The sequence below is a fragment of the Medicago sativa genome, chromosome 4 (assembly GCF_051527215.1).
Source record: "Medicago sativa cultivar Bolivia chromosome 4, Bolivia_mono, whole genome shotgun sequence".
In the NCBI taxonomy this organism is placed as follows: domain Eukaryota; kingdom Viridiplantae; phylum Streptophyta; class Magnoliopsida; order Fabales; family Fabaceae; genus Medicago; species Medicago sativa.
Genome location: NC_140752.1, coordinates 48,508,822 through 48,653,000, shown reverse-complemented (window position 1 = coordinate 48,653,000; position 144,179 = coordinate 48,508,822). Strand labels below are relative to the sequence as shown.

General features: G+C 35.3%; 7 protein-coding genes and 7 long non-coding RNA genes across 28 annotated transcripts; 6 read left to right on the top strand and 8 right to left on the bottom strand.

Annotated features, from left to right (window-relative positions):
* Positions 1 to 10,052: 10,052 nt before the first annotated feature.
* LOC146929491 (uncharacterized) lies at positions 10,053 to 16,145 on the bottom strand. 2 transcript variants are annotated; one of them, XR_015006056.1, is made up of 3 exons: positions 15,760 to 16,145; positions 11,026 to 11,116; positions 10,053 to 10,921 (listed from the first exon to the last, which is right to left on the bottom strand). It is a non-coding gene; the product is annotated as an uncharacterized LOC146929491 (long non-coding RNA). The 2 variants fall into 2 exon arrangements; XR_015006057.1 differs by lacking the exon at positions 15,760 to 16,145 and adding an exon at positions 11,679 to 11,829.
* Positions 16,146 to 52,691: 36,546 nt separating this feature from the next.
* On the bottom strand, positions 52,692 to 54,479 carry LOC146929490 (uncharacterized). Its single transcript, XM_085707340.1, has one exon. It carries the CDS (start codon positions 54,477 to 54,479, stop codon positions 52,692 to 52,694), a length of 1,788 nt encoding a protein of 595 aa, XP_085563466.1.
* A 26,182-nt stretch (positions 54,480 to 80,661) lies between these two features.
* On the bottom strand, positions 80,662 to 82,641 carry LOC146929489 (uncharacterized). The gene is made up of 2 exons (XR_015006052.1): positions 81,336 to 82,641; positions 80,662 to 80,953 (listed from the first exon to the last, which is right to left on the bottom strand). It is a non-coding gene; the product is annotated as an uncharacterized LOC146929489 (long non-coding RNA).
* A 715-nt stretch (positions 82,642 to 83,356) lies between these two features.
* Positions 83,357 to 84,437, top strand: LOC146929488 (uncharacterized). 2 transcript variants are annotated; one of them, XR_015006051.1, is made up of 2 exons: positions 83,357 to 83,866; positions 83,983 to 84,437. It is a non-coding gene; the product is annotated as an uncharacterized LOC146929488 (long non-coding RNA). The 2 variants fall into 2 exon arrangements; XR_015006050.1 differs by having other exon boundaries at positions 83,971 to 84,437.
* A 2,879-nt stretch (positions 84,438 to 87,316) lies between these two features.
* LOC146929487 (uncharacterized) lies at positions 87,317 to 88,192 on the bottom strand. The gene has a single exon (XM_085707339.1). It carries the CDS (start codon positions 88,190 to 88,192, stop codon positions 87,317 to 87,319), a length of 876 nt encoding a protein of 291 aa, XP_085563465.1.
* A 7,518-nt stretch (positions 88,193 to 95,710) lies between these two features.
* LOC146929486 (secretory carrier-associated membrane protein 1-like) lies at positions 95,711 to 103,383 on the bottom strand. The gene is made up of 13 exons (XM_085701382.1): positions 103,117 to 103,383; positions 101,990 to 102,055; positions 100,227 to 100,328; positions 100,066 to 100,128; positions 99,632 to 99,665; positions 99,429 to 99,551; positions 97,733 to 97,795; positions 97,565 to 97,658; positions 96,978 to 97,023; positions 96,822 to 96,889; positions 96,385 to 96,433; positions 96,178 to 96,243; positions 95,711 to 96,082 (listed from the first exon to the last, which is right to left on the bottom strand). The coding sequence occupies exons 1-13, from the start codon at positions 103,174 to 103,176 to the stop codon at positions 95,996 to 95,998; spliced, it is 921 nt and encodes a 306-aa protein (XP_085557508.1). The 5' UTR covers positions 103,177 to 103,383; the 3' UTR covers positions 95,711 to 95,995.
* A 1,522-nt stretch (positions 103,384 to 104,905) lies between these two features.
* LOC146929485 (uncharacterized) lies at positions 104,906 to 109,665 on the top strand. Of its 11 annotated transcripts, XM_085701391.1 has the most exons (12): positions 104,906 to 104,994; positions 105,388 to 105,530; positions 106,270 to 106,379; positions 106,495 to 106,546; positions 106,702 to 106,767; positions 107,009 to 107,050; positions 107,228 to 107,252; positions 107,369 to 107,386; positions 108,195 to 108,385; positions 108,557 to 108,899; positions 109,063 to 109,126; positions 109,300 to 109,665. In XM_085701391.1, exons 4-9 carry the CDS (start codon positions 106,497 to 106,499, stop codon positions 108,249 to 108,251), a joined length of 258 nt encoding a protein of 85 aa, XP_085557517.1. In that variant the 5' UTR covers positions 104,906 to 104,994; positions 105,388 to 105,530; positions 106,270 to 106,379; positions 106,495 to 106,496; the 3' UTR covers positions 108,252 to 108,385; positions 108,557 to 108,899; positions 109,063 to 109,126; positions 109,300 to 109,665. The 11 variants fall into 11 exon arrangements, 8 of the variants coding, with proteins under 8 accessions (XP_085557517.1, XP_085557516.1, XP_085557514.1 ...); XR_015006053.1 differs by lacking the exon at positions 109,300 to 109,665 and having other exon boundaries at positions 105,447 to 105,530; positions 107,009 to 107,127; positions 109,063 to 109,247; XR_015006055.1 differs by lacking the exon at positions 109,300 to 109,665 and having other exon boundaries at positions 105,447 to 105,530; positions 106,267 to 106,379; positions 106,702 to 106,760; positions 107,009 to 107,127; positions 109,063 to 109,247.
* Positions 109,666 to 110,104: 439 nt separating this feature from the next.
* On the bottom strand, positions 110,105 to 122,282 carry LOC146929483 (protein STRUBBELIG-RECEPTOR FAMILY 3-like). 3 transcript variants are annotated; one of them, XM_085701379.1, is made up of 17 exons: positions 122,217 to 122,282; positions 121,824 to 122,033; positions 120,830 to 120,959; positions 120,444 to 120,515; positions 120,273 to 120,338; positions 120,123 to 120,194; positions 119,945 to 120,016; positions 119,764 to 119,835; positions 119,613 to 119,678; positions 119,377 to 119,442; positions 117,799 to 118,211; positions 117,086 to 117,678; positions 116,694 to 116,965; positions 111,305 to 111,443; positions 110,992 to 111,128; positions 110,753 to 110,909; positions 110,105 to 110,619 (listed from the first exon to the last, which is right to left on the bottom strand). In XM_085701379.1, exons 2-17 carry the CDS (start codon positions 121,927 to 121,929, stop codon positions 110,521 to 110,523), a joined length of 2,532 nt encoding a protein of 843 aa, XP_085557505.1. In that variant the 5' UTR covers positions 121,930 to 122,033; positions 122,217 to 122,282; the 3' UTR covers positions 110,105 to 110,520. The 3 variants fall into 3 exon arrangements, with proteins under 3 accessions (XP_085557505.1, XP_085557506.1, XP_085557507.1); XM_085701380.1 differs by having other exon boundaries at positions 121,824 to 122,019; XM_085701381.1 differs by lacking the exons at positions 120,444 to 120,515; positions 120,830 to 120,959; positions 121,824 to 122,033; positions 122,217 to 122,282 and having other exon boundaries at positions 120,123 to 120,183; positions 120,273 to 120,340.
* On the top strand, positions 112,514 to 116,628 carry LOC146929484 (uncharacterized). Its single transcript, XM_085701383.1, has 2 exons — positions 112,514 to 113,321; positions 113,597 to 116,628. Exons 1-2 carry the CDS (start codon positions 112,535 to 112,537, stop codon positions 113,632 to 113,634), a joined length of 825 nt encoding a protein of 274 aa, XP_085557509.1. The 5' UTR covers positions 112,514 to 112,534; the 3' UTR covers positions 113,635 to 116,628.
* A 2,190-nt stretch (positions 122,283 to 124,472) lies between the features above and the next one.
* LOC146929482 (uncharacterized) lies at positions 124,473 to 125,728 on the bottom strand. The gene is made up of 4 exons (XR_015008272.1): positions 125,582 to 125,728; positions 125,417 to 125,499; positions 125,167 to 125,227; positions 124,473 to 124,603 (listed from the first exon to the last, which is right to left on the bottom strand). It is a non-coding gene; the product is annotated as an uncharacterized LOC146929482 (long non-coding RNA).
* Positions 125,729 to 127,041: 1,313 nt separating this feature from the next.
* LOC146929481 (uncharacterized) lies at positions 127,042 to 128,820 on the bottom strand. The gene is made up of 3 exons (XR_015008271.1): positions 128,468 to 128,820; positions 127,887 to 127,985; positions 127,042 to 127,344 (listed from the first exon to the last, which is right to left on the bottom strand). It is a non-coding gene; the product is annotated as an uncharacterized LOC146929481 (long non-coding RNA).
* A 1,252-nt stretch (positions 128,821 to 130,072) lies between these two features.
* Positions 130,073 to 130,849, top strand: LOC146929480 (uncharacterized). The gene is made up of 2 exons (XM_085707338.1): positions 130,073 to 130,289; positions 130,404 to 130,849. The coding sequence occupies exons 1-2, from the start codon at positions 130,073 to 130,075 to the stop codon at positions 130,847 to 130,849; spliced, it is 663 nt and encodes a 220-aa protein (XP_085563464.1).
* A 7,332-nt stretch (positions 130,850 to 138,181) lies between these two features.
* LOC146929479 (uncharacterized) lies at positions 138,182 to 139,673 on the top strand. The gene is made up of 3 exons (XR_015006049.1): positions 138,182 to 138,660; positions 138,943 to 139,127; positions 139,351 to 139,673. It is a non-coding gene; the product is annotated as an uncharacterized LOC146929479 (long non-coding RNA).
* Positions 139,674 to 139,968: 295 nt separating this feature from the next.
* On the top strand, positions 139,969 to 141,037 carry LOC146929478 (uncharacterized). Its single transcript, XR_015006048.1, has 2 exons — positions 139,969 to 140,372; positions 140,714 to 141,037. It is a non-coding gene; the product is annotated as an uncharacterized LOC146929478 (long non-coding RNA).
* Positions 141,038 to 144,179: the final 3,142 nt, after the last annotated feature.

Sequence of the window (144,179 nt, the reverse complement as noted above, 5' to 3'; positions counted from 1 at the left end):
AGATGCTCAATAGTGGCTCAAGATAGAAAAACCCGAACCCAATAAAGTAGAACATCTGCAATTCATAACAAGTATCAACATCATTTCATCGTGAAATCATAACTTTACATATACTCCTCTAGAATAAGATGAAATCAGTTAAAGATTAGTGGCAAAAGAATATTAGATTGCAAGACAGAAAAATAAAATGCAATATTAGAAGGAACTCACGTGAGAGATTTTATGATAATTGGTGGAGAGAAAATGCAAAAGGCAATGTGCAACTGCTTGCAGAAATTGAAAAAAAGGAGATGAGCATTTTACAATTTATAGTAAAACGCATTTACGTGTCATGTTTTGTACCTGCAATTGCAGTTGTCTTCCTGCATATCATTCATGTATACAAAATCAACACCGCATTCAAGAGAGTTTCAAAGCTAGTCAAATTATTATTTCACTCCCAATAATATGTCAAATACTGGATAATTGTCAATGAAGCCTGTAATATCCCGCCTGTCAGTATCGGAATATTACCAGTCGATCGTGTCAGAGAATTGATGTTACGAAAGATAGTTGATGGAAATATTTATTATGAGATATCAGTTCAATACGGGTTAAGTATCAGAGCTGTATTAAACATGCTTGAGGCAAGGGCATTATGGTAATTGCACGTTAAAGAGATATTTATTTGGATTTGGTTCCAAAATCATTCATTTTCCATTTGATTTCTCTCTCTAGGGTTGAGAGAAAGAGTTTGCTCTCCCTTCTCTCTTCTCTCACGCCATCCTTCTCTCTTTCTCTTCCTCAAATCTTTCCAAACTTCTTCCTTCCATGGCAAGGCTTTAACTTATATTCTTTCAAGACATCATAATCATATGAAGCTTGGTTTGGGTTGTATTTCACTTCTTCTCTTCATCAAGAATAATTCATGAAGTTAGGGTTTGATGATGCTAGTAGAAGATGATACTTGGAAGCTTGGAATTAAGAAATCATCTTGGTAGTCTCATGGTCAAGAGTTAAAGAGAAAGTTGATTTGAAGATTGAATTAATGAACCAAGAGCTAGGGTTTGGTTTGCTTGAGCTAGGAACTTGGTGCTGCCTTGAGAATCTTATTAGGTGAGTTCCTTAGTTAGTTTTCCACCCTTGGGATTATGTGTTTTACTTGTGTAAGATAACTATGATTTCTAGGGTTTTTACATAAGAGTTTAGTTACCCCTTTTTATGTCATGCTTGCTATACTTGCAAATACTTGCCATACAAATGTTTTAGAGGTTTTATATGACCACTAGAGTCATAATATGCACAGAGACACTTGGTTTTGAGGTTTTGGGGTCAAAAACATCATTTTTAGGTGTTCTGGACTGTCATAACTCGCCGTGGCGAGTAAGCTATTACTCGCCACAGCGAGCAGAAGCAACAGAAGACATGATCTGCTCACCTCCTACTCGCCATGGCAAGTAGGTACTCGCCTCCCCAGTAAAGTTGCTCGCCATGGCGAGCAGACTGTGTGGTCACACGGTTCGTTCGCTTCCGGCAACTTTGGCATCTTTCCGAACGGTTTTCTTTGAGCAGCCTTTTAATAGAAGTAAACCCCTCAAACCAAGGTCCTATTTAATAATATTTAGCAAAGTTTTATTGAGAAAGAAGCAAGTGTTTGACAAGTTAACAAAGCATGGCAAATGAGAGAATAATACGACAAGTATCGGATAGCAAGTTAATCATTAAGCAAGAGAATGAAAGTAGAACCTTGACATAGTTTGTCAAGAAATAGAATGCTATACATTACTGATATGCTTGACAAGACGTGAAGTGATTTAGAGTATTATCTTCGTATAGGAGCTAAGTGTTATACGAGTATGGCAAGACGTGAATCGATTAGATATCTATTCACAAAGTAAGTTAAGAAAGTTAAGTAAGCATATAGTTACCTCTAGTGGGATCGTTTAAGGATCCGAGGTAAAAGAGATAGCATGTTTAAGTTTAACTTTCATGCATGCATTAGACCAAGACTTTATTAAAGATGTGAAACGATTAACTATCTTTTCACAAGAAAGTTTAAGCAAGCAAGTTTAAGACAAGAATCATATATGGTCAAGACCATTAAGTAAGAGTAGGTGCCGTGTCTCTTGTAATCCTTCCTAGGTTGGATTCAAGGGGTTCTCTGAGGGGAATGGTTAAGCCGTAAGGGAGCTGCACGTCACTGAAGGAGTCCGGTGCGCCGTAGCTAGGCATTTCACCGGTAGCAAGGGATTAACTTCTGGGGTTACTCCACCCGGGACTAATCCGTAAAATGAACTTAGATAATGTTGTTTGTTACACGCTAACATAGTCAATGAAGCTGACTATGCATATTTATTATACATGTATATGTATTTTATAGAGCCTTGACATAGATCGTCAAGAACAAGTAGAAACTTGGCGTAGATAGTCAAGAAGTAGTAAGATAGCAAGAATCACTTTTATGATAAGAGATGATATGTTGTAGATACAAAATATTAAGCAAGTAGAAGCAAGTAAAGAAAGACATGCCGGTGACGATCTTAGGTTTCCCCTAATTGTCCGGTTTAGAATCGTGTCATGATAGAAGTATAGAGCGTATCTTGGCATTGCAGTTTTAGATTCCCCTTGACCGCCATGGCACATATAAGAAGAGAAGTCTATAACAAGTTAAGAATATTATGACGGCCCTAGCAAGCACAGCCGTCTAAGTAAGCAAGTCCGCACACACGTATAATCAACCTGCAGGATGTATTGTAGACACGTGGTGACCGTAGGTTTCCCCTGTGGTTGCCTATAGCCTTGGGTTAGGTGGAACTCACTGAGACATTATGTCTCATCCCAATCCTTATTTGTTTCAGATATCAGGATGGATTAGCAAGCTAGTAGCCGAACGAATGATTCAACAAGTGTTCGTTCGTACCGCTGCAGGATGAGGTGGATATTCAAGGATGCATCGATTATACTTTAGAAAAGTTGAGTTGTGATTGTATTGTACGAACTCATTTGTTGTATGAGATATTCATTCGAAGTTTTATTTATTGTTGTAAATTTTTAATGTATCCAGTACTAAACTAATGCACATGCTAGACTTTCTAGATACGTCTTGTGTGGGTGTTACAAAGCCGCTACACAATCTAATTAGATTATAGATCTATTTTATGAATTGAAATAAATAAAATACGTTGATCTTATTCTTTGACCTAATCGATCCTACAAAAGCTTCATCATCCAAAGTAACAAGATTTTCAGCCACCCGTTCCGACTTTTTATTGTTTTTGAATTTCAGCTGGATCCTGCAATTGTTAAGGTTAAATTGATCGGAATCGAAAATAAAGAAACGAGGGTTCAACCTGTATTGCTTCGGCAGCTTAAACCCTAACTAGGCGCAAAGGGTTTGATTAATTACACATATTGTATGTTCTATCTATCACTTCACTTTTATACAAGAGTAAATGTCGATTTCTTCTCTCAAATATTTTTTTGGCCCAATTTAGTCTCTGACATTTACTAGGTCAAAGATACTAGAGCACGACGTAATGAGAAATTAATTTTTGCACCCTTCACATTTCTCGTGTCCCTTCATTTTGCTCGTTTTATAATGTGAAGCGTGTTTTGTTAGTTTTCAATAAATACGGGTGTAGGTCCTTTTAGAAATGGAATCACTTGTAAATTCTGAAACAATATAGAGAGAACGAGGGCATAGAGATAAGGAAGCCATTGAAGGGATAGTGAAGCCTATAGACAAGCTTGTTGATGCTTCTCTAACATTTATTAAATCTCTTGTGTTAGTCATGCATTTCATGTGTAACTAAACTCTCTTTTTTGCTGGGATTGGATATAAATATCTAGGAATCTATGTAGTACTTTTAATCTGGCCAGTTGTATATGACTTATGCATCCAATATAATTTTAGTTTAAACATGTTCTTAATACTTTGCCGACAATGTAGTGTGCCAGAATTTATATATTGATTTAGTCAGAGTCTAGTAAGCCAAGATATCTAAGGGACGCGGTATAAATTATGTATAAGTGCTATCTCCCGAGAGATCGCGAGTAGATCTATATTCATGTATAAATTTTCGAGCTTATGCCATAAAATAAGTTATTTTGTCGTCGTGCATTGGAAGTTAGTTCCGTGGATAATTCCATGGATAATGAATGAAAGGCTTGGTATTTATAGGGAAAGCTTCCACCTGAAGTTTGGCTTAAAAACTGGGTTCTTTCACTTAAAAGTAGCAAAAATCAATTATGGTTTGTTTTTACGCATGCTAGGGGCACACATCACATCCTTGAGGCGCTTGAGAGTGCAGAAAATGCACCCTTGAGGCGCATAGGTCATGCTTAAGGCACATGGTCGTACTTGAGGCATATGGACCATGCTCAGGGCGCATGTTAGTGCAATCTAGTGCATAAATGTCAGTTTCTTCGTCCTTTTGAGTGTTTGTTACCATATAAGATGTCTTGGGACTTGGGACCAAAATTTCTCCCTCTGTAATATCTTTTGAGGCCTCTTAATTCTTCATTCATGATTTTCCCAAAGTCCTTCAGAAGTCTTCATATGTCTTGTTTTGCCGATTTGCGTGATTTCTTCGTGAATTACATCAAAACACCCTAAAATTGCTATGTTTCAGGAAAAACATAATTACATGACTCAAATATAGAAAACATTACAAATGTCTTGAAATCATAAGCAATTTCTCTAATATTCCTCTATTCTAGATGAAAAACCTACTGAAAATGACTGACAAACATGCTAAGAATAGCGTAAGATGACCTGTCATCACAACCCCAAACTTAAATTGTAGCTTGTCCTCAAGTAACGAAAGAAAAAACGAATTTTATTTGTTGCATTTTTTTTCAGAAAACATATCTTTTCGAAGAGGTTGCTCAGATCATCATATTGTCCCATTTAAAGACTTTACTTACTTACCACATTACATCTAAGCGGGATAGACTTAGAGAAGTTAGCTCATATACAAAACCACGATCTTTTCCAGGATACACATATGTATCTCCTTAAGCCAGTAGGGCTGGTCATGACATTTGCCCACTCCAATCATCATATGAATGTATCTTGCTGTAAATTTAAGACAATTCTAAACAGACAGTCAAGATTAGATTATATACAAGATGGGTACTGCCAACCTTTATTCCTTGAATCAAACAAGATGGGTGCTAAGTATAACTATTTATCTTTTTCGTTTTCAACAAAAATTTATTTTTTTTAAGAGCCCAAATTTTTTGATATTTTTGACTCTTGATTTTTTTTCTATTTTTTTTGTTAAGAGGCATGGTAATCTACTTTTTTTTTTTCATTTTTTCTTTATGTTAAATAAGTTTCTACTAGTAACCCACCCCAAACTTAGAATGTTGCTAATTTCAAATAGCAACCCCAAATTTAGTTGCAAATCATACCAAGTTAAAAATATTCTATCTAACTTCAAGAGAAATAAAAAAGATGACATTAAGGTTCAGAACTTGTGACATGATTCTTCACTTAGTAACAACAAAAGAAATTATTTGTGGAGGCTCAAAGTGGTTTTACAAAGGATAATATGAATATAACATGGTAGCTTGAAAGGTTCAAAGTACCAAAAAAGAATTGCCTCGTGTGTAGTATAACATGATCGATCATCCATAAAAAGCGGCCGTAAATTCGAGCAAAAATAACATTCATATGAAACACTCACGATAGAAAGAATTATAGCAGAAGAATGGATTGAAATATTAGGCTCAAAATCACACCGGTATGCGATACAGAAAAGAGATGGTGAATAATACGAGTACCTTCAGTAGCAAGCCCCAAAAGTTATCCTGCTCTTGAATGTAAGAATAAATTAGACTCCATTGTAAATAGTCTGAAATAACTCTCTAAGACTAAAACAATTTAAGCTTAAATGGAAAGGTTATATATTTAATGCAAAGAAATAAAATTAAAAACAATAAGTTTATTAATTGGGCTTCAATGGTAGATGGATTCAATGGATGTGCATGTGTGTCGAATCTGTTGATTACTCTGTTCTAGTTAATAATGAGGCAGTTGGTCCGATCATCCCTGGTAGAGGCTTACGACAAGGTGACCCGTTATCCCCGTACCTATTTATATTGTGTGTTGAAGGTCTCTCTTCTCTTATCAGGGATGCAGAGGAACGTCGCTTAATTTCAGGTGTTCGTATTTGCCGAGGCGCTCCTTCTGTATCTCATCTATTGTTCGTCGATGATTGTTTTATTTTCTTCAATGCTGAGGAAAGCCAGGCTCAGGTGATGAAGTCCATTCTTACTATATACGAGAAAGCATCTGGACAAGCAATAAGTTTACCAAAATCGGAAATTTACTATAGCCGCAATGTTCAAGAACCTCTGAAGCAACACATTACAACTATATTGGGGGTTCGGGCTGTTCTTGGTACCGGTAAATATCTAGGCCTTCCGTCCATGATTGGTAGAGATCGTAATGCTACTTTTGGCTATATAAAAGATAGAGTGTGGCAGAAAATCAATTCGTGGAGTAGTAAGTGTTTGTCCAAAGCAGGACGCGAGATCATGATTAAGGCAGTATTGCAGTCTATTCCCTCATATATTATGAGCATCTTTCAACTTCCAACGACATTAATAAATACCATAGAAAGGATGATGAATTCCTTTTGGTGGGTCGTGGAACCGCAACACGTCGCGGTATTAACTGGCTAAATTGGGAGAAGCTCTCTATGCACAAGAATCATGGTGGCATGGGATTTAAAGATCTCTCTGTTTTCAATTTGGCCATGTTAGGAAAACAAGGCTGGAAATTCCAAACAGATCCTACCTCACTTGTTTCTCGTATTTTTAAGGCACGGTATTTCCCAAAGACATCTTACTTTCATGCTAGGCTTGGCCACAATCCGAGCTATGTTTGGCGGAGCATCTTCAACGCTCGTTTTATTGTGCGTGGGGGTGCAAGATGGCGTATTGGTACAGGTGAGTCTATCCCCCTCATCAATGAACCTTGGATGTTGAATGGTGGACGTATTGATGGAAGTATAGCAGGTGCACAACTGTTTCAGAATTCTGCTGTTAAGAGTTTGCTGGAGGAAAATGAGAAAAAATGGAATGAGTCTCTTATTAGGCATACTTTTAATCATGATATTGCTACTGCCATTTTAAAAACGCCTCTAATTGTTCAGGTACAGCAGGATAAACTCATTTGGAAAGCGGAAAGAAATGGAAAATACTCTGTTCGTAGCGCGTATAGATTGTGCGTTGAGGAATTAATTGATACGTCTCATATACGGCGCCCGGGGTATTGGGCAGGTATCTGGAAGCTAAAGGTTCCACCAAAGATTAGAAATTTAATCTGGCGAGTTTGTAGAGGAGTTCTGCCGACTCGTATGCGGCTTCTTGATAAAGGCGTGCAATGCCCAACTAATTGTGTCAGCTGCAATTCCACACATGAAGATTTATGGCACCTTTGCTTCGACTGTCCTTTCGCAATTCAGGTTTGGGGTATGACAGCTTTATGGCACGCAATTCAGTCTGCAATCAGCCAAGTGAACACGGCTGCTGAAGTAGTTTTCCATCTTCTGCGTACACTAGTGCAGTTCAATGTCAATTTTTTGCAGCTACCATTTGGAGTCTATGGAAGCACAGGAATCTAAAGGTATGGGAGGACAAAAATGAGTCTTGTGCGATGACTGTTGACAGAGCCCGAGTTATGATTGAAGAGTGGCAAAATGCGCAAGAGAATGGTAGAGCAAACACCAATAATGTGCTGCCAGCAGTGTACACATTGCAGCAAAGTGCTGTGCAGAATGACAGCAGTGCTGCCAGCAATTCTGGTTCGCATCCGCCACACCAATTGCAGTGGCAGTGGCCTCCTCGTGGACGACTTAAGTGTAATATTGATGCTGGATTCTCGACTTCTATGAACAGAACCGGCATAGGAATATGTGTGAGAGATGACGATGGTGCGTTCGTGCTAGCCAAAACATTGAGTTTTGAAGTTGTTCATTCAGTTAATGTAGGAGAAGCTTTGGGTCTATACTATGCTTTCGAGTGGTTAAGCGACATGCAACTTGATCATGTCAACTTCGAGACAGACTCTAAGATCACCCATGATGCTTTCCATTCCCGTAAAGTTGATGATTCTGAATTTGGACAAATTATTTCAGCTTGTCAATCTCTCTTCAGCACTCATTTCACAAACTCTCGGGTCGAGTTTATTAGGCGACAAGCAAATGAGGTTGCTCACGCACTTGCAGGAGAAGCCACATTATTAGCTAGTCCCATTACTTATTTTAATCCCCCTCGTTGTATTAACAACATCATTTTTAATGAAATGCTATAAGCACCTTTTACTTCAAAAAAAAAAAAACAATAACAACAAATGAAACGTTTAAACCAGTCAAAAAGGATGTGGAAACGTAGTTTTCATTTTAGTAAAATAATCTAAAACAAATTTTGAATCTTGCTTTAGATTGTTGATAGTGGATCGAAGTATAGCAACACAGACACGATCAACTTTAAAGAAGCGTTCCTTGAGGTCTTGCCAATCATCAATGGCTTGTTCATGAAAGACAAGAATCTGAGCAATTTAAGGAGTAGCATAATTGATAATCCAAGATTGAATCAAGTGATTACAACATTCCCACGTGTTGCATCTAAATCAAGTGATATATCCATCAATGGACTTCAATTTTTTCTTAGCACCTAAAGCAAGATGCATGGAACGACTTGATCCAAGATAATTGGGACCATTTAATTGCGGAGTAACGAGAACATAGTTCGGACCTTCACTAGGATGAACGTAGAATATGGATTCATTATCAGGTTGTACATTGTGAGGCAGATTGTGTGAAGAAAACTCTCAGAAAAAGGAGAATTCAATGCGAAATCAGTATGAACCAATCGCAAGAAAACGAGAAAAAGCAAGTAAATTGCGAAAAATCCAGGAAAAGTGTGAAGAAAAAGCGAGAATTCGCAAAAAAATTGCGAAGAAACAAGGAAAATTGATGAAAAGTTGAAGAGATTGAGTTGTAACAAACATTGTAACTAACTTCTTCGTGAAGAAAAAGCTCAATGATACCATGTTATGAGAGAAGAAAGATTAACAAATGAACTCATTTCTCTCAATTAAAAACAAAGATACAACAAACATTTATTTGGTATCAAGTCTACGATAGCTAAACATACACACTTATGTAGTGAAACAATCTAACTAACTCTAGGAAGCGTGTAATGCAAGTAAAGCTATGAACTAAGACGTGCTTTGTGTTCAATTGTGTTGCTTCCATTTCTTCATACTCTAATAACATGCTGAAAGAATCTCTCATGGAGAGTAACAAAATCTTTCACTATTTTAATAGAGCTACCCTGGAAAGGGAAAGACATTATGCCGAGCGACCTCACGTAAGTTTATCTCAGCCCTCACAAAAGACTTGAAAGAGATGTATGGTAAAGTGGAAACTGGGTCTTGTTGTCTGAATTGAAACAGGGTACTTTTAGGGCAACAAACAAACAAAATGCCAACAAACCAACCGAAAGAACAAACGGAAGGGAAAAATAAATCTGACTCAAAAGATATATACAAACAGCGGATGGATTACACGAACAGTAGCAACAAACTTGAATCAGAGTCAGCTATATACAAAATTTCACAAATTAAAAGATCAATTTACTCAGCAACATAATCATACTCGGATTTGAGAGGGAAGAAAACGAGGGTTAGTAACAAAAACTTGGTCAAATATTAAAATTCAACAACGTAAAGGACATCTATCCATCTTAACAATAGTTAATTTTGATTTTGTTCCATCAAACAATTGTGTTTTAACTTATAAGAGTCAAACGGAATTAACTGGAAGAACATGGTTACCTCATGAGTACCGGCATAACTATTTGGTTACAAACACCGATGGCCGGAAGTTTCCTGGTTGAGATCAGCCTTATTATTAACACTTTGGCTTTGGCATCTGCACTCTTGTTTTCCATTTGTGACTCCAGATCCATTTGTTAAGATTAGCCTTATTATCATTAACACTTGCCTTACCTTTGAACATTCTATTTTCTTTCCGAATTTTTATTGAAAATTCTGATGATGAGAAGAAATATTTATTTATTTTTTGCTTTATTTATCAATTAATATTACTTGCTAATTACAAATACAATATTATGAAATCCATTTCAATGAATTTCTACAATTTCTAGTCATTGTACAATTCTTGGTTCCCAGCATGATTGCTAGTTTCTACACAACCTAATCTCTAATAGCTCATTGGAGGGACAATGAAAGCTACAATATAATGTGTTTACTAATGGAACTTTCAAGTCTTCTTTTCCTATGAGGTTTGAAGGAGGGTATTGGAGAAATACCTTTTGTATATCAAAAAGTTGCAACCTCTTCCAAATATAATTTGCTAGACCAAAATACTGGGAAACCTCTTCCAAATATCATTTGCTAGAACGAAATACTCAGTATGGTTAAGGGTGGGAGTATGAACAGGTTCCATGTTGGTACCGCTCCCATTTCCAAAAGTCCAAATATTTTTCTACTAGATGGGGACATGAAATAGGAAGGTCAGTCGATATTGTTGTAGAAACTATGTCTTCAGTTAAGCTTGACACTATGTGATTTGTAGAGCATCGACGTGGCAAAGGATTGACATTGTTTTGAGGCCACATCCCATGGATGTTAAACCTGCTTGGTTTATGAACACATTTATTGATTTTGCCTGCAGTAAGAAAGTGGCCACTGCATTACCATGAAGAAAATAATCATTTTGAGCAGCAGAACATAATGATAGGGATAAAAAAAAATAAAAAGCATAAACACAATTTTGGCCTTCTAACTTTGCACTAGTTGCGATTTTGGCCCCCTATTAAAAAAAACTAACATTCCAACCCCTTTTTGCCTCGTAGTTGATTCCTTGTTTGATTGTGATTTTATTACTTTTCTTTTGTCACTTTCCTGTCAAAATGGCATTCACAAAAATATCTACTTCTCTCAAAAAATAAAAAATATCTACTAGTGCTAACAAAATAAAGAATAACAGCGGTTAGAGGAAATCTTACTGCTGAAGAGTTGGTTTGTTGAGTTTCCTTCAGAATATGAGCTTTGAGTTCCTCTTCATTATCTAAACTGGCTCTTTTTCTGGACATTTTTCTGCATTAAAATGAGTGTTAGGTTAGCAAAATGACCATCAAAAGAAATACATGTGAGTTAGCATTTCACAATAGAATAATTTTTAGTTAGACACAAAGTTTACTCTTCACATTATGAGATGAAAAATAAGTAAAAAGGGTAGTCCGGTGCATTAAAACTCCTGCATACATAGGGTCCGGAGGGGTTCCATCATTTGATGTTTTGTTCACAATCTTACCCTATTTTTTTAGGCAAAAAGCTATTTCTAGGACACAAACCATGAACTTTTGATCACGTGATAACAATTTTACCGTTTCATAACGCTCCCCCACATGAAATGAAAATAAGTAATAAGTAATTATTTTCCAAGGATTGTCTTTTTCATAACAAATTCTAAAGAAACTAATAAGTAATTATTGAAAAGTTTTCACTCTAAAACATTTTCGGAATAATGTATGAATATTTTTAGGTTTCAAACACACACCCTTCAAAGGGTTTGGTGATTTTTTTGTTGAAAAAAAAAAAGGTTTGGGGGATTTTTGTTCACACTTACAAAAATCAAGTGAAAATATAGAGACCTTACCTAATTAATCAAGGAAATTACACTAGTTGTATTTAAAAAAAATCTACGATGGAGGAGCAAACACAACACATAGTAGACAATGAAGAAGTATCAGATTAGATCTTGAACATTTACAATGACACTGCATAAGTTGGAAATAGCAGATCAAGATTAGGCAGAGATTATAGTATCACATAAGAATAAAATTATAAAATTAATAAAATTAAAATGGATAGTGAAATGAAGTTAAAATGCCTACTCTGAAAGTGCCGAAATAAGTCTAGGGGTGTTCGCGGTGCGGTTTGGTTCGGTTTTGAGCAAAAAAGTCATCCGAACCGCGAGATAAAAAAGCATGCGGTTTGGTTTGGTTCGGTTGATTTTTAAAAAGTCATCCAAACCAAACCAATGCGGTTTGGATTGGTTCGGTTTGTGCGGTTTATCGCGAGATAAAAAAATATTACATTAACTCTAATATTGCCAACTTGTTACAAAATAAACATAGGACATTTTATTTTGATGTTTATATGATAAAATATTAGGTAAAACTTAAATCAAAATAGGTAAAATTAAGAAGAAACATAAGCATGAAACAAATTATTGGGAAGTAAAGAAAACAAATACATCACTGGAAATGAATTGAAAGAGATGGAAATGACTTATAATCGAATCTGATGGTGCAACGATGGAAAAATCGAATCAAAAGAGATTATTCTTGAGTTAAGTAATATTCATTATTCTTGCGGTTTGGTTTGGTTTGGTTCGGTTGCTGAGATGCAAACCGCAAACCGAACCGAACTGCGCGGTTCAGTGTAAAAGTCATCCGAATTCATCCGAACCAAGTGCGGTTTTTTGCGGTTTCGGTTTGGTTTGCGGTTTTTCTATTGGATTGGTTCGATTTTGAACACCCCTAGAAATAACAATGTAAGGAATAGCGCAGAGCTTTAGTCTGTAATGGTCACACTTTTTTTTCTTTCAGGAATAATGTCGGTGTCTAAAAATAGGAAAGAAATTAATCCAATTTATTACTCAAATATCCGAGAATTACTAAACGGAATAAATAAATAAATAAATAAGGAATAAAGAATCTTTTTCAAAGGAGTGATTTCAGGTGTTTTTTTTTTTTTGAGCAATTTCAGGTGTTTATAATGAAGGAAATTATAACAATAATTAACGAGAAAAATAATAGGGATTAGGAGATAAATGGAGATACGGGCATTATTACTGGCATGTTTTGCAAGAAATTATTTTTAGGATATAAAAGAACTAATATGGACAATTGGATCGAATGCATGATTATGTACCACACACCAAACTTCTTTCTGGGTTCAAATTCTTTTTTTTTTTTTTTTTTTTTTTTTAGGGATTATGTTGAAATTCTTGAAACCTAAATGATAAGTAAAAGTGGAACGGGTAAAAAAAATCACGTAAAATAGTGGTGTGCCGTGTCGGTTTAAATAAATGAATTTACTGGCTTTTAATTCTTTTAGGAGGTAAAAAAATTCTTTTAGGAGGTGTATTGAATTAGAATTTTAAGTGATTTTAAAAGACTTTTTTATTATGAAAAAGTCTTCAGATATTCAGTCAAAACTCTTTACAATTTAAAAAAAGTCATGTGGTATTCAATCAACACTCTTTATAATTTAAAACAAGTATTGTGATATTCAATCAAGATTGTTCATCAATTAAAAAAAATCTTGTAATATTCAAAATCATTCAAATTTCGAAGGATTGTTTAAAAAATTTGATTTTGATGGATTTTTTTAGTGAAATTTTAGCATGAAAGAGATTTCTTTTCTTTTAAGATTATACTATCTTTCTCCTCTCATCCCCCCCCCCCCCCCACATCTATATTATATATATATCGTAAAAATAAATAAATAAAAGAGTTTGTATTGAGAATATTGTGAAAGAGAGTGTGTTATTATTAAAAAAAATTGAGAAAATAATCATTTTTTTAATGAGTAATCATTTCAAATCCTTTAAAATCTTATGTTGTGAATCCATTGAAATCCAAATTGTAAATCTATATAGTCTTTTAAAATTATGAAAGTCATTAATGTCAAGCAAAGTCTTCTAAAATTTCTCAAGACTTTTTTAAACAAAAATTGTCCTTTAAAATCCAAATCCAATTTTTGATGAATCAAGAGAGTAAGAAAGACATCAAGGATAAGCTAGACATATTAACTAGGATGGAACCCCGTAGTTGCTTCCATCCTCTACCAACTTCAATGAAATCTTATTAAAAAAGAAAAAATTGTACAATAGGGGGTACTAGGCCAAAACCTTCGAAAATAGCAACAAAAGTGGGAACTAAGGAAATTCAAAATTGGGAAGACCGAGTCTTTCCTTGTAAAAATTCAGAACTAAGTACTTTTAATTCTTTTATAAAAGTAGATTAAATCTATACTATATATAAAGAAAACTACCCCTCTCAGCAATTTTCGGTTAGATTTTTCTTTCAAAAAATATCATCAATTTTCAATACAAATAACACATGTAACAAATAGATAAGAATAAATTTAAATATTAAAACAAATGTAACAAACACGATATGAATATATATCTATACTATATATAAAGAAAACTACACCTCTCAGCACTTTTGGGTTGAATTTTTCTTTCCAAAAATACCCTCATTTTTCAATACAAATAACACATGTAACAAATAGATAAGAATAAATTTAAATATTAAAACAAATGTAACAAACACGATATGAATATATATTTTTTTTGTTTTTTTTCTTTATCATTTAAAAAGTGTAACAAACTAGATGAATATATTTATACTTACTTTTTCAACATTCAAATTATGAGCAATGCTAAAACACACGACAGTTTATGCAGCATGAACCACACGACAGTATATGTGGCACTCTTCCATTGTTTAAATAAAATTTAATTAAAATAAATGGTAAAAATCAGAAATTGTATCCTGGTGGAAATCAAGGTCGTGCGGGTAGCACGACAAATTGATGAGTCATTAATTAGTCTATTTTATTGCATTATTTAGTTTAGTTTTATTAAAGATTTGATTTTATTTTATTGCAACTTATTTCCTTTTTGAATATTTTACTTCAAATTGCTTTTTATTATATTTTAGGAACGAATATATGGTGGAAGGTGTCTTGGAGCAAAAGAAAGAGGACTGGAGCAAATACAGTACGAAAATACGAAGATACGGAACAAAAATATGTTCCCACCAAGTCAGAAGCTTGGCACGGCCAGTGCCAACATATGGCACGGCCGTGCCACCTCCAGAAGCCACTTTTACTGCTTTTCTTCAAGCCCAAGTTACCCTGTTGCAGCTTTATTGTTTTGCCCTTTTAGTTGCTTAGTTTCTAAGTCGATTGTAAAGCTATAAATAGAGTAGCTCTCCACCATAAACATTCACCTTTACTTAGAATATTTTCAGAATTATTTCAATAAAAGTCTTTATTTTCCTTTTATTTCTTTCTCGCAATTTACTTTATTGCTTTCTCTCTTCTTCCCCCATGTCTACGATGAACATGAGTGAGTAGACATTCTTTGTCTTGGGATTGTTGGATAAGTCTAATGACGTAATCCGGATCAAGCCAAGCCTTAAACCCTAATCTTATACAACCTTAATTTCTAATTTAGATTCACCGCTTTAACATGAATTAACCATTATCAAACTGTGGAAACGAAAGTGGAGGGTTTGATAATTGTTAATTCATTATTCCAAATATCAATTCATAAAACGAAAGTGGAGTTTTGATATCCTGAAGGAAAACTCGACAAATTCTAAAGAAACTAATAATGAAGGAACTCAATGACGTAAGTTAATTCATTATTCCAAATATCAATTCATAAAACGAAAGTGGAGTTTCGATATCCTGAAGGAAAACTCGACAAATTCTGAACGAAAGTTGGATTGTCTTTTTCATAACAAATTCTAAAGAAACTAATAAGTAATTATTGAAAAGTTTTCACTCTAAAACATTTTCGGAATAATGTATGAATATTTTTAGGTTTCAAACACACACCCTTCAAAGGTTTTGGTGATTTTTTTGTTGAAAAAAAAAAGGTTTGGGGGATTTTTGTTCATACTTACAAAAATCTAGTGAAAATATAGAGACCTTACCTAATTAATCAAGGAAATTACACTCGTTGTATTTAAAAAAAATCTACGATGGAGGAGCAAACACAACACATAGTAGACAATGAAGAAGTATCAGATTAGATCTTGAACATTTACAATGAAACTGCATAAGTTGGAAATAGCAGATCAAGATTAGGCAGTAATTATAGTATCACGTAAGAATGAAATTAAAATGCATAGTTAGTGAAATCAAATAGAACAATGAAGAAGTTAAAATGCATACCTCTGAAAGTGCCGAAATAACAAAAGTAAAAGGAATAGTAAGGGTTGTGCAGAGCTTTAGTCTGTGATGGGATATATATAATAAAATTCACACTTTTTTTTTTTTCCAGAAATAACGTCGGTGTCTTTTTTTTTTTTTGGTTACTAAATAACGTTTTTTTTTTTTCCAGAAATAACGTCGGTGTCTTTTTTTTTTTTGGTTACTAAATAACGTCGGTGTCTAAGAATAGGAAAGAAATTAATCCAATTTATTACCCAAATATCCTAGAATTACTAAACGGAATAAATAAATAAATAAATAAATAAGGAATAAAGAATATTTTCCAAAGGAGTGATTTATGGTGTTTTTTAGTGGTCGGAGTTTGAACCACGGACCCTTGCATATTTTATGCATTGGTGTTTATAATGAAGGAAATCTTTATTATAAACATTTGCCTTAATTTTTTTGAAAAGTACACATGGCATCTTCAAATTTCTCATCTCTGATAGATCTCTGGCAAGTGCACCAAATACTATCGAAGTAGTAAAAATATCGATCCCACGAGGACTGTTTTTAATCTCAATAATTCAACTACGTTGTATTTTAGGATGTATAAAGGTTATTTTGATTTGCCACTAGGCAGTAGATTGGTTTGATTGCATAAAAGTAATTGCTAAAAAATAAATTGGTTTTCAAGAATAAGAGAGAGATGAGTTTAGGTCTATCGAATCATCTATGTTCCCCTAATTGTTATGTTGCACCTATTCGTATGAATGATCTTCTAATCCCACGATAGTTAACAAAATAGTCCTAATCAATCCCTTGAGTTAGGACCCTCTTCTTAAACTACAGCCCCTAATCCCTTAGGTGGTCTAATAATCTTTGAAGGTTTAAAGCACGTTAACCTAATATCACTAATAAACGATTATCCATTCCTAGACTAACCATGTTTATTAGAACAATTCAATAGGTCTAAGTAGAAAGCTATGGTCAGTAGTCATTCATTCTCACAAAATCATATTTATATTTGATCAGGATATAAAAAGCATTAAGAACAATTGAATTGAATAAAGACTAGAATATCATTCACAATAAATAGAGTTTCACAACATAATATCTCAATTAGGGTTACAACGAATCATCTCAGACCTAACCTCTAATGGATTTAGCTACTCATAATAGTGTTTACAAATAACATAATCATTAGAGGTAATAAAACATACACAAAGTGGTTGGAAGATGAAGAAATCGTCCTCCTGGTCTTCCTTGCAGTTGCAAAATCGCACTTGGCTCTCTAGAATTCGTAACCCTTGTTTTTGGAATAGACTTCAGCATAAATAGGCACAGAAAATCGCCCAAATCGTGTCACGTTTTAAGTGAATCGTGACACGTTTTTACCTTCTGGAGCAAGAAACTGAATTAGGGCTTCACCAAATCGTGTCACGTTTTACCAATCGTGACACGTTTTCATAATGTCGAACCAAACCTTTCTGAAGCTCTTAAATCGTGTCACGTTTTCTTTCTTTGTATTTTCTTCAGTTTTTCTGCTCTTTTGCTGCATAAGTCTCCTTGTGAACTCCATTTTTGTGCTAAAATACATATAAAATTACGTAATGACAAGATGTCATCACAACCCCAAACTTAAACCATTCCTTGTCCTCAAGGAATTTACTTGCAAAGCTGACAATCGACAGTGAAATAACAATTACCTATTCAAGCAGTAGTACCCAAAAGTTCAACACCTTACTAGCTAATGATGAGCTAGTTTGACTTGTATGCATCCACCAATTCACAACTCCACGCAAATATTTGAAATAGGGTTCTACCAGTCGACATGCAGATCTACATATTACCATACGCTTGAAAAGTTTCTAAACATCAATCAAAGTCAATATCATTACACACTTTTGAGGTCTTTAGGGTTATAACGGGGCTTAGGTGAAAGGTGGGACATATTTGGATAAGTAGGCTACACAAAATTAGAGTTAGGCATTCCTACGGAAGTTAAAGAACAAATTCAATCCTACGATCATTCACCTTGTGGAATAACAATCAATGCAAAGGTACTAGAGAATATTTATAACTTTTAGGGACAATCGAGTTTGAAGTTACTCGCATGTTTCAAAGTTTGGTCCCTTTTTCATCATTCATTTCATCTTTTTTTTTTTTTTTCATACATCAATTTTTTGAATGTATTTTTGCATTTTGCATGACAATTCTTTTTCTTTTTGTTCTCTTATTCTCTAGTACCCCCACCCCAAACTTAATTGGTTGCAAATTCCAATAGCAACCCCAAACTTAATTTTAAGCAACATTCTACAATGCCTAACTCAGAAAAACAATAAGGGACAAGTCCTAAAAGTCTCTAAGTTTGTAATGTAGTTTGTCACCGAACAAAAAGTTCTAATCCTACCGGCTCAAAGGGGCTAAGAAAATGATAAAGTTTAACAATTATAGTCAGGGTAGGCTTCAAAAGGCTCACAGGACCAAGCACTTTTGCCTCAGTGTGTAATTAACAAAGACCAATCAATAATAGAGAAACAATGCAAGTTCTAGAAATGTAGTTGCATGGAAAACTAAGCTAAATATGAGTAAATTGAAAAACAAAATATGGCAATGAACCTTATGGCTGAGATTTCTGGGAGTATGTGACTACCTAGCAACGCCGTACACTTCGCCTTTGAAAACCAAGTCACTCCTCCTTTTGAACTTTTGGAATACCACTTGAACAACTATTTGTTATCAAACTGTAAAAAGTCAACTAAACAAACAAATTCATCAATAATAAACAAGTGCAGGAATAATTACATAAACGGGGGGAATAAAACCGAGTTAAACTTAATTAAAAGCAATTAAAATTGTTCGAACATAAAATTAAAGTTACATAACCAAAGTGCTGAAACAAAAACAGAAAAATACAAATAGGTGGGCCATCAGTAGCCCACTCAATCCTGCATCTGGTCCTCCGGAATCCAAGTGTTGGGGTCCTCCTCTGCATAGGTATCCTCCCCAAAGTGCTGCCTAGACTGAGCTCCACCAGCAGCAAAGTCAGCTCGGATCTCCTGCTCTCTATCCTGAGCTCGACCTCTGGTGACATCAAAGTAGTGGTCCATAGCCTCCTCGGACCCATCAAAGCGCTCGAAAGACCCAGTCATCTTCCTCCTGTTGAGGCAGACCGCCTCAGTGAACTCCTGACCAAACCTCGGACGGTTCCAATACTCCTGATCTGACACCTCATTCATCCAGTTGGCATGGCCGAACATGTAGTCCAGCATCATAGGATGAATAGGTGCATAGGCACCCTGCTGGCTGCTCCCCTCTCCAGCAAAAGTCTGACTCTGAGGTGGTGGCTGTGGTTGTTGTGGTGGTGGCGGCTGTGGCTGTCCTGCTGCTGCTGCCTCGGCACCCATGATAGTCTGCATGCGGTCATGATAATCCTTGACAAAGCCATCCATGTAAGTGTCGGTGATGGGCTTCATCATTGCTGCACTTAAATCATTAGCAAACAAATCGCACTCCTCCTCCTCACAAAGCCAATTGATAAGGCTCAAATGAGGGAGTGCCTTCTTGGTACCTGAAGCAAACATATAGATATTGTCGGCAATTAACTCACCAACATTGATGGGTGCACCATCAAGAATAGCAGACAGCGTCAACAAGCGGGGCAGCGGAATCTCTGAAGTACAAGAGGTGCCCTCAATAGTTTGCACCACAAAAGATGCCCACGCCTTTGCATGGGGCTTGAAGTCAGCCCTCAACAGCATATGTGACCCTCCATGCCACTTAGCACCTTCAACACAAATCTGCATTAGCAACTCCTCCCACCTTTCATCATCCCAATTCTTGCACTCCTCCATCCTCCTCTTCACATCACAAATCTCCGGTGGCACAATTTCCAGCAACTGATTAATCCTTTCCGGGCTATAGTCTATCTCCTTCCCCCTCACATAGGACACATACTTCCTCCCCATATACCTAGCATTAGAATAGAATTCTATCCCAATGGTTTTGTTGGCCTGCTCGAAAATCATACTAACAAGGGACTCCCACCCTCTCTCAGTGATCACTTGATGGAATTCAGGGTTGGAGATGAGTTTGGTGAAATCAAAACCTCTCTCCGGGATCACCCTATAGCCTCGGATGTCCTTGAAACGGTCACGGGCAGCAGTATTATAAAACCGGTGGTTGATGGACGGTGGGGGTGCGGTGTTAGGGCTAGGTTTGACAGGTTGTTTGCGTTTGGGGGCTATTTTGGCCTTTTTGGCTGGTTGGGATGTGGCTTGGGACTTGCCTTTGTTGCGGGTCTCAACCATGGTTAGGGTTAGGATTTGGAGAAGAAAAAAACTGGATATTAGGGTTAGGGTTAAGATGGAGATAATGGGTTTGGTTGTTTGTTGGTGATGATGAAGGTGTATGGTAATGGTTTGGTGATTAGAAGATGAAAAGATGAAGATTTTTGGTAGAAAAGGGTTAGAAAATCGTAGGTTAGGGTTCTGGGAAAATTTTGGCAGAGTTTGGCTACTTTTGGAAGTGAATGGAATGAAAATCGTGTTGGATATATTTATAGGCTGGGAAAATCGTGCCACGTTTGGCCAAAAACGTGTCACGATTTTGTTTTGTAACGGTTAAATTTTTGAAACTGCTAAAATCGTGTCACGTTTGGGCTAAAGTGTCACGATTGTTCATTTTTGAAAATTTTCTTGCCCAGAAATCGTGTCACGTTTTGGCCAACGTGTCACGATTTCCAATTGTCAAATTGCACCAGTTTGAGACTTAGAAAAATATTTAGGTGCCAAAATTCGTGTCACGATTTCAGCATCGTGACACGTTTTCTGGAAATGTCGAATGGCACCCTTTTTTTACTTAGAAAAATTTCTGAGAGGAGCTTCAGAGGGGGGCAAATCGTGTCACGTTTGGCCCAAAACGTGTCACGATTTGCACAGTATTGGAAAACAAAAAATTTTCTTCCTCTGTTCGTTTCAGCAAAAAATCTTTTTGTATTTTTGAATATTTGAAAGCAATAAAAAGGAAATAAGAAATACTACCTGAAATCTAAATGTGGGTTGCCTCCCACCAAGCGCTTCTTTACCGTCACTAGCTTGACTCATGACGACCCCTAAGGATCATTCAAAATAAGTCCTACCCTTGCCTTCGGTAGGTCGCCACCCAGATATGGCTTAACTCTTTGCCCATTTACCTTGAAACTTCGGTCACCTTCAGGTGTCATCAACTCGACAGCTCCATGAGGTGACACACTTTTCACCAAGAACGGTCCAGACCACTTTGACTTGAGCTTTCCAGGAAACAGTTTCAACCTGGAATTATACAACAAAACTAATTGCCCACAGTTAATATCCCTAGACACTAAGTTTTTGTCATGATACCTTTTAGTCCTGGCTTTATAAATGAGCGCATTTTCATATGCTCTAAGCCTCATCTCCTCCAGCTCATTAAGTTTCAAGAGTCTTTTCTTACCAGCGGCTTCTTGATCAAAGTTTAAGGTCTTAATGGCCCAGTACGCCTTATGTTCTAGCTCAACTGGTAGATGACATGCCTTTCCATAGACTAACTGATAGGGTGAGAGCCCGAGGTGAGTCTTAAAGGCAGTCCTATATGCCCATAGTGCGTCATCTAATTTTTTAGACCAGTCCTTCCTATTTGACGCAACTGTTTTCTCTAAGATTTGTTTCAGCTGACGGTTTGAAACCTCTGCTTGACCACTTGTTTGTGGGTGGTAGGGAGTTGCAACTTTGTGCTTTATGTTATACTTTTTGAGCAAATTTTCAAGAAAATTATTGCAAAAGTGCTTCCCCCCATCACTGATCAAGACTCTAGGTGTTCCAAACCTAGTGAAAATGTTTTTATGCAGGAAGTTAACAACTGTCTTAGCATCATTAGCAACACAAGGTATCGCTTCAACCCATTTAGTGACATAATCAACACAGACAAGAATATGAAGAAAAGAGTAAGAGGAAGGGAAAGGTCCCATAAAGTCGATGCCCCAGCAATCAAATGGTTCAACTTCGATGATTCCTGATAGGGGCATCTCATTCCTCTTAGAGATGTTACCTGTCCTTTGGCATTTGTCACAATGTGCAACAAAGTCGTGGCAATCTTTGAAAAGGGTGGGCCACCAGAATCCACTTTGCAAAATTTTTGCCGCGGTTCTTTCTCCACTATGGTGGCCCCCATAAGCTGAGCTATGGCAGTGCCACATGATACTATGAGCTTCCTTACCTGCAACACAACGTCTTATCAAACCGTCAGTTCCTATCTTAAACAGATACGGGTCATCCCACAAGTAGTGGTTTGCATCCTTGAAGAATTTTTTTCTCTGAGGATAGGTCATATCATCAGGAACTATGTTACCGGCCTTAAAGTTCGCAATGTCAGCAAACCAAGGCCTTTCTCCAATAGCAAACAGTTGTTCATCAGGAAATTCGGCCTTGATGGCCTTCTCTTTGTTTGTCACCTCATCATTTTCCAGCCTTGATAGATGATCAGCTACTACGTTCTCTACTCCTTTCTTGTCACGAATCTCAAGATCGAATTCTTGTAGCAAAAGGATCCACCTCAACAGCCGAGGCTTTGAATCCCCTTTGGTCAAGAGATATTTAAGAGCTGCATGATCTGTAAAAACAATGACTTTGGAGCCTATTAGATAAGAACGAAACTTTTCCAATGCAAAAATTACCGCAAGCAACTCTTTTTCTGTTGTGGAATAGTTAATTTGATTCTCATTTAAAACTTTGCTTGCATAGTAAATTGCATGGAAAAACTTGTTCTTGCGTTGGCCTAGAACTGCACCAACAGCATAATCACTTGCATCACACATAAGTTCAAATGGTACATCCCAATCGGGTGCAATGATTATTGGTGCAGTTACCAACTTGTTTTTAATCAAAGAAAAAGCATTCAAACATTCATCATCAAAATTAAATTCAGTTTCTTTGACCAAGAGGTTACAGAGGGGCTTGGAAATTTTTGAAAAATCTTTTATAAAACGCCGATAGAAACCAGCATGCCCCAAGAAACTTCTTATTCCCTTAACATTAACAGGTGGAGGGAGCTTCTCTATAACCTCTATTTTAGCTTGGTCCACCTCTATGCCCTTCGCACTTATTTTATGCCCCAAAACTATACCTTCGGTCACCATAAAGTGACATTTTTCCCAGTTTAAAACAAGGTTAGTTTCGGTGCATCGTTTAAGGACAGCATCTAGGTGAAATAAGCATTGATCAAAAGACTTACCAAACACAGAAAAGTCGTCCATAAATACCTCAATATTCTTCTCTATCATGTCAGAGAAGATGGAGAGCATACACCTTTGAAAGGTCGCCGGCGCATTACACAGCCCAAAGGGCATCCTCCTATAAGCAAATATACCAAATGGACAAGTGAAGGCTGTCTTCTCTTGATCTTCTGGAGCTACCGCAATCTGATTGTACCCCGAATACCCATCCAAAAAGCAATAAAAGGCTTGGCCAGCCAACCTCTCAATCATTTGGTCCATGAATGGTAAAGGGAAATGATCCTTCCTTGTTGCGGTGTTCAACCTCCGGTAGTCTATACACATCCTCCAACCAGTAACAGTACGGGTGGGTATTAATTCATTTTTTTCATTAGCCACCACCGTCATTCCACCTTTCTTTGGTACCACGTGGACCGGACTTACCCATGAGCTATCAGAGATAGGGTAGATCATACCTGCATCTAGTAACTTCAGCACCTCTTTCTTTACCACTTCCTTCATTGTTGGGTTAAGTCTCCTTTGAGCTTGAACCACCGGTTTGTATTCAGCCTCCATGTGTATTTTATGCATGCAATAAGCTGGACTAATACCCTTCAAATCAGAAATGTTCCACCCCAAAGCTCCTTGATTGTCTCTTAACACCCTCATTAATTTTTCTTCTTCCAAAGGTGTCAAGGTATTGCTGATGATTACTGGTTTAGAGGCATCCTTAGTGAGAAAAACATATTTCAAGTGAGAAGGGAGTTCTTTTAATTCTGGATTTTTCTCTCCTTCTCCACTCAAAATAGGAGCATCCATAGAGTGCTTACCCATTAATTCTTCTATTTTTACCGGACCCAACTCTTGCTTGCTTGCTGCTAGTTGCTTCACACAATCTCTTACTTCAAGATCTTCATCATGCTCACAACTCTCTATAGAATTTACAATTGCTCTTTCAAGAGGTTATGGTGGTTGAGGTTCGCGAGAGTTGTCTTCTACTATTTCTTCAACAACATCAATCCGGTAACACTTGGGATTTTCCTCTCGGTGTTTCATTGCTTCGAAGATATTGAACACCACTTGCTCATTATGGAACCTCAACATTAGCTCTCCCATCTCAACATCAATCAAAGCACGACCAGTTGCAAGGAAAGGTCTTCCTAAAATGAGTGGCATATCTTCATCTTCAGCCATGTCTAAGATCACAAAGTCTGCTGGAAACACAAGATCATTAACTTTGACTAGCACATCTTCAAGTATGCCAACAGGATAAGAGATTGACCGATCAGCTAAAGTAATGGTCATTCTTGTTGGTTTTGGCTCCCCACACTTGAGCTTCTTCATCATTGAAAGAGGCATCAAGTTGATACTTGCTCCTAGATCACATAAAGCTCTTCCAATGTCTACCGGTCCAATGGAACAAGGGATAGTAAAAGCACCAGGATCTTTCAGCTTAGGTGGTAGCTTCTTTTGAAGAATGGCGCTACAATTCTCGGAAAGAGAAATATTTTCATCATCTTTAGGCTTTCTTCTTCCCGTTAGCAAATCTTTCATGAACTTGGCATACAAAGGCATTTGATCAAGAGCCTCACTGAAAGGGATATTTACTTGAAGTTGTGAGACAAGTTGCATGAACTTCTTGAATTGTCCTTCCTCCTTCTTTTTCTTCTTCTCAAGATGAGGGTAAGGAAGCTTCACATATGATGGAATAATTTGTGGCTTGTCTCCATCTTTCAAGATTTGACTCTTTGACTTCCTTAAGATTGAGTCTTCATCTATCAATTTCTCACTTTTATCTCCCTCTATTTTTTTCTTCTTTTCATTTTCAACTACTCCATGATCATTTTTATTTTCAACTACACCCTCATCATTTTTTTCAACTACATCGTTCTCCTCCACCTCAACTACTTCATCAACCTTCTTTGGAGCTTTTGGAACTAAAGGTGTCAAAACCTTTTTGCTCCTCAATTCAATAGCATTACAAGACTCATTCTTAGGGTTATCTTTAGTGTTACCTGAGAATCCGCCTTTACTTTGTTCAGCCAATTGCTTAGCTAATTGCCCCAGTTGAGTTTCAAGCATCTTCCTAGAAGCTTCATTGTTCTTTCTTTCAGCTTCTTGACTCTTTTTCATCTCTTCAAAGTTGCCTTGAGTCATCTTCATGAAGTTCATCATAGTTTCTTCAAGAGCTGATGGCTTCCTTTGTTGTTGTTGAGGAGGAGTAAGCATCTGAGAATTCAAAGCATTGTTATTTGAGTAGCTTAGATTTGGATGCTTATTAATGCCTGAATTGTAGTACTGATTTTGCCTTTGATAACCTCCCATGAAGTTAGCTTCTTCACTTGATCCTTCCGGAACGCATTCACCGTTGGGATGTTCTTCACCACATAAGTCGCACTTGATTGCAGCTACTTGTTGTTGTTTATGAGCCAAAGTGAACCCTTGAAACTCCTTAGTTAGAGCTTCAATTTGTTTGTTCATAGCTGCTTGGTTAGCAAGGATAGCAGTTTGTTCACTCACCCCAAACACTCCTCTTTCCTTCTTCTTAGCTTCAGCACGATACTCATTTCCAGCCATGTTTTCTATCAAAGCTTGGACTTCATGATCAGTTTTGCTCTTGAGACTACCTCCCGCGGAAGCATCTAAGAACATTCTAGTGTTTGGTGTTACCCCCTCAGTGAAGATTTGGAGGTATTGCTTCTCGGTGAACTCATGATTAGGGCATCTCTTAAGAAGCAAGTTGAATCGCTCCCAAGCATCATACAATGATTCACCTTCTCCTTGCTTGAAGTTAGAGATCTCCATCTTCTTTTCCCAATACTTAGACATAGGGAAATACTTCTCCAAGAACTTCAGCTCTAACTCTTCCCATGTTTGGACAGTCCCGTTTGGAATTGTTAGCAACCAATCTTTTGCTCTTCCCGTCAAAGTGAAAGGGAACAGCCTTAGTTTCTTCTGTGCTTCAGTCACGGTGGCTGGTTGCACACAAAACTCGCAGGTTTCAGCAAAGCGGCTCAAGTGTTCATGAGGACTCATAGCTTCAGTCCCATCGAATTGCTTGTCCCTCAAACCGTTGAGGACAGTTGTCTTGATGTCGAAAGCTACGGGGTTAGCTGGTTGAAAAGTGTGGGTCAGTTGACCACGATGAGTGGCTAACCCGTAGTCTCCAAGCTTAGGTCTTGGTGGTACAACTCCTTCCCCTTCCATAGTTGCAGATTTAGGAGAAGAGATTGTTTCAGATTCACTTGAGAATTGCTCCGGTACTTGTTCTCGAACACCCGGTGGAACGGATTGAGCTAACCTTTGCGATCGGACAGCTTTCCGAAGTGCTCTAGCAGTTCTTTCAATTTCTGGATCGTACTCTAAGTCGTCCGAGCTCTGTTTACCTCGCATAAACAGCAAAATACCTTAGTAGCACTGCACAACGCAAAGTAATCAAGTGAATATGAAAACAGAAAAATAAAAAATTAAAAACAGAAAAATTAAATTGCAAAAACCCTAAATTATAACGTAATTGCCTTGTTGAAATAATTCAACAGTCCCCGGCAACGGCGCCAAAAACTTGATAGATCTCTGGCAAGTGCACCAAATACTATCGAAGTAGTAAAAATATCGATCCCACGAGGACTGTTTTTAATCTCAATAATTCAACTACGTTGTATTTTAGGATGTATAAAGGTTATTTTGATTTGCCACTAGGCAGTAGATTGGTTTGATTGCATAAAAGTAATTGCTAAAAAATAAATTGATTTTCAAGAATAAGAGAGAGATGAGTTTAGGTCTATCGAATCATCTATGTTCCCCTAATTGTTATGTTGCACCTATTCGTATGAATGATCTTCTAATCCCACGATAGTTAACAAAATAGTCCTAATCAATCCCTTGAGTTAGGACCCTCTTCTTAAACTACAGCCCCTAATCCCTTAGGTGGTCTAATAATCTTTGAAGGTTTAAAGCACGTTAACCTAATATCACTAATAAACAATTATCCATTCCTAGACTAACCATGTTTATTAGAACAATTCAATAGGTCTAAGTAGAAAGCTATGGTCAGTAGTCATTCATTCTCACAAAATCATATTTATATTTGATCAGGATATAAAAAGCATTAAGAACAATTGAATTGAATAAAGACTAGAATATCATTCACAATAAATAGAGTTTCACAACATAATATCTCAATTAGGGTTACAACGAATCATCTCAGACCTAACCTCTAATGGATTTAGCTACTCATAATAGTGTTTACAAATAACATAATCATTAGAGGTAATAAAACATACACAAAGTGGTTGGAAGATGAAGAAATCGTCCTCCTGGTCTTCCTTGCAGTTGCAAAATCGCACTTGGCTCTCTAGAATTCGTAACCCTTGTTTTTGGAATAGACTTCAGCATAAATAGGCACAGAAAATCGCCCAAATCGTGTCACGTTTTAAGTGAATCGTGACACGTTTTTACCTTCTGGAGCAAGAAACTGAATTAGGGCTTCACCAAATCGCGTCACGTTTTACCAATCGTGACACGTTTTCATAATGTCGAACCAAACCTTTCTGAAGCTCTTAAATCGTGTCACGTTTTCTTTCTTTGTATTTTCTTCAGTTTTTCTGCTCTTTTGCTGCATAAGTCTCCTTGTGAACTCCATTTTTGTGCTAAAATACATATAAAATTACGTAATGACAAGATGTCATCAATCTCATTTAATGCTTTTTTATCAACCAATCAAAATGGATCATGACTCATTTATTTTTTATTAGCCAATAATCATGACTCATTTATTTTTCATTAGCCAATCAAAATTGATCATGACATGATTTTATTATATATAGACAAATTGTTTTTCATTATTTTCATCTACCTCTTCCTCTCATAAAAAAACCACTTTCAACCACATTATCTTTTCTTTTATTTGTTTATTTCCATTTTTTATTTAGTGTTTGATTAACATTTCTTATTCTTATGTTACTTTTTATTGTGATTTTGTGTGTGTGAAGAATATTGTGATTTCTTATTCAAAATTGGTGTTTATATGTTCTTTGTCTTTTACTGCATTCTTATTTTGGACTTGGAAGTCAATCAAGAGAAAAGAAGAAATGCATCACATATATATTAGAATATATATGAAGTATTTATTTTTATGTAGTATTTGTTTTTGGAAATTTTGGAAATGATGTTTATCAATTTTATTGATTATTGATATTTTATTGTTATAGAGATATGATCAAGGTCATGTATAACATAAAGTTTTTTCCTTTTTCCAAACATCATGGCTTGAACATCAGGAATCCATGTTTCGTCTATCAATATACCTATGCTTGAACATAGTACCTAAAAAACTAAGCAAGTAGCAAATCTATAACCTTCATCTACTGATGCATTCTGAAATTCTAGCGCATTTGTTTTAACACGTTCTGTTAGATGTTTTAACGTTTGCAATGTTCTGATTAATGTTTCAACATCACGCGATAAACAGAAATAAAACAAGAAAATAAAGGACAGAAAAATAAAGAACACATGAAGTTTGTTGACCCAGTTCAGCACAACACGCTTACATCTAGGGGCTACCAAGCCAGGAAGGAAATCCACCAGTGTAGTCCTTATTCAATAGCTCTCAGCAAACTCCTCGTTTACACTATATGACCTAGGACCTACCCGTATAGACTTCAACCTAGGAACTCCTAGATCTGAGATCCCATCTCACTATCCTAATGGTCAGTCACTGCCCCAGTGACCTATTAGACCTCAAACAAAACAGATTAGAAGTTACCTTCCAACATAAACAACCAAACCTTGTTTCACAACTTCGGTTTAGTGCACAAGAGTATCAATACTCACAAACTCAGTCCTAAACAAGTATCACATACGACACAAGATAGGTACACAATAAAGATTCTAGACTTGCATCACAAACGACACAAGAACATAATACATGAAGACTCAAACCCTAAAGATCTAAACTTTTTAGTATGACGGCTTGAATAATCAATTAGGTCTTGAAGTCTTCCTTTTATACTGAAGCAGGTTGGGCTAAATAATTCATTGGGCTTCAGTAAACTTGCAGATCGGTTCAGCTAACCTGCAAAACAAGAATCAGAAACAAATCTGGAAAGTCCTAAAATGTCGGAACATTTATAGGAGCGTTCCAAATAATAACAAATATTTCCTAAAATAAATATCTACTTTAGAAATATTCCACAACTGATTCTTAGATGATATGCGCGTTGCTTGGCCACTAAGTAAAGGAAATATGGTTTCCTTAATCGATAAAATACGCGCGTACACAAAGGCGAGAACTCAGGCACACTGAACCGTGCCAGGATGTTGGAACATTGTATCCAACATCTTACAGAGTCGCCTAACTACATGCTGGAACATTGGTTCCAACTTACAAAACAAGGATATTTGATTTAGCAATAATCCTCACAAATACCCAACAATCTCCCCCTTTGGCAAATTTTTGGCTAAAACAAATTAAGGCCAATTCTCATGAAATAGAGGGATACAAATTGTCATTCCTCCAAGAGCATGAGTACACACCAATGAAGAAAACAGCTAGCACACAGAATCCAAAGAGTTACCATAGATACACTTTCTCAAGTCATCACGAACACATATTCAAGAAGAAGAAGTAGCAGATAGTATCATTCTAGAGATAGCAAGAATGTGCATACATAGAATACCTCACGAGTCTTCAATCACAGCTTCAGCTGGCAGAGGTATTACACTGGATCAGAGACATGCAGCAGCGGATCAGATCAGTAGCATAGTCTCAAGAGCTAAGGAATAAATTCCTAATCTACAACTAGGGAACCTAAGTTCTTGTACAGAAAGAGAAGCAAGTTCTCTAAAGAGCAGAGGAAAAATAAATTCCTTTGTTACAGTCAAGGAAGATAACTTCCCACACAGAAGTGGAGAGAAGCAAGTTCTCTCAAAAGCAGAGGAAAAACTAAGTTCCAATGCTACAGACATAGGATGTTCCAACATCCTTTAGCACATCAGACAGGAGTACCTGCCACACATAGAGGCAAGGGAAAAAATAAATTTCTCATACCTACAGAGTACTGTTGTAACACACATACTAGACGTATCTAGAATGTCTAGCATGTGTATTAGTTTAGTACTGGATACACTAATGCAATTTACAACAATAAAATTACGAACGAATATTTTATAAAACAACGTGCGTTCATACAATAATAATACAACTCATCCTTAAAGAAGTATAACAAATACATCCTTGAAATCCATGTTATCCTGTTGCGGGTACGAACGATCACTTGTTGAAACATCATTCGGCTTCTAGCTCTCCATCCAACCTGTTTATCTAAAACAAATAAGGATTGGGATGAGACATAATGTCTCAGTGAGTTCCCCTAAATCCTAGGCTATAGGTAACCTCAGGGGAAACCTACGGTCACCACGTATCTACAATACAACCTGACGGTTGATTATACGCGTGTGGTCATGTATTCCTAGACGGTAGTGCATGCTAGACCCGTCATAGGTTCATTTTACTTGTTATATGCGTCACTTCCTATACGTGTCATGGCGGTCGAGGGGAACCTAAAACTGCATTGCCAAGAATACGCTCTACGTATCGGGGCCTAAACATAACATAGTCATGACACGATTCTAAACCGGACGATTAGGGGAAACCTAAGATCGTCATCGGTATTACATTCTTTACTTGTTCTATACATATCTTGTACTTGTCTAATAGCATCTTGTGTTCTTGTTCTTAACATAATCGCACATGGATTCATTCATGATCATAATCATAACATGCATGGTCGTACATATGTTCATTCGTTATGTTAGCGTTGAACAAACAGTTATTATGTTGATTCATTTTACGAAGAGCCCCGGGTGGAGTAACCCCAAGAACAATCCCATACATGACCAATGTACGTACAACGGACTCCCTCGGTGTGTGCGGGTCCCTTACGTCTTGAACCGTTCCCCTTGAGTCGAGAACCTCTCGCATCCCCCTGACGTGGATAACAAGAGACACGAAAACCTACATCTTGATTACTCAGTGACATGTGGGTCCCTTGTGGCTTGAACCATTCCCATCATGAGAACCCCTTGTATCCCCCTGGCGTGGATAGCAAGAGACATGCCACCTACTTTACATTAGTCATGGTCTTGTCGTTCGTGAAAGTTAAACTTATTTATGCTTGTTTGTTTACCTCGGAACCTTGATCGATCCATTAGTGGTAAACTCATACTTGTTCATGTACATACTTAATCACGGTGGAGAGATTAACTAGTCAATCCACGGTTAATCATGCTTGCTATATCATTCTAGATCATGTGCAAAGATAACATGCTTCGCGTCTCATCATTCTAAGGATTCTTACTTGTCATGCTAGTTCTCGACAACTATGTCGAGGATCTAGTTTTTCCCTTGCTTAAGGAATATCTTGCTACCCCAAAACATATCGTATCATGTAATTCCCTCGTGTGCCTTGCATCACTAAGTATGTTAAATACTTGCCTCATCCTTGAGAAAACCTCTTTAAAAGAACATCATATAGGACCTTAGTTTGAGGGGTTTATTTTCATAAAAGTACCACAGGGAAAACCCCACGCGAAAACTGCCAAAAACTGCCCGAAACGAGCCAACAACACACTTTGGTGCTGTCAGCTCGCCATGGCGAGTTGGTGGCGAGTAACCACTCGCAGTGGCGAGTTAGGGGCGAGCAGGACCCCCTGTTCTGCCTTCTAGCTCACCTAGCAAGCTATTTACTCGCTATGGCGAGTAATGACAGTCCAGCACTTGTAAAAATGGTGTTTTTGGCTCAAAAACCTCAAAACCAAGTGTCCCTAAGCATATTTGAACATATTTGATCATAGAATACTTGTAAAACACTCATATGGCAAGTATTAACATGTTTAGTAAGCATGACAAGAAAAGGGGCAACTAAGCTCATACATAAACCCTAGAATTATCATAGTTTCATATTTTCCCTATAAGACATAAACATGATCCCAAAGGGTGGGAAAACTATCTATGGAACTCACCTAATGATTTACACTTGATCCCCAAGCTTTCAAGCATCATCACTTCACATCCACAATTCTAAATCTTGATCTTGTTCAACAACTCCATGGTACATGCTTCAATATATGCTTCCATGCTTAAGCAACCAAAACCCTAGCCTCTTAATCATTAACCAAACCCTAGATTCCATGATTTCATCTCTTGAGAACCAAAGTGAAGAAAGAGTTTAATCCAAACCCTAGGGCATATAACTCCTTTCAAAGAATATCAAATCTATATAGAGGTTGGAGCTAAGCCATTCTTGATGAAACTTCATGTATAATTCTTCAATTTAGCCACTATCAATCCAAATCCTAACTCTTTATTCTCTTCTTGAGAGAAGAAATAAAGAAATCAACAAGATAAGGGCTTCCCTTAGCTTGAAAGATCATGAGAGAACATAACTTAGAAGCTTGCCATGAAAAGAGAAGAATTTGGAAGGCTTGATGGAGATGAGAAGAAGGTGAATGGCATGGGTGAAGAAGAGAGAAGGAGGAGAAAAAGATTTCTTCAAGCTAGAGAGAGAAAAGGATAAGAATAATGAGATATTCTTTGGCCACAAACATATAAATATCCTTTTCCGTGCAATTACTAAAATGCCCTTGACTTAAACGTGTTAAATCCGACACCGATACTTTCTCCGTATTAAACTGACATCTCATAATAAATATTTTCCATTATATTTACTTTCCATAAACTTAATCCTCTGGCACGATCGACTGGTAATATTCCGATACTGACAGGCGGGATATTACATTCTACCCCCTTAAAGAAATTTCGTCCTCGAAATTTAGAGATCACCTACCAATCATCATAACGAATCCTTACCGTCTTTGGTCTAAGTCATACAATCTCAAGGAGTTCATTGGATAAATTCCTCATCAAAACATGTATTTCATTTTGTTTCTTAATTCATACACATTAGCATATAGTTTTTCTCAAAATCTAGAGTTATCTCAGAACATGCGATTTGGAACTTGCTTCACGGCACATAGATTTATTGCCTCGGATTCTTATCCACTTAAATAAACCATTCATATAAGTAATCCTTCATTAACTAAACACTCAGGATTTGCCTTTCAACTGGAGTCTTACTATAATCCAGGTTTGCCCTGCAGTGCTCACTTGCATTTAAAACATCTTATCATGTAAACACATAGTTCATACATCATCTTACTAACTGTACCTTGAGACACATGCCTCTTATTTACATTACTCATCTAGACGATTCCACGAATCTCTTAGCTCTTCCAGAGCTTTAGGAAATCTTTCTATCTTATTACGATCTCATTGCACCCGAATTAGTGGGTAACTCATACAGCTTGATATGGAGAAGTGAAATAAAAAATGCCCATTCATCTGACGATCTAATAACCAGTGTTTTGGTTCACATGCTCTTGAAACTTTCTAATAAATCCATATGCACTTGCATTAAACACTCCTAACATAACCCCACATATCATGTATGATTTTGGTACCATACGGACATTGTTGTTTCCATAACGTTTGCATACTATCAATTGCCGTTTCTTGTTAAATGATAACGATACGTGTTCAAACACCTTGCTTTAAGAAATTTTTTTTCTAAACTTTGGCATACGGGTTCTTGGAACGAATAGATACATAACTTAAAAAGGATTATCATTTCAAAATTGAATCTGTAATGGTACTACAGAACCACAGGACGAGTCTCTATATTTTGAAAAAGATTTTTCAACTCGCCTCAAACTCGTTTATAACGAGTCGGTCCTGAAATTCGTACATCTTAAGTGAGTTTACTTACTTATGACGTAGCTCTTCAGTTTCGATAATGTAAAATTTCATGTTTTAAAATAAGCATCGTTCCCAAATTCCTTAATACCAATTTTAGCTTTAAAAGTTACAAAACCATGACTTGACATATCTTACCAAGTATCGTTTTCACTCAATAAGTATTGCATACTAGGGGATGAATCTCATTGTACAAAACTCATGAGTTGCGTCTCCTTCGTGGTAACATGCTAAACCTCAAGAGTGGATTCTTCCCTTCTTAACTGATATACATACTTCAAACACACGTTAATGCATAACTTAAACCATAGAAAATCCTTGACCCACTTGACGTTAAGTTGTTCCTATTCTCCAGGAACACTAGACTTGAATTTTCAAAATATCTTACTCGGATATTGCTCGAGTGTTACTACCTTTTCCGAATACCGGTCATCATACTTGATGCTTCAATCGTTACTTTGAGTTACACTAGGGAAACTTTTGATTCTTACATGTATTCAATATCACCAATTAAAGTAACCTAATTAATCCATATGTAGCGACTCTAGTCTTTCACATCTTACCTAGGTGAAGATACATCCTTTATACATTTACCTTATCCATTACTAACTATACAATCATCAATACTTACTTATCACATCGAGAACTCCTCGCTTGTCTTATGATGCTTCTTGCTACATTCGTGTTACCAACCGAACATTCTCCACGAAGATTCATACATACCAAAATTCCATGTTCTGTGATTACTGATTAACTTCCGTGGCGGTACTCTGATTCCCACCGGTTGGCTACCAGTACTCTAATCGTTTGAGCAAGTGAAACTTCACATTCCTGTTCACCACTGGTTTACTATCTTCTTGAACTATTCTTAAGATCTTCCATGTTGCAACCAACGTCACAACCTTACACTTATTTATACCACTGTCTTGTAAGATTGAATCTCATGTTAACTTATCGTATACTCATAACATTTTAATTGGGGATAGACCTTACATTCTTGCTGGTTAGGTTCACCTCTTGATATATACACATCATACTTGAACTTGTTTCTGAGCAATCTCGAACTCTTATAACAAACTCTTCTTGCACTTGATCATACCTTCCTTAAACTTCTAACCTTGTACCTTCGCATTCTCGCATACTAGGTTTAGCTTAACCATTCCTATGCTTGCTCGTTAATTTTTCTTTCTAAGAAAATTTCGTAAGTTAGCACACGGATCATTGACGTTGATGATTTTCCACTAAAAATATAGGTATATATACTGAATCTAGGCCCCAGTCGTTACTCTAAAATCATAGAACGAGTTGATAACACATACGTGCCATCAAATCTGGGTTCTAATGTGTTTAACCCACTCAACGCGAGTCGTAACAACCGATACCTACAATACTTCATTTTGAATTTCAAAAATATCAACTTCAATCACCCATATGCATATATCTTTCTAGACTCAGGTAAACTTTATGATTTATCATCATAACGAGCCTTAGCAAGTCAATTAAGCAAAACATAGGTTTGATAATTACTCATAATTCCATAAAATTCGAGAACCTTGTGATTTCATATAACTCTGCACCACGTTAACTTCTTACTTCATGCCTTCACTTCTGTGATGTCCATTCTAAATACCATAACTGATTTTTATTGATAGTTGTCCATGCCTTTTCCTTTAGAAACCTTAGGATGTGATATGCATTCGTTACTTGAAATTATAAAAGTTTACATCACTTAAAAGATTGTGAAACAACTCCCCAATAGCTAGAGACGAACTGATAGTTTTCGGTAAAATAGAGAATTTCGCCCCAGGTTTTGCTATTGGCGAGTTTCTTCAACTCAATTTTCCGGAAAACATTCCTTGCATGAAAATTCTTATTTCTCAAGTAACCTAATGCACATCATTCATTCCTAACATTGTAAAATATTCGATAACATATGCATGGTAACCATCAACCTATTTTGATACAATTTTCGGCATGACAGAAATTAACGCCTTAGTCCTGATAACATAAAACCTTCACTTGAATCTTTAACTACTTCCACTACGAGTAGCTTATCTCATTATATTGCCGTTTAATGCAACTTCACAGACACTAGAACCTTCTCCACTCCGATCATACAAGTCCTTGACTTCAATCACGTAACACTATCCTTGAGAGCTTACAATTCCATCAACCTACGTCGACTTCTTTCTATCTTGTAGCCTTGCACTTGTGTTACGGAATACAATTCCTTTCTCTACATTGCCTTACTTTCCCGGAGGATTCATACTTCTACTTGCTTAGTTCACCGGCCACCTACTGGCACGATCAACTTCTAACTAATACACATTATGAGTTCTTACTTCTGAGTTCACACTTTCCAATGCATCTTCATGACATACTTTGTTCCTCCTGGGTCCTATTCAACTCTCAGGCATCCGTTCTAATAGTCGAATGCTAAATTGAGTTGATCAGGCTCAACTAACAAAAACAACTAGAACATTTACCTGGAACCTAATGGTCCCTCTACCTTTGTTGTAACTTAATGACCCAAGGCGTGATCTGAATGGACCTGCTCTGATACCAAATGTAACACCCATACTAGACGTATCTAGAATGTCTAGCATGTGTATTAGTTTAGTACTGGATACATTAATGCAATTTACAACAATAAAACTACGAACGAATATTTTATACAACAACGTGCGTTCGTACAATAATAATACAACTCATCCTTAAAGAAGTATAACAAATACATCATTGAAATCCATGTTATCCTGTTGCGGGTACGAACGATCACTTGTTGAAACATCCATTCGACTTCTAGCTTGCCATCCAACCTGTTTATCTGAAACAAATAAGGATTGGGATGAGACATAATGTCTCAGTGAGTTCCTCTAAATCCTAGGCTATAGGTAACCCCAGGGGAAACTTACGGTCACCATGTAACACCCTATTTCTATTAAGCGGTAAAACGCGCGAATACATCAGAAATATTCTAGAAATAGATGCTACGTCTCAAAATAAAACCAATTAATGTCATGCATATATATAATATTTCAACGGTCACAGCGGAATTCAAATCATAAACTTCAACATATACATGCCATGGTCAAATATATCCTCATACGAAAATACTCCAAGTCCGACAAGTGGACAATAGCAACAACATAGGAACAGAATCCAAAACAACAAATAGACGCTAAGCCTAAACAGAGCCTAGATACTACGACACTGACACGACGACGGAGAAAGCTCCCGTCGTCCAAACATCCAACAAGCAAACTCACCAAGCGTCTAATCCTGCACAACGTCTACCCATCCATACAGACAGGTAGGCGGTCGAAACCACTGGGGGTAAGCATTACATTAATCATAATCCACATATAAAAACATGATATTCAAGAATTTATACATATCACATACACATAACCACCCCTCCTAGAATACTAGCATCATATGATTAACATCCCCCATTACTTGCATCTCAAGCTATCACATTATTATCATAGCATAGCATGCATAATCAACCTCTAATCAAGTCATCAATAAAAGCTCATCATTTATCAACATCAATCAATGATCACATCACTTACCTCATTACTCATTTAACATGCTTAATTCAACAAGTACAATTCATCATTTCAAGTTACAAGCAATCAATCATCATCATCAAAGAAATCACCACATCTTATGTATATACATATACAATTCTCACCTCATCATTATCATCCAATCAATTATCATCAAATAGATTCACCAAGTGTATAAGTACAAACAAGTAAGACATGCAATTAGAACATTTATTTCACAACCATCAACAAAATCCACCAATATACATATACATCAATCCACATAATCACAACATTCACCAAATTTCACCAATACACAAAATCATCAAGTCACATATTCAATTATATCACAACTCATCAACCATTCAATTCCAAATATCACAAGTATGTATTCATCAAACACACTTATCATCAACATTCACCATTCACATGCAACAACAAGATAACATTTCATTATGCAATGCGCCTATACTCGACACATATATGCATGTGGTACCAAATCAACAACAGTCATTAGATGCCAACTGAACATCTATGTAAGAGTACACCTCCTCTTACATGTAAGAGTACACCTCCTCTTACAACAACTATGTAAAAGTACATCTCCTTTTACATTTCAACATATGACTCAACATGATCATGATGCATGGACATACAACAACGACCCGATAATGCACAACTTCAACATAACAACGACAATGTAAAAGTACACCTCCAATTACATTGACTACCTCAACAACAACTGCATTATCAAGTATACGTGTCCACACATTCAACAATCACAATCAAATAAGAGTCATCAACATACATCAACATCATCAACTTAATCATCATTATATACATCAACAACCAACAACATCAACATCGGCTCACAATTCATTTCCATTTACATCACATAAATCAAGTAAAATGGAATAACACAACAATTTATGATAAACATCATTCTCATCCTTCCACAATCATTCAAATACAACCATTTAGTCATAGATTAGATAGTATTAAACACCTTAATTGAACTCATAAAACATAAGTTTGAAGTTTGGAAACAATCCAAAGGGTTTGGGTCGACTTAGAAATAGTTATGCGGATTTTTTTGTAAAATTTTCTCTAAGACCTCCTTGGAGTATTTTCCTCATAACTCAAAAACTAAAAATCATTTTCAAGTCAAACCAAAGCCATTAGAAAGCTAACAAAATTATCTACAACTTTCATGTTTACAACAAAGACCAGATCAAAACAGAAAAGAGGGAAAAAGACGCGAAACAGGGGATGCTGCCACTGTGCAGCCCGCCATGGCGAGTAAATCTACTCGCGAGGCGAGTAAACTCTCAATGCGCACCTCCTGCTCGCCTCCCACTCGCTGTGGCGAGTTGGGACAGTCCTGTTACGAGAAAAACTCACTTTTTCACCCCAAAACCCCAATTTTGACTTCCCAAAGCTCAAATTTGATCCCAAAGTTTGTTTAAACATTTCTAAACATGAAAAGACACTCAAAATCATGTAAAACTTGCATCAAAACATCCTTACAACAAAAATCATCATTTGACCCATTTTTCATAAACTTCAAAAATAACAACACAAATTCATAGCAAGCTCAATGAATATAATTCCCCAAGGTTTCAATCATCAACAACAACAACAACAACCAAATATGAATTCATCAATAATTCATCAACAACAACATCTCTCAACAACAACAACAACCAAATATGAATTCATCAACAACAACATCTCTCAATAACAACAACAACCAATCATGGGCTCATCAATAATTCATCAACAACAACATCTCATATCAACAATTTTTGGGTAAAACACAAAGCATACATATGTACATGATTTGAGCTTGCAATTTCATCATCAACAACTCAATTAGCATTCAATTTACATACCCAAACATTGCATCACAACATAAGCACGAATTTCACAATTAATTTCACAAATAATCAATTATTCAAATAAGCACTTATGTAAGAAGTTAGGGTAGAAGCTACAACTAAGTGATTATGAGTAAAGACTAACCCCCTTACCTCTAACACCAAGAATCCTTAATTCAAGCTTCAATTTAGCTCCTAGATGGTGAATCTCCCTCTTGCCTCTAACCCTTGTTCTTGCTATTCTCTCTAGTTTCTATCTCTTCTCTTCTCCAATGAAATGAAATGAAAATGTTGTAACCCTATCTCTTCTCACTAACATTAGTTTATAAAGGCTCACTTAATGGGCTTATCTCACAAACCTTAATGGGCCTAACCCATTTCTAATTCAACCTCAAAAATGTTACTATTCACTTACCGGTAAAATATAACACTAACGGTCACTTAACGGTAATTAAAATAATTACTACACCCTCTCTAGTAACTTGGTAAAATAATAACTTCCACTAAACACTAAAAAAAAAATAACTTTCTGCAAAATTACAAAATTGCCACTGCCCTCAAAATCACCAAAATGCCCCTAAGTCCAAAATGACTAAAATACCCTTCTACACCGAATTCTACGAATCCCAACCAAAAATACACACAGAGGCAAATAATCACATAAGAGCACATATAACACATAAATAAATAATAAAATAAAACTAGCGAAAATCGGGCTGTTACAACTCTCCCCTACTAAAAAGAATTTTCGCCCTCAAAAATTACCTGAAGAAAACAACTCTGGATACGCAACCCTCATCCTACTCTCTGATTCCCAAAGCATCTTGCAAACTCTCCCAAACTTAGAAGTAAACCTCGGATCCCGATCCGATACAATACTAGAAGGAACACCATGCAATCTAACAATCTGCTCAATATAGATCTCAGCCAACTTAGCCACAGACAAACCGGTCTTAATAGGAACTAAATGTGCCGACTTCGTCAACCGATCAACAATCACCCAAATAGAATCAAAACCCTTAGCAGTCTTCGGCAGAGCTCCAACAAAGTCCATTGATATACTATCCCACTTCCACTCTGGCACGAACAGCGGTTGCATCAAACCTGACGGCTTCTGAAATTCAATCTTAGACTTCTGACAAACCAAACAAGCATACACAAACTCTGGAACATCCTTCTTCAGTCCAGGCCACCAAAACAACCTCTTCAAATCCTGATACATCTTAGTCGCTCCGGGATGAATACTTAAACTACTTCTGTGACCTTCTTCCAAAATCTGCCTCTTAAGCTCAAGAACACTTGGCACACAAAAACGATCATGAAACATCAAAACACCGTTCTCATCCAACCTGAAATCTCCACCCTTACCTTGGTTAACCAACACCACACGATCAACAAGTTCCAAATCTTCCTTCTGGCCATTCTTGATCTCCTCCAGAATATTACTTGTCAACTTCAACATTCCCAACCTCACACCCTCCGGTGTCAATTCACTAACCAAACTCAAATCTCGGAACTGCTCAATCAACTCCAACTCTTTTACCATCAAAGCAGACATATGCAACGACTTTCTACTCAAAGCATCAGCAACAACATTTGCCTTCCCAGGGTGATAACTCAGCTGAAAATCAAAATCCTTAAGATACTCCAACCATCTTCTTTGCCTCATATTCAACTCCTTCTGGTCAAACAAATACTTCAAACTCTTGTGGTCACTGAACACCTCAAACTTAGAACCATACAGATAATGCCTCCAAATCTTCAACACATACACAACGGCCGCTAATTCCAAATCATAAGTCAGATAATTCTTCTCATGCACTTTCAACTGCCTCGAAACATAAGCCACAACCTGACGATTCTGCATAAGCACACCACCAAGACCCATCTTAGAAGCATCACAATACACCACAAACGATTCCTTCGGATTCGGCAAAATCAACACTGGAGCCGACGTCAACCTCTTCTTCAACTCTTGGAAACTCTTCTCACACTTAGCATCCCAAACATAAGCTTGTCCTTTCCGAGTCAACTGCGTCAATGGCAACGCCAACTTAGAGAATCCCTCAATGAACCTCCGATAATAACCTGCCAATCCAAGAAAGCTCCTTACTTCAAAAACAGACTTAGGTGGTTCCCACTGCAACACTGCATCAACCTTCGACGGATCCACCACAATACCACCTTTAGAAATCACATGACTAAGGAAACTCACTTCCCGCAACCAAAACTCACACTTGGACAACTTAGCAAACAACTTCTTCTCTTTCAAAACTCCCAACACAATCCTCAAATGCTCGGCATGCTCCTCTTCAGACTTAGAATACACCAAAATATCATCTATAAACACCACCACAAAACGATCCAGAAAAGGATGAAATATTCTATTCATGTACTCCATGAAGACACCTGGCGCATTAGATACTCCAAATGGCATCACATAATACTCATAGTGTCCATACCTCGTTCTGAACGCAGTTTTGGATATATCTTCCGCCTTCACTCTAATCTGATGATATCCTGACCTCAAATCAATCTTACTGAACACTTCTGCACCAACCAATTGATCCATCAAATCGTCGATTCTCGGAAGCGGATACCGATTCTTAATTGTCACCTTGTTCAACTGCCGATAATCCACACACAACCTCATACTTCCATCTTTCTTTTTGACCAACAACACCGGAGCTCCCCACGGAGAAACACTCGGTCTGATAAACTGCTTCTCGAGCAACTCTTCCAATTGCTTCTTCAACTCACCCAACTCTGATGCAGACATCCGATACGGCATAATCAAGATAGGACTCGTTCTTGGTACCAAATCAATTGCAAATTCAACTTCCCTCTCCGGCGGTATCTCGGTAATGTCGTCTGGAAAAACTTCTGGAAAGTCTTGCACTACCGGCAAATCACCAACTCCTTTCTCACTACTCTCCTTCAAGGAAGCAAACATCATGAACACACTAGCTTCACCATCCAAGGACCTCTTCACTTGCTCCGCGGTCAAGAACCTTCTACCTTCCTCAACTACTGGCTTAGAAAACGTTACACTCTTGGTTAAACAATTAATGTTAACACCAAAAGTCAACATCCAATCCATACCAAAAATAACGTCCATATGCTTCAACGGAAGACACAAAAGATCCAACTCAAAATCAACAGGAACCTTAACACAAACCACAACCAACTGAGTCTCTGCAGCCAAAGATACCTTCCCTTGCCAGACCCAACAAACTTGAAACAACCTGCTACTCCCCCACTACGCTCAAACCCACCTAAAAGAACGAAACAACACAACAAGTACCGACAGTACTTTCGTACATGTCGCATACAAACAGGAAAGCAACGGGTTTTGGTCTGGACAAGACCGACCACGGCTCTGATACCAACTTGTAACACCCTATTTCTATTGAGCAGTAAAACGCGCAAATACATCAGAAATATTCTAGAAATAGATGCTACGTCTCAAAATAAAACCAATTAATGTCATGCATATATATAATATTTCAACGGTCACAGCGGAATTCAAATCATAAACTTCAACATATACATGACATGGTCAAATATATCCTCATACGAAAATACTCCAAGTCCGACAAGTGGACAATAGCAACAACATAGGAACAGAATCCAAAACAACAAATAGACGCTAAGCCTAAATAGAGCCTAGATACTACGACACTGACACGACGACGGAGAAAGCTCCCGTCGTCCAAACATCCAACAAGCAAACTCACCAAGCGTTTAATCCTGCACAACGTCTACCCATCCATACAGACAGGTAGGCGGTCGAAACCACTGGGGGTAAGCATTACATTAATCATAATCCACATATAAAAACATGGTATTCAAGAATTTATACATATCACATATACATAACCACCCCTCCTAGAATATTAGCGTCATGTGATTAACATCCCCCATTACTTGCATCTCAAGCTATCACATTATTATCATAGCATAACATGTATAATCAACCTCTAATCAAGTCATCAATAAAAGCTCATCATTTATCAACATCAATCAATGATCACATCACTTACCTCATTACTCATTTAGCATGCTTAATTCAACAAGTACAATTCATCATTTCAAGTTACAAGCAATCAATCATCATCATCAAAGAAATCACCACATCTTATGTATATACATATACAATTCTCACCTCATCATTATCATCCAATCAATTATCATCAAATAGATTCACCAAGTGTATAAGTACAAACAAGTAAGACATGCAATTAGAACATTTATTTCACAACCATCAACAAAATCCACCAATATACATATACACCAATCCACATAATCACAACATTCACCAAATTTCACCAATACACAAAATCATCAAGTCACATATTCAATTATATCACAACTCATCAACCATTCAATTTCAAATATCACAAGTATGTATTCATCAAACACACTTATCATCAACATTCACCATTCACATGCAACAACAAGATAACATTTCATTATGCAATGCGCCTATACTCGACACATATATGCATGTGGTACCAAATCAACAACAGTCATTAGATGCCAACTGAACATCTATGTAAGAGTACACCTCCTCGTACATGTAAGAGTACACCTCCTCTTACAACAACTCTGTAAAAGTACATCTCCTTTTACATTTCAACATATGAATCAACATGATCATGATGCATGGACATAGAACAACGACCCGATAATGCACAACTTCAACATAACAACGACAATGTAAAAGTACACCTCCAATTATATTGACTACCTCAACAACAACTGCATTATCAAGTATACGTGTCCACACATTCAAAAATCACAATCAAATAAGAGTCATCAACATACATCAACATCATCAACTTAATCATCATTATATACATCAACAACCAACAACATCAACATCGGCTCACAATTCATTTCCATTTACATCACATAAATCAAGTAAAATGGAATAACACAACAATTTATGATAAACATCATTCTCATCCTTCCACAATCATTCAAATACAACCATTTAGTCATATGTGACCTATTCACAAAAGATTCATAAGACTTTAGTTCAACAAGATTCATTTCTACTAAGTTCGTCTCCAAAAGTCACCATTTAAAAATACTAGAGGTTATGAACCAAAATCAATTCTACAAGCTCAATTGCCTATGCCATGTATTCTCACAAGTCACTTATAGCAGTAGAGTTTACATAAGCATTTCATCAGCCAAATACGATGAATTCATGAAGAACTCAAAGTTCGTCTCACTTAATCATTTTTCACAAAAATTTCCATTTTCAAATCACAACAAGTTAGATCCATCACCTCATAGATTAGATAGTATTAAACACCTTAATTGAACTCATAAAACATAAGTTTGAAGTTTGGAAACAATCCAAAGGGTTTGGGTCAACTTAGAAATAGTTATGCGGATTTTTTTGTAAAATTTTCTCTAAGACCTCCTTGGATTATTTTCCTCATAACTCAAAAACTAAAAATCATTTTCAAGTCAAACCAAAGCCATTGGAAATCTAACTACAACTTTCATGTTTACACCAAAGACCAGATCAAAACAGAAACGAGGGAAAAAGATGCGAGAACGCGAAACAGGGGATGCTGCCACTGTGCAGCTCGCCATGGCGAGTAAATCTACTCGCGAGGCGAGTAAACTCTCAATGCGCACCTCCTGCTCGCCTCCAACTCGCCTCCCACTCGCTGTGGCAAGTTGGGACAGTCCTGTTACAAGAAAAACTCACTTTTTCACCCCAAAACCCCAATTTTGACTTCCCAAAGCTCAAATTTGATCCCAAAGTTTGTTTAAACATTTCTAAACATGAAAAGACACTCAAAATCATGTAAAACTTGCATCAAAACATCCTTACAACAAAAATCATCATTTGACCCATTTTTCATAAACTTCAAAAATGAGAACACAAATTCATAGCAACCTCAATGAATATAATTCCCCAAGGTTTCAATCATCAACAACAACATCTCTCAACAACAACAACAACAACCAAACATGAATTCATCAATAATTCATCAACAACAACATCTCTCAACAACAACAACAACAACCAAATATGAATTCATCAATAATTCATCAACAACAACATCTCTCAACAACAACAACAACAACCAAATATGAATTCATCAACAACAACATCTCTCAACAACAACAACAACCAATCATGGGTTCATCAATAATTCATCAACAACAACATCTCATATCAACAATTTTTGTGTAAAACACAAAGCATACATATGTACATGATTTAAGCTTGCAATTTCATCATCAACAACTCAATTAGCATTCAATTTACATACCCAAACATTGCATCACAACATAAGCACGAATTTCACAATTAATTTCACAAATAATCAATTATTCAAATAAGCACTTATGTAAGAAGTTAGGGTAGAAGCTACAACTAAGTGATTATGAGTAAAGACTAACCCCCTTACCTCTAACACCAAGAATCCTTAATTCAAGCTTCAATTTAGCTCCTAGATGGTGAATCTCCCTCTTGCCTCTAACCCTTGTTCTTGCTATTCTCTCTAGTTTCTATCTCTTCTCTTCTCCAATGAAATGAAATGAAAATGTTGTAACCCTATCTCTTCTCACTAACATTAGTTTATAAAGGCTCACTTAATGGGCTTATCTCACAAACCTTAATGGGCCTAACCCATTTCTAATTCAACCTCAAAAATGTTACTATTCACTTACCGGTAAAATATAACACTAACGGTCACTTAACGGTAATTAAAATAATTACTACACCCTCTCTAGTAACTTGGTAAAATAATAACTTCCACTAAACACTAAAAAAAAAAAAATAACTTTCTGCAAAATTACAAAATTGCCACTGCCCTCAAAATGACCAAAATGCCCCTAAGTCCAAAATGACTAAAATACCCTTCTACACCGAATTCTACGAATCCCAACCAAAAATACACACAGAGGCAAATAATCACATAAGAGCACATATAACACACATAAATAAATAATAAAATAAAACTAGCGAAAATCGGGCTGTTACACACCACGTGTCTACAATACAACCTGACGGTTGATTATACGTGTGTGGTCATGTATTCCTAGACGGTAGGGCATGCTAGACCCGTCATAGGTTCATCTTACTTGTTATAGGCTTCACTTCCTATACGTATCATGGCGGTCGAGGGGAACCTAAAACCGCATTGCCAAGAATACGCTCTACGTATCGAGGCCTAAACATAACATAGTCATGGCACGATTCTAAACCGGACGATTAGGGGAAACCTAAGATCGTCATCGGTATTACATTCTTTACTTTTTCTATACATATCTTGTACTTGTCTAATAGCATCTCGTGTTCTTGTTCTTAACATAATCGTACATGGATTCATTCATGATCATAATCATAACATGCATGTTCGTACATAAGTTCATTCGTTATGTTAGCGTTGAACAAACAGTTATTATCTTGATTCATTTTACGGAGAGCCCCGGGTGGAGTAACCCCGAGAACAATAATCCCATACATGACCGATGTACGTACATCGGACTCCCTCGGTGTCGTGCGGGTCCCTTACGTCTTGAACCGTCCCCTTGAGTCGAGAACCTCTCGCATCCCCCTGACGTGGATAACAAGAGACACGAACACCTACATCTTGATTACTAAGTGACATGTGGGTCCCTTGTGGCTTGAACCATTCCCATCATGAGAACCCCTTGTATCCCCCTGGCGTGGATAGCAAGAGACATGCCACCTACTTTACATTAGTCATGGTCTTGTTGTTCGTGAAAGTTAAACTTATTTATGCTTGTTTGTTTACCTCGGAACCTTGATCGATCCGATTAGTGGTAAACTCATACTTGTTCATGTACATACTTAATCATGGTGGAGAGATTAACTAGTCAATCCACGGTTAATCATCCTTGCTATATCATTCTAGATCATGTGCGAAGATAACATGCTTCGCGTCTCATCATTCTAGGGATTCTTACTTATCATGCTAGTTCTCGACAACTATGTCGAGGATCTAGTTTTTCCCTTGCTTAAGGAATATCTTGCTACCCCAAAACATATCGTATCATGTCATTCCCTCGTGTGCCTTGCATCACTAAGTATGTTAAATTCTTGCCTCATCCTTGAGAAAACCTCTTTAAAAGAACATCATATAGGACCTTAGTTTGAGGGGTTTATTTTCATAAAAGTACCACAGGGAAAACCCCACGCGAAAACTGCCAAAAACTGCCCGAAACGAGCCAACAACACACTTTGGTGCTGTCAGCTCGCCATGGCGAGTTGGTGGCAAGTAACCACTTGCAGTGGCAAGTTAGGGGTGAGCAGGACCCCCTGTTCTGGCTTCTAGCTCGCCTAGCGAGCTATTTACTCGCTGTGGCGAGTAATGACAGTCCAACACTTGTAAAAATGGTGTTTTTGGCTCAAAAACCTCAAAACCAAGTGTCCCTAAGCATATTTGAACATATTTGATCATAGAATACTTGTAAAACACTCATATGGCAAGTATTAACATGTTTAGTAAGCATGGCAAGAAAAGGGGCAACTAAGCTCATACATAAACCCTAGAATTATCATAGTTTCATATTTTCCCTATAAGACATAAACATGATCCCAAAGGGTGGGAAAACTATCTATGGAACTCACCTAATGATTTACACTTGATCCCCAAGCTTTCAAGCATCATCACTTCACATCCACAATTCTAAATCTTGATCTTGTTCAACAACTCCATGGTACATGCTTCAATATATGCTTCCATGCTCAAGCAACCAAAACCCTAGCCTCTTAATCATTAACCAAACCCTAGCTTCCATGATTTCATCTCTTGAGAACCAAAGTGAAGAAAGAGTTTAATCCAAACCCTAGGGCATATAACTCCTTTCAAAGAATATCAAATCTATATAGAGGTTGGAGCTAAGCCATTCTTGATGAAACTTCATGTATAATTCTTCAATTTAGCCACTACCAATCCATTCCCTAACTCTTGATTCTCTTCTTGAGAGAAGAAATAAAGAAATCAACAAGGTACAAGCTTCCCTTAGCTTGAAAGATCATGAGAGAACATAACTTAGAAGCTTCCCATGATAAGAGAAGAATTTGGAAGGCTTGATGGAGATGAGAAGAAGGTGAATGGCGTGGGTGAAGAAGAGAGAAGGAGGAGAAAAAGATTTCTTCAAGCTAGAGAGAGAAAAGGATAAGAATAATGAGATATTCTTTGGCCACAAACATATAAATATCCTTTTTCGTACAATTACTAAAATGCCCTTGACTTAAACGTGTTAAATCCGACACCGATACTTTCTCCGTATTAAACTGACATCTCATAATAAATATTTTCCATTATATTTACTTTCCATAAACTTAATCCTCTGGCACGGTCGACTGGTAATATTCCGATACTGACAGGCGAGATATTACAACTGTCACCAACCAACCATAGAAGCACAGAACCATAAATTCCTATACTTACATGTGACAGAGTAGGGTGTCTTCAGATAACTGTCACCAACAGCATAGAGAAGTCAGGAAACACAAATTCCCAAACTTACAAGTGATAGACACAAATGTTTAAACTTCTAACACAACATCCTTTACCCAGCTTGGAATTAGCACAAGCACACATAGAAGTATCACTCCCCTTGAATATATGAATTTATGAGTGACTACTTACAGGAATATTCCAATACTCCCGCTGAATACATGCATACATAAAGTTTGAACCTTTTAACAAGCTCCTAATGCATATACAGATAAGATTCAGGATCTGGGCATAAGACATTCTAGGAATATTCTCAAACTAGCATTCCAATCAGCAGATACATGCTAGCAGACCTATCAAAGATCACACAAAACTTAGACTTTAAAAAGTCATATACACAGACATGTTCCATAATATAAAGAAGTAGCAGGGAACATGTACACTAAGAATTCTAAGAAAAATAAATTCTCAGAATTACATCAAGATGTTGCAGCTGAAGTGCTAACATCTGCACAGAGTCTCATAGACATGTTCCAACCTTTGAATGAGCAGTTACAAGGAACACGTACATCATCTGAGAAAACCAGAATCTCAGAAGCATCACAGAGATGTTCTAACACACGCGCTAACATCTACACTAGTCTTCTTAGACATGTCCCAACCTATCAAGCAAAATTACTGAGAACAGATTCTCAGATTATCATGAAGACCTATCAAACCATCAAGATGTTCCAACATGATAGCCAACATCCTACACATAACCTGAAATAGTTGAAAAATAAATGCATCAACATAGAATAGCAGGCGCAGAAATAACATTCATGCATACACAAAATACAAAATATACAGATAAGGAGTATAGTCAAAGAAACATCAATTTTTCTCCCCCTTTTTAGCCACAAAATATGCCAAACAAAACTGTTAAGAGCATCAGGAGTACATCAATGTTTGCATACCCCACATTACAGAGACGTGCAAAAATAGAGATTTGCTGGCACACCTCACTCTACAGATGATTAGGCTTCCTCATGCAGGCAAATTCCCAACTTGCCTCTTAAATTTTCAAATTGTTTAGCATCCAAAGCCTTAGTAAAAATATATGTCAGTTGCTCCTCTGTGTCTACATGCTCAAGTGTCACAACCTTTTCTTCAACAAGATCTCTGATGAAATGATATTGAATGTCAATGTGCTTTAATATGCTATATTGAATAGGATTTTTTGAAATGTTGATAGCACTCAGATTGTCACAGTATAGGGTCAGAACATCTTGTTCCACATTATACTCCTTCAGCATCTGCTTCTTCCAAACAAGTTGAGAACAACTACTCCCAACTGTTATGTATTCAGCTTCAGCGGTAGATAGAGATACACAATTCTGTTTCTTACTAAACCAGGAAATCAAATTATTTCCTAGAAAGAAACATCCTCCAGAGGTACTTTTCCTGTCATCATCACTTCCAGCCCAGTCAGCATCACAATATCCTATTAGCTTAGTGTTTTCACAGGATGAGTATAAAATTCCATAGTCACTTGTGCTATTGATATACTTCAGTATTCTCTTCACATGAGTAAGATGACTCATCTTTGGGTCAGCTTGATATCTTGCACACACACCAACAGCAAAGGTGATGTCTTGCCTGCTTGCAGTGAGATATAGTAGACTCCCAATCATGCTTTTGTACATGCTTTGATCAACAGATATATCACTTTCATCCTTTGTTAGCTTTAAGTGAGTGGCAGCTGGAGTTCTTTTATGTCCACCATTATCCAGGCCAAACTTCTTCACAATGTTCTTAGCATACTTACTCTGAGAAATGAAGATTGTATCCTCCATTTGTTTAACTTGAAGTTCAAGAAAATAGGTCAATTCACCAACTAAGCTCATTTCAAACTCAGATTGCATTTGCTGTACAAAATGTTGAACCATCTTGTTCAACATTCCACCAAAAACAATGTCATCAACATATATCTAGGCAATCTTCAGTCTACCATTGTCATCTTTTACAAACAAGGTCTTGTATGTACCTCCTTTCTTGTACCTTTGACCCACAAGAAATTGAGTGAGTCTCTCATACCAAGCCCTAGGTGCCTGCTTTAAGACATACAGAGCTTTCTTCAATTTGTACACATGATTGGGAAAGTTGGAATCAATAAATCCTTTAGGTTGCTCAACATAGACTTCCTCATTCAAGTACCCATTCAGAAAGGCACTCTTAACATCCATCTGGAACAGTTTAAACTTGAGGATACAAGATACACCTAGCAGTAATCTTATGGACTCCAATCTAGCAACAGGTGCAAAAGTCTCATCAAAGTCCAGACCCTCAATCTGAGTGTATCCTTGAGCTACTAGTCTTGCCTTGTTTCTGGTTACAGTTCCATGTTCATCAGACTTGTTCTTGAAGATCCACTTGGTACCTATCACATTTATACCTTCAGGTCTTGGAACTAAATCCCATACATCACTCCTTTTGAATTGATTAATCTCTTCTTGCATTGCTTCAATCCAGAACTCATCTGTCAGAGCTTCTTTGACAGTTTTAGGCTCAATTTTGGACACAAAACAAGAGTTAGCAATGACTCCAACTGATCTTCTAGTAGTGACTCCTTCATCAGAATTTCTAATAACAAGGTCTAGTGGATGATTCTTCTGTACTCTTGTAGAAGGACCCTTCTTAGTGGACATCTTATCCGGCTCAATATCTTCATGTTCATCTTTCTCTAGTTCAGATTTAATTACCTGGGTAGGTGCATTGGTTTCCTGAGTAGGTGTTGCAACATCATCATCAACATCCGGAACCTTTTCTTTAGGCACATCATCAATCACTACATTGATAGATTCCATCACAGATTCAGGTTTGGAATTGTAGACCCGGTAGGCTCTGCTGTTAGTAGAATAGCCCATAATGATTCCTTCATCACTCTTAGGATCCATCTTTCTTCTGTAATCTCTATCAGACAAAATATAGCACTTGCTACCAAACACATGGAAATATTTAACAGTAGGTTTTCTTCCTTTCCAAAGCTCATAGAGAGTTGTAGTGGTACCAGTTCTCAGTGTCACCCTGTTGTGAATGTAGCAAGTTGTGTTCATGGCTTCAGCCAAGAAATGATATGGTAAGTGTTTAGCATGAAGCATGACTCTAGCAGATTCTTGAAGAGTCATATTCTTCCTTTCCACAACACCATTTTGCTGAGGAGTTATAGGTGTTGAAAATTCATGTTTAATTCCCTCTTCAGTACAATATTCACTAAACCTAGAGTTCTCAAATTCAGTTCCATGATCACTCCTGATTCTAACAATACCACAACCCTTTTCTCTTTGCAATTGTATACACAATTCTTTAAATACATCAAAGGTGTCTGATTTTTCTCTAATAAAGTTAACCCAAGTGAACCTAGAGAAATTATCAACTACTACAAGAACATACCTCTTTCCACCAATGCTTTCAACTTGCATAGGTCCCATCAAATCCATGTGCAGAAGCTCAAGAACTTTAGAGGTTTCTTGATGTTCCAACCTTGAATGAGACATCCTATTTTCTTTGCCAATCTGACATTCACCACATATGCTTCCTTCAACAATCTTCAGATCTGGTAGACCTCTGATGGCTTCTGATGACATGGCCTTCTTCATTCCTTTCAGATGCAAATGTCCCAACCTTTGATGCCACAATTTGATTTCTTCCTCTTTGCTTAAAAGGCATGTTGAGATGAATGATTCTTCCTAAGACACCCATAAATAGCAGTTGTCTTTGGATCTTGTGCCTCTCATAAGAACTTATTCTTTCTCATCTGAAATCTGACATTCTGGTTTGGTGAAGTTTACTCTCAGCTCTAGATCAAACAGTTGGTTAATGCTAATCAAGTTTGCAGTTAATCCTCTAACTAGCAGCACATCATCAAGTCTTGGTAACCCATGTTTTGTTAGGTTTCCAATTCCCACAATCTTTCCTTTAGCTCCATCACCAAACGTGACATAACTGGTAGCATAAGGTCTCACATCTTCCAGATAAGTTTTAACACCAGTCATATGTCTTGAACATCCACTATCGAAATACCAGTCTTCTTTAGATGATGCTCTGAGGGAAGTGTGAGCAATTAGACCAGTCTTGGTGTTTCTGTGGTTCCATTCATTGAAGTGCATGAACTCACCTTTCAGCTTGAAACAGTAAGGTATGATGTGTCCCTTCTCTCTACAGTGATCACATACCCACAACTTTGCTTTCTTCTTAGTCTGATGTTTCTCAGAATGTTTGAACATTGACTCTGCCGTCTTCATACCAGTCTGTTCATTTATCTGTTTCAGTTGAAGATTCAACCTTACCAGTTCATCATTGAGTTCTGAGATATGAGCCAAATTATCAAACCTTTCATCCTGCAGTTGTGCAATCTCTCTTGCTTGCTCTTCAAGTTTCTGAGTTAGTTCACTGTTTTTGGCCATCAGGTCATGATAGGATATAGAAAGCTCATCATAAGACATTTCTTCCTTAAAAGACTCAGTGTTTGACATAATTCTACCAGCTAAGGCAGAGACATGATTGGCAGATTCAGCTTTCACCTCATCATCTGAGTCATCCCCATCTGACCAAGACACAACCAAACTTTTCTTCTGTTTCTTTAGGAAAGTGGCACACTTTGTTCTGATATGACCATAGCCTTCACATTCATGACATTGTACTCCTTTGTAGTGAGAATCCACTCCATCAGGTCTTGTCATCTTCTCTTTACTGGGTTGACTGTCAATGTTGGGTCGAATGTTCTGCCCATTTGGTCTGGACCTTCTGTCAAATCTTTTGAAGATCTTCTCTTTAAGGAGTGCCAGAGACTCTCCCATGTCTTCATCATCTTCCAGATTTCCTTGTGACTCATCAGGTTCTATACACGAAGAAAAAGCAATCCCCTTGCCTTTCTTATCAGTTTTGTTGTTGACAGATATTTCAAAATTTTGCAAGGACCCTATGAATTCATCAACCTTTAGGCTTGAAATGTCCTGAGCCTCTTCAATAGCTGTAACTTTCTTGTCAAACCTCTTAGGTAGAGATCTGAGAATTTTCCTTACAAGTTTTTCATCAGAGATTTTCTCTCCAAGAGACTCAAAAGAGTTTGCAATGTCTAGAATATTCAAGTGATAATCCTGAATGTTCTCATCTTCTAACATTTTCAAATTCTCAAATTTAGTAGTAAGAAGTTTGATTTTAGCACCTTTTACCTTTGTTGTGCCTTCATGTGCAGTTTTGAGAATCTCCCAGGCATCCTTAGCCACAGTACATTGCTTGATCAGTCTGAACATATTCTTGTCCACACCATTGAACAGAGCATTCAATGCCTTTGAATTTCCAAGAGCCAATTCATCTTCATCAGCACTCCATTCTTTTTCTGGTTTCAACACTTCAGTCCTGTTGCCATCAGCATCAAGTTGCACAGGATGTTCCCAACCTCTCAGAAGTGCCTTCCATGTTTTGCTGTCAATAGATTTGAGAAAGGCACTCATGCGTGATTTCCAGTAATCATAGTTTGAGCCATTCAATAGAGGGGGCCTGTTAACAAATCCACCTTCCTTGTCCATGATGCTAGAATAGAACTCCCTAGAGCTCACCCTAAAACAGGCAGGGTGCCTGCTCTGATGCCAATTGAAATTCTAGCGCACTTGTTTTAACACGTTCTGTCAGATGTTTTAACGTTTGCAATGTTCTGATTAATGTTTCAACATCACGCAATAAACAGAAATAAAACAAGAAAAATAAAGGATAGAAAAATAAAGAACACATGAAGTTTGTTGACCCAGTTCAGCACAACACGCTTACATCTGGGGGCTACCAAGCCAGGAAGGAAATCCACTAGTGTAGTCCTTATTCAATAGCTCTCAGCAAACTCCTCGTTTACACTATATGACCTAGGACCTACCCGTATAGACTTCAACCTAGGAACTCCTAGATCTGAGATCCCATCTCACTATCCTAATGGTCAGTCACTGCCCCAATGACCTATCAGACCTCAAACAAAACAGATTAGAAGTTACCTTCCAACACAAACAACCAAACCTTGTTTCACAACTTTGGTTTGTGCACAAGAGTATCAATACTCACAAACTCATTCCTAAACAAGTATCACAGACGACACAAGATAGGTACACAATAAAGATTCTAGACTTGCATCACAAACGACACAAGAACATAATACATGAAGACTCAAACCCTAAAGATCTAAACTTTTTAGTATGACGGCTTGAATAATCAATTAGGTCTTGAAGTCTTCCTTTTATACTGAAGCAGCTTGGGCTAAATAATTCATTGGGCTTCAGTAAACTTGCAGATCGGTTCAGCTAACCTGCAAAACAAGAATCAGAAACAAATCTGGAAAGTCCTAAAATGTCGGAACATTTATAGGAGCGTTCCAAAAAATAACAAATATTTCCTAAAATAAATATCTACTTTAGAAATATTCCACAACTGATTCTTAGATGATATGCGCGTTGCTTGGCCACTAAGTAAAGGAAATATGGTTTCCTTAATCGATAAAATATGCGCGTACACAAAGGCGAGAACTCAGGCACACCGAACCGTGCCAGGATGTTGGAACATTGTATCCAACATCTTACACAGTTGCCTAACCACATGCTGGAACATTGGTTCCAACTTACAAAATAAGGATATTTGTTTTAACAATAATGCAGCCAACACAAATACCCAAAACATTCAATATGGAACTTTAACTCACATACGACACATTAACATCACTCTATTTAGTGTGATTTAATGGATGAAGGTTTATGTTCATTTCTTTCATGAGAAAAGAGAAAGTAAATTAGAGAATGAAAGATGATAAAAAAAAATTGAACATGAGAGAAATGATAATGAATATCTCCACAATCAAAACAATACATCATAGAGCTCAGAGCTATGTGGAAGCCTACAATGAGTTGGATCATTACATTTGTCTAAGAGAAACCTCACATTAGGTATATTGGATATCTCACTTATATGTTGCTCAATATTTACTCTTGCATCAAATGTAAAAGGTTCACTCACACATGTCACATTAACTTCTTCTCTCTAAGTGTGAGAATCTTGGTGTCTATGATTTGACGAAATATCCAAATAAGGTTGAAGACACAACCTATAAAAAAGATGGGTTGATGGCACTTTTATAGAGGGGCGTTTTCACTCATTTCATTCATGAGAAGAGCGTAAGTAAAATAGAAAAAGAAAGAAGATGAAAACGAAATTTAAACATGAGAGAAATGATAAGGGAAAATAACAAGTTTTTCATAATTTATGAGTTTGTTGATGGAGTTAGAAATTATTGGGTAATTTTTCTACCTAATATTAGAATCATTAAAAAATGTCACATAAATTTAAAATGCCTAATAAACGTGTATTTTGTCAACTCAGCATAACACATCTACATTTTTCCTTTTTCAGATCGTCCAAAGACCAAAAGTGAAGGAATTTTAAATATTGCTTTCACCAAAAAATAATTCCATTAAAGTGAATGACATCAAAGGTTTAAAATGTAAGATAAAAAAATTAACACAAATGCCACCTAAAAATTAACAAAAACAAATCATCGTAATGCTGGGACTTCCTATGGAGCTTACATTGAATTATATTTAACATCAAACTAAAAGAAATCACACAAATGAGATTGACATCACATTTTTATCCAAAATCTTTAGATACATGTATATGAGTCGTTTCACTTATATGTTATTCATCATCTACTCTTCCATCTATTGTAAAATTTTAACTCATATTAAACACATTAACATCTCTCTCTATCTCTCTCTCCCCCCAATGTGTGACTCTGTGTCCGTAATTATGTGACATACTACATAGTCAAACAAGGTCCCATGGAGGCACAACATGGTCAAAAAGGTGGATTGATGTAATTTAATGGATTGAGGTTTTTGTTCCTATCTTTCATGAGAATAGAGATATAAAAGTTAGAAAAAGAAAGAAGATCATGAAAAATAAATTTGAGATTAAGAGATATGATAGTGGTAAAAAAAAATAAGAATTGTGTGTTTTGTCCACGAGGTTATAACAAATAGAGTGATTTTATAGTAATTTTATCTGTTTATTGAAGGATTTTAAAATATTTGGGTAATTAATTTACCAAAAAATTAAACTCAATTAAAAATACGCCACAACATTTAAAAATGTTCAATAAACATGTATTTTGTCAACTCAACATAACACATCAACATTTTTCTATCGTGAAATCCCAATGAAGACCAAAACTGAAGGAAGTTGAAATGATAGAGATTGATATTATAAAATATTGCATGAAAACGAACAACATCAAAAAACTTCAATTTAATATAAAAATTATACAAACAACGTTGAAAAAAACTAGCGAAATAATTCATCAAAATGTTTAGAGTTTCAAGGCCATCTACAATGAGTTAGATCATCACAAAGCACACAACTGAGATTGACACCACATCATCACCCAAAACTTTAAAATATTATGTATATTGGTCATCTCACTTATATGTTTTTCAAGATCTACTTGCATCTATTGTGGAACTTTAAGTTACAATTAGCACTTTAACATATCTCAGATAAGTGTGAGACTCTTGCATATGAGGTCTGCTAACAAGCCAAATAAGGTCAACCAGAGGCACAACATGGTAAAAAATGTGGGTTGATAGTGGTTAGATGGATGAAGGTTTGTGATCATCTTTCATAAAAAAAGAGAGAGAAAATCAGAAAAAGAAAGAATATAAAAAAGAAATTTAAAGATAATAGAAATGATAAGGGAAAAAAGTAGTGTGTCTTTTGTCCATTGAAGTGTTAGGAATACAGCGAGTTACTAATAATTTTATGGGATAGTTGAAGGAGTTGAAGATTTATCAGTAATTATTTCACCCAAAAAGAGAATCAATTAAAAAAATATCACATCATTTTTAAATGTCTGATAAGCATGCAATTTGTTAACTTAACATACGTCTGCATTTTTCTATTACTAGATCCCACCAAAGACCAAAAGTGAAGGTATTTAAAATAGTAGAGATTGAATAATTTTTTTCTTTCATGAAAGTGAACATCTAAAAACTTATATTTAATATATTGAAATTAAAATAATGACATCCAAAAACTAAAAAAAACAATTCATCATACTGTTTGGAGTTTTGAGCGAGCTTATAATGGATTGATCATTACATTTGACTAAGAGAAACCCCAAAAATGAGATTGACACCACATCTTCACCAAAAACCTGAAAGACATTATGTATATTGGTCATCTCACATTCATGTTTCTCAGTATATGCTTTTGCTTCCAATGTAGAAGTTTAACTCACACATGACACATAAACATATCTCTATTATGTGTGAGACAGTCCGTATTTTTGATAGGGTGAGAGAACCTAATAAGATCATAGGCATAACATGTTAAAAATGTGGGTTGATAGTGGTTTTATAGAGAAATGTTTTTGTTCCTTTCTTTCATGAGAAAGGAGGAAGTATATTAAAAAAAGAAAGAAGACGAAAAAAGGAATTTAAACATGAGAGAAATGAAAAGAGAAACAAGTAAGGAGTGATTGTTTTTCTCTAAGAGTATAAAGTATATAACGAATTACTGGTAATTTTATACATTTATTGATGGAGATAAGAATTAATGTGTAATTATTTTACCAAAATATTAGACTTATTAAAAAATATGCCACAACAATTTAAAATGTCTAATAAACATGTATGTATTTTTCATCTCAGCAGAACACATCTGTCAGATCTTACCAAAGATCAAAAGTGAATGAATCAAATATAACAGAGGTTGAATAATTTTTTGACATTTGAAAACTAAAATTTAAGATAAAAAATTAAACCAAACCACATTCAAAAACTAACAAATAAAATTATCACAACGTTGGAACTTCTGTGAGAGTCTAAATTGAGTTGTATAATCACATTGGGCTAAGAGCAGTCACAGGAGTGAGATTAACATCAAACCTTCATCCAAAGTCTCAAGGCATTATGACATGGATCATATTATTTATATGTTGTTCACATCTACTCTTGCCTACAATGTAAAATTTTAACTTACACTTAACACATTAACATTTCTCCATTAAGTGTCAGACTCTCATGATATCATACCACATTTGGACTTTCTGGAGGAGCCAAGAATAATGTGGATCAACACATAAGAGAAAGGGCAACCACATAGTGAAAATGAGACTACAGTTTCATCCAAAACTTTAAGGCTTAAGTATGAGTTTTTCACTCTTTTGATGTTCAACATGCGCTCTTTCATCTAATGTTGAACTTTAACTGACTTTTGCTAAATCGCAATATTATCTCCCTTAAGTTTGACGAAATTCTAGCCCGTGCTTGGCACAAGTGTCCATGATAGTTATAACTATAATTAACGAGAGAAATAATAGGGGTTAGGAGATAAATGGAGATACAGACATTATTACTGGCATGTTTTGCAAGAAATCATTTGTTACCATAATTATGTTTTGTCGATAGGCACAAGTTAACATTTGCTTTATTTTTAGGACATAAAAGAGTTCATATGGACAATTGGATCGAATGCATGATTATGTACCCCACACCAAATTTCTCTCTAGCCTCTCTTATGTTCAAATTCTTTTTTTTTTTTGAAGGATTATGTTCAAATTCTTGAAACCTAAATGATGAATAAAAGTGGAACGGGTAAAAAAATAAAATAAAATAGTGGTCTACCATGACGGTTTAAATAAATGAATTTGCTAGTTTTTTTTTAGGAGGGTGTATTGGATTAAGATTTTAAGGAATTTTAAAAGATTTTTTATTATGAATTTTTTTCTGGTATTCAATCAAAACTCTTTACAATTTAATCAATCCAGACTCTTTTTCATTTAAACAAGTCTTGTGTTATTCAATCAAGATTCTTTATCATTTAAAAAAAGTCTTGTACTATTCAAAATCATTCAAATTTTGAAGAATTGTTTAAGAAATTTGATTTTGATGGATTTTGTGGGATTTTTTTATTGAAATTTTAACATAAAAGAGATTACTTTTCTTTTAAGATCATGAAATATTGTGAAAGAGAGTGTGTTATAATCATATTTTTAATGAGTTCTTAAAATTCATAAAATGTTTTGAAATCTTATAAAATCCATAAAATCATTTCAAATGCTTTAAAATCTCATGATGTGAATCCACTGAAATCCAAATTGTAAATCTTGATAGTCTTCTAAAATCATGAAAGTCATTAAAGTCATGCAAAGTCTTTTAAACATTCTCAAGACTTTTTTATACAAAAATTATCTTTTAAAATCTTAATCCAATTTTCGATGAATCAAGAGAGTAAAAAGGCATCAAGGAGAAGCTAGACATATTAACTAGGTTGGCACCCCATAGTTGCTTCCATCCTCTATCACCTTCTCGGAAATCTTATTAAAAAACAAAAAACTGTACAAGAGAGGTACTAGGCCAAAACCCTCGAAAATAGCAACAAAAGTGGGAACTAAGGAAATTCAAAATTGGTAAGACCATGTATTTCCTTGTAAAAATTCAAAACTAAGTGCTTTTAATTCTTTTATAAAAGTAGATTAAATCTCTATAATAAACATTTTACCTTGCACAAATGTTATAGTACACATGGCATTTTATTGTGCTAAATCTAATTAATGTTTTATACACATCATCCTAAATGTTATATGTGATTGGTACACATCATGCGATTTGTACAAGACTTATGTACACATGGCATGGACACCCGTGTCAAACACAAGCTAGAATGTCAACATATTTGAAGGAGTGAATATTGTGATGTATCAAGTGTCATTTAACTAAAATCATATACTTATGTCTCAAAATTTTGGATGAAGATGTGGTGGTATCTATAACGCCCTATTTCTATTAGGGTATGTTTGGTTCGAGAGTTTTGGAGGGGAGGGGAGGGGAGGGGAGGGGAGATTTTTAATTTGAAGTGTTTGGTTCAATTTTTAGAAGGGGAGGGGAGCAAATTTTATTGCACTGCCAAAATTATCCTTATATTAATTTAAAATCTCAATATTATCCTTGTAACATCATTTATTATTATTAGGTTATATTATCCTTGAAACAACTTTTACTATTATTATGTTATAAGTTATATTATCTTGTAACAACTTTTATTCCATATTATTAACAATTTTTTCTTGTAACAACTTTTATTACTACTTGTAACAACCCTATTACTAATCCATTATCCCATCGTCTACATCATGTTGTTATCGATTACATCGTTATTGTTTCGTTACTTTATTATCCTTAATTAAGTTTAAGGGTAAAATAGTAAAATAATTTTAAAATCCCTCCCCTCCCCTTGTGAACCAAACACACTTTTAATTAAAATATCTCCCCTCTCCTCCCCTCCGTTAAAATTCCTCCCCTCCCCTCCCCTCCCCTCCCCTCCTAATTCTCGAACCAAACGGACCCTTAAAGCGATAAAACACACGAATATAACCCATATTCAAGAAATAGACGCTACGTCTCAACAAAACGACAACTAGCATATGCATATATATAATATCTCAACAGTCGCAGCGGATATAATCATACGTCTCCATCAATACATATGCCATGGTCAAATAACATCAACATAAAAATTCTCCAAATCTCAACAATGAGTACACCTCAAAATAAAATAATACAACAAAACTAAGGACACAGACACAACCTAATCAGAGCCCTAGACTATGATGCCAAAATGATAACGGAGGCTAGCTCCCGCTATCCGAGCACTCACCAAAGCGGACTACTCCTGCACAACGTCTACTCATCCATACAGACAGGTAGGCGGCAAAAACCACTGGAGGTTAGTATTACATCAATCATAATCAATATAATTAACTTGACATAAATAAATCTGTTCAATTCCCCTCTAATCATCATGAACATTTAACCTCCATATACATATTCATATAACAACTTCAATCATTTGCAAGTATGTAATCCATAAGCACACTCATCATCAACATTCACCATTCACAAACAATAATCAAGACTCATGCAATATGATATGCGCCTAAACTCGACACATATATGCATGTGGTACCAAATCTCCTCAAGGTCGTCACCCATGATGCAACAAAAACATCATAATCACCTCAATTGGATATAAAATCCGCCACCATCAGTCATGAATGCATGAACATATGGCTCGACTACAAATGCATATGTTCACACAAACAAATCATCTCACCATCACCAACATTAGTATATATGCAATCGACAACAATTCACCACCACTTGACATATATACAATTACCAACGATATCCACAATTCAATCAACATATAGTTGTCACACATGTATATACATCATCAATCATCTTCACATCATTGTATCAACTATCCACAAAGGATTCATAAAACAATCGACCCTTAAAACCATTTTCAACCAAGTTCGTCTCTTAAAATCACAACATTAGAAATAATTGAGTCATCGAACCAAAACCAAGTAAACAAGTTTCAATGCCTCAACTAAGCATACCTCTAGGCCACATATGAGTGTAGTAGAGGACACTTTGGCGTTTCACCGGCCAAATGTGACGAAATCATGAAAAACTCAATGTTCATCTCTCTGTCACTTTTCATAAAAATTATCATTTTCAAAGCAAAACAAGTTAAAACTTGATGAAACCAATCACATCCATTTTTAGAAACCATATAAACATTATACAACCTTAATCCTACTTCAATTCCATGAGAAAAATGGGTTTTCAAAAAATTTACATTCTTGGACCGTGTTTCAAAAGTTAAGTGAATTTCACAAATTCAAGTCCAATTCAACTCATACAATGTTCTAGTAGGATTGAAGGTACAAACAGAGGTTAAACAAGTTAAAAGATTCATTTTAGAAAGCTCGAATTGGTCCCCAAGTACACGAAACAAAAGAATCAAAATGGCTGAACTGAGCACCGCTCGCTTAAGCGATGATCTGCTCGCTTAAGCGACCAAGTCACAGAAAGCACTGTGACTGCTCGCTTAGAGCTCGCTTGGAGCTCGCTTAAGCGACCAAGCCACAAAATGCCCTGTGACAGCTCGCTCCCCGCTCGCTTAAGCGAGCCTGCATATTTCCTGTCAAAAACTTTCGGGTTTCAAACCCTTTTTGTCCCAGAATCCCAATTTTGATCACCCCAAACCCCAAAACTTAACCCCAAAGATGTTTATAGGTCATATATGCTTCAAAACACTTAAACATGCATAAGTTTTGAAATTGAAACATCAACACATCAAAATTCATCACTTCACCAACATTTTCTCAACTTTCAACAACAACAAATTTCATCATCAATTCACAAAATTCATGTTACCCAATGCATCAATTCAACAACAACACATCTAACAACAACAACAATAACATTGGAACATGAATTCATCATCAATCTAGCAACCACAACATTATTCATCCTCAATTTCATACAAGAACTCATCATGTTCATAACTACCCATTTTTACATACAAATTCAACAACAACAACACAATTATCATTCAATTCATACATATAATCATATCATCAAAATTAAGCACGAATTTCTACATCTAAAATCAAATTAACCACTTAATTAAGATTTAGGGATAAACTACAACTATTGATTATGCTTGAATTCTAACCCTCTTACCTCAATTCTTCAAAATCAACACTAAGGCTTCACTTTAGCTCCAATCCTAGCGCCAATCCTTGAAGCTTGACCTCCCTCTAGCCCTCTCTAGCTTTCCTCTTCAACCCTTCTCTTCTCTTGCTCTTTCTCTCTCTACCTCTTCTCTTAATAATGAAAAACTATGGTAAACCCTATTTTCCTCTAACACTAGAGTTTATATAGGTTTCACCTAATTGGGCTCAACTCACAATGCCTTAATGGGCCTAACCCATTTCTATTCTAACCCAAAAATGTTACTACTCACTTAACGGTAAAATGTAATACTAACGGTCACCGGTAATAAAACAATTCACTACAACTCCCTAGCACTTACTAAAATAACCACTCTCACTAAGCACTAAAAATAATCCTCAGCAAAATTACAAAATTACCCCTACTCTCAAAATGACCAGAATGCTCCTAAGTCCAAAATGACTAAAATACCCTTCTAACACCGAATTCTACAATTCCCAACCAAAAATACACACTGAGGCAAATAATCACATAAGAGCACATATAACACACATAAATAAATAATAAAATAAATCTAATGAAAAATCGGGCTGTTACAACTCCCCCCCACTAAAAAGAATTTTCGCCGTCGAAAATTACCTGAAGGAAACAACTCCGGGTACGAAACCTTCATCCTACTCTCCGATTCCCAAGTGGCACTCTCACTAGTTGGTCCAACCCAAATCACTTTAACCAAAACCATCTCCTTGCCACGCAAATGCTTCACATCCCCATCCTCAATGTTAACTGGCCAAGTCTCAACGGTCAAATTATCCCTTACTTCCAAATCATCCACTTGAATCACATGAGACGCATCATACACATACTTCCGCAACTGAGACACATGAAACACATCATGAAGATTCGACAAAGATGGTGGTAACGCAATCCGATACGCTACGACCCCAACCTTCTCAACAATCTCAAACGGTCCAACAAAACGAGGACTCAACTTCCGACACTTCAAAGCACGACCAACACCGGTTACAAGATTCACTCTCAAAAACACATGATCACCAACCTGAAACTCAATATCCTTCCTCCTCTTATCATGATAACTCTTCTACCTACTCTGAGATGCTCTCATCTTCTCTTGAATCATCTTAACCTTTTCCGTAGTCTCTTGCACAACTTCCGGTCCTAACAAAGCACTTTCACCTGACTCATACCAACACAAAGGAGTTCTACACCTTCTACTATACAAAGCCTCAAACAGTGCCATTCCGATACTAGATTGAAAACTGTTGTTGTAAGTAAACTCAATCAACGGTAAACATTCGACCCAACTGACACCTTGCTCCAAAACACAAGCCCTCAACAAATCTTCCAAACTCTGAATAGTCCTCTCAGTCTGACCATCAGTCAGGGGATGATAAGCAGAACTCAACCTCAAATTAGTTCCCAAAGCTGCTTGTAAACTCTCCCAAAACTTAGAAGTAAACCTCGGATCCCGATTCGACACAATACTAGAAGGAATACCATGCAATCTAACAATCTGCTCAATATAGATCTCAGCCAACTTCGCCACAGACATACTAGTCTTGATAGGAACATAATGTGCCGACTTCTTCAACCGATCAACAATCACCCAAATCGAATTAAAACCCTTCACAGTCTTCGACAAAGCTCTAACAGAATCCATAGAGATATTATCCCACTTCCACTCTGGCACAAACAACGATTGCATCAAACCCGACGACTTCTGATGTTCAATCTTAGACTTCTGACAAACCAAACAAGCATACACAAACTCTGCAATCTCCGTCTTCATCCAAGGCTTCGTACCCGGAACAAGATCAATTGAAAATTCAACTTCCCTCTCCGGCTGCACATCAGGAATCTCATCAGGAAAAACTTCTGGAAATTCGCACACAACTTGCAACTTATCAATTACCGTTTGATTCTCAACAGACAAAGACGCCATCAAAGAAAACATCGGAATTCCATCACTCGCTAACTGCTTCAGCTGCTTAGTAGTCAAGAACTCAGCTCCACTCTCTTCTTCAGCAGAAAAAAAATGCACCGTCTTACTAAAACAATTAATATGAACATGGTTATACTCCAACCAGTTCATACCAAGTATTACATCCATTCCACTCAAAGGCAAATAGACTAAATCAACTTCGAAGTCTCGACCAAACATCGACAACGGACACTTCAAACACACTAGAGAAGTAATCATCAAACCCTTAGCCGGGGTTTCGACAACCATTGATTAGGAAAACACAACGACAGTATTCCACCGTCACACGACATAAACGACTCAACTACTTGGCCGGACGGACCGACCTGCTCTGATACCAATTGTAACACCCCGTTTTCCCAACATGTAAAATAATACATAAAAATCAGAGTATTCAACTTAAACAGGATGTCACACTTCTTTAAAAGATAAATAGACTAAAATTACTATTTATTTAAACATCTTTTATCAATAATTCAAATTACATCGCAGCGGAAAAACATTTCATTATTCAACAAAATAACACTACGACCTCAACATAAACAACTTCTTAAAAATACCATTTCAAATGGTTCATCAACATAATTCATAGTAATACGTAATAATGGAAAACAATGCGAATATCCCCATCCCATTACAGATCAGAGCGACCCTAAGACGACACGTGAGAGAGTCAACTCACATCAGCAGCTAATCCTGGTTATCTGCACGTTACCCACGTAGAGGCAACATTCAAACAGAAGGGGTGAGATTCACATTCAATAATAATAAGCATATAATTCATCAACAGAATTTAACAACATAACCAACAACAATTAAACAATGTTAACGCTTCACATAATTTCTCAATAACAACTCATTAATTATTTCGACAACTTGACAACACGACGACAACACCGAGAACTCAACATCAACGACAATGCAAAGCAAACGACATCAACGACAATGCACTATGCATGTGGTACCAATCAGGGCATCAAGCCCCCAACTTATATAGAATAGGCTCTCAACTTATAGAGCATAGGCTCTCAACATGGTATGAATGATCAAGCATTCAACGGGGCATCAAACCCCCAACTTTATATGAATGATTATACATTCAACAAGGCATCAAGCCCCCAACTTTAATGATTATGAATGGACTCAGCAACAAATGCAACAATAACCAACAACTTCAACGACATCGACAACAACTTGCAACTTTAACGATATTGACAACAACAGCGGCAACGACAACAACAACGACTTCGCATCATAATATCATAGTTCATCAATCAAAGATATTCACGTCAAACCTAGTTAGATTCATCACAACATAGGTTAAATACTCTTAAACACCTTAATTGAACTCATAGTACACAAGCCTTGAAGCTTGGAGACAATCCATAAGTTTTGGTTTAACTTAGAAATAGTTATGCTGAATTTTCATAAAGTTTTACTAAGACCCACTTGGAGTATTTTCATCATAACTCGAAATCTAAAAATGATTTTTGAGCCAAACCAAAGCCATTGGAAAGCTAACAAAATTATCTAAAACTTTAATGTTTACTCCAAAGGCCAATTCTAAACAGAAATGGGTGAAAAGGCACAAAAACGCTGCGAAAACTGAAGTCCTGACAGCACGCAGACGAAGGCACAACAAAGAAGTCACCCATGAGGGGCTGTCTTGCTGTGCCCAGGCGCTGGCAATTTGCACCCAGGCATGGGCAAGCAGTAGCCAGTGACCTGCGCTGCAGTTCTGTGCAGTTCCTTTTTTTTTACCGTTTCGTCCGTAAAAACGTAACCGTTATCCCGATTCCAATTCCATTTTCGCCTACACGCTCTATTCAATAAATCCTAACATATTTTACTGAAAAAAAATCATATTTTCGAATCCCCAAAACAGCTTATCCCATAATCACTTATTTCCCAAAAAACACTTAAAATCACTTTTACTAAAAATCCCAATTTTGAATCCCCTAAGCCCAAATTTGGTCCCAAAGTTTGTTTAAACGTTTCTAAACATGAAAAGACACTCAATCCATATGAAACTTGAACCAAAACATCATTTCAACAAAAAGTCACCAGTTGACCCATTTTTCATGAAAACCTTCAAGAACGACACAAATTCATAGCAAACTCTATGATTATGATTACCCATGACATCAATCATCAACAACAACATCTCATAACAACAACAGCAGAAGTTAATCATGAATTCATTGAATTATCTACTTTTTCAACAATCAATTCCAAATCAAAACCTAATTCCTAAATTCACAAATTCACAAACAACAACATGCTAAACTCAATTTCAGAATTATACAACCTAAAATTAGAGAAAGTTAATCCCACCCTTACCTTAGATTGGTTGATTACGAAGTTCTACAAGCTTTCTCTTTTCTGACTCTTCTCTTCTCTTGGTTCCTCCCTTTTCTCCCAAAAACTTGTTTTACGTGAAAAACTCTTTGACTCTTAGTTTTTCCTATTCTTATTTCCTTAACCAATTCTCTTAATTCTACTTAATTCCATTAAACTACTCTAAATTCTAATTCATCCCTTCAAGTCTAATTATTCTATTTTTAATCATATTCTACTAAATAATAAAATAAAGTCATTTAACAAAATAACAGCATACCACATAATCAATTAAATCATATAATTAGACTCTAAACCCAATAAAGAAATTAAATAGATAAATAGGGCGTTACACTTGACTATGATTTTCTCACTATTCTTGCTTTCTAAAACCTTTTTTTTCACATCTTAAGATTCACAAGTCAACTATGGAATTCCTTGTTTCTCTCTTACTCCCAAAAGATTCGGAAAGGTATGTTTGTTTTAGTGTGTTGTAGGTTTGATGATAAATGAGAAAAATCAAAGATGATGCTCCACTATAAGCTCCATAATCTCAAGGACATCATGAGCAAAAGTGTGATGAATGCGTACACGAGGACTTAAATTCTAAACCTCTCCATTGTCTTATCATCTTGGATTGTCACAATAGGCATCTCTCTTATCATCTATCCTTAGTGCACTCTTACAAGGGAGTAGGTTTTGGTTATAGGTAAAGAATTTTCATCGAGTGTTAAATGTATTTTGACCTCTCCTTGAAAACTACCTCTTACCTTATCTTATGTTTGCTATGTTTTCTTTTCTCATGTTACAATTGCGATTTTATACATGAGTAGTTGTTTCGTGTTGATTTTATTCATCTTTTATTGTATGCAATATTTTCTTTATGATTCGCCTTGCATGGTTACTTTTTCAAGGGGTGTTCTATAAAATCTTGATTGCTTAATTACACACAAAATGAAATGCATGGTCACTTGATTATCTTTCTGATGTTTTGCTTTGGGAATTTATTTTGAAATAATCACCTACGCACCATCCCTTTTTGACTTTGTCAAAGAGGGAAATTACTCTATTTGTGGTTGAATGTGTCTTTGTGAACATTTGTGGTCGTGTTTATGCCCATACTTATGGTTTTTGGTATAAATGCTTATAAATGTTTTGGTTTCTTATGCATGTTTATGTTTCTTGCTTGCATATTTGCTCGTAGTCAATTGTGATTGCTTACTTGCTTGTTTATTTTGCTCCACTTAGTTATTACCCCTTTTTGACGTTGTCAAAGGGGGAGAGAGTTGATATATTTGATGTGTATTACTTCCTATGCTTGTTGCTTCCATGTTTTTGGTCTCTAGTATACTATGTTTCAGGGAGGGCTATGCCAACATCATCAACTTGGTTTGACATCATCAAAAAGGGGGAGATTGAAAATGATATTGCTTTAGTTATGGGTTTGTGTTTTAATGATGTCTAAATAGCTAGGTTTATTTGATGATGTTTTTATTTTGATTATCTTTAGCTTAGAAACTTGTTAAAGCACCTAGCAAACCATGTCTCATTGTGTCATGTGATTCCTTGATGTCTTGTGTGTTGTCTCATATAGGAAAATCCTTCCGTGAATTGCTTGATTCGATTCATATCAAGCATTCCTTCTGTCCATTTTTCTTGTGTCAATCCTTTTTTATCGAGTCAAATTTTCATGAATAGCATCACAGTGAATCTATTCACAGTTTTCCTGAATAGCATCTCAATGAATTTATTAACAGTTTTCCTGAATAGTATCACAGTGAATCGATTCATAGTTTTCTTGAATCGATTCAAATGTTGACAGCATCAATTTTTCCTTCTTCCCTGCCTGAATCGATTCAAATTTCAGTGAATTGTATCATAAAACTTTCTGACTTTGATTGAATCGATTCATAAGAGTTTGAATCATATCAATCTTCATTCGGGGATATTTAAATCGATTTAAAAAGTGTCTGATGCGTATCAATCTTCATACTTCATCTGGCTTGTCATTTAGCTGTCTGAATCGATTCACACATTAAGTGAATCGATTCACTCTGTTGTTTTTGGCCGAATTTTTGCACTTGCCACCCTTTTCTATACATACACTCCTCCTCATAACACCTAAACTATTGAATCATTTGCAACTATTCTCTCTAGGTCTCAAAAACTCATTGTTCATACATTCTTTAAGATTAAACACTTTTTTTTAGAATCACTTTGTACATTGAGTCACATTGATTTTCTAGGGTGCTAGTAGGGATTGTAAGTTGGTTCTTTCAAGGAAATTGGTTGGGCTTAATCAAGGTTCCAAAGTGAAGTGAATAATCTCATTCCACCTCCAAAGGGATTGGGGGTCTTTCTAACCGTTCTTGAAGTCGAAGGGGATTCGTTTACCGGACTTAGCATCGAAGACTTGAGTGAAGAGTTATAAGGGGTGCACGGGTAATCAAGGATTGGAAGATTCAAGGATCACCAAATTCAAAGGTTATTTGAAGTTTGGGGGAGTGTTTGCATAGGGGTTGAAGAATTAGGTTTAATTTCAAGGAACTCTTGTAAACACATTGTAATCAACATTTGTTACTTAGTATATGACCTTGGTTAAGACATACTTCATCAAGAAGAGTAGACGTATCTCTAGCGAGGATGAGAAAGAGTGAACTACTATAAAAATATCACTGTTATCTCTCTTCCCTATCCTCTTCACTTTTTACTCTAGCATATGATTAATTGAATAATTGTTAGAATAATTGCTAGTGTTGACCTAAGTTGTTTTTCATCATAATATAATCTAATTCATTGAATTACATTTCAAATAATTGCTTAGATCAATTGATTGCAAAGTCTATTCAATTCTTCAATTTCATATGCATTGTGGTTTCAATTGATAGTTTGATATTATTGTTCATATAGGTTTGGTTTGGAATTGTCTATAAAGTCTTTGTATATTGGTCAAGGTTTATTAAAGTTTGATTGTATAATAAGATTTGTACCGTGAATCTCTCAATTCTAAGATTAAATCTTATTGCACATAGATTTGTCTTTTTGTACATTGTTGTGATTGTTCGCGCACAATTCCAATAGTCGGTTTCATTAAATCACTTTTTATTAAACTCCAGAAAAACTTTTCAAAAAACTATTCACCCCCTCTAGCTTACAAACTAATTAGTCATATAGAACAACACTCACCATCATCATAATTTAACCCTCGTTACTCTCATCATTGTTATAATATAAACATTATTTCTCATCGTATTTATTTATTCACATAAATAAAATATCAATCGTCGTTGCTCTTTGTCACAATAATAGGATTCCTCATCATTACTCTCTATCAACCGGTTATACCAATTCCATATATCTTCATTAATCCAACCCTTATGTGTTGGATATTTGTAAGTTGGCTTCATTATTGCCTAAAACAAATATTCAGCAATGATGTGGAACATGATGTTCCAACATGAAGGCCTGGTAGTTTTGTTCTATGCCTCGCCTACATTTAAGCACGCGTTCCCTGGTTTTAAGGAATCCACACCAATCAGTGATTGGTCTACTCTACGCGTTCTGGATGAAGATCAGAACAAGGTTTAATTCCTAAGATTGTGGAAGCATTTTAGGAAGGTTTGTATCGTGATCATGATGCCCCATTTAATGTCTGGAACTAATTATGGTAAGTTTCCTTTTTGGGAAGATCTGTTTCTTAATGGTCACGCGGATTGTTCTGAAGGTGGGATATCATGCTGATCTCTTTGCTTCAGTATTTAAGGAGGACACAAGACCTAAAGACGGTATGAAAAACATAACGAAGAAAAGCTAGAATTGTCTAGGGTTTTGAGTCACTTGTGTGAGCCTTTCGTGTATTCACCTTGATGCATGTTTAGGACTATCATCGAGTTGTAATTTGTGCACTTCCATAAGCTTGTAAGCATAAGGAAGGTAGTTGTGAGATAGGCACCGGGTTGTGGTGTTCATCGTATGTAATGGGATATGATTCCTAAGTTTTCGTGTTGAGTTTTGTTAGATCACTGGGATTGTGATCTGTGGTAAGGAAGTGAGAGGGGGATCTCTGGTCTAGGGTAACTCTTAGGCTGAAGTCTGTTCTTGTAGAGTCTAGGTCAAGAGAGTGCAAACGTGGTTTGTGGAGAGCTCTTTGAATAAGATCTACTAGTGGATTTCCTTCCTGGCTTGGTAGCCCCCAGAGTAGGTGACGTTGCACCGAACTGGGTTAACAAATCTCTGTGTTCTTTCACTGCTTTATTTGTTTTATGTTTTTGCTGTTAAACTGTTAGTTTAATGTTTCAAACATTCTGATCAACATCAGGATCTGTTAATCTGTTGTTGAAACATCGTAGGGAACATCTTAATCTAACGTGCCAGAATTTCAATTGGCATCAGAGCAGGCACCCTGCCTGTTATTGGGTGAGATCCAAAGGAGATCTATTCTGGCAATATGGAGAAAGAAGGAGAATTCATTAACAGACCACCTCTGTTAGATGGAACCAATTATGACTACTGGAAGTCACATATCTGTGCATATCTGAAGTCCATAGACAGCAAAACCTGGAAAGCAGTGCTAAGAGGTTGGGAACATCCTGTTGCCCTTGACAAAGATGGTAACAAAACAACTATCCTGAAACCAGAAGAGGAATGGACCAATTCTGAAGATGAGTTGGCTCTAGCAAATTCCAGAGCTTTGAATGCACTATTCAGTGGGGTAGATAAAAATGTGTTCAGGATGATCAAACAATACAAAATTGCAAAAGAGGCATGGGAATCTCTAGAGACTGCTTATGAAGGTACAGACAAGGTAAAGAAATCTAGACTGCAACTTCTAACTACTCAGTTTGAAAATATATTTATGGAAGAAAAGGAGAGCATCCAAGAATTTCACATGAAAATTCTTGATATCACTAATGCCTTTGATAGTCTTGGAGATAAACTATCTGAAGAAAAAATTGTAAGAAAAATTCTCAGGTCCTTGCCTCAAAGATTTGATATGAAGGTCATTGCTATAGAAGAAGCTCAGAACATTTCTGAATTAAAGATGGAAGAACTTATTGGTTCCTTGCAGGAATTTGAAATCAGTGCCAAAATCAGAACTGGAAGGAAAGATATTACCAACTCTCCATGTTTTGAAACAGGTATTAAAGAAATTCAATGGAACAATCAAAATCTGACTAACTCTATAGTTCTTCTTGGAAAATTGTTCAATAGCATTGTAGGTCTAGCAAGCTGGAAGACCAGAACTAATGGTCAGAACATCATCTCCAACATTGAAGAAAATGGAATTCTGGGTTTGAATGATAGTAATCTCAGGGAAATTTAATGTCAAGAATGTAAGGGAGTTGGACATAACAGAACAGAGTGTGGAACTTATCTCAAGAGATGTGCAGATCTGCATGAGGATAAGGTAAATGAAGAAGTTCTTACTAGAAAAGTAACTGCCTTTACAGGAACAATGACCACTAACAAGGATCCTAGGAATGAAGAATTAAAGCATGAATACTTGGTCACGGCTTATGAAGGTTTGTTTACCAGAAGTTCTGAGATATGCAAGATGCTTGTAGATGAAAAGAGAAAGAACAACAAGCTCTTATCAGAAAACAACTCTCTCATGATAAAGGTGACTGAACTAAGTGAGGAAGTAATCAGCTTGAGTTCCAAAATTGAAGATATGAAACAAGAAAAAGTGTTGACGGTTGAATTCATTAAAAAGGAAGCAGAGGATAAATGCAAAAAACAAGCTAATGGTGCAGAATTCAACTATCAAACCTTGAATCAAAAACAACGCAACAGAAAAATTGGATATGCTTGTGAAGAACATGGTCTGATCAGAAAAGAAGAATAACACAAGTATAAACAATATACTGGAACTTCAGTGTTGAGACATTCACAAGAACATCTCCACAAGAGAAAAACTCGACCATGGGTGTGTCATCACTGCAAAAGAAGAGGACATATCCGTCCTTTCTGCTATAAACTTTATGGGTATCCCAGCAAATTCAATCATAAGTGGATACCTGTAGATACTATTGTTGGTTTGACAGGACACATTTCAAAAAACTCAACTGACAATGAAGTTTGGTATTTTGACAGTGGTTGCTCAAAACATATGACTGGGAATGAGAACTACTTTGAGTATATATATCCTTGTGAAAAGGGGTATGTTACCTTTGGTGATGATGGTAAAGGAAAGATCAGAGGTAAAGGGAAATTGATCAGGAACAACTTGCCTAATCTTGATAATGTTCTGTTTGTAGAAGGCTTGTATTCAAACTTGATCAGTATCAGTCAGTTGTGTGATCAAGGTCTGGAGGTAAACTTCAAAAAAAAGGGATGCAAGGTCATAAATGAACTAGGTCAAACCTTGATGGAAGGAATCAGGACCAGAAATGACTGTTACAAATGGATTGAAACTACATAAATGTTTGACAGGATGTTGCAACATCGTCCAAGTTATGTTTTGAATCCATTGAATAGAAGGAATTTGAATAATGTATCTCTAAGAAGTGAAAATAACAAAATTCAAAGGTTAGTCAATCTAGATTATGTGAAGGATATCTGTCCTGTGTCTGTGGAAAATCTTATGTGGATTATTCAGAAATTACGGATTTATCTTATTTTGAAAAGGTGAGGGACAGATTGGGCATTTCTCATAATAGGGAGTTATAGCAGTTAACTGGGGACAAGCGTGCAGGAAGTTCAAGTTATACATTGGTGCACGCATATTTAGACGGTTTTTACCTTGCAAGTTATCTACCTAACCGCACTTATACCCTAGTTTGCTCTTTTTTTCTCTTCCAAACACTCTCGCAACCAATCATATTCTCACTTCATCCCTAACCGATCAAAATCTATCCTATCCCTCCACCATGAAGTATGCTAACAAACCTTCCGCTTCCTCTGACAAGAACGTCTCTGATTCCTCTGTTCCTAAGAAGATTAAGCCCATATCTTTTGTTCCTGCTGCAAAATCAACTAAGAAGACCCCCATCAAGTCTTCAAAGAAGAAGCCTACCAAGAAAGGAGAATCGAAGAATCCTCTGAGTATGACTGATCTGTATGAAAAGGAAAATCCGTTTGTGTCTGATTGAAAGAATGAAGTTCAACAAGAAACTGTGGTTGAATCTACTCCAAAAGATGTATCAGATGTGGCAACACCTGCTAGTGAAAAAGGTAATCTTGATTCAAACCCTAATATTAACGATTCTGTTTCGGTTAGAAAATTAGGGTTAGAGGATTTGAATGAGGCTATAGAAACTACAAAAAATATGAATGTTGATAAGGATGAGAAAGAACCTGATGCTGAGAAGTCGGTTGATAATGCTGATATAGAAACCCTAGGTCTAGAGAAAGTTGTACCGGATGTTGGAACATCCTTGGTCCAACCCTCTCATCCTGAGAACTCTGTTGAGAAATCTGTAGGTAATGTGAGTCAGGATGGTACTGGTCAGGATGATACTGGTGTTGTGTCTGGTGAAAAAGAAAATGAAAAGACTGTGGTAGATGTAGATGATCTAGATGATGTACCTCTAGCACAGAAAGTAGGAGAGGACGTGGCCAAAAGGCTTAGGAGTAACAAGGGTAAGTCAGTTGATGTGGCTGAAAAGCCAACTGGAAAGGGAAGAACACCTGTGGTTGGTCCTAAGAAAAGCTGGAGTAAGGTTGTGGTAAAAAGTTCTGCTGGAAGCTCTAGGAAAAGAAAGAATGTGTCTTCTAGTGAGTCTGAATATGAAGCTGAGGAAGATGTGCAGGACATTGTGATTGCCTCTACCAAGAGAGAGAGAGTAGGAAGGAGTTGGTGCTTGTGGAAGAGGTACCAGTTGACAAAGTCTCATTTCATCTTCCTAGTTTTGCTCAAAGATGGAAGTTTATCCCTCACAGGAGGCTAGCTTTGGAAAGAGAACTGAGTGCTGATGCTTTAAAGGTTGAGGAGGTTATGAGTCTTATTAGAGAAGCAGGGCTGGAGAAAATGGTTTGTAAGCTGGGTAAATGCTATGACATGCTGGTAAGGGAATTTTTAGTGAACATACCTAAGGACTGTGACAATCCTCTCAGGAAAGACTATCAGAAGGTTTATGTCAGAGGAGAATGTGTCAACTTCTCTCCCAACATCATCAATAATCTGCTGGGTTGTACTGAAGGGGGTGCTGAAGTGGAAGCCACAGATAATCAGATCTGCAAGGAGATCACTGGCAACAAAGTAAAGGTGTGGCCAAAGAAAGGAAAAATATCCTCTGGGAAGCAAAGTGTGAAGTATGCTGTGCTGAACAGGATTGGTGCTGCCAACTGGGTTCCTACTCTTCACTCTTTAGATATTGCTACTGGATTGGCCAAGTTTGTGTATGTTGTGGGAACTAAGACAAAAATGGATGTTGGAAGGTATGTGTTTGATCAAACTGTGAGACATGCCAAAACTGATGTTGTTAAACTTCCAATTGCCTTCCCCACTCTGCTGTGTAATGTAATTTTGAGTCAACATCCAAATATCCTCTCTGCAAATGACCTGGCAATGAAAAGAGATCAACCTCTCACATTTCACCAGAAACTCTTTGGTGATGGACATGCTCCAGATCTTGTTGGAACATATGTTCCACCGCCTGTTTCTGAAACTTTGACTGACAATGAGATCATTGCAAACTTGAAGGCTACAAGCAGGATTCTGGGTGAAAGAAAGGCGCAGGTGGACAGTGTGATCATGGCTTTGGAGAAGAAAACTGCTGGTTTGAGTGTGGAGGCTCCTGAGATTGAAAAGGAGGATGAAGTGGAAGATGATTCTGGTGATGAGGAAGAGGATGTTGGAACAGGTGATGGAGAAGATGGATCTGCTAATGAGGATGAGGAAGAGGATTCTGAAAAAGAAGATGAGGATGCTGGTAAATCAGAAGGTGATGAGGCCAAGGAGGATGATGAGGAACAGTCTGGAAGCAGCTCTGAGGCAGAAGAGGAATGATAATCTTCTTATTGTTGTTTTTATTTTTGTTGTCCTTATTTTGGTTCTTTTTCCTTTATGGGCCTAGCCCCTGGATATTTTAAGCACTACATGTGCTATGGTCTGTAATCGTATCTTAAGTACTCTTGTTTCTCCGTTTTATCTGCACTCTTATATGTTGAAGACAATGTTCCCTATTATGTTTGGCACATTTTCTGGCTAAAAAGGGGGAGTAGTAGTATATGTATATGTATGCACATCTTGAGGGGGAGTAAGGCATAAATGGAATCACTCAAATGGACATGAGTTTAAGGGGGAGTGATTAGTGTATGTCATATGAGATGTCTGCGCACTGCTAACAACATCACATGTTTAATAGGAATTTATTTTTCCTTATTAAATCGCTGCTGCAAGTCTCTGATGTTATTTGGCTGAATTTGTTTTAGCCAAAAATTTGCCAAAGGGGGAGATTGTTGGATATTTGTAAGTTGGCTTCATTATTGCCTAAAACAAATATTCAGCAATGATGTGGAACATGATGTTCCAACATGAAGGCCTGGTAGTTTTGTTCTATGCCTCGCCTACATTTAAGCACGCGTTCCCTGGTTTTAAGGAATCCACACCAATCAGTGATTGGTCTACTCTACGCGTTCTGGATGAAGATCAGAACAAGGTTTAATTCCTAAGATTGTGGAAGCATTTTAGGAAGGTTTGTATCGTGATCATGATGCCCCATTTAATGTCTGGAACTAATTATGGTAAGTTTCCTTTTTGGGAAGATCTGTTTCTTAATGGTCAAGCGGATTGTTCTGAAGGTGGGATATCATGCTAATCTCTTTGCTTCAGTATTTAAGGAGGACACAAGACCTAAAGACGGTATGAAAAACATAACGAAGAAAAGCTAGAATTGTCTAGGGTTTTGAGTCACTTGTGTGAGCCTTTCGTGTATTCACCTTGATGCACGTTTAGGACTATCATCGAGTTGTAATTTGTGCACTTCCATAAGCTTGTAAGCATAAGGAAGGTAGTTGTGAGATAGGCACCGGGTTGTGGTGTTCATCGTATGTAATGGGATATGATTCCTAAGTTTTCGTGTTGAGTTTTGTTAGATCACTGGGACTGTGATCTGTGGTAAGGAAGTGAGAGGGGGATCTCTGGTCTAGGGTAACTCTTAGGCTGAAGTCTGTTCTTGTAGAGTCTAGGTCAAGAGAGTGCAAACGTGGTTTGTGGAGAGCTCTTTGAATAAGATCTACTAGTGGATTTCCTTCCTGGCTTGGTAGCCCCCAGAGTAGGTGACGTTGCACCGAACTGGGTTAACAAATCTCTGTGTTCTTTCACTACTTTATTTGTTTTATGTTTTTGCTATTAAACTGTTAGTTTAATGTTTCAAACATTCCGATCAACATCAGGATCTCTTAATCTATTGTTGAAACATCGTAGGGAACATCTTAATCTAACGTGCCAGAATTTCATTATGTGTGACTCATTTCTACGTCAACATCCCTATATTTTGTTTTATTATTCATCTTACGGACATACTTTATTCTCTCATCTATTCTAGCCTCTCTATAAACTTTATCCCTGATATCATACCCTATTCCTCATTCTTAGTCTCAAGATGTTTTCTTATTCATTATCATTACATACAACATCCCCCCTCTATATAATTAGGTTCTTCCTCACCATTGTCATTAACTCTTTCATACTTATTCTTCTCATTAAAGTGGCTTTATATCTTATTACCTGGTTCTCATATTCATCGTCATCTATACATTGACCATTCTCCTAATCTTAACTTCATTCTAATTTAAAATTATTATCTCACCTTATCATTACGTTCAGCAAATTTCCTCACTACAACTTCATTATACTTACTTAATATACGACTTTCTTCTATTCATCCTTCTTTCTTCTGATCGAATCCCGTCTTATTAATTGCTATCGTCATTTCCGGTTATCTATCATTACTTAATATACGACTCCTTATCTTTCCTTACCTTTCGTCTTAAAGACCCTCTCATCGTTTACGATCATTTAATTTAGACTTCTATACTCTTTATTCATTCTTATACCTTATATGTTACTATCTAACATTCATCTTAAGTGCTTTATATACGAATTTATTCTATTCATCTTTCTTTCTTCTGATCGAATCCTGTCTTATTCATTGCTATCGTCATTTTCGGTTATCTATCATTACTTAATATACGACTCCTTATCTTTCCTTACCTTTCGTCTTAACGACCCTCTAATCATTTATGATCATTTAATTTAGACTTCTATACTCTTTATTCATTCTTATACCTTATACGTTACTATCTAACATTCATCTTAAGTGCTTTACTACCTTGACTCTTTTACTCTTCAACTTAACGATATTTCTAAACTCATCATTGGTTTAGGGAGATCATGTTTAACTTCATCATTTACAAGTAAAACACCTAGTTCATATTCCCATCATAACACTGTCCATTTTCACTTCTTTATCTCTTTCATATTTTATACCTACTTAATTGATTTACCACATTAGACCTTTTTAAATATCCCAAGGGCTTACTCTCTTTGTTACCACCTCACCGTGGACTACTTATCAATATCTCTTATACTTCTCTTCCTAGTACTTAAACTACTTCAATGTTTTAGGCTCATCTCTAATTCGAGGGACCTATATTTACCTTAGTCATCTACCGTAAACGTTTACCTTCCCCCTCCCCCTATCATTGTATTTCACTCCCTATTACAAGGCCATCTTTACCATAATTAGGTTTTCATATGTTACTATCTTCGATTCATATTTAGACTTTCTTTTATCTTGAGACATTCACTTCTATTTATGCTCGAACACACTCCCACACCTAGATATATAGTTTAGGTATCCTCCCATTTACTTTACGCACTAATGTATTTCTTAAAATCACTAGGAGGATTGTGCTGAAATTTCATTAACAACACAACATGACCCACGTGCGACATTTTAATCATAACTAACTTACGAATATCTGAATGAGGTCTAAAAGAAATATAACATCCATATCTAAAATTTGCATGAAGGAACCTAAATCCAATTCGGTACAGAGAGGGGTGGAAAGGTTGATTTTCCTAAAGCTAGCCAGAGTGCACGACCGTGCTGACCTCTGTGTAGTATTTCAATCATAACTTAAGTTTTAGACGTCCTAATGGAGTCACTCCAAATCCACATAAAAGATAACATCCATACCTACAAATTTTATGTTTACACCAAGACCCAGTTCAGAACAAAAATGGGTGAAAAAACCCTTAAGTGGGAGCTAGGAACAGACACCAGAGGCGCCAGCTCTCGGGTTGTTTCCAAATTCTACGTTTTTGAGATACGAGAATGCTTCTAAGTTGTCCTAAATGTCCACTTTCATAGCCCTTGTGATCCCAAACTAATGTGAAACATTATCTAAACACTACTTTCTCACATCATTTACCTAATTGCATAACTCTTCACATGATTGAAGGCTCTATATCAATTACCCTAACGTTGGTTTTTGAATTTTAATCTTTTAACTACAAAAACAACCCTCATTCAATATTTTCTCCCCCGTATAAGCCTTCAGTTTGGCTCGATGTTGCTGCACTATGGTTTCACTTCTCTTCCTTTGCTTCTCTTCTCCCTTTTCTCTGGTCAGCAAAACTGATTTCTAATCTCTAATATTCCTATTTATATTTGGGCTCACTATTCGCTATAATTGTCTTCCTTTCCTACACACTACTCTTTACTTCTCCCCTCCCCCACTTATTAAAATCTTACTTTCTACACCCACGACTCTATTTATTTTGTTAGGACTCTCATCTTCGTTCCTTTTAATTTTCTCAAACCACTTCCCATTCCACATCATAATTTCTATTTTCTCAACAACAAAATATTACTTAAGCACAAGTAGCATCAACAATAATATTAATCAAAACTTCACCTATTAAACATCATTGAATTAATTAAAAATAGAAAATTAGGGTGTTACAGTAAGACCCCACACATAAGGATCGTCGTGTGACCATCATGACCAACAGGTGCAACCAAACATTGGAGGGATAGCCCGAAATCAACCGAGATAGTAAAGACCCCGCACGTAAGGATCTCCGTGCGATCATCAGGCGCGTCTTGACAACTGATTAGGTTAGAAACGTACCAACGGTCTCATCACTTGTATAGTCTACCTAAGATAAATAAACGCGACATTACTATTATTTAATATCCAACAAATAAATAGGGGGGATTCGAAGAATCCTAACCACTGCTTACTTTTCTGCAACCAAAACAGGTAAAAAATTGTAAATCTCTAACCCTTTAGCTCTTTTATTTTATCGTCAAACTAAAAATAAGTAAAGCAAATTGTTTGGACAAAACGACAATCCATGTGGATACGATACTCTACTTATCACTTTATTACTTGGTAAACGATTTGGAACACTTGCCTAATTCGCACATCAGTTGTATCATTTATATTCACATTTTAAGATGGCTAAAACAATTTTGACACTTTGGAAACTCTTCATAAGGATGTGAAGACGTCAAGCAATCTAAAATTAGCACACTTACTTGAAAATATGAACTATTTCACATGGAAGAAGGTGAAAAAATCTCTTCAATGCAAATGAGATCCCACCAATATTGTTAATAAATAGCAAAACATTGGTAAGACAATCTCAAATCAAGATTGAGTAATATAAGTAATTTACCAACGTTGTAACATGCATACAAAACACACTTTAGTTACAAAAAAATCAATATTCTGTTATAAGAATCTAGCTAATTATTTAGTTACAAAAATGCATAAATAAATAAGATTATAACATATAGAAATTTAAGAATTGTACCCAAATTTTATGTCATTTTCATGTAATCAATGGTAAATTGTTTGAACATTCCATAATAAAATATAATTTAATTCTTTGTTTATATAAATAAAATTCTATTTTAAATTTAGAATGATAAATGTCTCTTAATTATATTCATGTGTCGTCTTTGTCTTTTGCTTAATTGATCGATTACTTGACTCTCTTTTAAAAAAATATCGATCTCTTAAATTTATTAAAATTCCTTTGTTATTATTTTCACCCCCATTTTAGCTTTTGTGGTAAATAAGGTCAAAATAGCAAAAGAGTGTGATGGTTTTGAAGGATGATAAAGTTAGTTGTAGTAGTAATTATTTAAAATGAGGTGAATTATATTCCACATTATCATTCATATCAATTTTACTATTGATATTGATTAGTATTTTATAACAAAATATGGTATTGAGTATTTTCTGCATAACACCCTATTGGTACCTTATGTATATATTGAAAATTCCTTCATAAGATATATACATATATTAGTAAGTTCTTTACACTTTTTTATTTCAGTTAGTTGTTAATATAAAGTAAGGAAATTATATACTTTTATTTATTATTTTAAATATTCTCTCAAAATGGTACTGTTTTAGTATGAGTATTTTCAGGGATAATAATTTAAATATGAAAGAGTAAAATAAAATAAGTGAATGTGTGTATTTATGATTGAGCTAGATTAATTAAACATATGAATTAGAATTAATAATAAAGGTAAATCAGTTATCCCCATGTGATAAAACAAACAAAAAAGAAGTAGGAAATTGGAATTCCTAGTTATAAAATAAGCAACACTGGCATTTAGGCATAGGAATAGGTTAGGCTGTTTGATAGAGGTTTATGACCTAAGCTACTTCTAATCTAACTCGGTCTGACTCGTTCAGTAAAACAACTCTTATTTCCCATATTTACTGATAGGGGTTTATGACCTAACCCACTTGTACTCTAGCTCGGTCTGACTCGTTTAGTAGAAGTCCGCTTATATATATATATATATATATATATATATATATATATATATATATATATATATATATATATATATTGTAAAAAAAACTCTTATCTTACATATGTTATGTGCCTGTCAAATAAATGAAAAGTTAGAGTGAGAGAGAAATTGAATTGTGCAATAAAGCATAAGAGCATCAACAAATAAAAATAAAACTATAAGGTTATGTAACAAAGTTATTTGTCAACTCACATATTATTTGTAAGTAATAAAGTTATTTGTCAAAGCAGTAACACACACTCAAAATGCACTTTGAATATTCATGTGGGGAACATATATTTGGGCAATCAACGTCATGTTTACAATTATTATAAAGTAAGAATCTACCAAATCCTTCAATTTCAAAAGGTAAATATATAAGTAGGATCATAAAATACAAAAGTTTTAGAATTGTAGCCATATTTTTTCTCACTTGCATGTAAATTGAAATATTGTTTGATCATTTTATAATGTAAAAATATTTAATTTTATATTTATGTAAATCAAAATCCTTTTTAAATTTAGAATTTTAAATGTCTCTTAATTATATTCATGTGTCACATTTGTCCTTTGCTCACTAAATATATAACCTGACTCTTTTTTATTAAATATTGATCTCTTAAATTTATTAAAGATCTTGCACTAAAATATAATTATTTTTTATTCACATTGATCTAATCCCCCAATCTTTCGTAAGGATGATGAAGTTAGCTATGGTAGGAATATTTTGAAATGTGGTGATTCATTAGCACATATCAAAAATAGAAATTACATTAGTTATTACATATTATCATTCATATCAATTTTACAATTTTTTTTTTGAAGATATCAATTTCACAATTGATATTGATTAGCATTTTTTTATAAAGTATGATATTGAGTCTTAACAAAATAATTCATGATTAATATATATGCAACCTTATTTTTAGTGCAATTTTTCTTTAATCAGGTTAAATACTTATTTAAGGTTGCACCGTAAAGTTAATTTGACATAATCCCAAATTATTAGTCGACCAATATGCCAATAAAATAAACAAGATTAAAAATAACCATCTATTTCGATATGGCGTTATGCTAATCACTTCATATCTTCTGTCTCGATCTCTTTATCAACTTTCATCTTCTCATCTACCCGCACAAGGATGCACAAATAGCCATAAGGGGAACAACAACAAAGGTGGATCATCAATTTCGAAGAGCTGCTATGAACAACGTAAAGTAAATTAAATATACTCAATAGTAACGTTGACAGCGTAAGAATATTCATATCTAAACATTTATCATATTTTTATTTATGTTTCAAATATTTGGTACTTCGAGTTAAGCTTATTTATCTTATTTTCTTTTTTATTGCAAGAGGATTATGAAGTAATGAGAAGGAAAAAAAAGTGGTAAACACTTCAAAGATTTAAAGACTTGTTGACCAAGCCAAGACTTAGGGCAATGGAGACCCTTTTCAATGATCAAAAAGTGTAAATTAACTCAACAACACTTCAAAAGTCGTGTCATTTAGTTCCAAAACAATCATCAAAGAATAAAGGAAGCAAAATGATCAAGACCATAAAAGTTTGGGTTGTTACGGTCATCCGTAACCACAAGCTACGACCGTAACAACCTATGAAATTCAATTGTGTTGTTTTTCTTTGAGAACTTGGATGAACATATGTAAATGCTAATCATAATCCTTGTAATCACTAAGTAATGCACCAGTTCAACAGTACCTAGGCTATGAATAGGCTTAGTTTGCTTTGGTTTCACACCACTCTTGACCATAGTAGTCATATAACTTTGCATTTTACTCAATAAAGTTTATTGTTTTCTTTATTTGATTTAGGTAAGATCATCACTATAATGGGTGAGTAGTCTTCTTTGTCTTGGAATCATGGAAAGTAGTCCTACGATAAACTTTCCATAATCCCATTTTTTCTTTTCTTCTTAAGCTAGTTTAATTTAGAATCTCTTCTTATTTTTACATTTGTTTGGTTTTCCTTTGCCTTCATCATTGCTAAATTGTTTCAAATAAAATACAACATCCGATCACTATTATGAGAAAAACTTTACATTTTAAATTCATCCAATTAATGATGTATATGATCTTATTATAGACCACATACATTATTTAATGAATAAATCTAAAATATTGATTTTTGCTTATAATAGTGACCAGGGGTGTAGGCTTCTGTAAAACTTTTAGAAGAACATTGTCTATTTTCTGGATAGCTACGGATTACCAACACGTCCATCTATCTACCTTCTTGAAATTTGTGAACTTTTAAGGATAGATGGAGCCACTAAAAAGGCTATTAGACTTGAGCTTTTTCCTCTTTCATTAAGGGATGAAACTAAGGTTTGACTATATTGCATCCCGCCCAAGTGCATAGGGACATGAGATAAATTGTATCGAGTTTTCCTCACTAAACACTCCTCCGATTGAAAATATATATTTTTTTTCAAAAGATGCAGGTCATTTTATGAGGTATGGGGACGTTTTAAGGGGCTACTGAGCAGGGGCGGAGCCAGCTGCATCTGAGGGTGAGCAGCTGCACACCCTGAGTTCCTAGCACCAATAATATGTATTTTATTCTATTTGCACACCCTGAAATTTTGCTGTTGCACCAAGTTCTCACCCAAAGTCCTGTCTTGTCTCATCTTTGTTGCTATTGGTTTCTTATTCCACAAACTGAGTTGATGCCACTGACGTGACCCTTGTTTTGTTTCTTTTTCTAAATTTTATTGTTAACCTTTTATTTTCACATTTTGTAAAATAAAAATGGAGAAGCATACCCATGATTATGAGCTAAAGCTTCGATGACTCATCCACTGCACCAAGTCCATTTATTTAAATAAGTCGTATTCTCTTCGTCTCATAATAGGTACTATCTTTTATTTGTTTGTCTCAAAGTATGTTTTTTTTATAATATAAATACAACATTATTTTTTGTAGTGGTCGGGATTTAAACCCCGGACCTTGCATATTTTATACATTGTCCATACCAACTGAGTTAAGTTTATGAGGACACTAACAAAGAAGAGTCGACAAAGACTTATTTTTAACAATCAAAATATAATTAATGGATTTGAGTGTAATTTGCGTATATTAAAAATAGGTTACATCAAAAAAATTGTATCCTTTTTATTAGTAGAATGTATATACAAATTATAGTTTGAATATTAATGATTATATATATATATATATATATATATATATATATATATATTAACGAACCCTTCAAAAAATTATGGGGAATTAGTCACTTTAGTCCCTGAATGGGGAACGATTCGTCAATTTAGTCCCTGAATGCAGATAAATTGCAAAATAGTCCCTGAATGTAGACTTTGTTAGTCAATTTAGTCCCTGAATGCAGACTCCGTTAGTCAATTTAGTCCCTGAATGTAGACTTCGTTAGTCACTTTAGTCCCTGAAATTGACCATGCAGGGACTGTTTTGCATATTATCTGCATTCAGGAACTAAATTGACGAATCGTTCCCCATTCAGGGACTAAAGTGACTAATTCCCCAAAAATTATTACCGAAGTTAAAAAGTTTGCACCCCCTCACTCAGGGTCCTGGATACGCCACTGCTACTGAGGTTATATTCTCCACAAGGGTGTAAGAAAGGACCAAATATCTCTTCTAAAATGGACTAAATCATCAAACAAAGGAGATGGTGGATGCACCCGTCCCACTGACGTTAGAAGGCAAATTCTTTGAAGAAACCTTCTTTTTCCTAAAAGATAGAGTACAACAATGTCAAACTCATGAAAGTTCCCCCTCCACAATGGAAGGAAGGTATGACACTAATCTTGTTTCAAATGAAGGTTTGCTATTACTTTAGAAAGGGTCATAAAAAATTCTTAGTGAACTAGAATTAGAGGAGAGGTCAAAGCAAGCACATTTCACTACCAATAATGAAAAAATATTAAATGGTATGAATAAGAGAAAATTAGAAACACCGAAGGATGAGAAAACCATGTATATCTTTTTGAGGTAACTGCAGATAGATAAATAGCAGCTGAAAGTAACGAGACAAGGGATAGAAGATGACACAATAAAGTTATTCTAGTTCACTCCATAATTCGAGGTTAGTCCAATCTCCTTGCATTTTCAAGAGATTTCACTATAATCAACTTTTTTTTACTGAATCAAGAGTGAGGAAGACACCAAGGAGCAGCTGGACATCCCGACTAGGTCGGCAACCCAAGGGAGCTCCAATCCTCTGTAGCTCACTCATATATTAAATATATAGAAAAAAAGGAAAAAATATGTACAAGAGGGGGAACAAACCAAACCCTAAAAAAGAAAAGGAAATAACGGAAAATGAAAATTAGGTAACCCAGAACGGTCCCTAAAAGAGTCCCCCCGAACAAACACGAGCATAATGTCCCACCAAACCATATATGTAACTACGTGACCACTTCCTTCGCGAAAGATAAGAGACAATAAAGAATCTTCATAGAGACGGATTTGGTAACGGACCCCGGGAGCGGGTTTGATAACTTTTATTCTTCTTCCGGTTGCTCTTGGAAACAACAGTGGTAAACCCCTCCTTATTAGCCACATCAGAAACAACCAGGGCCTGTTTTATGACATCCAAGTCTCTTGTAATTATAGGACAGCGATGCGGGATCACAGTTGCAAAGGGATGCGATTGAATGGCAGGAGAATGACTTGTTGCCGCAACTTCCAGTCCTTCATGTTCATATTACACAATCCCCTCCTCATGGAGGAGAGTTTCGATTGAATCAATCACATTTTGTAATTGCAGAACCGATTCTAACCATGTGGTTTGCGTTAATGCATTGGTACGGGCAATCTCATCGGTAACATTTTGAAGTGCCAAATGATAATAGGATGCAGACTTGTCACCATTTTCAAGTGCCAAATGATCATTGGTATTGGCCATCTCATTGGAACCATTTGCAGGATTTGCAAGATGTGTGTCAACTGGACCACTAACCGTAGGGGACACATGATGTTCAGTCTGCTCAGGTGCCGCAGATGGTGTCGTAATTTCAGATGTTGGTGCATCAGTAACCGATTGTTCAAAAGCTAAAGAGGATCCAATGCCAGTAACGTTATCACGTGCCTTCCATATTTGTTTTTGCGGCTTCTGTTGAATGGTTAACTGCTTCCCTTTGTCGTGCACCTTGTGCGATTTCTCGCAGTCCTTAGTCGGATCTTTTTCCAGATGCAACCAACGACAGTTCGTGATCGAATGACCAAGAATTTGGCAATGCGTACAAAATTCAGGCAACCATTCATACTCCACCTCAACAGGGAACTCACAGCCTTCCCTCTCAACCATGATCTCATAAAATAGACGACGGAAGAAGCCTATATCCACCAACACCCGCACGTAATAGCCAAAGGTTCGTTTATGAGTCGCGACGTCTATAATAAGCGGGGTTCCAATTGCAGCAGCAATTTCCATTAAGGTTCTATCTAACCAATATTCTTGTGGTAAGTCTAGAAGTCGTATCCATCCATGCGCATGAGTGAGGCGCTGAAAGTACTTATTAAAGTCCTTGGACCAACGGGAGAGCCGCAACAGGCCCACCTTAAGATTAACAGTCCCCATTGCTAGGGTAATGCACATATCATCATCAGAAGAGAATTTGAATTTATAAAATCCACGACCAAGGGAAATCAATTTCCAAGGACCCTTTGTTTTCCAATGTTTCGACTAAGACAGTACCACTAAGACAATCTAGTCCTAAATTTCATTGTCAGATACTAAAGTTGCGTGCACATTTTTTGCAGGGACTAAAAATTCATTAAAATTAAATAAAAACTAATGTTGCAAATGGATTAATGTAGCGTTTCTATTTAAAAAACTTTTTATTTTATATTCAAAACAGAATTCAATGTTTGCACCGCACCCGTTGCATATTTTATACGCTTATATTTGCATAAACAAATATATGATAGAATTTTGGAGACGCATGACTATTTTTAAAATATAAACATTAATGTAGTGTTTTTATTAAATAATTTTTTATTTTATAAGCAAAACATCGTTCAACGTTGCACTGCATCTGTTGCAGATTTTATGTGCATATATCTACATAAACAAATTTTCATATACATATATGAGAAAGTCGATATGATAAAATTTGGGAAACTCATGACTATTTTCAAAATAGAGTAAACCATCAAATTAGTCCCTGAATTTTCACGCGTCGGCCAACTTAGTCCCTCAATTATACGAAATTTCTAATTAGTCCCTGAATTTGTCAAACGTCGATCAAAAAGGTCCCTCCGTCAAAGTGCTCTGTTAGCCATGCTGACATGTCGCCCTGCATGCTGTGTTGTCTTGTACGCGTGGCAAGAAGGAAGCCACATGTTCTGGGACTAATTTGATTGATTTGGAAAAAGTTCATTTTTCACTTTTCAGTTTATTTTTTTCCTGCTTTTCCCATTTTGCCCCTGCATTACATATTCCTCCTTCTTCACATTTCAGTCAGAACCATCAAACACATCCTTGAACCTTCTCCTTCCCGCTAAAAATTTCTCCATTCTCACCCCTCCAAAATCATCATCATCTCCGGCGATTCTGACGTTGGTAATGAAGAGGAAAATGTTGGTGCTTCTGATGAAGATTTACGGTGGCTGGCTTTGTGACCACCAAGTGCTTGATAAGATGGAAAAGCTTTGTCGCAAACACTGCACTTGTGGTTCAACTTCACTGGTGATGGCGGCAACTGCAACGGTTGTTGTTGCTGTGAAGATGATGATTCGATTTGGTGATGAGATTCAGAGATGTTGATTTTTTCATTGGTGTTGCTTTGTGAGAGCATGATTTTTTCGTTAGTAGCTCCTGTTGGAGAAGAATTCAAAGCTTGCAACTCTAAAGCCATTAAGCAATAATCAAATGATTAATTGAGGTTAAGTATGTTTGGTTGAGGATAGAAAATGAGTTGTGTTGGTTGGGTAGTGTTGTTGTGTTGTGTGTTGAGTGATGAATGAATATGAATGAGTTGGATGAATGACTTTTTCAAAGTCAAATCAAAACTAGTTATGTTAATGCATATGCTTTGCTTTACTTGCTACTACGTGATACGTCTGCGCTACCTTTCCTTTTTCTATCTCTTTCTAGGTGTATCATGTCATGAGTGATGTATGTGTGAACTACTACTAGCAGTAAATTTGTGTGTTCTGTAATTTCAAGGATCTGTTTGATATATGATTAAAAAATTCAGGGACTTATTTGATGGTTTTTAATATTACTTAGGGATGTATTTGAAGGTTACATTTCTGAATCATCTTCAACCTCTTTTCATCACTATTAAAGTTGGAGCTTGAAGATGAAGCTCGACTTTAATAACAGTTTTTTCCCATATTCCCATTTAATTAGAATGTAGATTGCATATTGTTTAATTAGGGTTCCAATTTTATACAATTGGGGAAGACAGATACGTTGGGGAAGAAAAGAGCTGTTTGGGAAGAAGCCAAAAAAATTTCTGCAAATCAATCAATTTAGTCCTTCAAAATGTTTGTTATTTTCGGCCAAATTAGTCCCTGCCTACGTGGCGTATGACATGTGAGAGGTTAACGGCCACGTCAGCCCGTTAACCCTCCGTTTGGACAGAAGGACGAAATTGATTGACAATTTACAAATTCAGGGACTAATTAGAAATTTCATATAATTGAGGGACTAAGTTGGCCGACGCGTTAAAATTTAGGGACTAAGTTGAGTATTTACTCTTTCAAAATATCTACATTAATCTAGTGTTTCTATTAAATAAATTTTATTTTATATTGAAAATATCGTTAACCCTCGCCGTCATAACAAGGTTACTATCCACAATTGAAGTAGTGATGCAAATTCAGCAGAAAAACATTTCCAAAAACAAAATCAGCAAACCAGTGCACGCAAAATACAACGTCTGCAAAACAAAATAGCTCCAAAAGATAAAAAAAAAAAAAAAAAATGTGTATAAATTCCAAACTATAAAATCCTGCTGCCTGAAACTATAAAAAAAAGCCTGAAACTAGAGAACTGATGTTCGCTTAAGCTATGGTCGTGCATTCCAAACTCCAACTGCTTTGAATGCATGAAATCCTGCTGAAGACAATTTTTTTTTTATTATTTTACTAATAATTCTCTGCAATATATATATTACTCACATATTGTCCAGTTTATTCAATTTTTTTGCGTGATAGTTTACTTCAAATTATCTACATTCAAGCCTTATTTTATATATCAGTTCCTTTATTTCTCTAAAATGTATCCAACACCATATTCATTTCATGCAATTTTTTTGGACCCTCAAGCTCATACCTCAAGCTTATGTTAAGAAAAAATTGATAGGGGAAATTATACGATTTATTTCTTAATTTAATTTCCATTAATACTTTTGTTTTTTATACCTATTTTACTAAAAAAAACCTAAAATTCTTTAAAAAAATTCTCTCATTAATCAAGTCAGCACTCAAACAACATAAATATATCTTCATCTTTTTTCGGTCTTTCTTCTTTGATTTTTCTTCTGTTTCTTTTGTTTCTTTTGTTTTGGTGCCGAGTTGAAATTTGGTTATGGTTATTTTTTGATTTTGGTTAGGGTTAATTAAGTAAATGGTCCCTGTAAATATTTAGAATTTTGTTTTTAGTCCTTATAAAATAAAATCACACTTTTTAGTCCCTATAAAATTTTCCATCAGCATTTTTAGTCCCTATAAAATTTTTCCATCAGCATTTTTAGTCCCTGTAAAAAATTTCCATCAACATTTTTGGTCCCCAAAATGCTTAAAGAAAATGCCACAGGGACTAAAAGTTGTGATTTTATTTTGTAGGGACTAAAAACAAAACTGTCAATATTTATAGGGATTAAAAACTTAATTATCCCTTTTATAATTGATTTTTTATATATCTTCATCTTTTTTTCGGTCTTTCTTCATTGATTTTTCTTCTGTTTCTTTTGTTTTGGTGCCGAGTTGAAATTTGGTTATGGTTATTTTTTGATTTTGGTTATAATTTTTTTTTTATCTTCATCTTTTTTCGGTCTTTCTTCTTTGATTTTTCTTCTGTTTCTTTTGTTTTGGTGCTGAGTTGAAATTTGGTTATGGTTATTTTTTGATTTTGGTTATAATTGATTTTTTTTTCATGAGTGGAAAAAAGATAATTAAGGCTATGCAGAAAAATGGATTTATGTATTTTTGGGTTTATGAGGTTTTTTCAATAAAATCTGGATTTATAGGTTTGTGTGATGGAGATATGAGTTTGCTTATGATTTTTTTTTTAGTTTTAATCTTTTTATTTTAATATAAAGGAAGGATCACGATGTTGATATTTTATAACATAATTGATTAAATCGAAAAGAAAAAAAATTGACAAAAATATTACATGAGATTAAGTTAAATGACTATCAAGTCCTTGTGAGCTTAGCTCACTTGATAGGGACATATTACCAAACAACTTTAACTTAATTTATAAAGTTCTTTTCAGCAACTTTAGTTTTGAAGTAGCTTCTAGACCTTCAAAAAGTTGGGCCAAACGCACCCATAAAATAAGGCTTGAATGTAAGGATACTATATCAGAATGTAAGTAGTCTCTCAAATTTACTACGTCAAGGATACTATAACAGAATGTAAGGAGAAATTATTTTTCCACATATTTACTAGCAAAATTATAGAAAATTAGCTATCTTTAGTTAAAAAAATTGTGACATATTTACTCTTAATAATTTAAGATTTTTGAAATGAATTAAATCAAAGTTAATATTTTGCAATATAATACAATAATATATATACACACACAAGAAAATATAATAGAAAAACACAAATAGAAGGACTAAAATAGTATTAAGGGATAGGGCATCTTTTAGAGCCCGCAATGAGGATGACCTAATCTATTATGCCATATATATAGGAGAATTGCTCTCCACCCAGCAACTTTTACTCGCACCCTGCACTGCTTCCAAATATACCCTTGCGTTAGTTAAGTCACGCACGTTGTAAGCAATGTGTGACTTAAGTCACGCACGTTGGCCGGTGGTCAGAACTGAAGAACAAACGTTTTTTTGGTCTGTGGTCAATGTTTCAACATTCAATCCACACGTTTTCTACCAAATTTTACACGTTTTTTGACCACATTAATGGTATTTACCACATATACTACCATTTCTACTTATAAATACATCTACATATTTCCCTAATTCCTCACACCATCTCACTTTCTCCCCCTCATCACTCTCTCCCTCTATTTCTCTTCTTTCTTCTTTTTCTTTTCAATATTCTCTTTGGGGTAAAAGGTGATCAATTTTCGTCAAGCTAAAATAGTGAGTAGCCGACTTGGGGAAATGATCGACCCTTGGGATAATTTTAAACCTGTTTTTTTAACCGCAGAAACTTTTTACCGTGGGTAAAAAGAACTTCGTGTGGTAAAAAAAACAGCTTTAAATTTAGCCCAAGGGTTGATGATGTATTTTCCCCAAGAAGGCTGCTCACTATTTTACCCCACGAAGATTGTTCACTTTTTACCCCAAGAAGGATAAAATAAGTAGATTTAGTGAATAAGTAGATTACTTTTTATCATATGAATTATTGTAATGTAATTTATGAATTATTAATAAAATGAGAGATTATTTATGCCTCAATTTTGTTCCTTTGTTTTATATTTGTTGTATTTACCTTTATTTATATTTGTATTGTATTTACCTTTATTTATATTTGTATTAATATAAAGAATAATATTGAATCAATAATTTAGAATAAAATTAAGAAAATAATTTAGATTAATGTAAACAAAATAATTTCAAAATAAAGTTAATAAAATAATTTTGAATAAAGTTAATAAAGTTAAGAAAATAACATAATTTGAATAAAGTTAAAATAAACAAAATAATTTCGAATAAGTTAATAAAAATAATTTGAAAAAGTATCCTTGCGCCACTTAACTTGCGTTGCGTAAGTTAACTTGCGCAGAAACTTACACTTGCGCAAGTTAACTAGCGCATGGGCATTTTCGGCATGGCTGCAGGGTGCGAGTAAAAGTTGCTGGGTGGAGAGCAAATTTCTATATATAGACAGTGCGAGTTAGTATTATTTATGCCATAATTTAAAGGTAAAGAGATCAAACTACTTAGTGTCTGAACAAAAGGTGGACTACAAAAGGTAAAACTAATGCTAGGTTGTTTTGATCCAAAAGAGTAGGGACCATCAATCATTGTCGAATGATCCTTGAAGGAGGGCCCTAAAGGTGTTCTGTGATTTAACAAGGAACTTATTAACAACGTGGAATTCAAAGAAATTAAAACCCGATTATGCCTTGCAAATTGACTAACATAGATTAGATTTTTGGTAATAGAAAAGGGACTAATATTATATTCTTGAGTGCAAGTGAGTATTGTGGTGCATAAGGGGTGACTGAAAAGTGAGCCGAACCAATGGACGTGATTGGATAACCTTGCCATTTCCTAGCATCACATGCTCAGATTCAGAGGGAGATGTTATCAATCAGATGATCATGAGTGTGAATCACATGATGTGCAGGAACCGAATCCAGATTCCATGAAGAGTTCACAAAGTTGTGTGTTGTAGAGCTTTCAGCACCGGTGAGATACGTATTCTAAGATAATTGATTTTTATATGAAGGATAAGCAGACCCTGAGGGATAACTACATGGAGGTGGTGATAGATGTTTGCATCTTGACTGAATTTGTGACATATTAGACACTCGACCTTGTAACGGCCATCGGAAAGCCACCATGACCACGAAATGGACCACCACAACCACCTCTCCCACGGTGATAGCCATATGATTGCACACATTGCTTAACCGGTTGTGACAAAACTTACGAAGTCACATCATATGAGGCTTGAGCCACACTCATGCAAGAGAAGCATCGCTTATGCAATAATGACAGGACAAGGCTTATCACCTTCACGGTATTCTTGAATCACAATGTTCACAACGTTGTATTCATAATATATGCCATCAAGAATGGCTTCAATTCATATCACTGATAAGTGCTATGTTTACCTATTTGTGATATATTTTATAAGCACTTATTAACTTGAGTTTAATGGAAAACATATTTTGATTAAGTTTATACTCATTGACAATTGCTTCATGGTGAAAAATTCTCAATTCGTTAAGCGAGCTACAACTGAAGTCAAAGATTTTCTTATATAGAGAGAATAACTATGTTGATTCAGCAATAGTTAATTACAAACTTATGGACTTTGTTTAGTAGCTATGTAATTTATCACTATCTCTTTTACTCTAATACTATCAATAAGACAGCTTTAACTTAGAATTTTCGTTTTGGCATATGAATATTTGAGCTTCATTACTATCAACACGACATCTGAACCAAACACATTGAGTATATTTAAATTAAATAAAATAAAAACTGAACCAAACAAGTGAGCATCCCTAAGTCAAGATTTTCATGTTTGGTTCAAGTTAACAAGCATCTTAGACATTCATCAAATTCTTGTATTTTGCATTTAAATTTTTCTAAGGTGCTAGTTAACTCAAATTTTGGGATTTGATTGAAGATGATTACACTCTTCTCAATGCTAGAATTTACACTCATTCTCTAAATCTCAACAATAATTTTATAAAAAAATGAAATACAACTAATTACCGAATCAAGAAGCTAGACACTTACGTTATTTTGTCAAGTTGAAAATCAGAAAAACGGTGAACGAAAAATTACCAATGAACTACATGACAATCTGACTATTTCATATTGACAAACACAACATGTTGATTCAAAGGTATGAAATTCTTAGATGGAAGACGGAGAAAACATTGAATAATGTTTGCAATATTTCAAGCATGGAAAATCTTAGGAAATAAATACTCAACATAAGAAAATATGAAAAACTTCTGATATTGAAGAAGCAAAGGACCTTGGTATTATAAAGATGGAGGAACTACTTGATTTCAGAAGAGTTTATGAAATTGAACTCAATGAAAATAAACTATCAAAGACAAACATATCTGTTGCTCTAAAGGTCAAAAGAAAAAAGCTTCAAAATCAAAAGCCCTCCCAGCTGAACAATCGGTTGAAGATGATGCATATTGCAATACCTTTTAATCCGAAAGCGTAAAAAAACTTCAATATGCTGAAAAAAGTATAAATAAAAGTTGTACTAAACCCAGTTGAATTAATGAACCATTTGTTATAAAAGATATAAACAATATTCTATGGGAAACATTAAGTGTCAAAGGAGCAATTTGAGACGATGTTTTTCTATATATGCACAACCGCTGTGAGTTCTTTCTTTAATGTTGTCTAACTCAACCCTAGACCAGAAGCCAGGAAAAAACATCCAAAGTATTAAGAAAGGCGACAAAGGTGCAAGGAACTGGTAACTGGAGAGATGAAAATTTTGGGCTGTAACATTGTTGAAAACATTTGATAATGCCAAGTCATAGAGCTGCCATCATCGTTCCTCTGGCTGCCTCTCGCTTCAGCTCTGCAGCCTTGCCGCTTCCACGGAAGTACATCAATACTTGCTGCGAATATAAAATCAACAGTCAAACAAGAAACCACAAGGTAGAGTCAATAGAATACCAAGTTACTACTGTTACAGTGCTAAGATTATAAAAACCTGAAAAACCCAAACGCTCATCAGTGACTCGATACAGAAAAATCCGAACCCAATGAAGTAGAATATCTGCAGTTCAGCACAAGTATGTATCAACATCATTTCAATGTGAAATCACGACTTCAAAATATACCACTATGGCACAAGATGATGATGATAATATCCAACTATTGAATTATCCAAGATGATAAATACACAATTGGAACATACCCCAACCAATGCACTGCCGCCTATCACATCAATCGCAGCCAAAATACCTCTGTTCACATTGTAACAGTATACATTACAACCATTAGTTTGAGCAGAAATGGAACAACAAAAATAAAAAGTTTTTTCCGTTATATTGCTGAGCTACGTCAAAATCATGGAGAAAATACAGTCAAGCCTAGCACAACACAATAATTTGATGCTTATCAGGAAATAATTAAGTACACGAAAATTATACATGGTAAAAATTTTCCAACTTATTCCCTTTCAGTTAATAGTTTATGGAATTAAACCCCAGTCAGAAAACAATAAGCTCAATCACAAAATGCTTCAGCGTCCTTTTCCTTGCCTCCAGTATATCAATTCAGTTAAAGATTAGTCACAAATTAATATCAGTTTGAAAGATAGAAACATATAATGCAATATTAGAAGGAACTCACGTGAGAGATTTTCCTTTGAAGATAATTGGTGGAGCAACTGCAGCGAAAATGCAAAAAGCAATGTGCAACTGCTTGTAGAAATAGTAAAAAGGAGATGAGCATTTCATAAAATAAGTGCAAAATAAGTGAGCAGAGTAAGAAAATATATAAACTTGCCATGTAAGAGACAAAAAACCAGCCAAACTTCAGAGCACTGTCCGTCCTGTAAAGAGAAATGGTACACAATTTATAAAAAGAAACAACAATATTGACCAAAAAAAAATCATTAAAAGCCATCAAAGAACCCAGATAATACAGGGGTTTCTGTTGATAATATAAATATTCCTAAAAATGCAATAATGTGTCATGCTTTTTCACAAGTTGGAAGAATGGAAACTATTAATAGAAATCCACCCACTCCTCCGATGCTCTACTTGCAATCCCCTCTTCTTCTGGAGTCCCCTCCCAAAAAGGATCAGATGAAGGTATTGCACAAGGTGAATCTTGTACCTACTAGCTTCTCAAATATTACAATTACAGTTGCCTTCCAAGGCTCACATTCTCCATGCATATCACCCAGGTGTACAAACTACTACTTTTACAGTAAAATATTGTATTCCATAATTTATCTAAATCTTAACCGGAAGATATAGATTATCAATTTTTACATATACTTTAAGGCTAAACAAGTAGGCTGAAAAATACTTGAACATATATCTCTATGCTAAACTAAAAGAATAGTATTAAATCAAATTGACTGCTACCTCATAGCGCGATAAAGAGGGCGATACCACATCACATAGGATGCTGGAACACCAGAAATAAAATATATAATAGCAAGAAACCAGATGGTTGGACCTGCAAGGCAAGAAAAGAACATGTAAGCATAGCCTAGCAAGATTGATGGGACAATTTCCAATTGTAAGACAAACCTTCTCCTTTGATCCAAGCAGTAGTAACAGCCACTATATTCCACAGAAGACACAGAACCAAACCTGCGGATTATTACAAAGTTTTAAAACTTAGATACTATTGGAAAATAATTGAAGATAACTGATGATTAAAAACATTAAGCTATGTAAATTAATGATTTAGATAGCGCCTAAGAAACAACGACTCCGACATGGACACGCCGACACTATTAATGTCAATAATATAGGACACAAATACATATATATTTATTTAATTAAATTAAACAAGAACATCACTTATGGAATATCTAAATGAAAATTTATATACGCATCTAAACTGAGCAAGTTGTTTCATGATAAAAAATACAATCTAAAACAAAATATGCCAGTCTTTTACCTTCATCCATATATCCACTACTGTTTTTTTTTTTTGAAAGAATATATCCACTACTGTTAAAATTAAGAATATTTAGATATTCCTTTAATTGTACAACTTCCTCGACTGATTGTTATTACTCCTAGAGTATACAGCTATGAAGCACAGACACTGACAGTGACACGTCGACACCGCTAATAATTTGAGAAAATCACATAATTCAGTGTAATTATATGTGTCGGTGTCAGATACGACGCGTGTCAGACACTGGGACACGCCTAATCCGATGAGTGTTTGTGCTACATAGGTATACAGCTTCCTAGGCTAGTGCTTACTCATTAAGCATTCAACACATTCATTGTAAAACTATCATAAATAAAAGTTGTGTGTTCCTATCTGAGATCCTTGGTCTGTGTGATTTACCCAACAGCCACATGGTTCGGTTTTGTTTCACTTAATAAAAATATTGAACTTGCTAATAATATTACTGAAGTTTTACTTCTGGATCTTGTATCAGGAAAGCAAAGTAAACAATATTTAAAAATTCAAACTAGACTAATACATGGGAGCTGATGGCAAAAGCCAAGATAACATCACAATTTGGCAATAAAAGAGGGCTCAATAAGAGAGGCAACTGTTAAGGCAGCCTCATCATTCTCGGTGGACAATTTCCAGATTCATATGTCATGGCTATTCATTAGTGGGAAAAAAAATGTCAGTCTGCTTGTTTTGAGCAGGACAATTTCAGCCCATTATTTTTAAATACTGGAGTTTGTGCAACACACTCTATAAGCATATGGCAATGAAATCATGTGGCAATTACTAAATATTAACGCTATCTAACTATATGAAGCAAAAGACTTAATGATATTTTTTAGCTTGAGTAAATATCATTTTATTGTGCTACAATTTTGTTGCTCATATATGAAAATGGCTTTATATTTTCATCTTGTTAATTATTCTAAAAGCCCATCATTTTTAAATACTAGAGTTTGGGCAACACACTCTATAAGCATATGGCAATGAAAACATGTGGCAATTACTAACTATTAACGATGTCTAACTATATGAAGCAAAAGACTTGATAATATTCTTTAGCTTGAGTAAATATCATTTTATTGTTCTACAATTTTGTTGCTCATATATGAAAATGCCTTTATATTTTCATTTTGTTAATTATTCTAAAAACCTCCATATGAATTATAATTCAACTACAAAGTACAGATAATAATGAGGTACAAGAAGAAAAATCTAGATTTTGTTGATAGTAATTATTAGCAAGCAACTAGATAGATATGACCTTAAACATCCTAGACTATACAGTTCTAGAGTTTAACATACCTAACCATGTTGAAAATGCAATATACTGCATCCTTTGAAGATGAATTGGTATTTCAGTTCCAATGTCATGATGAATGATGGGGAAAAAAGGTGGCCAGTTTTTTTCCTCTATAACTATGCCAGCTGCAAAATTAAAAGTGTGAAACACCAAAATATAGAAATTGTTTTTGTTGGCTTTTGTGTGAATATATGAACTAAAATACCTCGTGCAATGGCATCCTCTCTTCGTTTTAGTTCCTACAAAATATCATGAGATACATCAGTTTCCTTACTACTTTAAATGACAGTATATCACAATGGCCAAGTAAATTTATAGCAAGGCAAAGAAGAGATGTAGCATTATAATCCTGAAATGGAAGGTAGAGGTAGTTAATGTACTGAACTAAATCCTCAATAGAAGGTCTATCGGTAACCATATACTAATGCTAATACATTAAAAAGGACAAGTGGCCATGTATCAAAACATTAACATGAGTTGCACTTGCTACCAGTTAGGTCCCTAATATTAATCAGTAGTAAAAAATTATTAGCACTGATGTAAAATACGAAAAAAACATCAAATCTAGTTAATCAATTTGCTAACTCGCATGTGTAATTGTGTTCTAAAGATATCACGTAATAAATCAGGATGGATCACCTGTTCCCTTTTTTTCAATTCAGACTCTCGAGCTTGAAGTTCCTTCTCCTTTGCTTTGACATCCTAAAATTAAGAACATAATTAAATCTTGGGGTAAAAACAGCATTAAGACAGATAGTTTTATATTAATATATCTTTCAACATTCTCACATCACGTCTACCTTTGAGCTATCAAGAGGGATGTCAACAGTTGCATTACGATCATAAGGCTCATGAGGAAGGGGTGAGAGTCTTGAGGCCGCAGAAGGAACACTTCCAGGGTTCTGCAAATTCAAACAACTTCATAGTAAGCTTATAAACAAGGATATTATTTTTTACATTTCATGATTGAAAAGGGAAGGCAAAAAACGGACACCAAATTACTGTAGTTTATAACTACCCCCCTTGTATTTTTTACAATAATTGCTCCATTGATATAGTCAGCAAATCATCAGAAAAGAAAATAGTCTGAAATCAGAACCAAGCAATTACACTAGCTGACAAAATAGCACCAATCTACATCAGGTTACCCCCCAAATCAACATCTGATAGAGGAAAGGAATGAAATAAAAAGCACCAATAAAATAGAAAAACCATCATAAAAATAAAATGATTTCCACAAACTGGCTTTCAACGTTTAAAAACACAATAGAATAACAACATATTAGTACTGTTGTCCAAAATTTAGCTACTCAAAACCTTTAGGTTGAAATCTTGTCCTGCCCTACTTATTATGAAATCAATATGTCAAAAAACCTAAGCAAGCAATTACAGCAACAACAACAACGCCTTAAGAAACCCTCCATGGAAACTGGGCGTACTTCCCTGCATAGCCCCCAGTACAAACTTAGCAATGAGCTGCAGAATGGGACGACAGGTGTCTTCCAATTTCCCACCACCCATACACTCCCTGGTGAACCCAACAAACAGACACAGCCGTTCTCATCATCCATATACTCTTTCGAGTTCATGGGCTTTGTTGAAGGCTATAAAAAACATGAAAAGTGAATGTGTTGTGTGTATATATCATCTGTCATTCAAAAAGTAAACCCTGTCCTCACATGGTACATCATTGTCGATGAAACAGCTGAATCTGATCTACCCAACTAACTGCTTACGAAAGCCCTATCCTCCATAGAAACAGGATGGCATGTCTATCCATGGTACTAAAAGAAAACCATTATTTCTACAAACTGCCTCCATGACCATCAGTTTCATGGAAATAACTGAATGACTCCTTGACCGTTCAGCATGAAAGTTTATCTCGACCTCTAAAGTTTCACACTCCTACCAGCATCAAAACAGGAGAGGCATCTTGACAGCTAACCAGGTGAAACGGAAGAAACGGAATAGCACCCTTCCTCTCCATAGGAACTCTCTTCCTATCATAATTTCTGACAAAAGTGTCCACAGGAACACGGTGTTGCCTTCCATATATAAGTCTACTACAATTAATTACCACTATGATCAGAAAACATTAATTCTTGTGCTGCAAATTATTGTACCCACTCCACAAGTAAAAAAGAGAGAGAGAATCCACTCTAACCTTTTGACACTTAGCAACAAACAATCAACTTCAACAATCGAATAACAAATCAATTATTTACCAACATGTAAATACAAAAACTAAACCTCTCTCAGACAACTTGCACAAAATCTTTTCCTCAGGGAAAAATCCACCATTGATTAAAAAGGGAAAAATCCCTCCCAACCTATCAAGTATATATAAATCTCCTGATTGATTACAAAGGGATAATTCCTACAAAATCTGAACTTCAATATTCAAATCCTAGCAACACGCATTACGGTTAATGCTCTTGCACAATAAAAATATAGAGGACACGTATCAAAAGCTAAAGCAACCATTGACTCTCCTTTGTAAACATGCAAAGTGTTTTATGTAAACATATATCTTGGTATCAGTTAAAGAAAAGGGAAAACTTACAGTAGTGTAAAATGCACCTCCACCATAACTGGATTGTCCTGACCCTTTTCCTTTAGCTGTTCCATCCTAATATTATCAACAAAAATGCTTAATGTTTTGGTTCTTAAAATAACATTCAAATAAAAAAGCAAACCAAAAAAAAAATATATCAATATCTGCAGTTTCAAATCAACAAAGGCGTAACTACAATACTACATTATCAATCGTTATTTAATAATTACGAAACTTATCTACCAAAAATTTAAAGATCAAATGCAAGAAATATAAGAATCCTGTGAGATTTCAATATCTATATATTGATTAAGAAAATCACTGATTAAGAAAACATGATACCGTCAATAACTGATTGAGAAAACGTAATGCTAATTTTCATGCGTATTTCTTAAAATTTGGGAAAACGTGATGCAACCTCATCCAATGTGCGACTCTTAAGTCACAACGCACCCCTCACACCCAAAACTGGACATCTGGAGTGTGACTTGAGTGCCCTAATAACATGTGGTCCAACAAATATTGGATCTATGAAGCACGGATACGGACACCCCGACACCGCTAAAAATTTGAGAAAATCACATAATTCAGTGTAATTATGTGTGTCGGTGTCGGACACGACCGGGACACGGTTAATCTGAGAAGTGTCCGTGCTTCATAGTTTTGGATAGACTTACCATCTTAAAATTAGGGTTTGCGTCTAATTCAACCCTACAACACTAGCTTGTAAGACGATAAATGTCGTCTTTCACTTGTAAACACATTTTCAGGTCATATCTCATTCATCCAAAACGAGACTATCACCAATGTTAACAATACATTTCCTCTATAGAAAACAAAATCAGATCCATTGACATCAAATCAACAGCATAAACACAAATTAATTTATCAATTTCTTACATCTTATCTAACAATTTCACAGCTTCCAAAGTTTAAAATTATTAGGTCTATCAATTCAAAAAATCGCAATTAAAGACCAGTAACCGAACAAATTATGAACTTATCCAAACATTCGCAATTATTCATCGCTGAAAAATAATCAGCATTTCAAAATTGAATGGAAGTAAAACAAGAAAACGAAAAGCGATTATTGAGAATGAATTATGCGGAAAAGTGAAAGTGAAAAAGGAAGTAACCGCAAAAGGATTGACATGAGTCTCTTCTTCTTCGAAAGGGTTTGGATCGTAGCGACTCATTGTTGTGAGAATGAAGAGATCTTTGAAGAAATCGAAATCGAAATCGAAAGAAAAAGCTTAGTGCGGTTTTGCGTGTGATTTTGTGTGCAGTGTAGAATGCACACTGAAAAAGGGGTTAGGATTGGAATCTACGGATTTTTCGCTTTCTGATTTTTTGGCTCTTTCTTTGCCGAAACTGCACACTAGACTCTGTCAATCAAATGAAATGGAAAAGCACTTCATGCATTCATTCTCTCTTATAAACTAACCACCTCTTCAAGTTTTCATGTGGAGTACTTTTTAGTTTTTACCCTTTTTTATAATTTAATTATTATTATATTATTTTTTTAATAATATTAAAATATTTGAAAGAGATTCAATTCGACCTTTCACAATTTTCTTCACGGAAAAATAAACGCATACTAATCTCTGACATGATTAATATGGAAAACAAATTAGTTCATTAATTTGGAATCAAATCATTTAATTAGTGGTTTTTAAGGAATATTCTAAAAAATTATTTTTTTTTCTAGAAAATGGACATTTGAAGCTAGATCTTCCTCTTAACACGAGTTTCTTAACATGAGTTTGCCCCATTATAACATATTTACAATTGTTTTGAGACCCTCGACCACACCCACCTTCAACTAAGCATGTACTCGATGCTGTACTTTGTGGGGTACAATGATGTACATCAAGTGCTCAAGTTTGTGTTTTAGGGGAGCTCAAAAGTTTAACAAGCGTTTCCCTCAAAAAAAAAGTTTAACAAGCGTTGATAATGTCACTTTCACAAGGGGTTGATAATCTTTAATATGTGACATGTAAAAAATTATGGATTCCGCAATGGTTATTTTGCTGAGCGAATTCCGGTGTAATTCATAGATCATCGTATGTTAATCACCAGTATAGGATCGTTTGTGATTTCATCGTATGCGGAACATGATGTACCTTGTGTAGTCTAGGACAAATTACAACAACTACTAGGCATTTTCCCACTATGCAGGGTTGATAACATTGATCAAATTACGTCATAATGTTTTTTAGGCCTTCTTCTACCTCTAATGATTTGATTATGACAAATATTATAGGGAAATAAATTACAAACTCAAAACCTAAATAAATTTAAATTATCATAAATAAAATAGTTTGAAATAGTTTTGTTTCTTGAATGTGACATGTAAATTGTAAAAAAAGAAAATAGACATTTTCGGTGCAAACTCTATTTTGTCCTTACTGTTAAAAAGAAGCATTGAAAATGACATCCAATTTCTTCTACCCTTGAATGAAATATGTTAAATACACTCGACTCTTTTCTACCTTATATCTTCTTTAATTAGCTACTCTAACTATAAAAGAATACTATTGCCAAATTATTCGATTATTTTCTAGGCAGTTGGATATACCTTTCGAAGTTAAAGTAAATGTCAAATTTCAATTTAACATGTAACGTCACGTAGTAGACATTCTTTTTCTGAAGGATTAAATTTGGTTTGATGGTGACATACATAGGTGAGTGCTCATCGGTTCATATTTAGGTGTATAATAATATTATAAGAGTTGAAGGTGGTGACGGTTAAGAAATCTACTAACTTATTCTAAACAAAACAAGGCCTTGGTAATTCCAATTTTACCCTCATTTTGGGCACTTTAGGGGCATTTTAGTATTTTCCAATTTGATGAAATTTCTTTGTGGACACCTCACCACTCTTTCCCTATATATATAGAGAAAGAATTGAGTCAATTTCCTCTCACTTCGCCCTTCCATTTCGTCCGGTTCCATTCAAGTCGTCGTTCCCAGCCTTGCGTCCGGTTTCGTTAGCTTCATCGTTGGTGTTGAAGGTTGGTATTGATTTCTGTTTGCATGTCTCTTTTCTGTATTGCTTTTAGGTTATTTTTTCTTTCCCTCTTTGTTTTTGCGATTTGTTCCTCTTTGGTTAGCCTTGCGATTTGTTTTGATGGCTTAATGGATTCTGATTTTGTGATTGTTGTTTGTGTTGTGTTTGTTTTGGTTGATTGATAGATTTCTGGTTCATTTTGGATGATTGTGTTTCAGATTTTTTTGATTTAATTTGTTGTTGGAAAGCTTTGTTGTGAGTATGTGTTTTTCTGAGTTTGTTTGTGTTCTGGCATTTTAGAGTTTGGATTGATTTTTATGAGTTCTGGAAATTTTAATTTTTTGTTTTTTGAAATTAAAGTAGAACAATTTAAAGGAAGGTCTGTGCTTTGTTTAAGGTTCAATATGGAAATGGAAGATTTTGCTTCAAGTAGGATTAATGATGGTTGTTTTCAAGGTGTAAATGGAAATGGATATGGTTCATCTTCTTCGCTGGTTTTGGATAAAGAAAAAGGAGAGCTTGTGGAAGGCAGCTGTGAAGGTTTGTACTTTGTTTGACATTTGTACTTTGTTTGATTTTTTTCTTTATTTGTATGAAGGTTTGAGTGGAATTTGATGTTCATCAAGAATGAAAACTATTGATGTATTGAAAACTATTGATATGGAGTATTTTGATATTGCTGGCTTTCTCATGCTTCGTCTACATACTTTGTTGAATGTTGATAACTTTATTTCTGCCCTCCTTCAGGATTGATGGTTTTGAATTTTTGGATGATTATGGAATTTTTATGATACAGAAAATTCTTGCAATGATACACATAATATGCTTGCTCTGCATTTGATATCTCAAAAAATCATGATATAGAACTTTATGATATTCATGGTTTGGAAAATTTATTTTGTGGTGAAGTCATTCTCAAAGGTTTGATTTTTCTATATCATAAGGTTCTATTTGAGAATTGAGTTTGAAAGAATTTGAGAATCTCAATTTTGTGAATAAAATGATACTGGACTTGATTTGAAATGACTGCAAGACAAACAGCTTTGTTTCTCTGAAGCAAAATGATACTGAATTTTGTGTAGCCCATAAATCAGAAATCTCGGATATTGCTTCATTTCTTTTTGATATCCGAGGGTATTTTGCGCAAGAATCATGATCATTTTGCTGCAATGAATAATTCCATTACCATTTGTGTTAATTCGTTTTTCTTTTTATTTTGTGAATTGGATTCCTGTCTTCTAATCTTTGTTCTCTCCAATGGAATGTGTGGATGCAGCAGATGGAAAACCGGCATATGAAAGAATATTTGGGGACAAGAGTGGTTCAAGTGAAAAGAATAACGGGTTAACCTGCAAGATTGGGATTTTGTGGAATTTTGGAAATATTCAGGCAAGTAATCATTAGGAATTATATATGTTGGTTATCTTCAAACATCAGTTTGTCTTAATATTTTTGTATCCTTTAGTAGCTACTTAAAGATGAAATTTTCATTATTTCATTGCAGTTATGTTGTGGTATAATTCAAGTTTCAGGCACAGTTCAAATGCTTTAAAGAGGTAATAATTCAAGTTTCATATTAGTTATAAAATCTGGTGTTTTAGAACTGCACAATCCAAATGCTTCTATGTTTGAAATGAAAATTCTGTGGCTACAAATAGAAAGGGCTGATTGTGTAAAATATCAAATACTAATTGATTTCTAATGTTAGCAGGTACCAAAGGGGTGGGACAATTGGAAAGTCAAGCAAAGTACCAGTGCGTAATGGAAGTTGTCAGTGGTTTGATACTTTTGCAGAATCTATATGGTTTTCAAGAGATAATTTGTCCTAGGAGACTGATGATTGTGTTCTCAAGCTCATTGTTGCAATCATACTTCTATCACTATTGTTGTTGTTTTTATTATTATGCACTGCAGTCCTTTTGCTGTTTACTTAATCAGTTTGAAATAACTTCACTTAGATAATTAAATAAATGATACCATTTAACAGGGATCATAACTTTTGCTTGCTCTCTTTGCAGCTTGCTTTACAATATAGTGTGGATAGCACTTATAGTCTTCATGTGAGTTACCAATATCCAAAGATATTTTTACTCGCTATGTGTATTGCAAGTTCTGGTATGAGGCTATTGAATTAATGGTAAAGCAACATGATAGTTTGTTTTGGTTCCTATGGATTATTACTAAATTTCTTCTAATTGTAGCATAAATAATGCAAATTACTTTGTTTTTTCTTGCAGGTTGCTTCTTAATGCATGGAGCAAAGTATGTCCCAATTACTTTACTTATTCACTACTATAATTTGATAATTTCATGATATCTGTTCTTTACTTCCCTATTATGAATCTTAATATGAAATTTTTGTATTTGCTTGTATGTAGATTTTCGGCGTGCGACAGGTTTGTCTAGGGTTCAGACTTGGATTTGCAATGTATCATTTGTCTTTATCGATAAATTATGTGTTTTTGTACGTCATCTTCCTCCTCTAAATTCTCATGTTTTGTTTTGTTGTGGATGTACCTGCTCTGTGGGTGTCAAGTTTTTCGTCGTTTTGTTTCGTAGATGTTTAACTATCTTGTGGTTGAAATCTCTATACTACCCCCTGCCCTTTCCTTATATACGCGTGTTGTTTGATTGTTGTGGTCAATTTGCAGCTCCGACTTTCGTTCTTCACATCTCATATCTGTGTTTTCGAATTTTTGGTTATGATATCCAGTTTCATCTCTCATATCCATATTTTCTTCCTTTTTCTATACATAATGTGTCTTTGATTTGGAAGGAAAAAAAAAGGCATACGTATCTTGTGCTTACTTTTATGCAGCTTATTACAGAATGCCTATTTTTGTGCTAAATTAACTAGAATACATTATTTTTGCATAGTAGTAACAAAAGCAGTTATGCTGTCATGTATATAATTTCAAGTCAGATTGGTTATCATGGTAACAAATTTGTTATGCCAATATATAACATCATAGTCAATAGTAGGTATATAACTTGCCAGCATCAAACCAATGTCACAATACAGAATACAATCTCAATGACTACAAAATTTCACCTCATTTGATATAAAATAAGAATTTGTTTACAGAAATTTTGGACTGCAGAATTCTAAACTCTTTTCCAATCTCTTTTAAGCTGGAATAATATCAGCTCATGTAATGCCAGAATAAATGTTTTCTGTTTAATTTTTTTTTTTTGCTGAATTAGATAGTCAATAGGATTGATCTAGAAGACAGTATTATCGGCATTTTCTTATGTCGATGATGATACTCCTTAGCTGAAAGTCTTTGTTGGGATGAAAAGGGCGATATCGCTATCTGGAGGAAGAAAATAAATGTTAAATTATGTCAAAAAAAATATCCCAATTTATGTGATTTAGATAATGCTGAAGATGTTTGGTAAGCCCTGATCATTTTTACACACTTCATTCAAACATCTGGATCTTTATACTTATAACTATTTGTTGTTAGACGGATTTGAATAATGATTTGTTCTTATAATTCCACGATTTCGGATTATAATGCGCTCATGAATAACGTTTCTTCGTGCTCCATAATTTGTCATGGTAGGTACCAAAAAATGGAGGTCTGCAAAACCCCTATCCTTGAGGTAACCAGCAAAAGTGAAGTTGCTGGAGGAGAATTGAAAAAGTTTCCTACTAGGTTGTTTGCAGCCCCTGCTAGAATAGCTAAGGACGTTATTCCAGGCGTAGCAGTTGAATCTTATCAAGAGGACAACAAATTATGGAAAAAGCGTGTTAATAATTACAAAAGAATATAATGGACATGAATGCAGGCCTTGAAGTGCCCTTGAATCGCAAAAATCTTGGGTGATGAATGTTGTGCCCACAATTGCTGACAACACTTTAGGTGTTATCTATGAAAGAGGTCTCATTGGTATTTATCATGAATGGTAAGTTTCTAAAATTATCTTACTTCATAAAGTTTTCTAATTTTATGATGATTCTCTTGCAAGTTAGCTTCCTATACTCTAAATTGATTAATTAAATAAACTTATGTTTATTGATATTTTGTTATGGTATGAAATTGCAATGACATTAATTTTCTTTCTTCAGGTGTGAAGGCTTTTCTACATACTCAAGGACGTATGATCTTATTCATGCACAAGTACAGGGACAAGTACGTTTCTTCCTTTTCCATCCACAAGTGATCATAGTGATAATTGGTAATTTGAAATTATAACTATAAGTCTTTTACTTGAACCAAAAATGAAATGTTACTATTTTTACTGATTTTCCAATTCTGGCATAATTGCGACGAAAATTTGTTTGCCCCACATTTGATAAGATTAGACCTGAAAGGATTGAACAAGATATCATACACATCTCTTCCGATGATGAGGAGAAAGCTTGCTGTCATCATAATAAGGTTGCCTTCTTTTGATTGACTCATCCTTTTCAAGTTATGCACCATTTCCCCAAGGTGCTCTGTTGACTCTCATCTACATGTCGATTAAGCTGCAATCTGACCATATATAAAGACCATACCTCTGCTAGCATTTCTTACTTCTTAATTTGTATGATGTCAATATTATTTTCTACATTATATAGCAGCCTATGAATTAAATGTAAATAAACTCTAGCCATTTCCTGGTGATAGATAGTAAAGTGTGAAATGGTTAATGGGGTGTGGAATATAAAATTTTCAGTTATATAGCAGCCTATGCATCTTGCAGATATGTTGATAAAGATATATTGTGTAAATAAATTATATGTATCTTAACAAAAAATATGCTCTATTTATCAATCAAAATATATTCCGCAATTCATCTTAATTATTATGATGTTTTCCTGGTCTCATGAACAAAATATATGCTCTTTTCATGAATCAAGACTTTGTAAGGCTTTCATAAATATTTTGATAAATATTTCTAATGTTTGTGCAATATTCCTTAATTTGCTCATTTTTTCTTTGGAACAAATTTTTTACAAGATACGTTATTCAACCCGTGCGAAGCACGGGTTTGTAACTAGTGTCTATAAAAAATATTTTTAGGATAATTAATTAAAATAATTGGCTTAAATTCATTTAGACAACTCAGTTACATTTTCTAAATGGACCACACCTAATTTTTAAGCTTAAAAGCAACTCTACTTGTAGCAAGTAACAAGAAGGCAATAGATAACTTTTGGAAGTTCACAAGTATTGAATCACACAATGCTTGAGTAGAATTTGTACAAATGACTAACTAACTTCTATTATCATGGACTAACATAAAAACCAAAAGGATGCATGCACATTGGAATTACATTTTCCTTATTATGAATTTAGAAACAATTATCAAACAAATGGGTTAGTTAGACACCTATGCAAAACTATCATGTAATCCTAAGAAATTGATTGAACAAAACTCCTTGTGAATGTTGGGCACGTTAGCAGGATGTAATAAAGCGTGGAGACAACAAATGAGGCCCTCCTTTGGTAACATGTGTATGATGATATCTATGCACATAAATCATATTCCCTAGCTAAATCTTTGCATATCAATTCATGAACAAATATCATCACCATTCTCATTTTTCATTTGAATCACTTTTTTGAGACTCCCTCCTTATCATATTTAGTAAGTATAAGACAACCTCTGACATTGCTGGCCTAAATTCGGGCTCCGTCTGCATTAAAAGCAATAAATTAATTGAAGGAGTTAAAGGGCTGGCCGAGATTCAAATGCCGGTGAAAGAGAAAAATACCAACAGAACAAGCTAACAATAACTGACATTTATGTTGAAACTGATAAAAACTCACCTGAAGGCATCGAGAAATAATGTCGGCGAAATTTGACAATGACTTTGCAGGGTAAACTCCATTTAAAGAAGGATCAACCATCTTCGATAATGCATCAATATCGTGAAGTTTGGGAATTGCCCATCTAGCAAGAAATTGCTCCCCTCGTGGACGTGTCCTGTCCGAGATGTCCCAAACAATGAGTTAACTGCATAAATAACCAAAACAGATGCTGAAGTATTTTGCTTATGCATTCTTACCTGTCATGGGACTGACGGCCAGTCAAAAGTTCTAACATAACCACTCCAACGCTGTATACATCACTTTGGTAAGTGTAAATTCCTGACTCAAATTCTGGAGCTCCATAGCCATAAGCTGATTGCAGGTTCCCAGAGAGCTGACAAAACATGGAATATTATCATTTACCAGACTGTTATAATACAAATTACATTTCAACATTGTTACTTAGCAGTTAAATCCTGCTAAAATATTAGGAGGTACGCCAAACCTATAATTTTTTTCATCATTTCCCTAATAATGTCGAAACAGCTACAGTTTCAAATAATTCCATACCTGAGTTACAGATCCTGAAGCTATCAATGGAGCTAAACCACAATCAGATACACGCACAGATAGATCATCATCAAGGAGAAAATTGGCAGACTTCAAATTTCTGTGCACCACAGGTGGCTGACATTGCTCGTGCAAATATCTTGTAAAGGACAAAAAGTATTAGATTCAGAATCTCAAACTGTTGTATTTAAATAACACAAAGCAAAGAAATATCTTCCCATCACTCAACCTCCAATTTTACTTTTTGCATACGAAACATTCATCTGTCTGGAGTATCATATAGCTCTCTTAAGAGATCAAGCAAAAGATTTTTTCCCATCACTGTAATTCCTTTTATACTAAGTGAAGTACACTATGTAATTTGATTATAACATCCACGTCAAGAAGCATTCGGGTTAAGTATGGTATTTGACCAATCTAAGTTTGAGAACATTCTAGAAAGGTTAGAGTACAACTACCTTATTAATGAGTAAGTTATTAGATTAAAAAAAATACTTTCAGCAAAAAATGAATTCAATGAAGAGTAGTAACATATTTATGCAGGACAAACTAGAATTGAAAACCAAAACCTAGAACCCAATATAAACTACAAGTGAAAAGCCTGAACAATTTTTTTTGTTGACAGTGATGATTATGTCAATGGAATTAATGACAAATCAGATTTTATAAGATTGCACATTTATTTGTAAATAGTCAAATAATCATTCTATCAATTAGCATAATTAGTTGTAAATGTATATATGTCAGTTTAGCTAATTTAGTGGGTTGAAAGTCAACTTGAAAGCTTGTAATTGCATTGTATTTATATGAGAAATCAGAATGAAGAGGGACACAGTTTTGACCCTCATTTCTCTTAGTCTCTGAGTTTAACATCCCTCATTTCTCTTAGTTTCTCTGAGTTTAACATGGTATCAGAGCCTAGGTTACAATCCAAGAACCTAGTCTGTTTTTCTTTTCTTTCACTTCTGTGTCTCGGTTATTTGTTTCCCAGTCCAGATTAACCTCTCGTTCTTGTTCAATACCTATTTCCATAGTCACATGTCTACCGAAAAGCATGAAATCTTGGTGGTTCGCCTTAATGGCAAAAACTACTCAACTTGGGCATTCCATTTCGAGATATTTGTCACAGGAAAAGATTTGTGGGGTCATGTTGATGGCAGCACTCCAGTTCCTGACAAAGAGAAAGATAAGGTTGCACGTGGCAAATGGGTAGTCAAAGATGCTCAAGTCATGTCCTGGGTCCTAGGTTCTGTTGATCCAAACATTGTCCTGAATCTCCGACCTTACAAAACAGCAGCCACAATGTGGAATTACTTGAAGAAAGTCTACAATCAGAACAACGCCGCTCGAAGGTTCCAGCTTGAACACGACATAGCCTTATTTAAACAGGATAGTCTCTCCATCTCTGAATTTTACTCTCAATTCATGAATCTTTGGGCTGAATACACTGAGATAGTTTATGCAGACTTGACTTCTGAAGGTTTAAGTTCTGTACAATCTGTTCATGAAACTACCAAGCGAGATCAATTTCTTATGAAATTGAGATCTGAATTTGAAGGTATTCGGTCCAATCTCATGCATAGAAACCCTGTACCATCATTGGATGCATGTTTCAATGATCTGTTACGTGAAGAACAACGTCTACTGACACAGTCCATCATTGAAGATCAAAAATTGTCTACTGCTCCAGTGGCTTATGTGGCACGAGGAAAGACAAGAAGTCATGACATGAGTGCTGTTCAATGTTTCTGTTGCAAGAAATTGGGACATTATGCTTCAAACTGTCCAGACAAAGTCTGCAACTACTGCAAAAAAGACGGACATATTCTTAAGGAATGCCCAATAAGGCCACCAAGGAGAAATGTCACAGCCTTTACAACCTCGGTTGATTCATCTATTCCTAGCAACTCGGTCAATCCAGCACCGGTTCAACAAAATGCTCCTACTGCTTCATCAGTGACCCCTGAAATGGTTCAACAAATGATCATTTCTGCCTTCTCTGCTCTAGGAATATCAGGTAAATCCTCTTCCTCATGGTACTTTGATTCGGGGGCTTCCAACCACATGACCAGCAATGCCCAATTTCTTACTAATATAAAAAAATATTTTGGAAATCTAAAGATACATACTGCTGATGGAAATCAATTACCTATCACAGCCACCGGTGATATTTCTTCATCTCTAACAAATGTTTTTGTCTCTCCTGGTCTCACTAGTAATCTCATTTCGGTTGGTCAATTAGTTGAGAATGATTGTCAAGTACAATTCTCACAATCTGGTTGTCTTGTGCAGGATCAACAATCAGGGAAGATAATCGCGAAGGGGCCTAAAGTTGGACGTCTTTTCCCAATCCAGTTTTCATTACCTCAAAGTCTTTCTTTACCTTTACTTTCTTGTAATTCTGCTATTGTTGATTACCAAGTGTGGCATAAGCGTCTTGGACATCCAAACGCAAATGTACTTCATGAGTTGCTAAAATCAAATTTTCCTGGAAATAAACACACCCCATCACTTAATTCTGTTCATTTTGATTGCATTCCTTGTAAGCTTGGTAAAAGTAAAATTTTGCCATTTCCAACACATCAGTCTAATGTAACACAACCTTTTGATATAATCCATAGTGATGTTTGGGGCGTGGCACCTGTTATATCTCATGCTCATTACAAATATTTTGTAACTTTCATTGATGATTATAGTCGTTTCACATGGGTCTATTTTCTGCGATCAAAAGACGAAGTCTTTTCCACTTTCAAATTTTTTCATGCTTATGTTCAGACCCAATTTTCATCAAAAATCAAAATATTTCGCTCTGACAATGGGGGGGGAATACATGTCACACTCATTTTAAGAATTTTTGCAATCTAATGGCATTATATCTCAAAGGTCATGCCCCTCAACTCCACAACAAAATGGGGTAGCGGAAAGAAAAAACCGTCATTTGCTTGATGTTGTTCGCACCTTTTTGTTAGAGTCTCATGTGCCTTCACGATTTTGGTGTGAAGCTCTTTCCACTGCTGTCCATCTTATAAACAGAATGCCATCTCCATCAATAGGTAATGAATCCCCTTTCACTCGGTTATATGGTCACCCACCAAATTACTCCACTCTACGTGTCTTCGGTTGTGTGTGTTATGTCCATCTTCCTCCACAAGAACGCACCAAGCTTACTGCACAATCTGTTGAATGTGCTTTTCTTGGATATTCTCCTCATCAAAAGGGTTTTCTATGTTATGATCCTAACCTTCGTAGGATTCGGGTGTCTAGAAATGTCATATTCCAAGAAAATAAATATTTTTTTGCATCACATCATGACCTTGTCTCTTCTCCAGTTTCTGTTTTACCAATGTTTTCTAACTCTCATTCAGATCAACAATCATCTAAACCTCTCTTGACCTACAAAAGACGTAGTACTGCCACTCATGGGCCCCCTCAAGATAATTCCTTGGTTGCTGGTCCAGTAGAAGAACCAGAACCAGCTCCTCTACGACGCAGCTCACGCCAAAGCAATCCCCCAGAAAGGTATATCAATTGCATGACAACAACATTATCTTCTATTCCTATTCCTTCCTCTTATAAACAGGCCATGGAGAATGATTGTTGGCAGAAAGCTATAGAATCTGAACTTCTTGCCTTAGAAGAAAATCAAACATGGGATATAGTGCCATGTCCCTCATCTGTTAAACCTTTAGGCAGCAAGTTTGTGTTCTCTATAAAGCTGCGCTCGGATGGATCTATAGATCGTTACAAGGCTCGTTTAGTTGTGCTTGGAAATAAGCAAGAATATGGACTAGACTATGATGAGACGTTTGCTCCGGTTGCCAAGATGACAACCGTGCGCACCATTCTTGCTATTGCTGCGTCACAAGCTTGGCCGTTACATCAAATGGATGTCAAAAACGCATTCCTTCACGGTGACCTTCAGGAGGAAGTTTACATCAAACTTCCTAATGGTATGCCTACACCTTCACCTAATACTGTTTGTAAACTAAAACGATCTTTGTATGGATTGAAACAGGCACCAAGAGTATGGTTTGAAAAGTTTCGATCGACACTAATTGGTTTTGAATTTTGTCAAAGTCAGTATGATCCATCTCTTTTCCTACAAAGAACTCCTAAAGGCATGGTGGTGCTTCTTGTTTACGTGGATGACATCGTTGTGACTGGTTCTGATCAAGATGCTATTTCTAGGATCAAAAACCTGTTGCATTCAACTTTTCATATGAAAGAGTTGGGCCGTCTCACTTATTTCTTGGGTTTAGAGGTGCATTATCATCATGAAGGTGTTTTTCTAAATCAACAAAAGTATATTCAAGACTTGGTCCAGCTAGCTGGACTCACAAATGCAACCCCTGTTGACACTCCCATGGAAGTTAATGTTAAATATAGAAGAGATGAAGGTGACCACCTTGATGATCCCACTCAATATCGCAAACTGGTGGGAAGTCTCATCTATGTAACTATCACTCGCCCAGATATTTCTTTTGCTGTACACACAGTTAGTAAGTTCATGCAAGCTCCACGACATTTTCATCTTTCAGCAGTACAACGAATCATTAGATACCTCCTTGGCACCCTAAAGCGTGGTTTATTTTTTCCTGTTGGTTCATCAATCAAACTCCAAGCATATAGTGATGCCGATTGGGCAGGCTGTCCAGACACAAGAAAATCTACTACTGGCTGGTGCATGTTCCTAGGAAATGCTCCTATTTCATGGAAATGTAAGAAACAAGATTCAGTCTCAAAATCATCCACTGAAGCAGAATACCGCGCAATGTCTGCTGCTTGTTCTGAAATAATATGGTTGCGTGGACTTCTAACAGAACTTGGATTCTCTCAAGAACAACCGACTCCGCTGCATGCTGACAACACTAGTGCCATTCAGATTGCAGCAAATCCAGTTTACCATGAACGAACGAAACACATCGAGGTTGATTGTTACTCTATTCGAGAAGCCTATGATCGAAGAATCATCAATCTACCACATGTCTCAACATCTGTTCAAACAGCAGACATTTTCACTAAAAGTTTGACACGTCAGCGGCACAATTTTCTACTTGGCAAATTGATGCTTGTAGATTTACCAGCATCAATTTGAGGGGGGATGTCAATGGAATTAATGACAAATCAGATTTTATAAGATTGCACATTTATTTGTAAATAGTCAAATAATCATTCTATCAATTAGCATAATTAGTTGTAAATGTATATATGTCAGTTTAGCTAATTTAGTGGGTTGAAAGTCAACTTGAAAGCTTGTAATTGCATTGTATTTATATGAGAAATCAGAATGAAGAGGGACACAGTTTTGACCCTCATTTCTCTTAGTCTCTGAGTTTAACATCCCTCATTTCTCTTAGTTTCTCTGAGTTTAACAGATTACTTTACTTACTCTAAGGCCCTAGCCGCTCCAAGTGCCATCCGAATGCGAGCATTCCACGATAGTGATGCTTTGAATTCATCATCTGAGTGAAGTGCATCATATAGTGACCCGTTACTGCAGTACTCATAGATCAGAAGCCTTTGACCATGCTCTGAACAGTATCCAATAAGCTCAACAATGTTTGTATGTCTTATTCTGTCGAGACTATTTACCAATTCAAGAAACTCATCATCCTTATGGTGAACAGAGGCTCTTTTGTCAAGTTTCTTTACAGCAAGTAGCTAACAATTCAGAAGAAAAAAAGAGTAACCATCAAAATAAGAATCCAATCAAGGCATAAAAATAAGCTAGTGAAAGAGAATTGGACATTAATCAATTGCACCGATAAGCAAAAATCCTACCTTCCCATCAGGAAGCTCGGCCCTGTACACGGTGCCCAACATGCCTCCTCCTATAAGATTTTCTTGAGAAAAGCTATTTGTATATTGTTGAAGGGATGCAATGGTAAAACATTTTGCGAAAGTAGGAGGACTTGAACTTCTTAAGGATGGATCGACAGTAGTCCCTCTGTGGGAAGTGGTCGGCTCAACAATCACTCTCTTAGTAGGAAGCGAATGAGAAGTGGTTGGCTCAACGATCACCTTCTTAGTAGGAATTAAAGGAGGAGGGGGTGGCGGAGGAGGTGGCGGAGGCGGAGGAGGCACAGAATACACTTCAGGTGTGCTGATATCAATCTCATGATCTACTGGCTTTGCTATTGTCGCCATTTTTTGCACATCCTTCTCTTGCTTATCACGTGCATTTGGAATTGGAACAGCCCACACTCTCCTAGGCTCTTCTTGGCGATCGTCATTTGGCCTCAAGACATCCCTTGGTATTGCTGTCATTCTTTGCACGTCCTTCTCTTGCTTATCCTGTGCATTTGGTCCAGCCCACACTCTCCTAGGCTCTTCTTGGCGAACATCATTTGGCCTCGAGACATCTCTTGCCGGTACTGTTAAAATAAATCAAAATCATTTAACATATTTAAGTGGTAAATTAGTGGAACCTACCAATGAATAATTAATTGCAAGATAAATAACTAAATGAAGAGCTAAAAGCTATATGTATTTGCCTTTTTCTGTTTGACTAGGTGGTAGGACTATAGCCCCTAGACTGCTAGGACTTTGTTGTCTTTCACCTCCATATGCCCCAATTTGATGTCGCCTGGACCTTCGGTCAACCCGTTCCCTTCTACCACATCTTGGAATAAATAGAACAAGTGCTAGTACAAAAATAATGAATGCCAAAACACTGCCAATAACTATCAAAACCACCCTTTTGGTATGTTTGTTTGATTTCCCAGATTTTGACTCACTCGCTACAGTTGGTCCATCAGCCTGTTTGGTAGGTACACGGCCAGAACCAGAAGATGGTACTGGAAAAAATGGTGCTCCTGGTGGTGCTCCTGGCGGTGCTGTTACTGGAGAGCGAGAAGGAGGAGCATGAGTTGCCGTGGAGTTATCATTAAATGGATTTCCAGCTTGTCTGCATAATAAACATTATCTTAGTTACAGAAGCTACAACATTACAAGTGAACAAATATATCTTCTTCAAATTAAAATTTCTGATGCAACTAAAATTAATAAATAACAATAATGTAGTAGTACCACGTAATCTATGAGGACGACAAATAAAAAGACCTAAGACTCAACTTTATGTCCTGCTATTGCAAAAATAACAATAATATTTGGACCGCTTCCTAAAATATAGCACTATTATCCTTCTTCAATCTAAATTAAATGATGGAAGGTAAGATATTTGCTAAAGTTCCGCTACACAATAGCGGTATAGCGCCGTTGTAGCCACTATTTAACAAAACTGAATTTAACTACAAATTCCACACCTTCTGTGGATTTGACGGAGCCTGAACCACAAGTTTAAATACCAATAAAGAAAATGAGACATCGATTTCGGTGCAAAAGAAGTGTACCTTGCCTAATGCACAGCGACTATTACAAATTAGAATTTGCATGTAATCTTGACTCTTGAGACTTAATTTTAAACAACACATTGTTTCTTTTTACCCAACTCTTTAACTGGAGACATCTATTTGTTTTTTATTACTCTTAGAATTTGGGCTTAACCCTACAAAAACAGGAAGTAAGGCGAGGATCTTACCTATTTATGAACTCATTTTCAGGCCATATCCCATCCAGTGTAGGACTTGTAACACACCCTTCGCACCCAAGACTGACATCTAGAATGTGACCCTATAGCAGGTGATCCAATGGATCTTGGAAAGACACTAATACCATCTTAGAATTTAGGTTTTGGGCCTAACTCAACACTGCAAATTTGGCTAGTAAAGGTGAGGATGCCTTCCATTTATAAACTCATTTTCAGGTCATATCTCATCCAATGTGGGACCCTTAACAATTACAAATGCACTGCTTCATAACTTCTTTGGAAGGAGCAATATGAAAGTATCATATATTCTCTTTTGGCCTTGTTCATTCCTTGTTGGCTTAATTGCAAAGCCAGACGACTTTAAAATTAACAGCATCAAATGAATTTTCAAGAAAAACATATTTCAGACTCATAACCACCAAGTTCCATACATGTCCATTGTCAAATCTTCTAATTCAAGAAATTATCCAATTTAAGCAAAAAGAAGCATAATATGTAATATATTTATTGTTTAAGGCTTCACCTGAAGTTAGGGATGCTTAGCAACTTTGGAGGTATTGGGCCAGCAAATTGGTTGTTCTCGACATTCCTGCTCAAACAGGGATGACTAAACTTTAAGAGAGAATCAAGTAGGACTAAAAGTCTAAAATTGAAAAGATGACATTAAGTCCTATATACATCCTGAACGTTCTACAACTATAATGAAAAAAATTTAACAATATATCAGTCATAATTTATATGATGGGTTAAGAATAGTACAAATCTTTCAGAGGAAGGTCTTGTAAAACATCAAGTGTCCCAGATAGTTGATTATCCTGCAAGCGTCTGCCAGAAAGGAAGTAGTGAGTTTGGTTGATAATTGACAGAGAAAATATGTTATATTTAGATCTTACTAAGACAAAATACTAACAGTGTGGTCAAAGATGACAAATTCTCCACCGAAGGAGGTAGTTCCCCGCTCAGATTATTACTAGATAAATCTCTGCAAAACAGTTAATCACTTCATAAATGAAGTATGTTTAATGTAGAACGAAGAAATAATTTTAATTCAAATTTTCTATATTAATGTATTGTTTAAAACGAGGCCATACAGATTGATCAATTGCGTAAGAGACTGGAAAGCATCTGGTATTTCTCCAGTTAAATGATTGTTGTTAAGAGACCTGAAAGGAGATGATTCGTTATAATGTAGATAAACATGCATGAAATTTAACATCAGCTACCATACAAATATAATATAATATAATATAGAACATGCAACAAACTTACATGTCACTGAGTCCAGTTAAAGCAGATAAAGAGGTTGGAATACTTCCAGTCAACAGGTTGGCTGAAAGAAAACTGCAAGTAAAATCCATCACGTCTTTTAACAGAATTTAATGGAAAGAGTTAATATTACAGAAATGAGTTATTACGTACAAGTTTCTCATGGTAGCTGGCAAATTGGATGGAATACTTCCTCCGATGTTGTTGTTGCTCAAATCGCTACCTCCAAAATACACAGCAAGCAATGAAGATAATGCAGAAGAAACTTATATATACATTACTGAGGTTGAAATATATGTAAAAATCAAGGAGAATTATATTTACATTACTGAGATTGAAACAAATGTTGCCAGATTATCACCCAGTTCTCCTCCCAGATTTGCACCATTCAGAACACTGTCACAAATAAGATGATAAGAAAACTTACGATATTTATTCCGAGATACAACAACAAAAGCCTTTATCCACTAAATGGGGGTAAGCTACATGAATCAAACTAGTGTTGTCAATCGTGGAAAATAGCAATTTGTTTAAATTCTGCTATGTTATTATGCTCTATCGTCACTATTTCACAAAACAATAACGATTTGTTCAAATTTTGCTACGCTAAATGAAACGACAATGATGTCCAATAAACAAATAAATTTGAGAGATATCAATCAGTAACTCAATATGAAAAGTCAGGCAAAAGGGATGAAAACGTAACGTACATTTTTTGTATGAACGAACCATTACACTGAATGCCTTGCCACCCTTCTCCGCAGGGATCTCCACCACTAGAAACCCACCCAGGTAGAAGAGGAGATCCCAGTGAAGCATGTAAGCTATTAAGTGCAGCAACTGATAAAAACAAACAAAAATATTAGAACTCTTGTATACTGAAGATATTATTATGACATAATCAATCAAGAATATGTTGAAAGCATTAATGCATAAATTTTATCTTCTATATGAAGCACGGACACTCCTCGGATTAGGCGTGTCTCGGTGTCGGACACGTGTCGTGTCCGACACCAACATGACACCGAAACATATAATTATACTGAACTATATGATTTTTTTCAAATTTTTAGCAGTGTCGTGTTCAGTGTCCGTGTCCGTATCCGTGCTTCATAATCTCAATCAGCTACACAATTCAGTAACTCTTGACACATCAATCAAGACAAAGACTTGGTATTAAGGGCCTGTCTGGATTTAGCTTATATGGGCTTATCTACTGGCATAAGTTGTGAGACTGTTTGGGAGACTTTAAAACAACTTATGACATTTTTCATAAACCTTTCTCAGCTTACCTTCATAAATTCCTCCAAGATAGCTTATGAAAACAGCTTATAGCATATACAACAACAATTTGATTTTCTTTTACCATCTTCTATAAAAATAGCTTATGTAATCTTACACATAAGTGCTTATTATGATAAGTGGTTGTGCAGTTGTGCTATAAGCTGTATATCCGAACAGGCCCTAAATATACAGTTTACAGTTATGAAGTACTGACACAGACACAACAAATAATTTGAGATACGAAAAGTAATTAAATGTAACCACATGTGTCAGTGTCGCACACCAGACACGCTTTCAGTCTGAAAAGTCAATGCTACATACATTCATAGTTGAATTCAAAGAATCCTATTTCATTGCCAGTACAAACACATTATAATATTAATAAAATACCAATAGACAAAGTAAAAAAGAATATTTTACCATCAGTAGGATCAGTAAGAGAAGTTGAAATCTGAATTATACAAAGCAACAAAAATCCTAACAGAACATCTCCATAGATCTTCAAACTATATCTCTTCCAATCCATTGAACACCACCTTAATCTTACCAAATCACAAAACACTCATTCCAACCTCAATAACTTGAGTTCAGAGCAGAACAATGATGCAAAATGCCCCTGATTTTTTGTTTCTAAAAATAAAAAAGTGAACAATAGTTAGAATTTTTTGAGCTAAGCTCATGAAAAAGAAAAACAAACTTGGAGTTTAAACAAGCACACATGTTGCATTGCATCGAAAACAAGGAGAGTTTATAATATAATATAATAATGATTGTTACAACAAACAACAAGAGGAAAGTAAAAAAAACACTAACCTTTGTAAAAGAAGAACAAGAGAATAAGGTAAAAGGAACAAAGTGGCAAATTTGTTAAGTTAAGGTACAATGATAAACAAAGGTTGTCTCTTAAATTCTCTTTTCTTCCTCAGCACCGTCTCTCTCTCTCTTTCTCTAAGTCAAGGTCAAGACAAAAACATTAGGATAATTAATAGTAGCAGCCACGCTGTAAAGTATATTTTTCTGTACTAATTAATGTTGAGTTGAGATTATCTCTGCAATGCACATTTGACATTTTTAAGTTGCGTAAGAAAGAGAGTTTGATAATATTTTGCAAAAAATTAAAAGTGTGTTTAATTCTAAGATATGAAATTATATTTCTTGTAATAATGTTCCTAAGAAAACTATTTTTAGGAATGGCATTTTTAATCATGTAATTGGTTAAAATTTAGACTTCTTTGGAATATTTCTAAAATTTATTTAAAAATAAAATTTAAAATAAAATGCAAATAAATGTGAGTGGTATTGAAAATTTATAGTAAGTTAAATTGTATTTTTATGTGAATGTTAGATATTCATCATATTAGAATGAGAATAAGTGTGGAAATCATGTGTGACTCACATTTTAAAAAATATAATAAAATTAAACGCACCCTATAAATTTAAGTCAAATTTGTAATTTGTTATTAGCTTATTTTTAAGTTTGAATCTAACCATTTTAAAAGTATGCTTGAAGAATTTGTAAAAAAAAAAAAAAGTATGCTTGAAGAATTTATCTCATATGAACATATTTAGATAAATAACATGACGATATTTAAATAGGGTAACATTGTAATTGAATTATGAGATTAAACTTTACTTTGAAATTTAACAACATTTTAGAAAATTTAATTATATACGATATCATATTTTTAGTTAAGGTATATTATTTTTTGGGCAAATAGCCTAATGGCTAGAGCTCACACATTTTAAACGTGGATAAGTTAACATATATAATAATATATTTCAATATAAAAAGAAAAACTAATATAGATTAATAAGTTTAAATTATTGTAAAAGTTACAAAATTTGAAATTAATTCTTAGGAAAAAAAATCTAATATAATAATAGTGATAAAAAAATGTTATTTATATTTATTTTGGCTAAAAGGTTTTTTATGGTTTATAGCTTGACTCTTTTAGCATAATAGATTTATAAAAAAGTCTGGTCTCTGAAGTAACTTAAGTTGTAGGTCCTTGCTGAATGACTTAGCATGTTCTCACCACTATTGATTGATAGCGACTTCAAAGGATAAACAAGAAAATGTTTTTTGAGGTCTAAGACGGTCGTCATCTTTGTCCTGTCTAATTATTTATATAATGACACATCTGATCACTTTAATCTATGTAAGTATTTTTTTTAGTATGCATACCCAAATATAAAGGACTTATGATGAAAATTCTAGTGCTATAAGCTATAATGCTATAAGTGTATGTGTCAGTTGTTTATTCAAACGGGACCTTAATGTGATATTAACATAACTCTCCAAAACTTTTTTTTCTCAAAACAAAAAATTACTATATTCTTTTCTCTAAAAAAACAAATCATGTAGTTTTTTCACGGGTTCAAATTACACTATCATCCAAATTAAAAATCTTCGTATCATTGTCTTGTTGGATACTTTTAACTATCAACGGGCAACAAAGTTGTAGGAAAAAAAAATCAATGGGACTACTAGTAAAGGATAACTATAACTATAACTTCCACGTCAATAATATGTGGAATAATTAATGTCCACACTGAGAATATTATTAAAAAATAAATAGAAGAGTGATGAAGACTTTTCCACCATGGTTACTTTACTTCAAAAGTGACCGTTATTATGAAGAAGCAGCCGAGAAAGAAAGAAAGAAAAAGGAGCTTGAAGGGTTGGACTTGAAGGTCTTTGTCTTTGAACAGAATCTATGTGACATCGGTCGGTTTCGGTCGGAAATCGGTCTCAAAACCTGAAACCGCAGAAGCCCACGGTTGCAATTCCTAAAACCAATTCCGACCAATTTCAATCTCGGTTTACTCGGTTTTGGCTTAGTCGGTTTAGTCGGAAAAACGGGCGGCTTTAGTCGGTTTATTCTAAATTGGACTAGACTTTTTTATAAAAAAAATACTTTCAAATATAAAATTTTATTCTTGTTTATTCCCATAGTAATTCTAAAAATGGGTGGGTAAAGAGCATAATTTTTTAAAACTGGGCATTCAGCATATTAGTAATCTCTGTTCAAATTTATCTTAAAGTTAATCAATTGGCACTACGCAATAAATTACAATTTTACACCACTTTAAAGAGTCATATTAAGACATTAAATACAGTCATCCAAAATTAAACTAAACATTCAAGTTCTTTGACTATTATTATAAATGACTATTGCGAAGAATCTTGAACCTTGCTGCTGCAAAAAAAGCAATGAAAAAAGGGTGGTTATTCACAAATTATAATGATTCTCAATCTTAAACAGCTAAAAAAACAATATAAAAACCATTACCAATGATAATAATTCTCATTCATGAAAATGAAAACAGGGTGGTTATTCTTATGAACAAAGGTGAATATTTTACAAGTTAAGCCACATACAATTTTGAGATTATAAGTTCAATTATCCAGTAGAGACATACAATTTGAAAGACCAACTTAATTTAAGTATGCCATAAACATATTATGTTAACCATCTTCACTTAATAATAAGGAAAATTATACACAGCCAAACTAGCATAAACGCAGACTCACATACATTTGCACGCAAGAGAAACAACGAAAAACATTACCATTTTCTGTTGCTTTCAAAAGAATAAAAAGAAGTTGAAAATACACATTAACTTACCCTCATAATCAAGATCTCAGAATCATGAACTTAAAAAATACAGATTAGGATAAACTCATAACAGCAAAAAAACTCAAAATCAACATAATAGTAAAATAAAAAACAATCTATAGTTTATCAAAATAATCTCTTACCTTTTATCCATTTGTCAGTGACAACATTCGACTAACTTGCTTTTGATTTACAAGTGATAATCTGAAAAAATAAAGAACAATAAAACAAAGATGCATTAAGATCAGACAAATAACAAACAAAATAAAAAAAAAACAAGTTAATACTCTATTATTCAGAGATAAAATCAAAACGTAAACTAACAACAAATTTATGTATTGTTTGTCAAAAACCATAAATTAAAAATCACAAAATCGAAACCCTAGGTTTTACCTGCTATCAATCAGTGACAAAACACGCAAAGCTTTTATCTTCAGATGATGATAAACCACAATTTGTTGACAACAATAAAAAGCCTAAGTCAAAACAAAAGTGTTTGAGATGAAAAATTGGATCTTTGATTTGATGAACTCGAAACGAAACAAACATATAACTTACAGTCTTACGACATAGATCGTCGGTAGAGTGAAGAGAGAGGACGACAGGGTGAGAAGAGAGAGCGGCGCGGTGAGATGAGGGGAGAGAACAGCGTAGAAGAAGGGAGAGTGTATATGTGTGTGAGCGGCTGCTAGGTTTTTTCGTGTGGTTACAGAGAAGTGAGAATGAGAAGTATTTATATATGCGTTAAACGACACCGTTTCATGTCTTTGTATATGTATTTTTTTAAGATATGTGGGTTGCAGGGTGTAACTAGAAATATACATACTAGATATCTACTGGATCGGTCGGTGTTGGGCACCGTTGGGCCACAAAACATGGACCGAACCGACCCACACATAACCAACACAACCCAGTCTTTTGGGCCCGTTTTACCCGCCAAACCGTTTAACCCGCCCGACTCGGTTTTCAATGGGCTGGGTAGCCCGGTTTCGGTCGAAAACGAGATTTCTGTCCAGCGCTAGGACACACACACTAACCCCTATTAATTAAGTATACTTCTTATCAATTAATTAATGTGCTCTTCTATAACTCACTGTCACTTTGTACAATAGGATTCTTTATTTCATTTTTAAAAAAAATCAAATGATTATATAGACACTAAAATAACATAGGCCATGAAAAATAATTACAAGAAAGTCCCAATCAAAAAGAGACATATATGTCTCCAAACTAGTAATAACACCCGTGCAACGCACGGGATATTCTATGTTTAACATTGATAGTTAATTTGTCAATTACAAAATATTTGTAATTACCATTTGAGAATGATAATCTATTATAATATCTATGTAGTTTTTTTATTTCTAATATGGATGTAGTTTTTTTTTTAGACTTTAAACTTAAGATTTACCGATACTAAGACTACATAAAAATCTATAGCCCCCTATGCTTACTTTTGACTTAATGATACCAAAACTATATAAAACTCTATAGCCTACCGTATCTTTTAAAAATAAAAAATTGTAGGCCTTAACGATAAGAAGACTAAATGAAACACTATAAAAAATGACACATTTTGGACAATTAACAAAACAAACGGAGTAGGATATAAATCAAAAGAAATTTATAACATTATTCCATCAACATTCAATGCCTCTAATATTAGCAAAACTAACACATACATTAGACTTTCTGAAAACTATGGTGTTGGTTTAATTTTCTGAAATTCCTTGTAAAAGCAATTACATACTTTATGTGTGGTTATGTGGTTATACCAATACTAATATACTTCCCAGACAATTCCTTCTTTTGGTCAAGATACTTCACAGACAATTAGTTATACTAATATGTGCATAAAAAGGGAAAATAGAAACTAAAATGCACATATGAAAGTCTGATTGATATTATTAATTGATTATTATACGTATAATTGTTTATACTATTTGTTTATGATAATACACTATACACTATATATGTATGTGCACAAATAATACTACTGAAATGATGGGAGTAAGAAGTGGTGAATCTGAATCCTTGATAGTATTAAAAAGACATACACTAATTCACAATTAAAATTGTCCAAATAATTTTTTTTTATTAGCCCCCCCAAATTGGAATCAGGGTAGAATCAAACCTGAGACATTGGACATACAAAGTAGTAATAGAGAGTTTCAAAGAAGACAAATTAAGACATAATTATAAACCCGACATCATACTCAAAAGCAGCAAGCCTTCTCATTCTTTAAGTTCTTCTTAGGTGGAAGTTGAAAGTCTAGTGTTGTTAACTTGGAGAGCTTCTTCACGTTGGAGTCAAGTCATAACTATTTTTTAGTAACAAATCATATGTTTACAAAGTAACAAAATTTAGCATGTTAGTATATCTTCAGATTTTGGATAATACATGAAATAACAATGACAATATCTCTGTTGCATATTGGTTTTCCAATAGTTCATTGTTAATTGTTAATTTAACACATACACTGATTACAAAGATAATTCTATTGGTAATTGTTCAATCCATAGGCTTCAGAAAACAAAATCCTGTTGAATTTTTCTAGGGAACTATGAGGCATGCAAAGACTAATGCAAGAAAACTGCAAGTTGAAGTCCTGTTAAAGCCAACCATATTAAAGCATGACAAAGGGTGATGCAAACAAAACACAATATTCTTCAGCACAGATCTAATCGCCTCTCAAAATTACCAAGGAAATAAAACATCTAGCCTATATATCGATACTTCAAGTTGGTTAGATAAAAGAAACATAGCTAGTAAAAGCAAAATAATGACATACAGACCACAATATATTCAAAGAACTTATCGATTTAATAATACTCTAGCACAATGCAAAGAGATAGAGTCTACCTTATTGAATTCTTGAATATAACTTGAACAATCATGACTAACATAAGAGCTGGAGATGCTCTTTGATTGAGCAAGCAGGTCCTGCTATTTGATCTACAACTATAAGAAAAGGAAAATAAATCAAAAATTGCCTGTAAACTGTGTTTCATCATTGACATTTAGCCAATATCTTAGTGTACGTTTTGATACAATATAATCTTGAAACTACAGTTTGATCGAGAACCAATCATATAAGAGTATAAGAATACCATAATATTGCATCTAATGTTCATTATGACAAATGCAGGTAAAGCACCCAAAAAAAAAACTGTAACGTATTTCCATTAAGATGACTATAAATTCAGTTTAGCATATCAGCAAGAATAAGTTACAAACGGTTTATTTTGTGACCAACGAAAGTGAAAGTATATATGAGACAAATGCAAATTGCAAAATTTTATGAGAGAAATACTAATGAAAGCAGAGTAAAAAAGATCTCTACTAAGAAAAAACATGTGATCACAAAATAAACCTCTATCACACTGGAAGTTGAAATCCAACAAATTAGCCAACATAAAGTGAAAAATATTTCAATTGCTTACCAATTCACCACTTATTCCTGCAAGTTTGAGGCTTTGCAAGGACAGAAGGAAGTCAGGGACCTTCACCAACAAAACCTGTATCAAAACCAACATGAGGGAAGATTTCAGTTGTCAATACTCATGATGGCTTACTCCTCAAAGAAAAGACGTCTTTTGTATATAATTAGTTAGATTAGGGAGAAAAAAAAATGAAAAACCAAAAACAGAGACATGTGGTTAGGAGGTAGAAGAAGGAAGAAAAGATATAAAAATGAGATAAGAGTTTGAGAGATTCAAATTTTGAAAAGTGGAGAGAGGGGAAAACTTGATTCAATTTGAATTTGAGTGGTACATAGCTTGTCTTGGAAGCTGTCACTTATAGTGTGGGTGTAAGGAATCTTTCACCCAAAATGGATGTGAAGTTTATGAAGCTAAGAGAAAGGTGTGAAGTCTTAGAGCATCTACAATGCTAGAACCAAAATTTTGTTCTTCAATCATTTTTTATGGGTCCATAGATGACACATAGGATTTAAGAACTATCACTCATTTTTACTCCAATGCAAGAACCATATTTGTGTTCTTATATTACTTTTTAGGGTCCCACAATAGACCCCACATATTTCTATTTATTTTCTTATATCACTCATTTTTCCCTTTATTTTCTCTCTCCCTCTTCTACTTTTACTGACACAAAACCTGCTAGAACATGTTCTTCCCATGGAACTGTTCACCAACCTGGCTTGCCATGTCACTCTCCTCCAATGGAGTAAAAATTAAGAACATGTTTTTTCACTCTAAGAACATCGTAGAACATAGCACTAAAGTTGCTCTTAGAAGCTAAGAGAAGAAAGTGAGGCAAACTACAACATCTTTTTTTGTTGTTTTGTGGTGAAATTATGGTCTAGTGTAAATGAGCTGACGAGAAAAAGAGTTATCCTGAGACCCAGCTCATAGTTGGTTTGCATTTGAATTGGAAAAGCTAAAAAAGGATAAAAAAGTGTACTTTATAATTTTGATGATTAATAGGTGGAGTTGCTTATTGATTGACACTTCGAATTTGTTACTAAAAACATGTGATGAAAAGGTCTAATATTAAGATTACAGGAACTAAGGTACAAAGAAATCCTTCCCTAAAAAAACATTTACAAAGTATTACATGACACTAGAAATGGAGATAACTTGTGCTCCAAGCAAGAGTGTGTAGTTTAGTTGTTTGCACAATAAGCTACTGTAGTACCATAGTATGTTATGGTACTCATGCATTTAGCTATATATAGCCTTGTAACTATTGATCAACTATGCAATAATAATACATTTTTCTAGTTTCATAATATGGTATCAGATTTTCCCTCAAGGGAAAGTTTGTTACGGTCCTTGTAACCGTTTTCCGTTGTGCCTTGTAGATGAAGTTTTGTTGAATCTGCATCTTCTTCCTTACTTTTCCTCCAGTTTCGTTGCTCAATTTGCAACACTTCTCGTTGATTTTGCGAAGAAGTTTCTAATTCTTCTTCGTTGTTGAGTTTTGTTTTCACTCAACTTGTTTTTCTCTGTTCTTTGATTTCGCCCCTTTGCTCTGTTTCGTTTTTTTGCCATTATTGCTACTTCATCTTCTTCGTTTCCTTTCTCATGGCGCGTAACAACAATCAGCAACAACAATCTGACTCTGAATCTGCGTATTTTGTTCATCCAAGTGAAGGTCTAAATTCTGTTGTAGTTTCCCCCAAATTCAATGGTTCTAACTACCTCGCATGGAGTCGTCCTATGCAACGTGCTTTAGGTGCCAAGAATAAGCTTCCTTTCATCAATGGAACTCTTCCTGTGCCTGATATTGATGATCTGAACCGTAATGCTTAGGAACGATGTAATCACCTCGTTCATTCTTGGTTAATTAACTCGGTTTAAGATTCAATTACGCAAACTATTGTCTTTCATGATAATGCTTTTGAGGTTTGGGAAGACCTCAAAGAACGATTCTCCAAAGTTGATAGAATTTGTATTGCTCAGTTAAGATCTTCACTGAACACTCTTAGGCAAGGTACCAAATCTGTATTGGATTATTTCACAGAGATGAAGGCTTTATGGGAGGAATTGCATTCACATAGACCTCTTCCCAATTGTCATTGTCCTTTTCAGTGCAAGTGTGATGTTGTGAAGGTACCTAAAACCTATAGAGTTAAAGATCAGATTATTCAATTTCTTACTGGTCTAAATGAGCAGTTTTCAGTTGTTAAGACTCAGGTTCTCTTAATGGATCCTTTTCCTTCATTGAATAAAGTGTTTTATTTGGTTATTCAAGAAGAGGGCAACAATGCTTCTGTTCCTGCTATGGTAACTCTTGAAGATAGCAGTGTTTCACTCAATGCTTATGATGGAACAACTTGTGGCTTTATTGCAGCAGGCTAACTTGATTCCCTCATCCTCACCTTCTTCCTCTAGTCCTGCCACCAATCATATTAGTGTTCCTCAAGTTTCTTCCATCTACACCACTCCTTCTTCATCAAGTATAATCAATGCCACTATTTGTTCTTCATTATTTGATTCCTTTTGGTTAATTGATTCTGGTGCTAATGAGCACATTTGTTGCAATTTGAATTTGTTTAGCTCCTTTCACCCTACTTCTTTTGTTCCTGTTACTTTACCTAATGGTTCCACTGTCACTGTTACTCATTCTGGTAATATCACATTTAGTTCCCAATTTTATCTTAAAAATGTTCTTTACTCTCCTCATTTTAAATTGAATCTCATGTCTGTGGCCAAAGTTTGTGAATCTCTATCTTGTGTATTTCAATTTTCACTTAATTAATGCATCATACAGAACTCAACAACCCTGAAGATGATTGGTTTGGCTAATCAACAAGATGGATTATACAAGTTCCATGCTTCATCTATTTCTCCTAATAAAGTGGCATCTAGTTTAAATTCAAGTGTTTGTAATATACTTGTTTCTTGTAACTCAAGTAATGTCATTCGAAATAAACCCATTTGGCATTTCAAACTTGGACATCTCTCTCATCAGAAATTGAATATGATGTCTTCTTTGTACTCAAATATTATTTCTGATAATAAAAATTCTGTTTGTGATATTTGTCATTTTGCCAAGCAAAAACATTTACCTTTTTCACTTAGTGAATCCCATGCTTCTTCTAATTTTGAGCTTTTGCATCTTGATATTTGGGGCCCTTTATCTGTGTCCTCTATTCATGGTCATAGATATTTCCTTACTATTGTTGATGATCATAGTAGATTTTTATGGATTATATTGCTCAAAACTAAGTCTGATGTTTCCCATCATGTCAAATCCTTTATTAAAATGGTTCAGACTCAATTTAATGTCACCCCCAAATGTATCAGATCTGATAATGGCTCTGAATTTCTCATTCCTTCATTTTATGAGTCACATGGTATTTTACATCAAAAATCTTGTGTTGAAACTCCCCAACAAAATGGTAGAGTTGAGAGAAAACATCAACATATCTTGAATGTTGGGATGGCTCTTTTGTTTCAGTCCAAGCTTCCTACTTCCTATTGGTCTTATGCTATCTTACATGCAGTTTTCCTCATTAACAGAATACCTACTCATTTGCTTCAGGGTCAGTCACCTTATTATGTACTTCATCAAAAATTACCTGACATCAACACTTTCAAAGTGTTTGGTTGTTTGTGTCATGCCTCTTCTCTTCAATCTCATAGAACTAAACTTTAATATAGAGCCAAAAAAACAATTTTCTTAGGTTACAAGTCAGGTTATAAAGGATTCATTCTTCTTGATATTCATTCCAGAGAAATTTTTGTTTCTAGACATGTTGTTTTTCATGAATATTTTTTTGCCTTATCCAAGTAATAATGATTCTATCACCACTCAATGGGACTATTTTTCACCTGTTCAAACTATCATCAATGAGCCTGTTGATACTTCACCACCCCCTCCTATCATTGATGATGATGACTATTCACATTTTCCCTCTTCTACATCTATACCTAATACTTGAAATTCTCCTTCCCTTACCAATCCTCCACCTGCTCTATTACCTGATATTCATCAATCACCTAGAAAATCAACAAGAAATAAAACTGCTCATGTGTATCTTCAGGACTATGTCTGTAATCATTTACATGTTTCTCCTTATCCTATTTCCAATTATGTGTCTCATCCAAATTTATCTAACACTCATTCTCATTTTGTCATGTCTTTACACTCTCACACTGAACCCAAAACTTCTACTGAGGCAAGCAAGCATGACTGTTGGAATCAAGCTATGCAAGTTGAACTATCAGCTCTTGAGACAACTGGTACTTGGAAGATTGTTGATTTACCATATCACATCAAACCAATAGGCTGCAGATCGATATACAAAGTCAAACATAATGATTATGGCTCAGTTGAGAGATATATGGCTAGATTGGTTGCCAAAGGTTACACTCAAATTGAGGGTCTTGACTATTCTGATACCTACTCACCAATTGTCAAAATGACCACCATCAGACTTGTTATTGTTTTAGCCTCCATACATAATTGGAATCTTCACCAATTAGATGTTAACAATGCCTTTCTCCATGGTGAATTGCAAGAGGATGTTTATATGATGCTCCCTCCTGGTGTTACTTCCCATAAACCCAATCAAGTTTGTATACTGCTTAAATCATTATATGGTTTAAAGCAGGCCAGTAGAAAGTGGTATGAGAAGTTAACTTCCATCCTTCTTCAACAAAATTACACTTAGGCTACTGCAGATCATTCTCTATTCACCAAACAGACTGATTCCTCTTTCACCATCCTTTTGGTATATGTGGATGACATTATATTGGCAGGCAATTCACTATCTGAGTTTCAACACATAAAATCCATTTTGCATTCTTCATTCAAGATCAAAAATTTGGGATAATTGAAGTATTTTCTTGGTCTTGAAGTTGCTCACTCTAAGCAAGGCATTTCATTATGTCAAAGAAAGTATTGCTTAGACTTATTATCTGATTCAGGCACCATCAGTTCCAAACTTATTTTCACACCTTCAGATGCATCCCTAAAGCTCCATAATGATTCTTCTCCACCTTATGAAGACATTCCCTCCTATAGAAGATTGATTGGCAGGCTTCTTTACCTCAATTCCACTGGACCAGATATCACTTTCATCACAAAACAATTAAGCCAGTTCCTCTATAAGCCAACACAAACTCATCATAATGCAGCTCTAAGGGCGCTTAAATATCTTAATGGTTGTCCAGGCAAAGGCTTATTTTTTTTTCCCAGAAACTCTTCCCTTCACTTACAAGGGTTTTCAGATGCTGATTGGGCTGACTGTGTGGATAGCAGACATTCTATTTCTGGCCAGTGTTTCTTCATAGGTTAATCTTTGATTTCATGGAGAACAAAGAAACAAATCACTGTTTCTAGGTCCTCATCTGAAGCTGAGTACAGGGTTTTGGCTTCAGCCACTTGTGAACTGCAGTGTATCCTCTATTTACTTAAGGATCTTCACATTCAGTGCTCCAAGCTTCCTGTGTTGTTTTGTGACAACCAGAGTGCTCTCCATATAGCTGCCAATCCAGTATTTCATGACCATACAAAGCATTTGGAGATTGATTGTCATTTGGTAAGAGAGAAGCTTCAAGTTGGAATCATGAAACTTTTGCCTGTTTCTTCTCAGGACCAACTTGTTGATTTCTTCACTAAGTCATTGCTTCCTCAACCCTTCAATATTCTTTTATCCAAGTTAGGGTTGCTAGATTTGTACCAACCTCTAACTTGTGGGGGGCTATTACATGACACTACAAATGGAGATAACTTGTGCTCCAAGTAAGAGTGTGTAGTTTAGTTGTTTGTACAATAAGCTACTGCAGTACCATAGTATGTTATGGTACTCATGCATTTAGCTATATATAGCCTTGTAAATATTGATCAACTAAGCAATAATAATACATTTTTCTAGTTTCATAATACAAAGAAATTCTAAGTAACATTTTTTTAGGGAAAATTTTAAGTAACATTATAATCCTCCTTAAAAAAAAGTAACATTATAATCCAAACAAATAAGGGGCCGAGAATTCCAATGGTAAAGATCAAAATAAATCCCTTCTTTTTAGATTTCATTCATGGCCAGGATAAGAAATTTACTATATTGATATATTTTCTTCATTCATCTCATGCTACCGAAAAATCAATGAAATAGGGAGCTTAATTTATGAGAGATCCTCCTCATTTACTAGAGAGACAAACACAAGTTAAATATTAATGGAATTCACTTTTAAAAATATTTATATAAAAAAAAGGTAGGCACTGCCAATATCTCACTTGTATATATCTTTCTCATGAATTGGGCTCCTCATTTAGGATCTTAACCCCTAAATAAGGTACTTACGTAGTCCCCGTGTTTTTATTTAGTACCTCATTGTACTCTAGATCTTTCTTTTTTTACAAAACCAAACTCAATGCATTCCATTTAATAAAATATAAAATAGTAGCAATACAATTGGGGATCAATTCATGAACATGAAAGTTAGCATATAATAATGATGCCCTTCGAAAGAACAAATGACATAATTTACTTATCTCTGAATAAAACTTATCCTAAAATTTGGGAAACGATTCAATAGCATTCTTTAATCATCCATAATTGTGCCTAATTCATTTGGTTTAGGTATTATCGGTGATACCGTCAACAAAAGCTTTGCAACCCAACTCAATAGATACTCTTTCCATACCCAATTCTCCTAACCATTTCAGCATCTCTTTAAGGGTGCATGCCTCGGTTTCAACGAGCGGTGATGAGCAATGGGACGAAGCAGCCTTCGCCCGAACAATTTGTCATGTATGGTCTATAATACACATTATGATGTCAAAACGACAATGCTCCATGCACAAGGGTACATCAACGCATGTGAGAGACTTTCTAAAATGTTTGCTCTAACTGCAAACAAGTTAATTCGTTTTTTCACTAGTTCTAACAAGTTAGTGTAAACTGAACAAATGAACAGACTCTTTAGGATTTCTAAAATATGACTTGAAAATAAATCCTGACACTGTGTTTTTTTTAAGAGAAATTGAAAAGAGAGAAGATGTGAAGAGAGAAATAGGAGAGAGATACTACACTTCTTCTGTTTGGTATGCAAAGAAATAGGAGAGAGATATCACAATTACGTGGGGCCTGCCACTTTTTGTGGTCTTCTCTAATATGCGAAGAAATGGGGAAGAGATTACTATCTTTTTTATATTTCCATCTATGCCCCTTGTTCTTTCCACAAACCAACAATAATAAGGCCACCTCACCACACACACCACTGTGTACATGCTAGGCAAGTAGAACACGGCGATTGCAAAATTCAACAAAAGTTGGTAAAATAATAATAAAACGACCCTCTCAATAATAATAAAATGCAACGAAAATAAATATTAACAATAAAGTAACCGATAAAAAAATTTAAAATAAAATGTAGAGTAAATTAATTTAATAATACACTTAGCATAAAGAAATATTAAATTTGATTTTCTAAGTGTATTATTAAATTAATTTATTGTACATTTTATTTTAAATCATTCAACTTCTCTTTCTTCTATTTCTCTCATCTTTCTCTTATACCAAACAATACATCAAATCTACTATATATCTCACTTCTTTCTCTCTTCTCTCACTCTCTCTCACCTATATCCCTCTTCACAATTTCTCTTCTAAACCAAACACACCCTAAGTGTTTTGCTCTTTTTGATCAAGAAAGTTGGCCCTTTGCTCAAGTCCTTTGAATTTCCTTTGCTGAAAGAGGAATTATTCGTTGCTCTCTTCGTTCTTGATGTCCTTTGTCTATTTGTACACGTAGATAGAAGAATAAAAAAGAACTGCTCTATCAGGTTGTACTTGCAGTGAATACAATAATAGAATCTAGGGTTTAGACTGTTTATGAGATGCCTTGAGAATGACTCCAAGGGTAGTATTTATAGCCCTTTGTGGGCTTGTTTTAGCGTGACTTCAGCCCGAAGCAAGCCAGGCTTTAAGTCTTTTTACTAAGCTCTAGATGCTTCTAGAAGCTAGTTGAGGCGGCGCCTCTAGAAGGGCGCGCCTAGGCCTCAGAAGCCCTTATGGAGGACGCCTGAGCCTTTCTAGAGGGCATTCGAGCCCTTAGGAATATATTGATGGTCCACAGTCCCCTAAGCACGAGTCTTGGGACAAGGCGAAGTGATGAATTTGTAAAGATGGTCGTATAGGATGCTTTAGAGTGTTCTAGATGTTTCTAGAATCCTTTTGAGGTGACACACTTAAGAGGACGCGCCTAAGGCCATTTTTGGTTCTTCTGGAGGGCGCTTGAGCCCTTAATTATACATTAACTGTCCACAACCCCCCAAGCACAAGTATTGGGACAAGGCGAAGTGGTTAGTTATAATGTTGCTCTTTCGATTTTGGAGTATGGGAAATAGTTGCATTTTACATGTCCTTCAGCGATCATTGGTGTATGGCATGGGCGAGCCCTTTGTGGCGCTATTGTACCCTGCAACTTTATTTTGTTCTTTTTTAGGTGTAGCTCAAGTTGAATTCCATGTAGATTTACTCATATTTTTTCCATTTGAAGTACATTTTTTCACTACAAGAAATTTGCCATATAGCAACGGACACATTTAGCAACTGCAAAAATAAGCGGTGCAATAAATAAGATATAGCAACCAAAATTCCAATCTACCGTTGGTATAGGGTATGAGAGAAAAGGCGCCAGCAGTTTTCACAAAATTTTCATATGCCTTCAGAACTTAAGTCTATAAGCGCTCAAATTTTTAGCCTCTTTTAATTTATTATTTTTTTCAACTTTTTCTTTCTCTCACAAAACAAAACTGCTCACACAGTAAAAACAAAAATTTCACAACCCTACACCCATCCTTCAATCGTAAAACCCATCTTCAATCGCTCAATATTTCCAGTTCCTTAATTCGATTCATTGTAAACCCCATCCTTCCCTGAAATCAATTCAATCTCTCAATCAAAACCCCCAAATCACTTTTCTCCAAATTGGCTGTTGCTCAAAACCCAAAACCGATTTCATCCTCCTCTTCTGTCATAACTTGTGCAGAGAAATCGATTTCCTCTTCCATGCGAGCTCTCACTAGTGCAAAATTGACATAAGAATTATTTATATTATACCTATTTTATTAAAAAAAGGTGTGAAATATAATTGAGGTCGCAATTTTGTAAATATATTAAAAAAATTGTTTTAGTGGTAACCTTTAAAACTTGATTTTAAGAATAATCAAGTGTTAAATATGGAAAAAAATAAGGTGGCAAACTTGTAAATATCATTCCATACCTAATTTTTTTTTTAAAAAAAGGTATGTTATATTTTATAAAATCCAAATTAATCAACTGAAATTGACATAGAAGAGAATCGAACTCAAGACCTTTATTTTATAAAATCCAAATTAATCAACTAAAATTGACAATTATTAATCAACTAAAATTGATAATTGACATTAATCAACTAAAATTGATAATTGACATAGAAGAAAATCGAACTCAAGACCTTAACATCATCATTCATGATATCTCAAGCCAACAACACTAAACCAAATTTCAAAATTACGATTTTTTTTCCATCTAATACCCACTAAACTCTCTCAGATTCTAACTAGAACTCTTTCATTGTACTAAATAATTATAATTTATAATTATAATTATATTATTATATGTAATTGAAAATCAAATAATCAAATAATATTATAATAAAACCCACTATGAACGAACCAAACCTTCACCTTTGCACACCAACAATCGCAAAACCATTATCATCACAATAGGAAATCGCCACAGCCCTCAACCACCTTCGCACCGCCGATCGTAAGGCTAAAACTCAGCCTCGTTCTCACTAATTCCCTATTAATTCACTTTCCCTCTTCCTCTTCTAGAAACTCAATCTCATCTTCACGTTCTTCGTCGATTCCTATCACGTACGAAACTCACTATCTATTCGGTTCCTTCATCCTCGCTCTCAATCTCTATCGGTACATATTTCCTCTTCATCCCTCACTCTCGATCCAGTTCCTCTTCCACAGATTTTGTACGATACTCTCCGTGAAACCCTCATCCACCAATTCACACTCAAGCCCTCGACCTCGGTTCTTGTTGATTCACTCTCAAACCCTCAATTTCTAGATTCTTTTGTATGTTAATCCTATCAATCATACGTTAGGCCAAACCACCTTATTAGCCAAACAAATTCTTCCATCGATCGTCTCACCAAAGGTATCTTTTGCTTATTCCTTTTTCTTTATCTACTGATTTTGTAACATTGTGCTCAAATTTCAAAACTAATTCTTGTGTTATTTGGTTTTAAGAAAATTTGGATGGTTGATTATATTATCAAATACCAAAATTTAACTCGATTTGTTTAGACACATGTCTAGTGATTATGTGAATGTGAGTGAAAAAGAAGTCATACTTTGATTAGTTTTGAAAAGTTCTCATAAGTTTTAATAGTTTTGAAAAGTTCTCATGAGTTCTCATTTGTTTGTTGATTACTTGCAGCAGCAATAATGTTAGATTGTATTTGTTAGAGATGTTCACTGTAACAACTCACAACCTTAAACCCTTATGCATTACGACTGAAAAGTCACCGTGTGTGACGTCACCTGCGAGTGTTGTTGGTTTCTTTTGCGACGAGACCTGCGTGTTATGGCATTAGAGTTGCTGAGAAACTGCTTCTGCTGAAGGTAAATATTCTGAGTTTTGTTCACCGTGTGTGTGCCTTGTTGAGTTTGTGTGATTATTTCTTTGATTTGAGTTATTCATTGTGTTTTTGTGAATTATTTTAATACTCTTTTATATTCTTGTTATAGTTATGAGTTTGTGTTCATGCTAATCTGATAACTTTTAATCATACAAGAGTTGTTTATGTTGTATAATGAAGGAGCTACCAAATTATCAACTGTGCAGGTCAACCACAGCTTAAGTATGTCTAAGGGATGTATTTCGCATTATGGTATGTTTGTAAGCATGTCATCACTCAATATGAAGGAGTAAGGGCTTCTGTGAATTTTCTTTATATAACAACACAATACTCATGATTAATATACCTCAATATAGTTAGGATGCAATATACATGATTGATTGTATGTTCACTCTGATAGGTTAAACAATGTGTTTATATGAGCTTATTGGAGCTCGTGGCTATATAACTAGATTAGGATACTTCCCAGATTAGTCTTTTTCTAGTCCGATATATCGAATTAGCACATTATTAGTCCCTTTTTAGTCCAATTCATTGTATTGTCTCATTATTTTCATGTTAATCTTATTATTTGTTATCATGCTTAGATGAAGGGTTCTGATGTCGTTTTTTCTATTCTTTTCAAAACCTGTATCTGCTCTTGCTTATGTTATTCCTATTATTGTTCTTTGAAGCACATTAAGAGCTACTAGTTTACAAGAAAAAATGAAGGTAGATTACAAAGACTTTTGTTTAGAGTTACTATCATTTTTAAAAATTCTCAAGTAACCTAATCTTTAGAGAAACGACTGAATTTGTTATATTTAGGGAATTAGCCTAATCTTTTATCTTTGAATTACTATGTGTAGAATACATATAACTAATATTTTATTTATGCAAGTTTGAGTACTGTCATTTGTGCAGGTTTGAGTACTAATATTTATCAAGTAGGCTAAATAATATTTTATTTTCGATGCTTGTCTTTAGTCTACTTGATAGGTGAAAAGTATTATTTAATTATTTGAATTGATAAATATATAGGAATACTACTTACATCCAAGAGTCAACAATTATTTGTTTTTATCAATCATCAATGAAATATGTTTTGCAGAAAAACTTGTTTAATTCTTTTTTTTTTTGATTACATGACTGCAGTTTGAAAGTTCCTTGAAAAATAAAACCACTAAGTTTCAAGCACTGCATGTGAATTTTTACAAAGAGAAAACCACTTCTCTTCAGACCTTGCAAGGTACTTCTTATACCATTATCATTTGAGGCACTAATTAGCATTATTTTTTGTGGGAGTTGAACTTTTAATACACTGAAGTTACTGATAGTATGATATTTTGCCAGCCACTGAAACATGTATTTGTAACTACTATGAAATTAGGTGCTAAGGATACGACCGAGATGATAGTGGGAAAAATGTTAAACCTACTTTTACATGGCATAGACGTTTTTTTGTCAATGAGATTTCTTTTAGGATTGTGTGTATTTTCTCCTTGTTGTGTTTTGTTATCGTAGGCGTAGGCTTTGTGTTGTGTGTTTCCTGTTGGATTCTAATAATTCTCTCTCCCCCCCATGTTGCAGACAAGTGAATTTGTTAAGGTGAGAGGTAGTGGCAAGTTTGAAGTTTACTTCCTTGCAGCATCCGTTAAAGTGTGTGTCGGCTTCAAATATGATTCAACAATTGTGTTGATAACCTTCTCCGTTCCAATTCCTCAAGAGGAGATGCTTAAATTGTTAATAGAAATCCGAGCTTAAGTCATAAATATGTTGTATTAAGTTAATTCTATAAGGATAAGAGCTTTTGTACCATGTAGCTTTGTTAGATTGTAAGATGTTAGTTTCACATGTTTGTAAGACTTGTTAATTTTACAATATAATTGAAATTTTCTTTTATTTTGCTTTAAATATTGTGTGGTGCATATAAAAAAAGTGTAAAACTTTTGTTATTAAAAAACTATTTGGTTCAGACAAATATTTATTTGTAAAAAAAAAAAAGACCTATAGCAACTGGCAGTCTGGTCCTATACCAACAGATATACAGGTTGGCCAAAGCAATTTAACAGGTGTAAAATACCGTTGCTATAGCTCCGAAATCTTTAGCAACAAGCTAGTTATCCGTCGGTATAACCTATTGGGACGGCATTTCTGCCGTTGGTATAAGCATAGTATCCTAGACGGCAGCAGGTGGTCGTTGGTATAGGTTTTATGACCTATACCAACAGTTTTTGGGACCTTTACCAACGGTTTCTGCCGTTGCTAAATGGCAAATTTCTTGTATGTGTAGGATTTAATTTTAGCATTGATTTTGACGTCTTTGGCTATGTTAGAATCCTTGAGAGAGGCCGCGACATAGCCTCTTGTAAAGGTTAACATTTAGGGCAACTTTACTTTATCCGAGTTTTTTATAAGGGCGTTGTTTGGGCGTTTTTGGCTCGCATGATTGTAGAACTCAGCCTTGTACTAGGTTGACGTTTTAGGCTCACTTGTTTGTAGAATTCACCACCTCATAGCCTTGTACAAGGTTGACGTTTTAGGCTCACTTGTTTGTAAAATTCGCCACGTCAGAGCTTTGTACAAGGTTGACGTTTTAGGCCCGTTGATTGTAGAGTTTGCCTGGTAAGAGCCTTGTACAAGGTTGACGTTTTAGGCCCGTTGATTGTAGAGTTTGCCAGGTCAGAGCCTCGTACAAGGTTGACGTTTTAGGCCCGTTGATTGTAGAGTTTTCCAGGTTTAAGTTTTAGGCCCGTTGATTGCAGAGTTTGCCAGGTTAGAGCCTTGTACAAGGTTGATGTTTTAGGCCCGATTGTAGAGTTTGTCAGGTCAGAGCCTTGTACAAGGTTGATGTTTTAGGCTCTTTGATTGTAGAATTCCTTGTAGATTTTGTAATATTTATATTTGAACAAAGTAGAACAGTAGAAGAAGGAAAGTTCTAAGAAAGTAGGGTGCCTCGTTAAAAACCTGCAAAACAAATCTCAAAGGTCGAGAAAGGTTAGAATAATTACGTGTGTCATCTTCAAGCTTTTAATGGCGGGACCGTTGCTTTTACATTTCATTTTGACATGTTGATTGGTGAGTTCTTCCTTTTGTTCAATCTCGCCCTTGGCGGGCTGTTTGCTTCCCAAACTTTATTTATCTGAAATATAACGTTACTTCCAAACTTCCAAAATAAAGGAGCCTTAATCATACTCAATCCTATTTAATGAGAACTAATTACTTGTTGTCTTCTCTTATTAACTCGCCCGTATTTTCTACTCCCCTTCTTATTCTTTTCATTCTCTTACTAATCTTCTTACTTGAATATCTCATGTTTTTAATCCTTGTCTTTCTTCTATTAGATTGGAACTAAGTCTTCCTACTACTTTTCTTAAATCAAAATTCACTACTTCCTTATTAGATTTAAACTAACTCGCCCACTTTGTACTGTTTATTTTATACTCCTTCTTTTTTTTTCCTACTAACTTGAATTTTAACTTGCTTTGTATTTTATTTTCTATGTCTTTACTTCCTCCTATGAAGTTGGAACTAATTCTTCTGCTCTATTTTATTCTTCTACGTGGGTCTGGCGCTATTAATCCATTATTTATGTTTTTACTAAACATTTAGTTCAACTCGCAAAGTAAATGGTAAATGAAAGGGGTTCCTAGGAAAGAGAGGTGGGTCACATAGACCTCTTAAATACCAAGACTTTTCTCGCCAGAATCCCTCATATGTGACCTTTTAATAATACTACACTTTACTTCTGCCAAAGGGTACCTAAAGTGGCAAAAGTTATGGTGCATAAGTCATAACTTATGCACCATGCATAAGTTAATCACAACCATCAGATAATTGGACACTTGTAATGATCCTATAGTTCTCACCTCAGACCCCACAATCAGTCCCCACAATCTTCTCCTACCCTTCATACGACTCAACCTTGCTCGCGTGCCACCGTAACCTCCGTAAGTCCGACGTCGTTTTTCGGTTGATTCACCGTAACCTCTGTAACTCCTACCTCACAAATTTCTCACACGGAGAGAGCTTCACAAAGATTACATTTCTCATTGTAATCTCGTGAATTCGTTTTTCTCTTCTCCTTCTTCATCAATTCTATTCGATTCAGTTTCGTAATACCAGAGTTCGAATCAGTATAGTGAAGAAAATGGTTTGTCACGTGAATCTCGTCTTCTTCGCTGTGTTCTTCGTAACTTTCATTTCTCAGAGCTTCGCATTCACTGATCCACTTGATGGTAACCCTTTCATCTTTTCTTGAAAATTCAATTGAAAAATCGATTATTGCGTTAATTAGAACTGTTTTTCGTTATCTTTGAATCAAATTAGTTTAATTTAATTACATTTGTGAACCGCAATTTAGAATGATGATTTGCGTTATCTTTGAATTGAATTCGCTTTCAAGATAACATTGAAGAAAATTATGTTATGATATTAAGATTCTACATGATATTGTGTAGGCAAGAAAACCTATGCATTTGAATTGATTCTTCTGGTATATGCATATTCTGTTATGAGTAGGGTTTAAAATCACGGTCACGGTTGTCACATTGTACTGAATTCGTAGTCCTTGATAATGCCGATAATCACGCTCAAATGGTTTCAGAGTAAAACTTGAAAAAACCATTTACACAGCATATTGGTTTTGGCATATTAATTCAAATACCGGATTTGTTCTTAGTATCAATTTAGTTATTGAAATTTAGTGATTTGGTTGTAGCAATTAGCTTCAAGTTTGCTTCAGTTGTAGGTTCAATTTATGATATCTAATGGTTGTTTGTTCTTAACAGTGTTTGTTGCTATTTTCAATGAATTTGATATCAACTTCATCTGAGAGTGGACAACTGAGTGTTGAAACTTCATCACCGAATCATGGTGAGAGTGGACAATTGAGTGTTGAAAGTTTTTCAATGATTCATGCTGACAGTTCTCAATGTTACTCCCCATTGAAATCAGGGTGGGACACCATGATTTTGCCTAACTTATCGTCAATCCAAACATACACTGAGTTGAATATATAGTGAGAGTTTCAATAAACTACAACGACTCATCATAT

What these genes read in the sequence shown, in the direction of transcription:
- LOC146929490 (XM_085707340.1), bottom strand. Translation starts at nt 54,479, where the DNA reads ATGGACAAGGAAGGTGGATTTGTTAACAGGCCCCCTCTATTGAATGGC.
- LOC146929487 (XM_085707339.1), bottom strand. Translation starts at nt 88,192, where the DNA reads ATGGGGACTGTTAATCTTAAGGTGGGCCTGTTGCGGCTCTCCCGTTGG.
- LOC146929486 (XM_085701382.1), bottom strand. Translation starts at nt 103,176, where the DNA reads ATGAGTCGCTACGATCCAAACCCTTTCGAAGAAGAAGAGACTCATGTC. An exon ending in CTCATGTCAATCCTTTTGCG is followed by an intron (nt 102,056 to 103,116) that starts GTTACTTCCTTT and finishes TGATAATATTAG; the next exon opens with GATGGAACAGCTAAAGGAAA. An exon ending in TGAGCGTTTGGGTTTTTCAG is followed by an intron (nt 96,083 to 96,177) that starts GTTTTTATAATC and finishes TTATATTCGCAG; the next exon opens with CAAGTATTGATGTACTTCCG.
- LOC146929485 (XM_085701386.1), top strand. Translation starts at nt 106,497, where the DNA reads ATGTTGTGGTATAATTCAAGTTTCAGGCACAGTTCAAATGCTTTAAAG. An exon ending in AGTTCAAATGCTTTAAAGAG is followed by an intron (nt 106,547 to 106,701) that starts GTAATAATTCAA and finishes TAATGTTAGCAG; the next exon opens with GTACCAAAGGGGTGGGACAA. An exon ending in TCGATAAATTATGTGTTTTT is followed by an intron (nt 107,455 to 108,556) that starts GTACGTCATCTT and finishes TTGTCATGGTAG; the next exon opens with GTACCAAAAAATGGAGGTCT.
- LOC146929484 (XM_085701383.1), top strand. Translation starts at nt 112,535, where the DNA reads ATGTCCTGGGTCCTAGGTTCTGTTGATCCAAACATTGTCCTGAATCTC. An exon ending in CTCTGCTCTAGGAATATCAG is followed by an intron (nt 113,322 to 113,596) that starts GTAAATCCTCTT and finishes TGTCTTGTGCAG; the next exon opens with GATCAACAATCAGGGAAGAT.
- LOC146929483 (XM_085701379.1), bottom strand. Translation starts at nt 121,929, where the DNA reads ATGGATTGGAAGAGATATAGTTTGAAGATCTATGGAGATGTTCTGTTA. An exon ending in GACCTTCCTCTGAAAGATTT is followed by an intron (nt 119,443 to 119,612) that starts GTACTATTCTTA and finishes CTGTTTGAGCAG; the next exon opens with GAATGTCGAGAACAACCAAT. An exon ending in CTTCAGGATCTGTAACTCAG is followed by an intron (nt 111,129 to 111,304) that starts GTATGGAATTAT and finishes ATGTTTTGTCAG; the next exon opens with CTCTCTGGGAACCTGCAATC.
- LOC146929480 (XM_085707338.1), top strand. Translation starts at nt 130,073, where the DNA reads ATGGCGCGTAACAACAATCAGCAACAACAATCTGACTCTGAATCTGCG. An exon ending in TGATATTGATGATCTGAACC is followed by an intron (nt 130,290 to 130,403) that starts GTAATGCTTAGG and finishes AGGTTTGGGAAG; the next exon opens with ACCTCAAAGAACGATTCTCC.